The 122174-nt window shown below is 43.7% G+C and overlaps 3 protein-coding genes and 1 long non-coding RNA gene across 6 annotated transcripts; 1 reads left to right on the forward strand and 3 right to left on the reverse strand.

Moving 5' to 3' along the window:
- Positions 1-1119: 1119 nt before the first annotated feature.
- Positions 1120-66767, reverse strand: LOC146354569 (uncharacterized). Its single transcript, XM_084829812.1, has 16 exons — positions 66634-66767; positions 63689-64036; positions 59531-59563; positions 56514-56602; positions 52289-52415; positions 51484-51523; positions 43550-43642; positions 40748-40830; positions 22103-22447; positions 18026-18322; positions 16416-16484; positions 14868-14918; positions 9032-9066; positions 7653-7728; positions 4803-4842; positions 1120-2464 (listed from the first exon to the last, which is right to left on the reverse strand). The coding sequence occupies exons 1-16, from the start codon at positions 66680-66682 to the stop codon at positions 2392-2394; spliced, it is 1848 nt and encodes a 615-aa protein (XP_084685938.1). The 5' UTR covers positions 66683-66767; the 3' UTR covers positions 1120-2391.
- On the forward strand, positions 32654-37990 carry LOC146354570 (uncharacterized). Its single transcript, XR_014788437.1, has 2 exons — positions 32654-33020; positions 36739-37990. It is a non-coding gene; the product is annotated as an uncharacterized LOC146354570 (long non-coding RNA).
- Positions 66768-75262: 8495 nt separating the features above from the next.
- LOC146354571 (hepatitis A virus cellular receptor 1 homolog) lies at positions 75263-88184 on the reverse strand. Of its 3 annotated transcripts, XM_084832445.1 has the most exons (6): positions 87855-87940; positions 85905-86252; positions 83782-83870; positions 82845-82983; positions 81090-81255; positions 75283-76016 (listed from the first exon to the last, which is right to left on the reverse strand). In XM_084832445.1, exons 1-5 carry the CDS (start codon positions 87871-87873, stop codon positions 81242-81244), a joined length of 609 nt encoding a protein of 202 aa, XP_084688571.1. In that variant the 5' UTR covers positions 87874-87940; the 3' UTR covers positions 75283-76016; positions 81090-81241. The 3 variants fall into 3 exon arrangements, with proteins under 3 accessions (XP_084688570.1, XP_084688571.1, XP_084688569.1); XM_084832444.1 differs by lacking the exon at positions 81090-81255 and having other exon boundaries at positions 75263-76016; positions 87855-88184; XM_084832443.1 differs by lacking the exons at positions 81090-81255; positions 87855-87940 and adding an exon at positions 88021-88092.
- A 22962-nt stretch (positions 88185-111146) lies between these two features.
- Positions 111147-119518, reverse strand: MED7 (mediator complex subunit 7). The gene is made up of 2 exons (XM_084839250.1): positions 119449-119518; positions 111147-114216 (listed from the first exon to the last, which is right to left on the reverse strand). The coding sequence occupies exon 2, from the start codon at positions 114197-114199 to the stop codon at positions 113507-113509; it is 693 nt and encodes a 230-aa protein (XP_084695376.1). The 5' UTR covers positions 114200-114216; positions 119449-119518; the 3' UTR covers positions 111147-113506.
- Between the last annotated feature and the right edge of the window lie 2656 nt (positions 119519-122174).

Below are 122174 nucleotides of genomic sequence, written 5' to 3' on the forward strand. Positions count from 1 at the left end.
CCAATGTCCCTGTGCACACCCAGGCCCCACCCCCTCATTCCCATATGGAATGGCAAGGTCTGAAGTGGGGTCCTATTCATGTTCAGTTAAATGTAAGTAAACTGCTCTGTACAACTGGGAATCCTGTTTTATCAAGGTCCCCAATTGCATGGGATGGTCTACTTGCATTCAACTGAACATGAGTAGAACCTCTGCTTAGAGCTCTTTCTTGAATGCATGGAGTTCGGGGAATGAAAGGGTGGGGCCCAGCACACACAGGGATGTTAGGGGCAGGGCCAGCCCAATCTCTGTCTCCACTTTGAGGCCTTACATGTTCTTCAGATGCCTGAAGAGGGCTCTGTTCTCTTTGGGCATTTTTACCTGAGGCTTTTATCCCACACCTTTACCGAGGCTTCTGTTTATGGATTCTTTGCAGGATTAAGCTCGGCTTCTTTACTCATGCTTTTTTCCCCAGGGCGTTTCCTTCTCTTCCTTTCTGTATATTTCATTATACAACCACTAGATGGTGCTGTGGTATAGCAGAACTATGCAATTACATGAGAATCTCATTCCACTATTTCTAAATAATACCAGATTTTCCTCATTAGGAAAAAACTGTGATAAGGTTGCAAAGGACAGGAGAGGCCCTGGAGGAGGATGACATCATGTAAAGGACCCACAAACTACCATGAATGAGCAATCACATGCACACAATACAAGTCTCGTGTAGAAAGGCTCTCGGTCTCATCAACTTGCCTTGTCTGGGAGAAAGAGAGTAACAGTCATGTTTCAACTAGACCCTGACTATCTCCCTATCTTCAAGATTCAGCAAAATGCCTGGCTGCCAGCTTGGAGGCTATATCAGAAGGCATGGAGGCAGACTGGCAAACAACAGCAAAGACATGGGCTCCAATGAAAGATAACCATGCAAACCACCCTAATTCTTCTGGCTAGCCTAGGATAAATTAAGAATCTAGATGACTTTTAATCCCTTTTATATTAATAAATGAAATGGAATTCACAAAGCCCCCCTCTAGGTGATACCTTTAGAACCATTGTGGATCTCAGCTAAGTTTCACAGACACAATTTTGGAAAAATCCCATTACGCTTGCCTTGACTTTCCATTCATTGTATGAAAACATGGTGTGATGTTTATTTTATTAAAGTTATTAATAACTAGCATTGCTGTTGATCTTACAGAAGGTATATTGGAACAGTAATGTTAGCTCAATACAAAAAAGCAAAATAATGTTCAGCAATAGTATACCACGTGACTGGAAAGCTATTAGTAAGCAAGCTTGAGCTGTTACAAATGAGAGTTAGTGGGTATCCCCAGGAAAATTCAGTCTCATTAAACATAGCTGATTTGGACAGCCCAAATCAGATGCAAAGCCTTCTTGGATTACCAGTTAGTTTTATAAGCAAAGTCCTCCATGGATATGTGGGGGGGGGGGATGGTTGAATAAACCAAAGGCAATGACTATTGGACCTACTGAAATACAATCTGATTAGGTTATATTATCTTATGATCAGATCACCTGAGATCACAATGTAATTTTCTAGGCAAGGCAAGGGAGACAAAACAATCAAAGAAAAGTGGGAGAGGGTGAAGAGATGTAATATGGGAGAAAATATTTTTAAAAATCTTTGAAGTGCAATTATTGTTCACGAGTCATAAAGATTCAAACCTGAGCAAACTGAAACAAATGGAACAATTGGAAGTGGCGATATGAAAAGCAAGGCAGAGATGAAGAAATGCCCAGATGCTTGTAATGTTTCTCATTTGTATTTCTGGAATATCGCCTCCACAAGGCACAAGCCTTCATCTAAGACTGTTCTAAAAATCATTGTACTTACGGATTTGAATTATTTAAACATTAGAGCAATGTGTCAGCATTTGATGCTTATCACTAAAAGTTATTACCTGAACCAGGATTGGCATGGGCTAAGCCAGAGTTAGGAATTTGAGGAAGAGAACGATTGGCAAATATACCAAAATGTGCATCTAGCTGGGTTTTGATTTGTGTCATTGCTACTACTGCAGCTAATATCACAGCCACTACTTTATGCCAACAGCTCAGTGCAGAATGTAAAAATTATACATTATTTCCTCTGAACAATTAAGGGCAATTTCTGGAAGCAGAAAGAAAAGATCCCAGAAGAACAATGGTGACACAATCCTATGCATGTTCAGACAGGAAAAAAGTCTTAGGAGTTGAAGGACTTTTTTTTTGTCTACACATGCATAGGATTGCACCTTAAAACGGTTCATTGACAAGTGGAGGAAATGGGAGCCCAGCATCATTTCCAGAATATTAACGAATGTTACTTAGAAATGCTTCCTTTTGCAGATATGCTTCATTTCACAGATCTTGTATTCCTAGTTAGACCTGAATGCAATGATGTGGCTCTTATAGAGGAAAGATTCCATTCTCTCCTTCTGTTTCAGTAGGTGTTTGTTCAGGTTCTTCCTGTTTGTATAAGCTGCAAGGACAAGCACAGGTCTTTTTAGAGCTGGTAGTAAATAGGTACACAACACAGTTATTTTATTTTACTTCCTTAGGCATTTCATGCCCTGCTTTTCTACAGGAGTTTCCCAAACAGCTTCCAATACAAAAAGATAAATAATTAAAATTAACCATAGTTATAATAAAACAACCAGATCAGATAATATCCAGGTTAAAACAGTGGGGTCACATAACTAGAAGGAAATGAAGCAGAAGGCTCTCACCCAAGTTCCTTCTTAATCTGCTGTCTCAAAAGATACAAAAAATATACCAATTCAGTTCAGCGTACTTTAGGACAATATTGGTGCCAAGTGTGTAGACAGGACATGGCACTAATACTGGTGCCAAGCCTACTCTATAAATAGGTTGTGACATCGCTGGGGTCCTGCACAAGGCCCTGGGCCCTAGAGGTCACTGGGTAAACTAGGCTACTAGGTATCTAATGGCCCAGCCTGTCCACTGGATCCAGACTCACCATAAACTTATCCAAGTTAGGGTCATTGGAGAAATCCACAGTGGATTCAAATTAGTTAAGATTTCTATGCATCCAACCTGCTGATTCCACAGTGGACCAGCTTTTTCTGAGTTGCACAGATTCTGCAGACTTACAGACCTTTTTTTTTTTTTTACTTTTGGGGGAGGTTTGTACAAATGCACACTTGCACAGATGCACATTAATGCTAATGCACATTTGTTCTGTAAGTATTTTCTTGGACCTTGCAATTACATTTTGGTATAATATGGGCTGCGGGGAGTTTAAAGCTTAAGGGGTAAGAGATGGTTTTTATAGGGGGGTTAACGCTAATGTGTAACAGGACAAGTAGGGGAACAAAATCTACTGTATTAGAAGCTTGCTGATAAGAGATGTTTTGATAACCTTCCAACTTATCAACTGTGTCTTCCTTATAAGGAAACTGGGTAAAAATAAGTGGTCGTGGATAAGAACATGTTGTGGTTTGGGATTCCCCTGTCTGGAAATAAGGGGAAGACGAAAGGAGCTGTTGACCACATAAAAGGAGAACTTAGACTGTTTTGGAGTCAACACCTTACATCAAGGACAGAGGTGATGTTGGGGACAAAATGATGGATTTTCTGGGAATAGGATGACCTATAATGTGTCTAGGGATGGCGTGGGCAGCCGATTCTGTCCTAGAATCCAGTGGAACCCCCCTGCCCGCACCCCCGAGTCCCAGTCGCCAAGCCCCTGCCTCTGCTTACCCCCTGCCCTCACTCAGTGACCGGCCTGCATTCACCCCGGTGGCCTCGTCAAGCTCTGTGGTCACCATTTTTTGAAAAATAAAATGGCAATCGCAAAAAAGTGCATATTTGCACATGAGCAAAAATGTGCATTTGGGGAATGTGCATATTTGCATATGCAATAATATGCATTTCGCGCATACGCAAATATGTGCATTTCTGCAATCGCCATCTTATTTTTCAAAAAATGGCAACTGCGGAACTTGACGAGGCCGCTGGGGTGCATGCAGGCTCTCGCCGAGCATGGGAGAGACTTGAGTGCAGTCCAGGGACTGGCAAGCAGGGGCAGGGGCTGGGCGAGCACCCAGAGAACCCGGACAGAGGTGGGTTCACACATCCCTAGCTGTGACATAGACCAATAGAGGTAAAGATTTTACAATAAGTAATAAGGAGGTCACTGAATTTGAAAGAGTATTTAAGTTCATGCATAATGGGACAAGGGTGTCTTTATCCTGGTTACAGGACCTCCAATAGTGCTAATGCGCATTTGCAAACAGGAACAAAATTCTCATGCACAAAATCCAATTTCGACAATGTGCAGACTGCAGAATGAAAGATGCCTGACAAAACACAGGCATCCGCAAAACACAGATGGAATGGATTTAACAAAATCCCTACATCCCTAGTCCAAGTAATCCTCTGCTGAATTATACTGAACAGTATAATGACTGCATTGTAGAACAGCAGGGCTTTCCTTAAATATGTTTGGCTGTTCAGGTAAAGTGGGGTGATTACTCTTGAATCCAGCCAGAAAAGAAAACAGCAGGTATTTGAAGGAAATATTATATTTATTTAGGAAACATAACAATGAACATGTGGTCATTTTATAAACAACAGAAAATAATGTTTCTACCTAATAAACTGACCCAACTTATTGGACTACACTTTCCATTCACTATGTTGGCCATCAGCTTTTTTCCTTTCTAGGAAAGGGAAATGGGTGCAAAAGGAACATGAAAGTAAATACAACCAACAATGTTAGCACATTATATAAAATATAATTTGTCTCTTTTGCAATTTGACATAAAAAAGAGTTGGTTTGCAAACTAAACTCTAACCTTTTCATTTTGTCCAGTTGATACTTTCTCATTGCTTTACCTAGAGAAGAAACAAAGCTGGGTTATTTTTAATAAAAACATATTGGACAATAAGATACAGTTTAGTGAACAAACAGAACTTGCTAGACCACAATCTGCAACTCTGAGGAGTAGAAAACTTCCAGTATAACCAATTGAAATACCATAACAAGAATATTGGTGCGCACAACCAATATTTAGGCAGAAATTCTACCTTCTCTATGTCCTGTTGCCATTCCTGTGCACCAGGCCTTTCCAATATTGTACACAAAAAAAGCATTTTTAGTGGCTGCTCTACCCTTCTGAATTCCAATCTGTCTGTCTCTGGCCGCATCTATATGGCACTGCTTTGACTAGGGATGTACGAATCCCTTACCTTGTTCCGTTCCGGTGATCTGCGGTGGGGGGGAGGCGATCCGTCCCTCCCCCTGGAATTCTCCCCAGCTGGCTCCACTCTGCGGCAAAGCCACGGAGCCACTGGCTAGAGCCAGCCACAGCCGGACTTCCGGCCACTGCCGGGCTGCTGTGGCCGTCGTAGCGGCCTCCATTTGCATCCTTGCATTAGGCCATGATAGGCTACGTAAGTATTTACGTAGCCTATCACGGCAAAAGGCAGGGACACAAATGGCAGCTGCTACAACGGCCGCCATTTGCGGCCGCAACAGCCCGGCAGCGGCCAGAAGATGAGCCAGAGCCACCGCTGCCGCATCCACCGCTGCATCCGCCACCAGGTAGGTCCATCCCAGGGGGGATTTCGGGGGGTGGCGGGGGGGAGGCTGTTCCGCCACAGACTCCGGGGGGGGGGCGGATTCCAAAGAATCCGGCCTCACTGGAGTCCGTGGCTGATTTCTCCGACATCTCTAGCTTTGACCCCACCCCCAGCCCATCACAACTGCACAGCAATGTGGCTTCAAGTCAGCATGCCCTGCAATACACTCACGATGTACTGCACACTTCCCGTACAGACTCGCCATGCCCTCTTTTTTTGGCCATTATACTGAAATGTGCAGCTCTGTCAGTGTGGGGGTATGAGACTTCAGTGGCTGTTTTGTATTTGAGGGGCTCTGCTGTGTCTTTCCGTCCCTTTTTAGGTAAAAAGTTAGTGTTTTCTGCGCCTTCATTTCCGCACCACAGTTCATCAGTTCCCCAGCCCCAGACTCTCATGATTGTTCGCACTCACAAGCGTAAGCGCTATGTACCTAGCCATCACTCCAAAATGGTGGCTGGAGTGATGTTGGTCCTTCCCCAAGACCCCCACCCCGGCCCTTGAGTACTGAGTCCACAACCACCGCGAAGATACGAAGCTGCAAAACTGTGCGAAAGTGTGATTAAATAGATGAAAACGCCTCTGTAACTGTGCAGCTGCGAAGCGATGGGGAGAGTAAAAGGGCTTCACAGAGTGACGCAGGCATTATACACGCCTACACCACACCCACTGCAAAATGCAAAGTCAGTTCTGGGAAGGAACAGACAGCCCGCAACCATGGGGAAACCCACAGCAAACCCAAAAAATCACAGTAAAACGACTCCATGGAACTCCGCATTTCCCAGGCGAAAACCACGGATGGCTGCAAAGTGGTGACTGCGTCATCTATCATGAGGGACCTCAACTTGCACCTGCCCTAGAGTAAAAGCCCGGTGTAGATGGGGCTTCTGTCTCTGTCTTTCTTTCTATGGAGACTCATCACTTTCTGACAGCTTGCAGATCGTTCAAAGGGTGTTTCCATTCATGGAATTTTATTGGCACGGGGTGGACTGTCCAGATGTCATTGTCTTCTAGTTGTAGCCCTCCCGTGCTTTCCCACTGCTTCTTCTGTCTTTTTTATTACCAGAAAAAAATCCATTAAGAAAAAAGACAGAATAGCTGCACAATGCCTTCTGGTAGTACAAGGAGCCCTCTGTCTGGAAGCTGACAAAGACTATGAGTAGCTTCAAATGGCCTTGTAGGCCCCTTCCAACCCTACTATTCTATGATTCTATGAACTCAGTCCCTGGGCTCTCCACCCTCACCCCAGAAGTAGGCAGGAACTTCCCACCAAGTCTAGCTGTTATCACTTTCCTGATTAACAAAGGCCGAGCCTGGCCTTTAGCACCAGGACCAAGGAACTACACCAATAACACATTTACAGGTGGTGATATCATGCGTGAGAGCAAGGCCCAGCTTCATGGTGGAAAGAGCTGGCCTGTATTCTTGACAAGTGGTTTTACGCAACAGAAAGTAAGAAAGAAAATCAAACATCAGTTATCTCAAATTATGCTATATTAAATGAACAATAACTCTCAATATCTAAACTGTATCTATTCTTCATACGGTCTACAAAGGGAGTACATCCTAAATCCTATAAATCCCAAAAGGTCTCCTTGGGTTTCCTGGCAGTTCTATTTGTGGGATTATCCTGTGATGGCTGTTTCACACAAGGGGATGTCACTTGATGCGATAATCAGTGAGTTATGAACATGCATGTGCAAACCAGCACATGAACCAGCTCCCAGTGTTAATTCTGTTTCTTTCCTCTATTTTTCACATCCATCTCTGAGTTGAAGGCTCGCTCCTCTGCCTTGCTTCATGAATCGCTCTCTTCTCCAGCACTAGAGAGCCTGCACAATCTTCCACACACACCCAGCAAAAAAAAAAGGGGGGGCAGTGGTTGGAGAACTGGAGAAAAGAAGATTATGATGTGACTGCATAATTGCTGGATTAGGAGGGGGTAGTTTTGCTAACGTTCTAGGCCTAGTTATTAGGGGAAAGTTACAGAAGGTTCTTCAATAAAAAGCATTATTTAAAACAGAGCACAAATCACAAAGAGCACAGAGCACAAATTCTGTACTTACGTTTTACTAGCAATCCTACTAGCACCAAGAGAGGAACAGACAGCACAGTAGCACAAGGAATCAGCACTAGATAATTCTGACAGGGGGGGAACAAACAGAAAAGGTATTTAAACCTGTTATTATGACTCAGTTTAAGCTTGACAACAGATGAGCACATCTGGACTCAGTATACAGGGACTGAAGCTCCAGTTGGTGGATCTAAAGCAGGGGTGAAGAACCTGTGGCTCTCCAGATGTTTTTGGACTGCAATCCCTGACCAGTGCCGACACTGACTGAGGCTGATGGGAATTGCAGTCTAAAAACAACTGGAAGGTTTCCCCACCCTGGGCTAAAGGAATGGTGGCGGGGGGGATGAATCAGGGCATTTCTCTTGACCTTGAAGCTGAAATCCAGCCCACTCCAACATCACCTACATCAGACCCCCCGCCTCCCGGTCCTTGACAGGAGAGCTCAGCTCTAGAGAGATCAATACTGGAATACTAACACCTGGGCTTGGACAAGCCTTGAGTGGAGCTCTGTTTCGCCTGAATCGGAGCACATTTCCCAGGGGGCGGGTCAAAATTATTCATCTCTTTTTGTGGATGGAGGTGAACAGTCTTCTCCCCCACCCCACCCCTTTTTCTTTACCTTTAAACATTGCTGCCTTTTTGTTGTTTGTTGTTGTAAAAGGTCACATGTAAAATGTGCCAGCCTTCTGCAGAACCACGGGGGGGGGGGTGTGTGCACATACACAATGCCACAAGTGGCAATTTTAAATCGCAAAGAAAAGAAAGGGGTGGGGAGAAACCTGCCACTGCTGCTCCCATCATGGTAAGCCCTTGCGTGCCCCCTTCTTCCTGACCCAAAAGAAGGTGAATCATTTTGCTTGATCCCCCCAAATCCGTTGCTTCCACCACAGCCAGGGAATGCAGTACAGATGTGTGTACTGAAGCCTCAACTTTTCAGAGTGGGATGGGAGGTGGGAATACTCAATCTTTCCCCTAGGCTAATTGTCCCGCTCCAGATCTCCTGCTTTTCCTTGTGTGTATGTATTTGAAAAGCATGAATAATGATAGCATATACTTTGAAGGAACCAACCTACAACAAAAGCCCCATATGTTACTTGGGCTAGACCTACACTAGTGCTTTTATCAGTATTGAAGTGCGCTGATACCTGTTGGGGCACATTACACATTCTGTATACTGCTTTTCTGGCGTTATTTCCCACTTTTTATTCCACATTATCCAAAATAACGCAACAGATGTCATAGTGTGTGCTGTGAAGTATTAAATGTGCAAGAGGGATATAGCATCACCACGATGGGATTGTATCAACATGACATGAGGTGTAGATCTGGCCTTGGAGAGAGGTTATCGTGTCACAACCGGTTTCACAATACCTTTTTAAAAAAATCCAAAATGTTTGTGGTTTTGCCTAAGAAATTAAAAAGAAATGATCACAAATCATGAACATGTTTTATTGCTTATATAATACCTTTCCTATGAGATATGATACAATAAAATTAGTTGGATAGAAGAGGAGAAAATGAGGTTGGTTGGGTTTTTGTAGTGGTGGCCATCTTGATGATGTCATAACAGCTATAAGTCACATATGAGAGTGGCAGCATGGATATTCTGCAACTACAGAGGATAATGGGTCAAATGAAACCATTCATACATATGTTACCTTGTGCAGAATAGCCTCCTATGGAATTCGTGGAGCACAGGCCTTTTTGGCCCTTAGGAGCTGCAGGAGGGAATTTAAGGATTTTCCTCTCAGGAGACTGGGACAGAACTTGACGAAGAGTTGTTTGAAGGGATTAGAGATGAAAGAGAGACTGCTAGATCTACACTACTGCTTTATAGCGGTATTGAAGTACACTGATAACTGTTGGGGCACATCACACATTCGATATACCGCTTTTGAAGTGATATTTCCTGCTTTTTATTCTACATTATCCAATCTACCATAACAAGTGTCATTGTGTGTCCTATGAGGTATAAATGTGCAAGAGGGATATAGCGTTATCGTGATGGGATCATAATGATATGACACAAGGCGTAGATCTGGCCTGAAGATGGAACTACACATTACATTAATAAGTTAGTGTGTAGCTCCCTCTCTTGTAACTGTTTGATCAAAAGTAAACATGTGGGCCCCCAATATGGATTGAGTCTACCCTACATGAGGTGGGAGGTTTAATCCTTCCCTCCACAGCTGCTTCCCTCCAGAAATCCCCCCCTCATGCCTGCACAGCAGTAAGAGGAGGAGGAGGAGGAAAAAAAGCTACCATTAGCACCAACAGAGGCTTTTATTTTTATGGCTGCTACACCAAGGGCAAGGAAGCACAGATTAAAGCCCCTGGCTAAGGGATTCTGGGTCATGACTCACCCTCTTAAACTCCCCCCCCCCCGCAGGTGTGTGGCCTGCTGTGCTTCACTGCTTTAAGACATTTCCCAGGTCCGTGGCCTGGGATTTACTGACTAGAATTTTACAAGTCCATGTTGAGCTCCTCCACCTTATCTCCCTTGTGCTTCACTGCTTTAAGACATTTTCTCCCAGCACCTGGTCTGGGATGTGGGCTGGAGAAAACAACTCAAAGCCTCTGAGTGCCAGGAAGTATGAGGAGGAAGAGGGTCATGTTTTGCTCCTCTCCCTTGCACTCTCCGTTTTGTGTAAGTTAAAAACCACCCACCCCTGGCTTTATAGACAAACTGAAGAGCATGTGTTTAATAAACACACACAGACATCAGGTTTGGCCTTCAGAATCCAGTTATATCTACCAGTCCATCAGAGTAATAGAGTCATTCTGTCATTCTTTTGTTTAATTTTGTTTTAAGATCCTTGCTGTGGACTGGTATTGAAATTTAAAAAGTAAAATAATAAAATATAAGCGCAGTGCTCAACACATACTGGATGCTGCTGCTTTTGCCCAGTCAAAAGAAATAACCATTTGAAAGATTGCATTGCTCCAAAATGTCTGTATATTGGACTAATAGGGTTGCAATATCACATTTGGCATAAGGAATTTACACAGGCGGATGATGCGTGCACATTATCTCTACAGGCATTAGATCTTTGCATATTTTCTGAGAAAAGAGTTGTCATCAAAACAAGTAAGCAGAAGGAAAGGAAATAGCGCCTGATTTCTTCAGTTTTAATGCCACCAATCTGAGATGGGGAAGGTGATTTAAGCATCTGTGTTTCAGGGTAACTGACCCTTTGTAAACATGCTTTGCTAACTAGTTCTTCATTTGGGTTTGGTAAAATTGAACTAAGCCTGGAAGAAATACTCTGAAGCTGCACAAAATGAAGTTGTTTCCTGTTTTTGCCATCAAGCTATGTTAGCTCGTTACGGTAAAACATAAAAATACCTCAGTCCAGGGTAAAGCTGAACATGCTGAAGGGTGCAACTAGCTGTGAGGGCTGGTTGCACAATCTACAATTCATTTTGAATCCCTATAAAGTGGAGAGTGGGGCTAGAGGGATATTTAAAATGCAGCACTGCTGGCAAGAGAAGAATCATTTTTCCACTGCCTGTGCTTTTCTTCATGAAACTGCTTCTCCCACCTAGGGCTCTTTCACACCAAGCTTTTATCCTGCAGTTGAGATTGCTCCTTCATGGAAGTTTGTGAGCTCATGATGCCGTGATCACTCAAGGCGTCTCCTGCACTAAATGCTCTTTGTTCTCCTCCCCGGCCTGTCCATATACAACGGTGTTTGTATTTCTCTCCTGTCCAATCACAGCTCTTGATGGCCCGATATTGTCTTCCAGCTACTGATCACATAGCTTTCTCAGCACTCAGTGTTTCCTCAGCAACAAGCAAAGGGCTGGATGTGCATGCACTTGTCTGATCAAAGATTCGAAGATTTGAAGCTTCAAAGATTCGAAGAGTCAAAGATTTGAAGCTTCAAATCTTCAAATTTTTGAATCTTTGAAGAACATGCCTGAATTAGAAAAAAAAAATCACGGAGAAGCCATGATTCTTTGAAGATAACGCCTTAATTTTTTAAAAAAATCCAAAGCAGGGGATAGAAGGGGGTAAAACTTAGTCTCATTTGAAGGGATAAAACAGCCCCCTGCTCATTGCAGGAAGCCTGATTCCCAGGCGGTCGCCCACCCAACTGCTGACCGGGGCCAACTCTGCTTAGCTTCTGAGATCAGACAAGCGCAAGCACATCCAGCCCTTTGCTTGTTGCTGAGGAAACATTGAGTGCTGAGGAAGCTATGCGATCAGTAGCCAGAAGACGACATGGGGCCGTCAAGGGCTGTGAGCATGGTGGGCATGGAATCAGCAGAAACAGGAAGAGTTTCTGATCCTCCAATGAGAGCCTCCATCTTTAAGAGCAGGAAAACAGCACAGCGCTCAAGTGTGAACCGAGCCCGTGCATTCGACGAAGGACTGCAACGGGGAAAATGGATGAGTGTGGATAATCACGTTTTAATGTGAGAGCATTTAACCCGACAGGACACTGAATTCATTGTGATGGCAGGTGCAGTGTAGATCAGCCCTAAGATACAGGGAGAAGAAGGGGGAAGGGGGTGGGGGTGGAGGAAAAGGAAGCATGTGAAAAAGGGAGTCATTGTGATCCTGCATTTAAAACGGAAGCAGAAAGCCCCATTTTAAATGCAGAATTTTAGGCTGGTGTAGAGATGCCCCTAGTTTTTGAGAGGGAGTTACTTCCAGTCATACAGCTCCACTAGGAGAAAAACTAGGATGGCCATATTGTAACGGACAGATTTCTGTTCTTGTAGATTGTATGCTTATTTCAAAGGCCTGTATTTATTTCCACTGATGGTGATATTTCACCTATTCTTGTGATAAATAAAATTAGTTATATTAGAAGGCCACATGGCCACTTGTAAACCATTCATTTTGCTATCTATATGACTACCAGAATCTCTCACTTGTAACCATTAACTTGCAATCTAATGCTCACCCCGAGACTGCTGAATGAACTCTTCCAGAGGACACTATCTTTTTGCTTTTAAAATGATAAACTGTATCCTGCTTGAATTATTTGGTCTAACATCCTTCTGTAATGTTTAGGGACATGAGAGTGTTTGTGTGTGTGGTTTCTCTCCTTACAGGGAAGACCATAAGTATTGGGAGGGGGACGAGTGTGAAGACATCTATCAAGCCATCAAAGCAACAAGATTTAGGACATTGCCAAATGAACAGAAGATGAGGAAGGGGCCGTGACTCAGGGCAGTAAAGTTGCAACTTCAATAAGGGGCCTAAGATGCAGCCCAGGTTGGTCTTGGGAGATCAGATGAGGCATCAGAAGGCTGCAACATTGTAAAAGGACAACAACTCTCAGGAACCCGTTCTAGATGAGTACAATTTGTTCATTTAGAAAGAAAGCAATGGAAGAGGCCCCTAAGTGAAGCCTCCCTTCTCCTGGAAAGTATAAGCACCCAGAAGCAGGTTTGAGATAAGGCAGACCCTAAGGACAATGACGCGCGCTAGTTACAACTGCTGTCCTACATCCCTATGCTACACCCTGGCCTGGCCAGCTTGGGTTGTACATGTGTGTAAGTATGAATGGATAGTTAAATGAAATTATTATATTTCCCTTCCTGGTTGTGGGTGGCATTCCCACATCATCTGCTGTCTTGGTAATGAAGCTTTACATTTGTAGCTTTGGTGTGCTCTTTTCAACTCCACCCTTATAAGGTCCTGGGAACTTCAGCCTGATCAATGGCAATTTCTGATTTGGTAAAAATCCTGTCACAATATGTCTTCCTTTACAGAAGACAGTTGTGCATTTGAAGGTTGTCAGAGGACCGTTCACTATTTGAAGGCATCCTCTTGACAAGCTGTCTTGTTCCATTGTGGTTTCATGGTAAAGAACCACAAGAACGGTTGCCCATCGACAGCTAGCGTCTGGGCTGCGGACTGAACAGGCAGGCCCACAGGTCACCTGGTCACAGTCTTCCATGCTATGGTGCAATGTACTGTATTTCTATTTAAATTGTAATAGCTATTTCTAAATTTGCATCTATTCACATACATTTGCATATGTCTTCTTTGTTCATGTGCAGCCACCCTAAGAAATACAGCAGCAGAGGAGAACCAAGTTCAAGGGGGAATATCTGGGCAGGGAAAAGGTTGGCCTCCCCTCTTCCACCCACACATGTTGCATTTTAAACCACCGTTCCAGATCACGAGGAGAGCCCCCATGGCTACAGGAGGCTCTCCTCTTCAGAAAGTTGCCCTCCATGAGTAGAGGGCAACAAAAGCAACAATGGAGGGGGGGCAGGGCTAGCACATGCCCCCTCCTCCCACGTTTAGTATACTCAGATGTAGAATGCCTGAATAGGGCTTCTGCTTTATAGAGAATCCAAATTATGCCACACAGGTTTGCCACAGTCATTTCTAGTTCAACTGTCTGTATTTGTTGTGGTAAAAATAAAAATAAAAAGTATGACCTTTAGATATTCATTTGTTGTGGTATGTTGGAAAGAGCCTGCTTTCTTAGTGCTGTGTACATTACATTTTTAGCAAATGTGTATGCTAAAAAATATACTGCTATCCCAAATTCATGTTTCACAGCAGGGGTGGGCAACTTTTGGCCCTGCAGATGTTTTGCTTACAACTCGGCTTGGACAGCATGGAGGAAGATGGAGAGGAGAAGCCCCCAAAGGCCTCTGTCTGAGTCCGGTGCACAGCATTGCCGCTTGTCCAGCGGAGGAGAGGAGTCCCTGCACACACACAGCCTGGGAAAGGCCCCCAAGTGGCCTCCATGGTGGTGCCTGGAGCTAAAGTGGCTCCTGCTTGAAAAATGGTGTAGATCCCTGCCCTGAATGGAAGCAATCCAAATGACGGCAGTGGTGCATTCAGGGCAGGACATCCAGGACCCACTAGGCAGAATGAGCAGGAGCTGGTTTACCACATTTTGAAGTCAGTGAAGTAATATGCATTGCTATGTAAAGAGGGGCATGGGGGAGGATAAGGCCATTACATTCAGAGTCTTGAAATTACTACCTAAAAGCCAATTGTAAGTGATTCATATCTTACTTGATCCAATGTAGCCATTTTCAATCCACTTTTCCTGAGACTAGTTGGTAAATGATATTGGCTGATAGAGGTGCAGTTATTGGAAAAACAATGAATATAGACATAGAAGGTAGGGTCATTGTTTGAACATTAGCAGTTGATGTAGAAGCAGAATCAGTTAAGAAAAGAGGAGTTATTGGGGAGTAACTGTGGTTGTTAGAGGAGCTGTCATACTTGTGATAATCCCAGAAGACACAGTAGTCATATATCGGGGTGAGGTTGTTGCTGTAACAACAACAAAAATATAACATGTAACAAATGTTATATAACAAAAAAGTATATATCAGAACCATATCTATAGAACTGGAAAAAAGCAAGCAACAAAATTGACAATTCAGACAAAACAATACATTTTATATTATAATAGATAAGTCAGAAGGAAAATGTTTAGGGTGCAATCCTATGCTTGTTTAGACAGAAAAAAAAACCTCCCCAGACTCCCAGCATTCTTGGGGCTTGGGAATGCTGGGAGTGGTAGGACTTTCTTCTAAATATGCATAGGATTGTGCCCTTAGAAACTGGCTCATAAACACAAGGTCATGACTTGCAGCCCAGAAAACTTTGGTTATGGGATATTTTAAAATGTAATAAATAAATAAAATGTTTATCTAGGCTAGGAAATTAAATCAAATAATATGGTGCTGAATTAATATACAGCACACTCACTCCAACTTATTACTTCTTTGTACTGTGTTATTGCCAGGTGTAAATCTTATCTACACTAATATAAATTAGTGCTGCGCCACATTTGCATACGGTTGAATTGTCAGCACAAATGTTGCTGGTTCAAAGGAGTTGAAAATATTAAATCCCCTGCCTGCCATACTTCTGTACATTCTTCATGTCTGTTTGTAGCCATTGTTCCTCATCTGCTATTGCTTGGGTACTATTTTTTAATTAAATGGGCATTTCACTGCATGATTCCAGCCAATCAGGGATTATGATTCCATGGCATCACACAGCCAATCTGATTTGGATATTTAAAAATTTCATGGGGAGGCAGAAGAGGGAACACATCTCCTTAGCTCAGGCAACTAAGCTAATGCTCCCTGTTTTGCCACAGTGCATGACTGGACTGGACCAATGGTCTGCTTGCCACAGCAGTGGGGATGCATTCCCTCTTTCCTTCCCCTTGTGACAGTTTTGCACTCTTTCACAACAGCTGCAAGAAATCCCAAAAAAGGGAAGCTGTTTCAGGAGGGCAAAAGTGTTCATGGAAAGTGCTGCTCCCCATTTTGGTATTGTACCAATATGATATGGCAGGGGGCTTCATTTATTGAGACTGAGAGATGAAAATGGAGTATTGATGATCTTTTAGTCATTCCTCATGATGACTGATCTTACTTGTGTGCTCATAAGTGTTTATTAGTTGGTAACATACAACCAGAGGAGCTTATACCAGCCTTCCCCAAGCCGGTGTCCTCCAGATGTGTTGGATTACAACTCCCATTGTTCCCGAGCTGGAGAATGATGGGAATTGTAGCCCAAGACATAACCAGACTTGGTGAAGGCTGGCTTATACAGTGCCCAATACCAAATATTCAAAGAGAAAATTCACACTGCCAGGGCTAGCCCTCCCATGAAACAGGGTGAGGTGCCCACATCAGGCGGTAAAGTGGGAGGAGCAGTGAATTGTCCAGCTCCCCCCAGCCCCCATCAGGAGAGCTCACAGCTCTTCCCCACTGCCTCCAGCGAATGTCTTGGAGCCCCAACAGCCCTTACCTGAGGTGGTGCAATTTTCAGCATATTCAGTCTCCTCAAAGCTCAGCAGTGTAGTAGGGAGGGATGTAGCTATGGAACAAAACACAAAATGAAGGAAAGGAAATGCAATGCCTGAAAATCTTAACTTTCAAATAAAGTCAAATGCATTTTAAAAAAAAACACAACTCTTAAGGTCTACAATGATCTCTGCTATAAGATAAATGTAGGTGGAACTGTGAGTCATAATTAGATGTTTTATTTAATTTTGGCACCATATGGTAATGGCAGTTCTGAAAGTTACATATATAACCTTCTGTGGAAAAGAGCATAGGGAAACATTATGGCTGAATCTATACACAGCAGGTGTATACATGACACCAATGGGCACCAACAGTTATGATAACGGTATGATAATGGTATAACTGCTATGTGTAGATTCAGCCTATGATTTCCATGCTGAAGGACAGAAACTAGGTAAAAATATTAGTGGTGATCAATTAGCAAACAAAGCATATCTTCCAATCCCATTCTCACCTATGGATGTGTCTTATATGGGAGGTGCTGAAATTCACAAATAGTTTTCTTGGCCTTTACATGGCAATTACAAGACACTACCTAAACTACAGCATTAGCTAACCATCACAGCCTGAGCAGCACCTTATTATCTGATTCACTCTGGCACCAGAAATCCTAAGTGTATCCATTTCCCAATTAGAAAGAAAATGTTCAAAATTAGCTTGTGAAAAAAGACACACTGCATCACGCCAGTCCAACCAGGGGCTATAGATGTGCGGAAGCCATGGATCTCTCATTCAGTGGGGAATCACACATGCAAATGGATGCTGCACATACGGTTTTCCTTTCTGGTCCAGCAATGGAGGTGGCACACATGGAGGCCTTAAACCATTCTGGTTGTTGAGGAAGAAGAGCAAGGCTGGATTCAGTCCTGTCCATTTCAGTTTGCCAGCCAAACACCTGATCATATAATAGAAGAAAATGCTGAGGAGACAGCGGTTTCATTGATGTTACTGCCACATGATGAAAAGGCAACCCGCTTTTTAGTTAAACCAGAAAGCAGCCTGATTCCTCAGCAGTGCAAGTGGTGGCACTAGAAGCATTAAAGAAACCTACTGCTCTGTACAGTTTTTTCCTCTACATAAGTTGCTACATTGCAAAGCCATTCATTAAAGGTTTGCTCCTGCTCCCACTGGGTAGGATCTAGATTTAAGCTGGTAGAAGTGACTGCCCTGCCCCACCTTCCCACAGCAGCCCTTCCAGTACCCTGAAAATGTCACACAGAGTCAGGAGACCTGCTGAATTGGGTGAGCTGCGGTGTGGTGGAGAAGGCGGAATCTCCCAAAATCAGGCGGAGGGAACTTCCACAAGTGGAGCCCTTCCTCTCACTGAAGGCAAATATTGAATCCAACCCCATGTTTGGACCATTACCACAAATAAGAAACACAGGTGTTTGGTTTTAATTTGGAAACCTTTCAAGCATCCTTCCACGTGTTGGCAGGCAGGAAAGGAAATGAGGAAGCTTGCAAAGAACGGCAAATCAGTAAAATGATTCCCAAGGTAATGAACCTATACTGAACTTAGAGGAAGAGATTGTTTCTGCTTAGGCATTGTACCTGTGGTGGGAGTGGCAGTCTCTGTGGTAAAAGAACTGCAGCCATGTTTGGTTGTCTCATCCTGAAGAGTAGTTGGTGATGGTTTCATGTTGACTAATGAAAGAGTAGTTGTAAGAAAAGCAATGGATGCTGATGCAGAAGATGGGGCCATTGTTGGAACACTGGTAGCAGTAGAGGCTGCTGGTAAAGCAGGGTTAGTTGTTGACAGAAAAGGAGACGTTATTGCATGAGTAACTGCGGTTGTTAAAGGGGCAATGGTAGTAGTGGTGGTAATCATATGAGAGGCTGTGGTAGTTGCTGTAACAAAACAACAAAATTATATATCAGAACAATATCCATGGAATTGGAACAAAGCAGATCTAAACCAGAAAAATACCAACTGTAACCAACAAATTGAAGGGAAAACTATTTACAGACAGGCTTAGATCCAGATTCTTTGCTGCCCACTGGAGCATTGCCAAAGCGGAGTGCTGCTCAAAATCCTCCCACCAGCAGAAAGCGGGGGCGGGGGAGACAATTATTGCAAATCCATCTCCCTTTGAAGATTCCAGCACTACATCCCTATTGTTCTAGAGTTTCCCCTCTGAAGCACATTGGGGAGGGGGGATGACTAGGATTGCAGGGGCAGGAGGGAATCAATGAAAATGGCTTCTTCTCCTGTTCCATCAGTAGAAATGCTCCACTGGATCAGGGGCCTGTCCATTCACAAAGGACAACTGTGGATCCAACCCTGAATCTCTAGGATGGATCAATCAAAAATATGAAATGATCCAAAGCGGAGCTTCATTAACGCAGCTTTTGAGATGTATTTGTTTGTTTGTTTGTTACATTTATATCAAATTATTTATTTATATCTCTCATATATTACATTATATAAAAGCATGTATATACCATATAATGCTTTTCTACACAAGGCATTAGTTGTGCACTCATCCTTCCCTACTCATGGTTGTTTATAGGTTCTTTAGATAATGATGTGACCTTCCAGTTTCACTTGTTTGCAAATAGCACTTCAGGAAAGGTTTTTTAGAGCAGGAAAAATGGGGTATTATTTCTGAAAGTGAAAGAAAATGCTGTTTCCCCTTGTGTATTTGCACTATTCCGCTATACCACAGTGCACCTAGATGTTATGTAGGGAAAAACAGGAAAGGAAACAGTCCTTGTGTAGTGCTCAGATTGAAAGTAGATGCAAAGCCTTGTATAGAAAAGCCCTTTGTTACTTCCATTTATTCCATTATCTCCAAGTGCAAATCTGATCTGCTGTGGGGCTTCATTTGTCAAAATAGACAGGGGATAATTGATTATAATCAACTTCTACTCATTCTTTGAGGACAAATGTTGCTTGTGTGCTCATATATATATTCATTAGTCAGAATAATTTTGTGGCCATCACCATAATCAAAAGAAAGCTCACACTTCTTTCCAGATCCCTTTAAAAATGAGGATTGCAAAAGAATAATAATTACTGATTGGGCATAATCCTGCCAAAGGATAAGCATGTTGAAGTTACATAGATTTCAGTGGTAGAGTTGAGCATAGACTTAAGACTCCCATTAACATCAGTGAGACTTAGAAAGGCTTTACTTTGACTGGACTGGGCTCAATCAATGCAATTTAGGCTACAATCTTATACACACTTTCCTAGGAGTAAGCCCAATTGAATTCAATAGAATTTAGTTCTGTGTAGACTTGTATAGGACTGTGCTCAAAGGTTGCAATCCTAAACTCACTTACTCAGGAGTAATTGAACTCAATGGGGTTTACATCTGAGTAGATATGCATAGGGTTGTGTTGCAAGTCATAGTCACTTTATACCACTTTTCCAAATACATTATGCCCAAAGTGGTTCACAATAAAGCATGAGAAAAACCAACACCAAATATATAACTACATCAACAGTAATCATTCATAATGTAGCAGCCATGTCGGGGGTCAGACTAAGTGGTCTCATGTTCTTGCTGAGCTAGCATAGTTTGGCAGGAACAGCAATGTAGAGACTTCCCCTGTCAGCAAGCCGAATTGCACAACACAGTCATGATTTTGCCTTTTTGCTTACTGCAAGACTGTATCCTTGTTCTCAAGATAGAATGTCCTATGGCCCATTTCCTGTACTATAAACAACTGTACCAACTGTAAAACCACAGGAGAGGGAGTGGGAGAAAGGGTCGCTTGTGTGTCATCATCTCTATAAAAGTAATGTGTGGCTATGCCTCGGGGCTTTTGGCTCTTTGGAAAAGATTCCAGCCTTAAGCCCACACGTTAAATAAGGAATACTCATTTTTCTTTACTCCATGGTCTCTCTGACTCTGATTTCTGCTACAATTATATCCTTTTTTTCTTAAACCCTCACCATTTTAAAAATGGGATTTGGATAGCCAGTGTGTGCTTTCTTGTGTTTTTTTCCCCTCCCAGTTATGGAGTTTTAGACTAATCTGCTGTTCCTATGTTAGCATAAACTAACATGTTTTCTATGTGTTTGGGGGAGCTTTTTTCACCATCTACAATTCTGTTGAATATTAGGAACTCATCTGTACTGCAGCATGCTGAGCTTACCCTCCCTCATTTTCCTTATTAACTTGAAATCTTACCAAGAAACTTCCATCTATACCTTAATGAAGCCATGTAATTGAATAACCTCTCAGTGTCGATTACTGAGGTTGTACAAGGGAAATCACAACACAGAGAGACACACACCTATCTATCAATCAGGTAAAAAAAAAATGGGTATGCAGTCATGTTGTGCCCAGAGAAATGAGCAAAGATAAAACAGGACAAGGACAATACTTGATTGGCACTTTCCTGGTAACCTCAAGTATGAGGCTAACTTTGAATTTCTGTCCCCACATATTTTCATATAGAGGTATATTTTTTTTATTTATTACGTTATTTATTTATTGCATTTATACACCACCTTAGTAGAGACATTGGCCTTTCTTCAAAGCACTTCAGCTTAAAAAGTAAACCATTATAATGTGACCTACTCTTTCAAGATGTTTTAGTATAGATACTTCAGGTCTGCTGTCAACTAAAACTGCATTCACACACAACACTAAGCTTTATATTGCTTTAGCCATGGATTGTCTTGTAGACAAGCAAACAAACCATGTCTTGTTTTCCCTATTTCTGGTTTGTTTCTCTCCCACACATTTTGGCAACCTTCAGAAAGGTTTCATTTTCAGGCTGCTCTTGCTGGGTGCCTCTGTTTCAGGGTGGATAGCAGCACAAACAAGTCAGGGATAAGCCACAGTTTGGGGGTCAGACGTCACAACCATCCATGGTTTAAACAAGCCAGGCTTCATAAACCAATAAGAAATGATTGGCTTATATTTGCGGTTTATAGCTAGTTAATATACCTTGGTTTGTTTGCAGGAGTGGGTTCAGCCAGATTTCAACAAACCACACCATGACCTCATTCACATAACACAACAAGCCAGAATACGATTAAGTATGGGTTGTCATTGAACCATGCGTGGCTGTTGAATCATGGGTTATTGTGTTGTGTGAACCAACTGTGTTAACAAACTATGGTTTGTTAACCACAAACAGGGTTAACAGCAGGGTTCACACAATGGAACAACCCATGATTCACCAACAACCCACAGCTCAATGACAACCCATACTCAGGCTTGTTGTGTTGTGTGAACCCCGTTAATGTCTTAGCATTATGTGCAAACTAGGCCTAACTCTGCTTCAGCTGAGCAAGTGGGTCCACAGTCAACTGGCAATGAAGCTGGTCCAAAACATTTTGCTCCCCGAGACAGATAGAAAATGGCACCCCCACCCATCCAAGTAAAAGTGCATAGCACCCAAAGCCAGCCAAGTTATTCTGGCATGTGAGACAAAAAATCCCATAAGCACCACTTTCCATTCCTGGCAGAAAAAATACAGCAACATCAAATTAAATAACTAACACTTTGCTGCCTTTTCTTCACATCCCAAATCAGCTGCCTGAAGCAGCTGCCTCTCTCTGCCTACTGGTAGGGCTGGCCTTACTGGTAGTGAAGACAAGCCTTACATCTATGTTTCAGAGTCCCCACAGGACAGGGAGAATGGACACAGCACAATAATCCCACTCACCTCTATCAACCTCTAAAGTCAAGGTCTTTTTTAAGTCATTGAACCAGCCCGGGACTTCAATACGACAGCAGTACATTCCTTTATCTCCTTCATTCAGATTTGCAATCGTCAGAGACACATCTCCCCTGGTCATATAACCATTGAGACGGTATCTATATGACTTTTGTGAAAGCACCTGCCTTCCATTCGTGTGGAGGATTTCATTACCGCATTTAGACTTTGGGCAGCTGCCTTGGCCCCAGCACATGTGTTTAAGGTCACTACTCTGCTGGACACTGTAGGTGCATGGCAACGTGACAGCCTGGCCCACCACTCCTCTCACTACTGCTTGAGATGCGGTTCCGACTGAGGAGAAAAGAACAGAAAAAATAGTCAAGAATATTTTACTTCACTATACGTAATCTTGCTTTTCTGAAATGAAGGAATCATCTTCCTTGAAACTATTCCCTTTTTCTTTTTATAAATGCAGGTTGGCAAGCAGTTTTTATTTTTCTAACATATCAGGAAGCATTTGTAAAAGCATGGAAATGTTGGCTGGCAAGAGGGGAAGCAGAGAAATGTCACAACTGAAGTATAACACATGGTCATCTAACACCCCCTCTCCCCAAGACCATCACGATCATATCAACAGTCTAGAAACAAATCAAATTGAAAATTACAATCAAAACCCAATTGGAGCAGACTTGCATTGTTTGAAAAGTTTTTCAGTCATACTGGATTGGCAGGGAAGCAGGGGCCAGGATATTTCATCAGACAGTGGGTTGGATACAGCAAAAGGCTCCCACAGGACTCCTTCCCTTAATGGGAGGCTATTGATCTACAGTGTTTTTCCACTGGTTGAACAGGGGATTAGGCCATCTTTGTCAATTCCCCCACCGCTCACATTGAAGTCCCCAGAAAATGCTCCAGGTTGTTGAAGGACACTTCTAAACAATGGGGGAGGTGGGACTGGGGGCTGGAAATGGAAACGTGAATTGATAGAAATTGCCCTCTCTCCTCCAACGGGTGTGTTCTGAGCAAAACTCCATTTGGGAATGCCCTACCAGCAAAATAAAAATTCTGGGTCTAACCCAATTATTATTGTTGTTGTTAATTGTATATCCTGCCTTTCTGCCCCCCCCCAAAAAACAGTGCTTGAGATAGTTAACAACAAAATACAGATGAAAAACAAGACCTCAGTAAAAATACAACATAAAAACAAAAAGTTAAACACAATTAAAAGCACAATAAAAGAAATAAACAGCACACAACCAATTAAAACCAGTTTCAGCAAGACAGCAGCTTACATGTCCAAGGCCTGCCTGGATGAAAATGCCTTCCTGCTGGCAGGAGGACCACAGAGAGGGGCCAGCAAACATTCCTCCGATGGCAGTGAGTCTGAGGGAAAAGCCTTCCCCAAAGGCCTTAAAACCCAGGTATGCTCATACGGGAGAAGGCAGTCAGTGCCTTACTAGCCATTGCATGAGTGCCATTTATCATACCATACACCCAAAACCTATCTATCAGCTGTCACTTCTGGGACCCATCATGGCTGATCTGTTTGTTTTTTCCTCTTAGCTTTTCTGGACCTTCCTGAATCATCTTCAGCAACCTGATCCAGGTGAGCTATCTCTGTTCAGACACACCCACTGACAATATCAGTTTACACTGGAAGTGTGACTTGTACTACTGCAACCTCCTGTGTTTAGGGTGGAGGTCAGGGCTCCCTTTGTAATGCTTGAAACATAGAGGATCTTTCATACTTGCCCTTCAGCTCAAGGCACTCTAATGAGAGAAAGTTGTATGGGGTGGCACAGATTCCCTGATTAACTTAATTGCCTTCAGCAGGATCAAGGAAGCAAAGCATTTGTCACACTGCCTGCTCTGTTCTTTCATAACCTCCTCTCCCCTAGAGTTTGACTATCTGTAATCCATACCTTTCTTGTCCTCTCTGTATGGAGAAACTTCTAACAGTTTGCTGAGCAAAGGACATGGGGGTCAGTGCAATGCCTGTGGCTGCTCAAATGACACTGTGCCCTTCCATTCCTGTGCCTGGTTGTTGAAGCGGCAAAGTGATCCTGTGATTTTAATCCCTGTCTAGCTCTGCTATCCCAAAGAGTACCACAGGCATCAAATGCTTTAGCCTAGCCTTGATTCTGCTGAGCAGCTCTACTTTGGAGCTGTGTGAATGTCATTTCCTCTTGGCAAGGTTCCCAGGTAAGATGCAGAGACTCCTCCAAATGGGCCCTCGTAATTTTCATACAACACGAGGACAACATTGTTTTGCTGCCAAATACATTATTGGGATGATATTCCAACTCTTTGGCCCTTGGTCCTTGGAGTTTTCAACTTCCAGTAACACCCTCATTACTATGCAGGCAAAATAATTACTTGGAGGGAGGCAAAGCAGCAGGTAATGGAATGGAAAGCAAGGGCACGGACCCATTATCGCAAAGCCAATGTTGACTGACAAGCTTTTCCTGCACGGGATGTTGGATAAGAAATGAGTAACCTGTGTGTGCCATTGTGGAAAAACATCCAATGTACTGCTAAGAATTCTGTTCCCTTTTTTTTATGGCTATATTGCAAAGCCATTCATTAAATATCTGCTCCTGCTCCCATCGAAATGGATGTGAATGGATTTTTATTGAATACAAGGAGAGCTTCCACATTTATATAATTAGCCCAAAGGGTAAGATATCCAAAGGGAAATCAGTACACTTTGGCTAGAACAAATCTGAGAAATACATAGCAGCACCAAATGACTGCAGTAGCATCTAATCATTTTTAAAATACTTGGAAAAATCCAGTTCTGCCCTTTAAAAGGGGTACACTCTTATACTGCTATTTATTTGCTCATTAACATTCTGTAGCCTTTTGCTGGTATAGTTTGGCTTCCAAACAATTTCTTGCAAGTGAACAAAAAATAAGTCAAGAATTTCCAAGAGGTACACAGAAAACGAAGCCTTTATTTTTCCGGTAGGGTGTGTGAACAGCAAACAGTGTTGGAAACTGAAAATATTGAACTGGGGTTAATATGAGTGAGAAGGGTGACAAAAGGTCATTCTTCACATAAACTATCTAAAAAAAAACCTCTGAGATATTTGGGTTGGTGGTGGGAGAGTCTTGAATCTAAATATTCAATAGGGTTGGATTGCCCCAAATTTCCTTGTGAGTTACTTTATGGTCTAGAATTATTATTATCATTATTATTATTATTATTATTATTATTATTATTATTATTATCCTTAACAGAATTTGAACTTTGAGCTATCATGGAGATTTCCTCTAGGACATTAGTGCTAAGGGAGACATTGCATTTTTACATATCAAACACATCTACATATCAACCTGTTATATGCTATTACTGTGAAAATGTTATTCTTCCCCCAGATGCCTAAACTAATGTGTGATGTCTAAACTAGTATGTGTTGAGCTTATGGTTTTGTTATACCAAGTGGGAAGGCTCTGTGGACAAGCATCATGGTGGTTCTTCTAGCTGGTAGAATCTAGCATCACATGTTCTTCTAGGGCCATAATGGCACCACAGGGTTATTATGAGGCTGAAGGTCCTTAGAGAGCAGATAGGATAAAAATGTAACATGCAGTGCAATCCTATACATGTCCACTCAGAAGTAAGCCCCACTGAGTTCAATGGCCTTTACTCTGAGGTAAGTGTACACACTTACTTGCAAGTAAATCTCATTCTAAATGGAACTTAGTTCTGAAAAGACATGCATGGCATTGTGCTGTAATACATTCTGAAAAGCAGAACCTTTTCTCCTGCGTCCTATCCCATACTGCCAGTTGATCACTAATGCATCAAACTAGATGCTTCCATGTAACAAAAAGGTTCAGTGCAATACTCCACAATTGTTTGAACACATGGGCTCAAGCTAATCACTTGCAGAAACATAGTTGCTAAATACCTGGAAATCTGACACACTTTGTATCAGGAGGAGGGGTGCTTCCAGATGGACAACTCCTAGCACAGCACTACCAATCAAAAGATATTGGCCTGGTTCGCATGTAATGACAACCCAGAGTATGGGTTCTGTATGGGTTGTCATTGAATTGTGTGTTGTCATTACATGTAAAGTCTGCACTATGGTAACTCTGGGCTGTTAAACATGAACCACCCAGGAACAGAAACAATTGTCCATTGCTTAGTTGTGGATTCTGGGTTGTTCATGGTTAACCATCCATAGTTAAACCATAGTGCAGGGTATGCATGTAACAAACAACCCATTATTCAGCAACAACCCACAATTCAATGACAACCCATACTCAGCCCGTACTTTGACTTGTCATTACATGCAAACAAGGTCATTATGTAGCTATTCTGCCCATCCCTCCTTAACTGATTTTTTGTGGTAAGAACAAAGATGGAAGAAGCAGTGGGAAAACCCACCAGGGTTACAAATCAAAGGTGACAACATCTGGACTCCCATAAAATTCTATGAAGGAAGCAGGGCAACTGAACAATAAAAGCCTGATCTGGAAACACCTGAGATCACAGTTGATAGCAACAATTTAAAATATGGGTAAAATCCACATCCCTATGAAGTGAAGGGAAACATTCTCATAAGAGATCTGGATTGCTCTCTAAGTTTCCACTGGAAACATTCTTAAAATGATCTGACCACTAAAACACAGCATTCCAAAAATTTACTCTTCACCAACATATAATTTTAAAAATTCTTTTTAAGATAACATATTATTGGTTTTCATTCCTCTTTTGTAGGTGCTTAAATATGTAGGATTTTGCCTCCCACCCCCAGAAAATAAGAAAGAATAGCACCTGTTTCGTTACATGATAATGAACCCTATATCTCCTGATATGAGGACAATAAGAAATAGTCACTCACCTATATAAACATGAATCATGATCCACTGAAGAAGTGGTATGTGCAACATGTTTATCATTCACAGACTTCAGCAGTATCCTGTATCTGAGCACTCATCAGGTCTTATTTAGCTTGCAAGTGCTGAGTGAGCCTTGCCTTTTGTAATTTCTCTATTTTGAGTTTAATTACCCTGGCCTCTGTGCTTCCAAGGTCCACGCAGATGTGCTGCAGAAGAATAGGGGTCGAATGTGTTTATATATATTTTAAAAGAAACTTAAACACAGTTGCAGGGAGATTCAATGTGTATTGTTGCAGTGGCATGGGTGTGTGTGCATGAACCCTTTGCTTTGTGCCATTTTCATGATCTCGCCCCACTCCTCATATGTTGTTATTCATTCTGCTAGAGAAAAAAATACAGATACGTTCCGAGGAAACTACTCTAAAATGAGGGAACTGGTAAAAAGAAAGTTGAAAGGGGGTTAACTCCCTTCAAAATGCTTGAAGGTTACTCAAACCCACAGTAATAAAAGCTTAGCTAGAATGTATACCACAGATTAGGAAAGGTAGCACCAAATCCAAGAGGTCACCAGCATGCTTAATGAGCAGTGTCAAGGAAGCTATTAGAGAAAAGAAGGCTTCCCTCAGAAAATGGAAGTCTTACCCAAATGAGGAGAATAAAAAGCAGCATAAACTTGCACAAAGGAGATGCCAGCAGAAAATACGAGATGCAAAAGGGCATTTTAAGGAGCATATTGCTAACAATATCAAGGCCAACAATAAAGAATTCTTTAAATAGATCAGAAGCAGAAAACCAGCTAGGGAGGCAGTTGGATAACAATAAGAGTTAAAGGAATACTAAAGGAGGATAAGGAGATTGCAGAGAAGCTGAATGAATTTTTTTCATCTGTCTTCAGTGCAGGACAGTATAGGACAGACACCTGTGCCTGAACTGATGTTTTCAGGAAGGGAGCCTGAGGAAGTGAGGCAAATAGTGGTGACACAAGACAAAACTTCTCAGCTTTACTGACAAATTGAAAGTTAGTAAATCACCAGACCCAGATGGGATCCATCCTACAGTTCTTAAAGAAGTCAAATGAGAAATGGTTGATCTTCTCACAAAAATATATAATGTCCCTAAGATCAGCCTCTATACCAGAGGACTGGAGAATGGCCAATGTAATGCCAGTTTTTTTTTTAAAAAAGTATCCAGATGGGATCCAGGAAATTACAGACCAGTTAGTTTAACATCTACCCTGGATAAATTTATTTATTTTATTTATTATTTATTATTAAATTTATTAATCGCCCATCTGGCTGGTCACCCAGCCACTCTGGGCGATGTACAACATACAATAAAAACAGTTTAAAACAATAAAATTCTACAATAAAAACATTTTCTAAAATACCCTAACCCACCCCAAATGCCTGCCTGAACAACAACATTTTTAATGCATGACGGAAGCTCATTAAAGAGGGGGCATGACGGAGTTCCCTAGGGAGAGAGTTCCACAGAGTGGGGGCCACCACAGAAAAGGCCCTCTCCCTCGTCCCCACCAGTCTAGCTGTCCTGGCTGATGGGACAGAGAGAAGGCCATCCGAGACTGATCTTGTTAAGCGGCCTGTCTGGTGCTGCTGGAGGCACTTCTTAAGATAGGCTGGGCCGGAACCATATAGGGTTTTAAAGGTCAAAACCAACACCTTGAATTTGGCCCGGAAAACAACTGGTAACCAGTGCAACTCCTTCAGCACTGGAGTGATGTGATCTTGCCGGCGGCTGCCTTTAATCAGGCGAGCCGCCGCGTTCTGTACCAACTGCAGTTTCCGAACCATCTTCAAGGGTAACCCCACGTAGAGCACATTACAGTAGTCTAAACGAGAGGAGACCAGGGCATGTACTACCGATGGGAGCAGGTGGTCGGGAAGGAAAGGGCGCAGCCGCCATATCAGATGGAGTTGATACAGCGCTGTCCGGCTCACAGCTGACACCTGAGCCTCCATGGACAGCTGGGAGTCCAAAATGACCCCCAGGCTGCGGACCTGGTCTTTCAAGGGTAGCCGTACCCCATTCAACACCAGGTCAACATCCCCCAGCCTCCTCTTGTCTCCCACCAAAAGTACCTCGGTCTTGTCAGGGTTCAGCTTCAGCCTATTCCTCCCCATCCAGCCACTCACCATCTCCAGACATTTGGACAGGGATTCTATGGCCAACCTTGGTGAAAATTTAAATGAGAGGTAGAGCTGCATGTCATCTGCATATTGATGACACTGCACCCCAAACCTCCTGATGATAGCCCCCAGCAGCTTCACATAGATGTTAAATAGCATTGGGGAGAGGATGGAACCCTGTGGCACCCCACAAGTAAGTGGCCACGGGTCCGAAACCTCCTCTCCCAGTGCTACCCTCTGGTACCTGCCGGAGAGGAAGGACCGGAACCACCGCAATACGGTGTCCCCAATGCCCAACCCCTCCAGGCGGTCCAGGAGGATACCGTGGTCAACGGTATCGGAAGCCGGTGAGAGGTCGAGGAGAACAAGGAAGGAGCATTCACCCCTATCCAGAGCCCTCCTCATATCATCTACCAAGGCGACCAAGGCTGTTTCTGTCCCATGCCCAGGCCTGAAGCCCGACTGAAATGGGTCTAGATAATCAGTTTCTTCCAAGTGTGCCTTCAACTGCACCGCCACCACCCGCTCTATCACCTTGCCCAAAAATGGCAGATTTGAGACTGGGCGAAAGTTGTTCAAAACTTGAGGATCCAAGGAGGGCTTCTTTAAGAGCGGTCTTATCACTGCCTCCTTGAGGGCTGATGGCATCACTCCCTCCTCAAGGGAGGCGTTCACCACCGCCTTGATCCCCTCACTCAGTCTCTCTCTGCAGCTCATAATGAGCCAAGATGGGCAAGGATCAAGTAAGCAGGTGGTCGGCCGTACCAATGAAATTGGTTGAAAGCATTATTAAAGATAAAATTAGTAAGCATATAGAAGGACAAGCCCTGCTGAAAAAGAATCAACGTGTCTTCCACAAAAGTAAGTCATGTCTCACTAACCTTTTAGAGTTATTTGAGAGTGTCAATAAACGCGTGGACAGGAGTGATCTGGTAGACATTGTTTACTTGAATTGCCAAAAGGCTTTTGACAAAGTCCCTCACCAAAGACTCCTGAGCCAACATAGCAGTCATGTGCATGCCAGTGGCTTAGTCCTGGGGGGGGGGGGAGTGTTGCTAGCTATAAAAAGAGATAGCTATAAAAGGAGATAGCTACCCCCCCCGAGGGGGCCTTCACTTTATCCTCCTTTTATTATTTGCCCAGGCCACAAGCCCCCTCCCCAAATTCCCCTGAAGACCCCTCCTCAGCTTCTCATTGTGGGTTAAGCCACTGGGGGGCAGTAGCACTTCCTGGTTTGAAAAGGGGGTGGGAACATGCAAACTGCTGCTCTCTGACTGGCCACTCGTTGGGAGGGATGTGGTGATGGAATTAAATATGAGGTATGTAGTTTGCAAGTTTCAGTTTCAGGTCCCTCTCCCTCTTGCATTGCTAGGTGATCCTCAGTACTAGAGCTGTCACAAAATGGTGGATTTTGCACAAAACGGCCACCATGCTTCAGAAATCCAAATCCAAAGTGCATAGCCCTCGTTTTTACTACTGTATTGGTTTTTCTTATGTGTTTTATTGTTGTCCACTACCTATTGGGGGGGGGTCCTACCCTGAAAGTGGCCGAGAAATATTTTTTTAAAATAATAAATATTCCTTGGACCTCCCTAAAATCAGGACCTTGGTTTGGGAGAGGGGACAACAAAACGGAGACATCACTTGCTTCCCCAATCTCATCCCAGACACAGGTTATAGTTTGGGTGGGAAAAGTATTCCTTGCTTCCCCCTTAGGATGACATATTTGGTGAAATGGGAGCAAGTTTGTAGAATGGGCCTCACCCTACCTGTAGGCCTTGCCTAGCAAGGCTGGCCCAACCATGACCCAGACTGATCTGTCTGCATCAGGCAGCAGAGTGGGAGGAGCAGCAAACTGCATCACTCCACCCACCACACACTGCACCACCATGCTACCTCCTGGAGGTGCTCTGAAGAGCCTCACCAGCTGCTCTTCTGCTTTGGCATTTGTTGCAGCAAGAGAGCCGCTGGCCGGGCTCTTTAGAGCAGCCGCCCACCCTCCTGTCATGAGCTCCCTGCTTCTCCTTACTGCAGCTGTGGATCTCACAAGAGCTCAGCTGGGCCAGCACTTGCAAGAGCCCCACAGCCAACAAGGGGTGTGAGGTGGTGGCAGGCGGCAGCTGTGAGTGTTCTCGCCTCAGGCAGTGAAATACCTTGGGCTGGGGCTGGGGCCTAAGGAAGTATTGGATATAAGTAGGGATGTATGAATCCCTTACCTTGCCTTTGGCAGGGGGTCTGCCGGGGGGGGAAGCGATCCTTTCCTCCCTGCCAGAATCCTCACCGGCTGGCTCCACTCCACATTGACTCCACAGAGCTGCCAACTGGCTCCAAAGCTCCAGTGCTACAGCCGCCATTGCCATATCGCTGGCTGGACTGACGGACTGCAGACGCAAACGGCGTCCGGTGTAGCGGATGCCATTTGCATCCCTGCTCTTTGATGTGATAGGCTATGTAAATCTTTAGTCCGTCAGTCTAGCCAGCAATACGGCAATGGTGGCCATATTGCTGGGGCTTTGGAGCCAGCAGCAGGCAGGATCCAGCTGGCGAGGACTTCGCGAGGTAGGAGATCCGATTCTCCACGGACTTCGGGAGCCCGGATTCAATAGAATCCAGCCTCATTGGGCTCTGTGGAGGATTTCTCTGACATCCCTAGATATAAGGGTAGGGATTTGCAGAAGAGAAGTAGGGGAATAGGTTTGGGAGAAAGACTGGAATATTGTATCCCTCCCCCTACCATTAAACATTATTATTATTATCATCATCATTAACATCATTGTTACCCTAGCACAGCTGCTGCACCAGATCTGTTACTGTTTTTCAATTTGCTTATAATTTCCTTTAAAACAGGTGGGCAACTTATGGCTCTCCAGATGTTTTGACCTACAACACCCATCATCCCTAGCCAGCATAACCAATAGTGAGGGGTTGTAGGCCAAAAAACTGGAGGGCCACAAGTTGTTCACCCCTGCTTTAAAAGGTGCTGCAGATCCAAATTGAGGACACTGGCAGAACTGATACCCCAAGTTCAGTGCCTGCCATGTAGAGCAGCTGCGGCAGAAGTCAGCCTTTGCCTGACCCAACAGAAAATCTTTTGGATACACTGGGTGGCCCCAGTCTCATTTCATGTGCTGGGGACGATGCATTCTGGCAGATGATAGTGATTCAGATCCAACAGAGCTGACTTGCTTCTTCCTTCTTTGGAGCTGCAAGGTGGTCTCACCATTCTGGACTGAGGTGTTGGTGCATATTTGCATGATTCTGAATTTGCCATTGTTACAAAAAGACTGTCCTCTTATTCTTTGGCTGTCAGCCCTTTGCTAGACCTTTGAGCTATTAGTCATAATTATTGAGCCCACCGGACACATGTCCAGTGGCAGTGTACATCTGTTAAAAAGGGGAAGTCTGGTGAGACAGTCACATAAGCATAATCAGAAATAAACATGTTGACACAGTCGTGCTCTAAGGAGTCAGCTAACGGCTCAGTCAGTTGACATGTTGTGGCTAACAAAAAATTGTAAAGGGGAGGGGGTATAAAAAGACTTATGCTTGCTTAGCTCGGGGTCCAGACTGCTGACTGCTCTGCACCCGTTTTGCAAAACGTTCAATAAAATAGTGTTGGATCCACTGCTGCCTGTCTGGCATCCTTTCTTTCAACCAGAAGCAAGAACTTTTTATCTAACAATTTGGTGCCGTGACTCGGATCCTGCTTCAGGGCGTGTCCCCCTTGCGCTGAACCGAGGGGCCACGGAGGAGAAGTGGCCACAGGCGGTTTTTTACACTGCCTTCTCCTCACGACGGCGGCGGCGAAAGCGCTTGGGGACCAATGCCAGAGGAAGAGGGAGACGTGATCACTCCTTTTAGGCAACGGCAGTGGATCAATAAAGCAGCTGGACGCAGCTGCGGGCGGGACAGAAGAGGCTTTTGGGGTAAGTGAAACAGCTTACATTAGGGGATAAATGCGGGACGGTGGTGTGTTTGTGATTGTGTGAGACGCCTACGGGCGAAGCGAGTGAGGAGCCCCAATCTGCATTTCCCTACCCCGGAGACGGGCTGGGTCAGAGGAGGGCGAAGCGCGAGAATTGTTGATTGAAATCCCCACCATCATGGGCGGGTCCCAATCCAGGCCTACAGGAGAGTCCCATATGCCCTTGGAGTGTTGTTTGCGCAACTGGTCACATTTTAAGCAAGATTATAGAACTAAGATGACAAAAGATCGCCTTGTCCTTCTTTGTGCCCGGGAATGGCTTGTAGTAGAACCCAAATGGCCACCCAAGGGGTCTTTTGACCCAACCCTGGTATCTGCTGTGCGTATAATAGTAACACAGAGGGGAAGTTGAGACCAGTTCCCCTATATCGATTCATGGGCGACCTGCGTACTCCTTGGCGGCAAGCCCGCTCCGTGGGTTGTCAAATGCATGTCTCTGGCCCCTCCTGTGATGGTCAATAAGAAACCAACCATCCTTGCAGGGGCACGGGCCAGGTTTAGAGAGGAACACCCCCAGGCAACTGAGGATGAGACGGCAGCAGCTCTGCCCACAGGACGGCCCAATTGGGGGGTAGCCATGGCGGCACAGAGACAGCTACATGCTGAGTATTTTTGGTTCGTTTTAGCGGGCATGAAGCAAGCCGCGCGGGGGGGCCCCCAATTTGCAAAAAGTCCTGACTTTAAAACAAGACAAAAACGAACCTCCTGCCGTGTTCCTCCAAAGGCTAAGGGAAGCCTTCGCCAAGTATACTGATATTGACTTGAAGGACCCAAATAATTTAAGGATTCTCACCACTCAGTTTGTGGGAAATAGTTGCCAAGACATCAGAAAGAAGTTGCAGAAAGTTGAGAGAAGATTGGTGGCTGACCTAAGTGTTTTAGTAGAGCTCAGAAAGTTTATGAAAGACAAGAGGCAAGCGAAGCTCCTCGCTGCGGTTCTCGGACCCAACAAAGGAGGAGCTAAGAAGAGAGGAAAAGGAGGGAGGAAGGGGTCCTCCCTGAGAAGAGACCAGTGTGCCTTCTGTAAGAAAATTAGGCACTGGAAGCGTGACTGTGAAGCCTTGAAGCAAAGAGAGAGAGAGGAGGGTGTGGAGGGGGGGGCAGAAAGGATTTTGCATGAACAAGAAAGAGACTAAGACAGACCAGGGCCCAGCCCCCTCTGAGCCGTCTCTGAGGCAAGATGGGACCCCATAGTCAAAATTAAAGTTGGGGGCTGCTCCTACGATGCCCTTGTAGATACAGGGGCCGCCCTGTCCATCCTCCCCCCTTAGCCAACCACCAACGGGAAGTGGGGGATCTACCACCATAATGGGGGTCGAGGGAAGGGCAACCCGAGTGCCCCTTTCTCGTCCCTTGCTCACCAAGGTTGGGAAAACACACCTAGCACATGCATTTGTCTGTACCCCCTCCTGTCCGGTGGCATTGTTAAGAAGGGACTTATTGACTAAGCTCCAAATTGAGATTGCTTTCACTTTTGACGGAAGGATAGAAGTACAGCTCCCCAAGCAACAGAGCAGTAACTATCAAATGGCCCTTTCAAAGGTCGCAGAGGAGCCTGCCCCAGAGGCAGACGAGGACTGGTGCTTAATAGAAAACAGAGTCAATCCCCTAGTTTGGGCCGGGGTCGGAAGGGCCTCTCGTGCCAAGTTGGCAACACCGTCAGCTGAAGCCCCTACAAGATAAGGTCTCCAAGAAGGAGTTCATCCGCTTGGCACAGACCCTCAAGTATTACAGCTATCTCAAATTTGACCCCTGCATCACAGACTTCCCCGAGAAGGGCTGCCACGTCATTGTGGGGGCTGAGAATAGTAAGTTGAACTTCCAGGTCAAGCTGCCCAATGACCAGATCAAGGAGGGAAGTTTCAAGGTGACCCGAATGCACTGCTGGCGGGTCACTTCCTCGGTCCCCGTGCACAACGAGATATCAGGCCCTACCGCTGGCAAGTCAGAGGTGAAGCTAGAACTTGCCTTTAAGTAGCTGATAAATAAAGACTGCCTACAGTGGGTCACAATCACCAGCCTGCAGGCCATAATGCTGAGCATCTGCCTGCAGTCTATGGTGGATAAACTGATGATGAAAAAAATCAAGAGGCAGCATCCGCAAGATGTTCCGCAGGCGAGTCAATGGAGCCCTGCAGCAGCCAGGCAGCCAGCAAGCAGTAAAGGCTCCCCCTCTTTTGGATTCTCCTGATGCAAGCAGGGAGTCTATTGCAACAGTCTCAAGCAAGTTGGGCTCCGTCAGTCTGCATGCCATTAGCCATTCCAGCTCTTCTGCTGACACTGGGGCCAACTACACCTTTGAGGGCATTGGTGATAAAGACCTCTAGGGGCCCTGCCCTGACGCAACTCTGTGGGATATAAAATCTCCTCCTGGGTAGATCTCCATGTGCCTCAACCCCAGCCAGCTGCCCACCCTCTTGTCTACATAGATGGGGAGACGGCGCGACCGCTGTATGAGGCACTGCAAAAAGATAAATTAGATAAATGGAAATGGACTAAAAAGATAAATAAGTCTTTCCTCAGTCTCAAAGCTGCCCTTGTGTCGCCACCTGCCCTAGCCATACCAAATCCCAGTCGACCATTTAGACTCTATGTGCATAAAAATAAAGGTGTAGCCTCGAGAGTACTTTGCCAGCGAAAGGGCCCCTCCTGGAGGCCGGTGGGATATTACTCCAAGGTCCTTGATGTCATGGCAAGAGGCTGGCCGAGTTGCTTAAGGGCAAATGAGGCCGCAAAGAGGGCAGCCAAAGAAAGAATCCAAGAGACATTTCTTGTCTTACCCAGAAGAGAGGAGCCCCCACATACTCCCCTTCCGAGTTACAGATGGCGCAAGAACACAGAGTAAGTCCCCGTGGCGACGGATGGATCCAGGTGACAGACGGGAGACTGCTCCTACCGCAGACCCTGCAGGGAGCTATCTTAGAACAAGTGCATCACTCTCTTGGACATCCTGGGGCATCAGCTATGATTGACTATTGCAAGAGGCTGTTCATCTCTCCTGGCCTAACTGTGCGCGCCCATCAATTAGCAGCAACATGTGAGGTTTGCCAGAAAATTAATTCCCCCAGGGCACCCCCTCCACCAAAGGGAGGGCGACCATGGGCGTATTATCCCTTCCAGAGGGTGCAGATTGACTTTGCTGAAATGCCACCGTGTAGGGGTTGCAGATACTTGCTTGTAATAGTGTGTCAAATGACAGGGTGAGTAAAAGCATTCCCATGCAGAAACTGTCAAGCAAAAACTGTAGTTGCTAAGTTGTTACAGGAGGTGGTGCCCCGGTTCTCCCTGCCTGAGGTTGTAGAGTCCGACCAGGGCTCACATTTCACCTCAGCTGTTACGCAAGGGTTGGCACGAGCTCTGGGGGTAGAGTGGCACTCACACTGTCCTTAGAGACCCCAGGCGAGTAGGCAGGTTGAAAGAACCAATCGGAGTCTCAAGGAGACTCTAACCAAGCTCCAGCAAAGGATAAGACTCACTTGGGTAGAGAGGCTCTGCCAATAGCTTTGACAAAGCTTCGAAAAATGCCAAGAAAAGACATAAAGCTGTCCCCCTTTGAGCTAATGTTTAGGTTCCCGCCTCGGGTACACTGCAGAAGGAGGGAGAAAGTCAAGTGGGAGATGGGTGATCAGATGCTAAGAGATCAGTTGACTTCTCTACAGTCTGTTCTTTCACAGCTACGAGCTTATTCCGTTCTGTTCCAGAGATTGCCGTTAGATGCACCTATCCATCTCTTCCAGACAAAAGACGAGGTGTTGCTGAAAAAGTAGAATAAAGAAGCTTTAAAGGAAGGGTGGGAGGGGCCTTATTTGGTGGGGCCAACCAGCCACTCGAGTATAAAGCATGTGGGTTCTAGCAAATGGACACATTGCAGCCATATAAAGCCATTTAGGCGACCCTTGCTTCCTTCTGTCACCTGGAAAGAACAGGAGGACACGGGCAACGGTCCTCTCTTCCCTGGCACCCCACCGGAAGCTGCCAGGGACACAGGCGAAGAAACCATCCAAGAGCCACAATCGCCTCTTGTTTATAAATCCCAGCAGTTAACTGAAACTGCTCTGTCAAAACAAATGCTCTTGCTTTATTGTGCTGATAGAGAAACCCCGTTTTAAAATGCTTTTAAGACATGAGTAAAGACTTAAAGGAGGGAATTGTTACAAAAAGACTGTCCTCTTATTCTTTGGCTGTCAGCCCTTTGCTAGACCTTTGAGCTATTAGTCATAATTATTGAGCCCACCGGACACATGTCCAGTGGCAGTGTACATCTGTTAAAAAGGGGAAGTCTGGTGAGACAGTCACATAAGCATAATCAGAAATAAACATGTTGACACAGTCGTGCTCTAAGGAGTCAGCTAACGGCTCAGTCAGTTGACATGTTGTGGCTAACAAAAAATTGTAAAGGGGAGGGGGTATAAAAAGACTTATGCTTGCTTAGCTCGGGGTCCAGACTGCTGACTGCTCTGCACCCGTTTTGCAAAACGTTCAATAAAATAGTGTTGGATCCACTGCTGCCTGTCTGGCATCCTTTCTTTCAACCAGAAGCAAGAACTTTTTATCTAATACCATATACCTGGCAACCCACCCATGTCCTTTTAAGCAACATTCCACACTTACGGGGCTTAACAGGTAACAAAAGCTTGCATCTGTGAGCAATACTTGAGGCTAAGACTAGGGATATATGGATTTTGTTAAATCCGTTCTGTGTTTTGCAGATTGTCAGGTGTCTTTCAGTCTGTCAGCCGCTCATTGACGGAACTGCTTTTTTAAAAAAACAGCATTTTGTTCTACTTGTGCTAATTCACATTTGCACTAATATGCACTTGCATTAGTTACTGTGCATTAGCACTCATTCACAGTAGTGCAAATCCCCCACACACAAAAGTGAAAAACGAGTCCACAAGTCTGTGGAATCTGCGTGACTCAGAAAAAGCTGGCCCACTGCTGGTTGGATCCATAGAAATCCAAACTCATTTGAATCCATTGCAGATTTCTCTGACATCTTTAGCTGAGACTTGTGTTGCAGTGTTGGAAAACTAGACAGGGCAAAGGATGAACAGCAGATACAACATTTATTGCATCTTGCTGCAAAGGAAAGTGTGACCTAAATTAAACACGAACGCTTGGAGAAGTTTTAGAACACACAACAGGCCTTCCTGGAAACTGAAGATTTTGACATATATCATTCAGAGTTACCATTTGTTTGAGATTTTTCTCCTTTCCCTGCTAGCATCTCAGGCAATAATACGCTATATACCTCTTGCAATGGGTAGGGTGGAAGGCTAGAAGGTGGGAAGAGAATGGCCTACAGTTCTATATTGTTCAATGTTTGTACTATTTTTGTGAACTACTGTGAGGGGGGAGAGGGAGGGGTGTTTATGCAATTGTCGTAATTTCCCACATATTCCTTCTGTTGCCTAACTGATCTGTTTGCATTGTATCTCTTGTTCCAAGTTGAACTGTTAATAACAAACACACAAAAGAAAGGAAAGCCACAAACTGAGGTTGCTGGTTTTATTTTGGGGTCCAGGTTCATTTTTATGTGGGGGCAGGGGAGGTGCATTGAATTAGGAAGATTCATAATAGTAAAATTGGCAAATTCCTGTTCTCCAGGAAGTGGAATCTATGCAGAATGTAAACCTCACTGATAAACCAAAAAGTACTTACAGTGCCATCTAGTGAGCTATAGGCAAAGTTAAAGCATTGTTTCCCCTCTCTATCTGCAAAGATAAATGTTGACAAAGATAAAAGTTTAGAGCAGGAGTGAGCAAACTTCAACCTTGTCGGGTCTACTTTTTTTTCTTTTCTTTTTTGCTAGAACCCCAAGATGCACCAACCAGAGCTGGGTGCAAAAGACATACACTTAGAATTAAGGAATAGGGTATCTCTGAGCTGAAGAATTTGTCTTTAGTACCAGAATTGAACTGAGTTCTCAGTCCTTTAACTCAGAAGTCCACTCCCAGTTACCCCAAGCTTCTTCATTTCAGCAGCCTAATTTAGGTGTGGGGAGAATCATTTTATTGTTGCTATTCTTAAACAATTTGGATTCAGAAACCCTGGCCAATCTACTGTGAATCACACAAAGATTTACCAGCAGATCCAGATCTACTTTCTGCCCACCCTGGTTTAGAGAATTACCTAAAATTGTATACCTATCTGAGCTGTTCCTCTTGCTTCCTCCCCTCTTTTCTTTTTGTCTCTAGCATGGGATTTAATTTTGAAATAACGTTTTTTTAAAAAGCAGCAACAAAAAGGAAGAGTGCACATAACAATACAACAAGGCCACTAATGATGGGGAAAGGAAATTTACTTAATATATTGTGATTAAACTTGTGGGACAATTAGAATACAAAAGGCTAAGGAAAAGGTCACTAAATAAAGTTGCTTGGGAGACTTCCAGTTATATGCTATACGTGACATCCTTTCTATTAAATTCCCCACTTATTTTTCCCTACCTCTATTCAGGAAACATAGGCCTGATAGCATCATGCACCATCTCTGGCATTCTTCCCCTTCATCCATCCAACTATAGTGAGAACCCTGATCCCATAAGTTGCATCCAATGTTAGTCCTACTTAGAATAAACCCATTGAAATGAATTGGATTTAAGTTAGACTGACCCTGAATGAAAACCATAGTTCCCTGTGCAAAAAAAGGTTGCTTGCTGATAGGGAAAGGGGTTACAGGGGCAATTGGTAATGGCAGGATCCCTGATGTGACCCTAACTTTATGTTGCTTCCTTCTGCATCCCACCCCATTGTCTTGAAAAATCCTTTATTCTCACCATGTACCCTGCTCCTCTGGATGTATTTATATGCGTTTTGGTAAGAGCCCAAAAGGATTGCAGCCATTTTCAATAGCCCTGCTCAGGACCAATTTAAAGATTACAGCCTCGAGCCTCCACATGGAGGCTGCCAGAAAGCATTTCCACATGGCAGGAGCATATGCCACTTGGCAGGCATAACATTTAGAAGCCATTTCCAGTGAGCCCAAACTTGTATAGCATCTGGTGTTGTTGAACAGGCACTTTACAAACCATCAGCCAAAGGAGAAACAACAACAACAACAACAACAACAACAACTATAACAACAACAACAACAACAACAACATGCTTGCTCATTACACTGACTAGAGTTTAAAAAGTAATATTCAAGTGGTGACCTGCAAAAAAAATTGTGAGGTGGAGTTTGGCTGTGTTTCTGGTCGATTAGAATGGCAGCTGACATTTGTGTCCATAGGGTGACATTTGTGTCCATGCTTTACTCTATTCCATTTACACACATGTTCATGCACAGTGCCACCTGTGTTAATTTACTTGTTTTTAATTAAAGATTGCTTGTACAAAGTATTATTCCTATTCTTTTCTAATAAAATAAATTTAAGGTGCAATCCTGTGCATGTTTAGCAGAAAAAACTCTTACAACTCCTGCATGGCTGGCTGGGGAATGCTGGGAGTTCTAGGACACTTTCCTGTCTAAACAGTAAACACACATAGGACTGCACACTTAAACAAATTGCACAACAATAATCATGACAGATTTCAGAGGAACAACAGAGTTGTTTTGGTTAAACCTTTCCCAATCAAAACTTGGTAGTTCAGGATTGTAGATTTTGATTGAACATTATGAGAAACTTCTTGACAATAAGAGCATTTTGGCAATGGAACAAATTACCTAGAAGGATGGTGGGCTCTCCCTCACTGGAGATCATCAAGCAGAGGTGGACTAGCCATGGGGATGCTTTCACTCTGGATTTCCTGCATTGAGCAGGGAATTGGATTAGATGGCCAAAAGGGTGCCTTCGAACTCTATGACTGCCTGATTCCCTTTATGTGCATGCTCAAGGATTTGGTGGTGGTCAGGGCAGGGAGGAGAGTCAGCTCACATCAGAAAGGCTTTGTGCATGTATAGCCTCAATTTAAAACAACAATACAACATTTGAACCTCTATAAGGTATCCCTCTTGGGGCCCCAGAGGACATAATGGGGGAGTGATGTGTTAAGAAGGGATGGAAAAGGGATTGGTGAAGCTCTTAAGTTCTGAAAAAATATTTACAGAATGCTGCCAGGGCTAATCTAATTTTCAAAGTGTTTTGAACATATGCTGTTTTGCAAGGCAGCTGTAAAGAACGTAAAAAACTGTGCAGTATCAATTTCTTCAAGAATACCATATTCATAACCAGTAAGAGAGCAATCCTATGGACCCTAGACAGTCTCTCAGGGCCTATAAGATTCTCTAGAAAAAATCCTGGAAGGTTGTAGACAGAGCTTTGACCCCAGAGTTGTTTTTTGGTTTTTTTAATATTGGAGCCCCCCCTCCCCTCCCCCCAGTTCCTCCCAGCCATCATGGAGGATTCCACACTGGCTTCCACTCCAAGGTCGGAAGTTTGACCTCATAGATGGGGGAAACTGGGCATTCTGAGGGCGTTCTGGTGGGCAGGGAGAGAGTGATCACGGATCTGAGGGATCCTTAACCTTCTCAGCCCCGACCCCCATCTCTGGGAAACATTTAGATACACTCAAGAACACATTTAAAAAAATTCCTCCCATTGCCAGCACTTAAATTGGCGAAACCATTGCCGGCAATTAGAGGGAGTGATTTTTCTTCCATGCACAGACAAAAGAGAAATACAGTAAGCCCCACCTCTCTCCTGACTTCTGCCCTGCTGGCAGGAACCAAAGGGACATAGGAAGGAAAAGAGTCTCCAATACTGGAAGTACTGCTCTGAGAGCATAGGATTGCTCTCTAAAATGAATAAAATGCATGTTTTGATAATATATTGTATACTTTGGGGGGGCACCTAAGAAGTCAATGTCTCCCCCCCCCCCCGGGTTGGTGGTGGTTTCACCTGTTTGATGCTTGTGAAATGGCATAACAAGCACCACCCGCTACATAAGCTGCTTGGAGACCTTGGCACCAAGCATCCTAATAGCACAGGGGCCAATTTTTCATTTATTCTTCCACCCATCCCTGCAGCAGTACAAAGCCAGCAACAGCTTGAATCAATGGGTTGGATCCAGACTTACTCATGCTTAGTGTAGGCCAATGGGACTTAAGTTAGTTAGGAGCATCTTCTTCCCATTGATTGGAATGGGTCAGTTCTAAGCATGATTAATCTGGATCCAACCCAATAATCTGTAGTCCGTTATTGACATTTTTGGAAATGGTTGAAGTACAGAAAAACACCATTAACAAAGCATTCTTTTAAAAACCTGCATTTATTTACATTCATGTATAAAATATTCTTACATGAACTAAGGGCAGATGGAGCAGGTGTGAAGCAGAAGTGAGGGGCATAGGCGAGTAGTGCTGGGAGTGAGACAGTGGAAGGGGCCTGGTGGAGGTCCAATCACCTTCCCTTCAGAGGGTGTACCAGCTGTCACTGGAGTAGTAATAAATGGCTAACTTGTTAAGTGAGTTCTGTTGCAAAGCAGTAAGAAATTAAGTAAGGGTGTAATCCTAAGCATATTTAGACAGGAAAAGTCCTACAACACCCAGCATTCCCCAGCTAGCCATTGGGAGTTGTAGGACTTTTTTCTGCCTAAACATGCATAAGATTGCACCCTAAGATTACTTTTGGGGCCCATAGAAGTTTGTACTATTATTTGTACAATAACACCGTTCAGTATTAAATCTAAAAATTGCATTACATTTTCTGACAAAATGGCTCGGGATATTCTGCACCAGCTATTCCTTTCACATGACTTGTAGCAGTAAATACTGTGAATAGTTTGCACAGTCTACACTTTTACAATGTATCCTGCCCCAATTTGTATTCCACTTCTGGGACTTGTTAGCGCTCAAATTATCTCATACGCTAGGTAGCAATTTTATCGAGCCAGTAACTGTGTCCTGGTACGTTAGCTGAGGTTGTGATTGCATTACCATTCCTCTGTATCCAATCAGAATTCTCAGGAAATAGAGGATGCTAACATAGCACTTGACCATATAGCCATCGGGACCAGAAAACTAGCCCACCATCCAGTAATGAGCTCCATTCAGTACACTTTTCAGCACCTGTTACATGGCTGTCTGTTTTTTTCTGGAAAGAACTTCACTTGTGTAATACAAACAACACCAGAAAAGAGCTACGGCAATTTAGATGTCCATCCATAAACAACAAGTATGCATGGCAAATAACTAGTACAGGCAGTACGTGGGTATAGCATGTCTCTTCAAAAGCAGAAGGGCCTGGTTATTATGACACAGAGTCCAGCCTGCACTCTGCCTCTCCTGGAGAGTCTGCTAGAGGGAAGCACACACCAAAGGAAAAAGGCATGCAGTACAGTCTAGTAGCACTGAGTGTCTTGTACCGCTGACTGACATGTAAGGCCCACCAAAAAAAGGTCAGCCACCATTGGAATCTGTACCTGCTTGTTGTTTTGTGGATATCTATTTGATAATTAGTCTTCTGCAAATAGCAGCTCTTCTCTTAGTCGTTCATAAAAGATAAACTGGATGACGCATATTATTCTTCAGTCCAGCTCATAAATATTTTCTGCTGCATGGACACCAGCTTCCAGGACATGCTGAATCCCTCCAGTCTCTGAAGTTGAGAATGCTACCTGACTAAAATAAAATAAAAACAAATATGTGATGTAAAGGGATACTTTCATGAATGTAAAAAGAACATTTCTGTTTCTGCCATGGGTAAGCATGAGGCACTGATTTAGCATATCACTACCCAACCAGATTTAGTCTTCAGCTATTCTTGTCCTTTGCCATCTAGGCAGTGATTCCCTTCCATCTGTGTCTGCATAGAGCAGGCCTTCCAACTTGTTCCCTGATAAAACAAACACATCCCTTCTGCTTCATTGAAAGTAAGGTTGCAGTTTCAGTGCCTGCCTCCCAGGTTGCAGTTTCAGTGTCTGCTTACAATGACAAAATCTTGGGGTTTGTTCGGCGAGGCGGGGAGGGGGGGATTAAGCATCTAGCAGGTCACAATACAAGTCAGCCATTTTGCATTTGCTTTGGTATTAATAAATAGTACAGACCTGGCATAAGAATAGGTGAGATTGCCATCTATTCATAGAATCATAGAATAGTAGGGTTGGAAGGGGCCTATAAGACCACCAAGTCCAACCCCCTGCTCAAGGCAGGAATCTAAGTCAAAGCATCCCTGGCAGATGGCTGTCCAGATTCATCTTGAATGCCTTCAGTGTGGGAGAGCCCACCACCTCCCTAGGTCATTGGTTCCATTGTCGTATTGCTGTAACAGCCAGGAAGTTTTTCCGGATGTTCAGATGGAATCTGGCTTCCTGTCACTTGAGCCCATTATTCCGTGTCCTGCACTCTGGAATGATCAAGAACAGATGCTGGCCTTCCTCTCTGTGACAACCTTTCAAGTACTTGAAGGGCGCTATCATATCTCCCCTCAGTCTTCTCTTAAGGCTAAACATGCCCAGTTCTTTCAGTCTCTCTTCACAGGGCTTTGTTTCCAGTCCCCTGATCATCTTTGTTGCCCTCCTCTGAACCCTCTCCAGTTTATGCATCCTTCTTAAAGCGTGGCGCCCAGAACTGGACATGGTATTCAAGATGAGGCCTAACCAGTGCTGAGTAGAGGGGAACTAGTACTTCACAGGATTTGGAAGCTATATTTCCATTAGGGCAGCCCAAAAGAGAATTTGCCTTTTTTACAGCCACATCACATTGTTGGCTCATATTCAGCTTCTGACAGACAACAATCAAGATCCTTCTCGCTTGTAGTATTGTTGAACTACAACAACTACAACTATCCCCCATCTTGTAACTGTGCATTTGGTTTCTTTTTCCTAAGGGCAGAACTTGGCATTTATCCCTATTAAATGTCATTCTGTTGTTTTCTGCCCAGCGCTCCAGCCAGCAAGATCACTTTGAATTCTGTTTCTGTCTTCCAGGATATTAGCTATCCTGCCAATTTTGTGTCATCTGCAAATTTTATCAGCATTCCCTGCACCTCCTCCTCCAAGTCATTAATAAAAATGTTGAAGAGCACAGGGCCCAGGACTGAGCCCTGCGGTACCTCACTCATTACCTCTCCCCAGCTTGAGAAGGTCCCATTGATAAGCACTCTTTGAGTCCGATTCTGTAGCCAACTGTGGATCCACCTGAGAGTTGATTCATCTAGCCCACTTTGAGCTAGTTTGCTCATCAGGATATCATGGGGCGCTTTGTTGAAAGCTTTGCTGAAGTCGAGGTATATTATGCCCACAGTATTCCCACAGTCCACAAGGGAGGTTACCTGATCAAAAAATGAGATCAGATTCATCTGGCAGGATTTGTTCTTGACAAATCCATGTTGGTTTCCAGTAATCACTGCATTGTTTTCAAGGTGCTTCCAGATGGATTGCTTTATAATCTGCTCCAGAATTTTCCCAGGGATTGATGTCAGACTGACTGGTCTGCAGTTCCCACATTCTTCCTTTTTGCCTTTTTTGAAGATAGGGATAACATTAACCCTTCTCCAATCATCTGGCACTTCACCCGTCCTCCATGATTTCTCAAAGAGAATAGACAGTGGTTCTGAGAGTTCTTCTGCCAGTTCCTTTATTACTCTAGGATACAGTACATCTGGCCCTGGAGATTTGAACTCATTCAAAGTAGTTAGGTGTTTCTTGACCATATGTCTATCAATCTCAAGCTGCAATCCTGCCCCTTCAGACTGTACTCTGCCTTTGCCAGGGGGCTCATAGACCCTCTTTCGGGAGAAGACTGAGCCAAAGTAGGAATTGAGCACTTCTGCCTTTTCCTTGTCATGTGTTATCATTTTGCCATCCTTATTTAATAGTTGAACCACCATTTCTTTCCTCTGTCTTTTACTATGCACATATCTGAAAAAAGCCCTTTTGTTGCTTTTAGCATCCCTCGCTAACCTCAGCTCGTTCTCAGCTTTAGCCTTCCTGACACCATCCCTGCAATTCTGTGCTACCCGCCTGTACTCTTCCTTTGTAGCTTGGCCTTCCTTCCATTTCCTATATGTGTCCCTTTTTGTTTTCAGGTCATCTCTAAGCTTTTTGTGAGGCCACATTGGCTTCTTCTGTTACCTTCCACCTTTTCTTCTTGTTGGAATTGTTTGTAATTGTGCCTTGAGAATTTCCTTTTTTAAAAACTCCCACCCATCTTGGACTCCTTTTCTCGTTAGAGTCGCTTGCCACGGGACCTTACTAATCATTGTTCTGAGTTTACTAAATTGGCTTTCCTAAAATCCAGGGTACTCATTTAGCTACACTCAGCTTTTGCTTCCTTTAGAACCAAGAACACAAGTATAACATTGTCACTTTCCCCCAGAGTTCCCGTAACTGCTACTTTATCCACTAAGTCATCTCTGTTGGTTAGGATTAAGTCAAGGATAGCCGATCCTCTAGTTCCTTCTTCTACTTTCTGTAGGAGGAAATTATCAGCAACCCAAGTCAGGAATCTCTTGGAGGAGCCAAGTTCTGCAGAATTTGTCTCCCAACAAATACCGGGGAAACTGAAGTGCCCCATTACTACTACATCATGCTTCCTTGAAACATTGGCAATTTGCTTTTCAAAAGTTTCATCTTCGTCTTTTCCTTGATTGGGTGGCCAGTAGTAGACTCTGACCACCGTGTTCCTTTTATTCTTTGCTCCATTTATTTTAACCCAGATGCTCTTGATGGGTCTACCAAGCTCATCTTCCTGTATTTCTGTGCAGAGAGATATATTTTTAACATATAGTGCAACTCCACCTCCCTTTCTGTTCCTTCTGTTCTTTTTGAACAAGTTATATCCTTCAGTTGCTGTATTCCAGTCATGGAAGTCATCCCACAAAGTTTCAGTTACATCTCTCACGTCATACGTAATTTCCCTCCTGTATTAAGAGTTCAAGTTCATTCTGTTTATTTCCCATACTCTGGGCAATAGTGTATAGACATTAGGGATGAGGAAGAATTCCGCCACGGACCCCAATGAGGCCGGATTCCAAGAATCCAGCCCTATTGGGGCCAGTGGTGGAATGGAGCACTCACCTCTGCCTCCCCCCAGAATCTGTGTGGGTCGGCTCCCTCGTAGTGTCGATCCTGCAGAGCCAGCCACCGGCTTCGCTTCATCGGTGATACGGCCAGCCACCATTGCCGTGCCGTATCGCTGGGGTAGGGTGAGTCTCCGAACACAAATGGCGTAGTGGGCAGCTTTACGGCTGCAAATGGCATCCACTATGCCATTTGTGTCCCTGTTTTTCCCCACGATAGGCTACGCAAATATTTGAGAAGCCTATCTCGTGAACAGGGATGCAAATGGCAGAGTGGACACCGTTTGCGTCCCTATTCACGCAATGTTGTTGTTTATTCGTTCAGTCGCATCTGACTGTTCGTGACTTCATGGACCAGACCATGCCAGAGCTTCCTGTCAGCCGTTGCCACCCCCAGCTCCCCCAAGGTCGAGTCCGTCACCTCCAGAATATCATCCATCCATCTTGCCCTTGGTCGGCCCCTCTTCCTTTTGCCTTCCACTTTCCCTAGCATCAGCATCTTCTCCAGGGTATTCTGTCTTCTCATTATGTGGCCAAAGTACTTCAGTTTTGCCTTTAATATCATTCCCCCAAGTGAGCAGTCTGGCTTTATTTCCTGAGTATGGACTGGTTTGATCTTCTTGCAGTCCAAGGGACTCTCACAATTTTCCTCCAACAACACAGTTCAAAAGCATCTATCTTCCTTCACTCCACCTTCCTTATGGTCCAGCCCTCACAGCCATAGGTTACTACAGGGAATAAAAAGAAAAAAAAAAGGTAAAGGTGTCCCCAACCAGTCGTGTCCAACTCTAGGGTGCAGTGCTCATCCCCGTTTCTAAGCCGAAGAGCCAGCGCTGTCCGAAGATGCTTCCGTGGTCATGTGGCCGGCATGACTGAACACCGAGGTGCATGGAACGCTGTTACCTTTCCCGCCGAGGCGGTGCCTATTTATCTACTTGCAATTTCTTGCTTTCAAACTGCTAGGTTGGCAGAAGCTGGGACTGAAAACGGGAGCTCACTCCGTCACGCAGCACTCGGGTCTCGAACTGCTGTCCGCCGACCTTCCAGTCTGCAGTTCAGCATCTTAACCACTAAGCTACCGCAGCCCCTTACTACAGGGAATACCATTGCTTTAACTATGCGGACCTTTGTTGTCTGTGTGATGTCTCTGCTCTTAACTATTTTATCAAGATTTGTCATTGCTTTCCTCCCAAGAAGTAAATATCTTCTGATTTCCTGGCTACAATCAGCGTCTGCAGTAATCTTTGTGCCTAGAAGGACAAAGTCTGTCACTGCCTCCACATTTTCTCCCTCTATTTGCCAGTTATCAATCAAGCTAGTTGCCATAATCTTGGGGTTTTTTGAGGTTTAACTGCAACCCAGCTTTTGCACTTTCTTCTTTCACCTTCGTCATGAGGTTCCTCAGCTCCACAGGGACGTAAATGGTTTACTGGACGCCATTTGCGGTCGTCAAGCTGGTAACAACAACCAGCTTTACAGCCGCAAATGGCACCCACTATGCCATTTCCATCCAGAGATTCACTTACCCTACCCCAGAGATACAGCATGGCAATGGAAGCCGGCCATATCGTCAGCAAAGCAGAGCCAGCGGCCGGCTCCGCAGGATTGCCGTGGAGTGGAGCTGGCCCGGATGGATTCTGGGGGGGAGAGGCGGATCGCCTCCCCCCCCCCCCCGCAGACCCCGCTGCTGGGCCTGGAAGTAAGGGATTCATACATCTGTAATAGACATTGAAGATCATGTGCTTTATAGTCTGGCTTTCTTCCTACATGTTTCTGAAGACTATTATATTGGGCGCTATTAGAGCTGTTCTCTCTGTTGTGGTACATGAGCCTTCATCCACTGTTAACCCCAACTTTACGTCTCCCTCCCCCATAGGATTCAGTTTAAAGCCCTCCTGATGAAGTTCTTCATGCTATGGCCAAACACATTCTTCCCAGGCTTTGTGAGGTGCCACCCATCCCTTCCAACATTCCATCTTCCAGCAAGTATTGCCCGTGGTCCCAGAATCCAGATCTCTCACGCTGGCACCACTTTTGTAGCCAGTCATTCACCTGGAGTATTTTTCTTTCCCTTTCTATCCCTCTTCTAACTACTGGAAGGATGGATGAGAAAACTATCTGGGCCTCAAAGTTCTTGAGTTTCCTTCCCAAAGCTTCAAAGTCTGACGTGATTTCTTTGTAGCTCCACTTGGCAGAGTTTGTTCCCACATGGATGAGAAGAAAGGGATATCTGTCAGTGGGCTTTATGAGTGTAGGCAACCTTTCAGTCACGTCTCTAATCTGTCCTCCTGGGAGACAGCATACCTGCCAATTCCACGGGTCTTCACGACATACTTGGGTTTCAATCCCACTCTCAAAGAGTCTCCCACTACTACTACTCTTCTTTTCTTGTTGTTGTAGGCCTTGGTTTCATTGCCTCTCCTTGACTGACCTTCAGCCTCTTGCTCGCTCTCATTCCCCTGTAATTCTTCCTCTGCAGGCTGTCCTGAAAATACCTTCAGGTACCTGGAAATGGTTTCATAGTTCCAATGCTTCCACTGGTGTAGAGTGGCTTCTAGTTCTTCTGCTCCTGTCACCCTTTTCCAAGGAGTATCCTCTACTTCATTTTTCCTCACCTCAGCATTTTTCTCTTCTGCCTCAGCTTGCTGTTGCTCTGCTAGCTTCTGTTCTTCACTTTGCTGCTGTAGTTCCACTGTTCTGTCCAAGAACTCTTCGTGTTCTCTTATTCCCTGGAGGGTCGACACTCGCCGCTCCAGTCCTCTTATTTTTTCTTCCAACAGCGTGATCAACTTGCACTTGTTGCACATGTAGGCCATGTTGATCTCAGGCAAGAAAACAAAGATGGCACAGACCTTGTGGGTCACCATCAGTGGAGAGTCTTTTTCTTCCTTAGTCTCTATTCCCTTTATGTTTCTAGCTTTCTGATTGTACTGGAATAGCCTGTGCTTTGTCCTCTATTCACTGGAGGTTAAAAGCACAGTCCCACTGGTATGGAAGTGTATGTTACAAGAAAAAGAAACTTTTAAAAAATGAAAAAAAATGTTAGGGGCTTCCCTTGCCAAACTCCCCTGCCAAACTTCCCTGGCAAACTTCTGTTTGATCTCCCTGTTTGCTCGCTCTCTGGGAGCTTGCTTCCTTGTATAGCTCCTAGAGCAGCTGGAGCAGCTTCCTCCGCTCTACTCAGCTAGGAGCAGAGCTATTAATCTGGCAGATAACAGCTATTAAGCTGGCAGATAACAGACTCCACCGTTCAGTATAGCCATCTTTAGGCATTTACTCTGGGTTGTGTGAAGGAGTTGCAGGAATATGTAGAGCTACCTCTGGCAAAATTCCTGAGCTGGCACGTGATTGACTGAGTTGGAAGTGGCTGCGGGAGAAGGGACCAAAACAAGGGGCTTTTCTACATGAGTCATTTATCATGCCCTCATCTTTCTCTACTCATGGTTGTTAACAGGTTCTTTAGATGACATTGTGACCCTCCGCTTTCACTTCTGTGTCTAAAGAGCACTTTCGGTGAGTCTTTTTAGAGTAGGGAAATGCAGTATTCAATTGTAAAAGCGAAAGAATCTGCTTATGTCACTTGTGTAGTTGTGCTATTCCACTATACTACAGTGTCACCTAGAGGTTATGCAGTGGAAAACCAGGAAAGGAAATGCTGTTCATGTAATGGTCATATCTCAGTTCTGTGATTAAACCAAAAGTAGATACAGCGGATTTACAGCCAATTAACAGCCTCGTGTAGAAAAACGCACAATTCCGTTCCAAATTGTATCCAAACTCTGAAAAGATCTGGGCCTGATTAGAAAAGGGCTGGGAGATTATTATTTTTCTTAATCTCCAAAATTTAACATCAGGAACATCACTACAAATAACTCAGGACAAAAGAAAACACTGGGCCACTTCTGTTCATAAGTTTCACAAACTGAGCTGAAAATTCTCAGATGAGAACCTTTGGGTCAATTGGGGGAGCCCCCCCCCCCACAGCTTACTTTTGTTCCCACTGCCATTGCTTTTGCAGCAGCAGCAGCACTCTTCCCAGCAGCTGCCATCCCCCACCACCCATAATTCCCCTGGGAATGGCAACATCGTTGTCAGGGTCTTCTGGGGCATAAAAATGGTCACCAGGAAGAGCTCCATATGCCAGAAAGAATTTTTCACTTTAAAAAAAATAAGTAGATCCTTATTCCATTTCACAATATGTTTCTTTAAATTCCCCTTTGTTTCAATATTTGTTTGTCAGGCCTACAGTCCTGTCTGTCTCTATGTCTGGCCCTATGTGGCATTGTAGCTGGGGGGCTACTGTTTGACACACGTGGAACTAGCCATGTGCTTCTTTGGACCCCGGCCTGTGGACATGTGGCAACAACCTTACATAGGGGACAAAATTTCCATAAGACAATGTATGTTCAGAACTAAAGAAAAAGGTGCCGATGGTAATTACCTTGTAGCATTACTCATCTTCTGCTTCCTGTGTAGATACCCTGCAGGATATTCATAACAACAAAAATCTTAACAGCAAAGAAAATAAAAGGCAATTGAATCAATTCGATGAAGAGTGAGATTAATATACAGGAACTACCAAACAATACTTCCTTACATTACTTCCCTTTCAAAAGTATCATAATGTATTAGTCTGACCTGTCCTGTCTCTTTGCTTGTTTTTATGCAGTAATTAAATCACACTGATGTTGCTGCTAGTGAGGAATTATTTGAATGTATTTTACTCCAGATCAGACCGCTGAGTATTCACATTTTGGGGAAATGGTTTAGCATTTGTCAAGTGTTCCAGTGTCAGATGTTGTATCAACTTAACACGAGAAGCTGTGTTTTTATTTTTAGATAGGCATATAAGAAGTTAGGTCAAAACTAGATTTTCCCTCAAAGAGTAAAGAGCAGACAAGGGAAAACAGTTCAGATCAGAACTCTGCCCGGGGGATGGGGGGCTTTAACCTTTGCTCCCCAGTATGATCCCCCCACCCCGAACTACTATTTGCATAGAGTACCTAGTGTGCCCCCTTGCAAAGGTGCTCACTGCAGAATCCCTGTGCTCTACACACAGCTTGGAGGTTGAGTTTCAGTGGAAATAACAGAAACTTTAATACTGGGACAATGATGTACCACCTAGAATGACTAATAGTGACACTGCACATCTTCCAAGGCTGACAAATAGATCCATCCTGGGCAGTTCTGACTTGCTTATTTCCTAGTATGAAAAACATATGTAGAAATATTTCTGCGATACTTACACTTTAATAGTAGAGTCACGGTGACTAGTAATACCGCACATGTTCCAATACCAACATATAGGCCTGTCCAAGATGTTTCTTCCTTCCCTTGCTGTTTTACCATTGTGGAAAAATATAAAGACCTATTCTGCAAAAACACAAAAATACAGAAAAAAATACATTGCATAGAAGCAGAAAAGTAGATGTCTAAACGGTACACATGACAGTAATATGAGCAATCACTTGTACATGTCAGAGATTTCCTTTTGAGCAAGTCATTCAACGTAAGGTAGTTCAAAATTGGGTCCCCTTCCCCCAAATATGGAATGATCTCCCCGACGAGGCCCATCTGGTGCTGACATTGTTATCTTTTCAGCACCAGGTTAAGATCTTTCTCTTCTCTCAGACATTTGGCTGCATACGATGAGGTTTTAATCAGGTCCTGGATTGTCTTTGGGTGATCGTTTAAAAAAGTTTTTTTAGATATATGCTGTCTGCATGTGTGTGCTGTCTGTTTATATGCTTGTATGTAAATGATTTTCCACTTTGCATAATGTATTTTAGTGGTTTTTAATCTCTGTGAACCGTGGGGTGTTATAGAAATGTAATAAATGAAATGAAATGAAAATAGAATTTATTTATTTATTATTAAATTTATTAATCGCCCATCTGACTGGTCACCCAGCCACTCTGGGCGATGTACAACCCACCATAAAACAATTTAAAACAATAAAATTTTACCCCCCCAAAAAAACTTTTTAAATACCCTAACCCACCCCAAATGCCTGCCTGAACAACCACGTTTTTAATGCACGACGGAAGCTCATTAAAGAGGGGGCATGACGGAGTTCCCTAGGGAGGGAGTTCCATAGAGTGGGGGCCACCACAGAGAAGGCCCTCTCCCTCGTCCCCACCAGTCTAGCTGTCCTGGCTGATGGGACAGAGAGAAGGCCAGTCCTCTGAATGAGGGCTCAGTCCTCTGAAGTCGGAGGCAACTGCCTATCCAATGCAGGGAGTCTGAAGCATGGAGGAGAGGATTCCCTCTGTGCTCTGGCTGCCCTACAGTTTGCCTTAGATGACCAATACTGGGCGCCTAAGTGCGGTTTCGGGGAGGTGATGGAACGAGGCTGGAGACCACATAGAAAGCTGTCTAAAGCAGCTTCCATGGTCCCCCCCCCCCTGCCCCGGGAATGCCCCGTTTTCATCCTCTCCATGCTCCGTGTTACGAGCACATAAAGGCATGGAGGGGCAGCTACCACACTTCCCTTCTTGCCAGTTATGAGGAGGAAGCGGAGGGGAGTGTGATTTCCCAGCTCCAAGTTTGTAGCGCTGTCAGCCTGTCTGCGAGCTTGGAACTGGGAAACCAAAAAATCCTATCTCCCCCAGATGCTGTCTAGGGGACATAGGATTGCTCTCCCCATCAGTTTTAAAAGTAAATTGATCAGACTTAAATTTTCAGTTTTCCAAAAATATTTATTGAAACTCAAAGCTACTACCTAAGGGTTTTCAGGCCCAGCACTAGATTTATATTATGGCCTCAGACAGGAGAATTCTGGAAAGCTAAACATCACCCTATCTGGTGTCCATCAGAGGCACACAAAGGGATACACTGCACTCATTCTCTTTTCTTCCCACTGCCATTTCCGCCTCTTCCCAGCAGGCAGTTAAAAAGACCCAGAGAAGCGTGAAGCATGGCCATGGCTCCCCACCCCTCACCCCAGATAAGGACCCACTACTAGCAACATCAGCTTGGTTTCACTACTTCCAGCTGAGCTAAGTGGAAGAGAAGGATATGGGCTACGCTTGGGGATTCATTATGTGGATTGATTATTCCTTGTTAGCTATGGGCCTTAGGTAACTCCCTAATTAATTCTTCAGCTGCAGGGCTCTGTCAAACCTCTCATCTTTGTGAATATTTAGCTCTAGATATTAAGTGACTTTTGGTACAAAGATGCTGCCATAGTTAAATCAGCAAGGAGGGAGCACAGCATAAACCTTCTACTATTGGGTAAGTACATAATTTTAATAGAAAATGAAATTAATTTTCATAGAAATGAAAGAGATGTCTATTCCAAAACAAAACCCTTCTCATTTATCTTTGATATAAAAGAGCCTTGACTGATGAATATTTGTACTTCAGCCAGGCCTGCACTGCAGCTTCTCTGCCTAAAGGGGGCAGGCCTTGAACTTCATGCCTTGTCAAAAAACGCCAATTATCTAGTAGTATCAAAGCGTTATTTATCCTCTTGGGCAAACAAGAACTGTTCTCCTTAAGATTTTGTATTTCCCTCATTGCCTGCCTTTTGAAGGAAGAGAGATGTTCACAACTGAAGACAGTGTGTGTGCCTGTACGAACACAAACGTCCTGAGAAAATTAGTAGGGGGTGGGTTTGCTGTTATGCTCAGGGTCTAATAAAGGGCTATTTTTAAGGTTAGAACAATTTGCAGAAGTTATTAACAAGCAAGATATATATCTTGCCATTACTTATTCATCTCCCCCATCAAGAAGTACTTGATGGAGTATGTGAGCGCACGCACGGTTGCACGCACGCGCGTGCACACATACATACATACACACATATGCAAAAGAACTAGGAAAATTGGCTGGGGGATTGCTTTTCTGCTCAGGGACTAAACTGCTATTCTCAAGGTTTGAACTCATTTTCTTTATAATATTTAAAGGCTGAGGGTGGATTACAGAAATTATTTACGAAAGAGATGGATACCTTATTGATTATAACGTCATTATTAGTCATGTTCCCCTTGTACTAGAGCTGTCTCTTATATGGTATAGTGGCTTCCCCGTTTTCTCTTCTTCCATCTTCTCTTGTAACATATTGTCTGAATTCAGACATAATGTTAAACCATGTGTTTTTGTAGCAAAATTAAGCTTGAATTATTCACTCTTACTAGGTGTTTTTTGAGCTAATTGTCCCCATTTGAAGAAGCCATTTCCCCACTTTATTTAGGTACAGTGCCAATCAGCTCTGTGTATACCACACTTCTGGCAAAGATCCTTACATTTCCAGGTTCATTGGACATGTGTGCACATTGGCGTTTGCGCACGTGTGAACAACAACATGTCATAACAATATCAAGGCATGGTTTGTTGCTAAACCAGGACTGGAAATATTTAATTACTGTGTGAAAGGAACAAAAGAGGGTGAATCAGCATATGGAAAGAGAGGAGAGAGCACGTGAGCCTAAGGCTCATGGCCCATTATGTTAAACCATGGTATAGCCTCACAGGTATAGCCTATAATGAATAGCCTCATTATAATGAAGGTACTATATTCTTTTGTTGGTGCTTATGAAAGCGTTAAAGATGGTATCTGGTATATCTAACCCTTACAGTAGTGAAAAGATAAACTTAAAATATTGCATCATGCCTGATGAAGTCTTGGGAACCAGAAAGGATGCTGTGCAGGACTTCCAGTGTTGGACGGGAGAATGTATCCATTTTTGTACAGCCTCAACTGTTGACATCTCCCCATGGCTAGCAGAAGCAGAGTAAAATAAGCAAAATTTGTTTGATCTGGGTTTTTTTCCAAAGGGTTTAGTGTCCATTATGTTAAAATAAGAGAATACACAGCCTTAACTGGGTAATCTGGATGAGACCTCTAATCTGCTGGAGATGTTTGAGTAATGAAAATCTTGCCTCATAGGTCATAGATCATAGAGTTGGAAGGGGCCTACAAGATCATCAAGTCCAACCCCCTGCTCAGTGCAGGAAGCCTGATTCCTAGGCAGTTCCCCATCCAAGTATTAACCAGGGCTGACCCTGCTTAGCTTCCGAGATCAGACGAGATCAGGCACATCCTTCCATAAACGCCTTTATACATTCATTCTGATATGCTTACTTTAATAGTAGTAGTAATAATAGGAATAATGATGATGTTTACATAGAACAATTAGTGTGCATGGTGCTTTACAAAGTACAGGAAGACAGATCCTTGGCCCAAGGAACAATCTGAAACTCAACACAGGGAAGACAACAGAGGGAGCAGAGGGAGGTAAGGTAAGCAGGAAATGATATGCATTTCTTTCAGTTACAGATGCTTACGCTTAGAGCTGGGTACGGGGAGCATGGGATTATGCCAGAGGCTTCACAGAAAAACTGGGTTTGAGGAGCAATTTGATTATTTTAAGAAAGTAACATCATACAGGTGCTCTAGAAAGCAGTTCCAGGACTTCTGTACCCATAGTTATAACATTTCCACATCAAAGAGGCAACAGAGATACTTACATCTGGTGGGGATTCTGTACTGGATGCCCACCTTGGTTCCAAAGCAGAGTCAGATTCAGTGAAGCGTTCAGGAGTTGGATGAAGTGAAGCTAAAACAACACACTAATTAGTACAATGTTATTTTTACAAGGTAAATGGATGCATCTGGATGACAGAGACCCATGTCATTTGTATGAATATAAGTCCAGTGCTCTTGACTGAAAATGGGAATTAAGCACACTTAGCTGGGTCACAATGTTTACATATTTAATGTATTCTTTATTGTTCTTGTCCTTATAGGTTTACTATCAATATTATATTTTATATTACAGCATATTTCTCTAGATTCTCTCCTCTCCCAAACTTTCCACTGCTAAACTAACCTACTTCTTACTCTCCAGTCTTAGAGGGAGTGATGTTTACAGTACAGTTTGAATCAGCCCTTTTGGAGACAAAGAGTTTCTTTCTTCTGAAGGAGTAGACTGCACAATTTGAGTGCACATGATTTTAAAAGACACAGAGACCAATTTTCTGCCAGGTTAATGAAGAACACAGCCCTTCTCTCCACTAATACAATATTGTCTCTCTGGTTACAAAACTTCAAGAGAAGACAGATATTATGGAAAATAAATGTAGCCTGCAGCCTATGCATGCTTACATGGTAGTGAAGCCCTCTGAACTCAGAGTGACTGCTTTCTTGCAAGAAAAAGTGCACAGGGTTGGGCCGACCCTATTTAAACCAAGATGAGTAAAAAAAATAATAATCTGAATTATTATAATCAGGGTTATCGCCTGAAAGATCCTAAACGAAATGATGATTTGGCCCTCTTCTTGTCAACTTTCCTAACATATTTATTGGTTTTACTCCTGTTCTCCCTCAAGCTCTCCACATTTTATCCTCACAAATCTGTGCGAAGATTAGGCTGAGAAATGGTAATTGACCCAAGGTCATGAGTCCAGGAAGCCCATTTTGGAGAAACTATACTAATGCTAAAATGTGACAATACCAAAATGGAACTTTTTCCCCCTTGTGGGTTATACATGTTTTAATGCAATACTTCCCCTACCACCCACTTATCTTTGTGATGCTTTGCGCTGTTCCATTTAAACAGAAACTTTAGAGAGGTTTCACTTCTTTGTGTAAGGGGAAGTGTCATTATGGCAAGTGGTTAGAGCTCAGGCAGATAAAATTAATCTGAAAGTAGAGTTGATAATAGCGTATGCCTCCAAACGTGTCAGATCTCCCCTTCAACAAATTACAAAATAAGCTTTTACTTCAAAGTACTATCATTTGCCATTGAAAAGAAACACTTGCTTACAAAGGAGCTCAGGTCGTAAAACTTATGAAGCTCCATACTGATTACAAAACCGTTTTACTGTTGATCAGCTGAGGAGCAAAAATATCACAGGATCAATTGTGCATGTAAAAAAGGAGTGGGCAACCTTTTTTTCCCACCAAGGGCCACATTCCCTGGGAGATAATCTCTTGGGGTCCACATGCCAGCATTGGGTGGGGCTAGAGCCACCCTAAACACAATCGCACTGTCTCTTAAGGTAAGCCCCACCCCCTCACTATTTCTCTTTTTCTCTCTTAAGAAGAGAAAGAGATAGAGCAGTGTTGAGTGGTAATAATTTTAAGAGAGAAGGGGTGGGGCGGGGGGCTGATCTTAACATTTCCCCTCTCCTCGTCACCTTCATCAAATGAAGCCAGTGCCCACATAAAATTAGGATGAGAGCCACATGCAGCACTGGAGCTGATGTAAACAGTAAAGATTGGACATTCAAGGGTCACTGAAGAAGCATGGATGCTGCCAACCCCCCCAAAAAAACCTATGTACATTCAGTATCATCTGGATTCAGCTTCCATTGTCATCAGCCATGCTGTTACCGCATGTACTGTGCCCAACAGTTTTACTTATCATGCAAAATACAAGCTCTTTGCAGACAATGCCCTCTGACTACTTTTCAAGTCCCTACATTAATCCAGGGGGTGTCTCCATGAGTGATTTACTCCAAGCCGGCTGCGTGTTGAGGTTGTTAGGGATACATGATGTTGTGGCCATCCAGCAGTCCCCCCGCCCCCCAGCTTATCAGGGAAAAACCATATTTCCTGAGACTGCTTAAAGTGTGATTCTTTTCCTTCAGTCGGGTTCTCCCCGGTATAGTTGCTGTGCACCCCAACCTCTGCGTTGACCTCAGGTATACTAGCGCTGCCCAGGGGGGTGCCTTACACCCTGACCCCGGTCAAGGGGTGTTTCCTGTGTGTTTCCCATCCCTGCACAAACCCATTAGTGTCTCCTCAGAAGTAACTTCCATTGTGCAGAATGAGGCTCACCCTCTGAATGCCCACATCAGAACTTACAGAGATCCCCCTCAATTGACATGGCACAGTTTAAAGCCCAAATTCCCTAAGTGCAGTAAATCGCAATCTTGAGGTTCCAGTTCTCTGTTGTTTGGTGTATTGCCTTAGGAAGTAACTGCTTCAACCCTTAGTTATAGAGATCCTGTGCAGCATTGGGTTACAATGGGGTCTGGTAAAGCTTTAACAGGAAATCCTGTCCCAGGTAAAAATAGAATAAAGCAAATGGTGATGTCTCCAAATCAGCTTCTTGGGTAAGACGAATATTCTAAAACTGGATATCCTATCTCATATGTTATGCATACAATGGGGCCACTCCAACAGGGCCACTCCGTAAGGATACAATAAGCAACTTGATCAAGTCACTTCATACCATGTCAAACTCTACACTGTAACCAATAAAGTTGTGGCCAGTTTATAAACCAATATTGTCTCTGTGTGATTATTGGTAAACCTTCCTGGATGGCCACCCAATAAGCACTCCGGACGCAAAGAATTGCACACACTTAAGGATCTTTAGAGAACTTACAGTCTAGCGGTTCATACAACCTGGATACATATTCAACTTCTGCATCACCTCACCATACTATATGGATGGAAAGTGTTAACCTCCTGCTCCTTTATTGAGCTTCAAGAGAGAACGGAGACCAAAAAACTCACTATCCAACTGTATACACACCTGGCACCACAGAAGAATTCGGACCCAGTTTCTCTGAGAAAGAAACAGAACAAAAATCCAGTTACACTGTACTAGATGCAGAAGTAGCAAAAAGCACCAATATGTTATTACTGCGTTTTGGACTTACACCTGAAGCTAATATAATAAAGAATCATGGTGAATATCCACTGGTCACAGAGACAGTTTGCCAAACTAGGGGTGGTCTCCTACACCAACTGTGGCATGTGGCTGAGCCAAAGTTGTATAAACTTATATCCTTTGAACTTGCCCCGTGGTCTCTTCCTTTGGGCAGGAGATCAGCAACTGCATCAGTTTTCGTTCTGGGAGAATTACCTTTCATTCTAGCATAGCTTGGCTATATCCCAGCCTTCTGCTTCCTAACCAAATACAGTCACGTAGTTCCTCCTGCAGATGTTATTGGTAGGCAGCGATTTCACATTGCTGGCCTGGAAACCTCAACAATCCCTGCAGACCCATTGTTGGCTTGAAGTTATGCTAGAACTGGCTTTTCAGGAGCAACCAAGGTGGAATTCCAAAGTACTCAGGGAGGAGAGTAAGGTGGAAATGTAACTGCAAAGCAGGGCCAGATCTACACCTTGTGTCATATTGATACGATCCCATCATGGTGACGCTATACGCTTCTTGCGCATTTATACCTCGCAGCACACACAGTGACATCTGTTGAGGTATTTTGGATCATACTGAATAAAAAACAGGAAATAACACTAGAAAAGCAATATATGGAGCGAGTAATGTGTCCCAACAGTTATCAGTGCATTTTAATACTAATAAAAGGCACTAGTGTAGATCTAGCCCAAGAACAGCTTCACTCTCCTCAGCCTCCCCGCTTCAATTGTTTGTATGGAAAGATGTATGTTGGTGGATTAAGGGAATGTGGTGATAGGGTATTTTAATTTTATGAAGGATTCAGGGACATAACAACAAAAGAACTGCCTCCTGTATCATACCAAAAGGCGATCAAGTCAAGAACGACAGTTGCCTAAGGGAAAGTAGGAAAATCAGCTACCCAGGGATTGACAGTGAATGGGTTCCTGCGATCTGTTTGCTTTTGTCTGTGGCATCCTCCACTTGAGTAGACCTGCTTCAGAAGACCATCTTTGCCCAGAAAGTTCCTGCTTCCTGGAGTGGACCAAGGACAGTGACCCAGCACTTTTGCCAGCAGCCCCAACCTCACTGGTCCAGTGATGAGCCTGGGGCTATTAGAATGTTGAGGCCCTGGGGTGGCGAGCTCAGCACCAGCAGGGGCACCACCTAAGGGGTTACACCAAAGTGGGCTGCAACTTTGGAAGCCTTTAGGGTGGCCTGGAGGATGAGGTTGCCCCTATCTATCTATCTATCTATCTATTTATCTATTTATACATTTCTATCCTGCCCTATATCATTACAATCTCAGGGCAGCATACAGATAAGATCAATGTAAACAGTATAAAACAATAAATAATTTAAACACCTAAAAACATACTAAACTATTGAACAAGCTAAAACCAGTTAAAATCTAAAACAATAAAACAGTTAAAACAATGTGCTAGGGAATGCATTTAGCCCTCAAAGGCTTTGGTAAAAAGCCACATTTTTACTTGGTGCTGAAAGGAGATGTCTGCACCAGTCGGACCTCCAAGGGGAAGGCATTCCACAACCAGGCTCCCACAGCAGAGAAGGCCCTCTTGCACATCCCACCATAGTGTATGTCGCATACTGGTGGGACGCAGAGGCGGGCCCCTCCAAAAGATCTCAGTTCTTGGGCAGGCGATATAGGAAGAGGCGCTCCCTCAAATATCGAGGCCCCAAGCCGCTTAGGGCTTTAAATGTCATCACCAAAACCTTGAATTCCAACCAGAAGCCTATTGGCATCCAGTGCAATTCCTTTGAAACCGGTGTTATATGGTTTTTATGGGGTGTTCCGGTCAGCAGTCTAGGGGCTGCATTTTGCACTAGCTGCAACTTCCGAGTCGTCTTCAAGGGCAGCACCACGTAAAGTGCATTGCAATAGTCTAATCGGAAAAATTACCGGCACATGTACTCCTGTGGCTAGGTTATCCCTGTCCAGGAAGGGCCGTAGCTGGCGGATCAGCCGAAGATGGCCCCAAGTACTCCTAGCCACAGAGTCCATTTGGGGCTCCAGTGACAGAGATGGATCTAGGCGTACTCCCAAGCTACACACCTGCTCCTTCAGGGGGAGTGCAACCCCATCCAGGACAGGTCGCTTACCCAATTCCCAGACCTGGGAACCACCAGAGCTTCCGTCTTGTCAGGATTTAGCTTCAGTTTATTGGCCCTCATCCAGCCCATTACAGCCTCCAGGCACTGGTCCAGATATTTCTGATGGAGGAAGTCCTGGCTCATGGTATGGGGGAGCAGTGAATTCTAATTGGATACTTGCACTGCCTTGGTCTTCTAAATTTTACTTCTTAAGAAGTGGTGCTATTGTTATTTAGTTGGCCTTTTGAGATGTGTCTTGAAGAGTGGGGAAACTGTAAAGGTTTGGGCGTGACTATTGCAGTAATTACTGTCAGTGGGAGATACAGTGATAGATTCCAACCTGGGTGTTGCATCATCATCATCATCATCATTATTTGCATTTATATACTGCCTTATCTCCTAAAAAGCCACCAACAGAGCATACAAAAATTAAAAAAAATAAAACCTTACAACAGTAAAAACAGTGCAAACATTAAAACTACACATATTAGGGCACAATGGTATGGCCCATAGACAGCATCTGAGGGGCCATTAGACATTCTTGATTCTCAGCTCCAAGGTCAAAGACAGGAATCAGAGCTCTGCCCCCTTCCTCGCCCCCTTGTAGCCGGTGTGGAAAGAATCACGTCAGCTGATCTCCAAGGTCAGGAGCTCCTTAACCAAGGGGGCATTTCGGTAGGCAGGGAGGGGAGGAGACTGGAGAGGCTGGGATACGAGTTATCTCTAGACCCTAGGCCTCTCCAGATTCCTTCCCTCCCCCTCCCAAGCTCCTCAGCTAGATGGGCAAAAAAGCCTGTCTAGCAAAAATGCAGAGCAGGGGGATGCCACTCTGCACTGGATGACTGTAAGCCTCCAGGTTTGAAGGCTTACAATCATCGCAATATGATTGTGCCCTTAAAAGACTAAATTGAGATGATACATCTTTCTAGAGGCCAAGAGAGTGGGGGGTCAATCATAGTTCTTGAGGGAGTGTATTCCATACTTTGTGGACAACACAGGAGGAAGACCTTTCACACATGCCTGACAAACTTGGTTACATCGTGGTGAAACCATTGCAACATGCTGTACATAGGACTATCCCTAAAAAGTATCCAGAAGCCTCAATTGGTACACAGTGCAGGAGTTCGGCTAACCGGTGCACAGTACCATGATCATATCACCCCTATATTGAAAGATCTACACTTATTGCCAATTACTTTCCATGCTCAATCCAAGGTGTTGGATTTAACCTTTAAAGCTTTAAGGTGCTTAGAGCCTGACTTTCTGAGGGCCTAGCTGTCTCATTATGAAACTCTCAGGTTATTAAGATCTGCAGGAGAGGCCCACTTGAGGACAACCCCCCTTGCAGAGGCCTCTTTGTCGGCCAAGCAGGAAAGAGCTTTCTTCTTCATCGCTTCCAAATTGTAGAACATTCTTGGCTTTTTGGAAAGGAATTAAGATGCTTTAATTTGGCTTTTTATATTGTGAACAGTGGTTTTAATGTTTCAGTATGGTTTTATTGCTTTTGTGTTTTTATGTATTATTGTTGTAATTTTAATTGTTGTACACCACCTTAGTAACATTTGTTGAAAGGCAGTATATCAATAGTATGTATGTATGTATGTATGTATAAATAAATAAATAAGTAGGCTATTGATGGATTGATTGATATTGAGGTTCCATTTTAGCTACTATAATTCATAGCTATTGATATAGCCATCACTCATAAATATCTTTAATCAGTGTTAAGGCACTTCTGTTGAGGGGTTGAAAAGGAAATGGAAGGAATTAGTTGCAATTGCTAGTCCACATAGCAGAGGCTCCAATTTTGTTTCCTGAAAAGTTAAGAGCATGTTAACAAAGAAGAATGAATGTTATTCAAACTTAAATACATGCTACACATACAGTCCCGTGTAATATAATGTGCTAGCATGTGCCAGATGGAAGTGTTCTACTCACCTTTCAGAATCACAACTTTAATATTTTTTAACTGATCGTTGAACAAGCCTGATATCTCCACACGGCAACAATACATCCCTGCATCTTTTTCTGTTACATGCACAATGGTCAGGGACACATCTCCTTGATCAATGTCTCCCATTAGCTGGTACTTTCTGGACAGCACATATGTCACTTGATATCCGTCAGTCCAGACAATTGTAGCAGAACACTTAGAGTTAGGACAAGCTCCTTTGCCCCAACACGAGCTTGTAGTTCCATGTTCACTGGTAGAATAACGACACGGTAAAGTGATGGTCTGACCCACTTTTCCTTGTACTAGCGTCTCAGCACCTGATGCTAAGGAGCCTGTAGGGAAAGATGATACAATTACCAAAAAGGAATGGGATTAGTAATGCAGACAAGCCAGTATTTCTAAAAAGATCTCCATCTCAGCAGTTTTCCTCAAGCCTAACATAGGGATGAATTTGCCATTTGAAAATATTCTGCCCAGGCACATATTCCTACATCTTGCTCCAGCCCCCTGAGTGAAGCCCCCAAAATGGAGGGAGAGCACACCCAAGTATCCCTGAACAAAAATGGTGGTACCAAGGCAGGAAGTGTGTTTCTTCCTGCCAGAACACTTAATCATTTATGACCATGTAACCTTTTTTTAACTTTCGTAAGAGTTAAGTTTTCAAGAGCAATATTCACTTCCTACACCTCCATGGAAGCTCTGCTTCTGAAATGGCTGATATGTGGCATAATGTAGAAATACTTGAATTCCTTTATGGTAGATGGTCTACTTTCTTTATGGTGATCACTTCAGGGTATTTTTATACATCTGATTCTCTGCAGGTTCAGGGGCTCTATGGGGAAACAAGCATGCTAAGCAATGCTGTTTTCTTAGCAAAGGAAGTGTTTTCTATCAGAAACAAAAGAGAGCAAAACCATAACATTTACACTGGTGGGAAGCCCCTTGGTGATTAAGGATGAATGTGGTTTGATTACATAGACACCTATTATCACATCCTGCAAATGTCTTTTTAATGCTGAAATCCATGTCCCGAGAAGATGTTATGCGTGTCCTCACAGAGAGAGCGCCAAAATATATCTTCATGCTATGGCTCAGGTTGGGGATATGCTTCTCAGTATGTGCTTCTCAGTTTGTACTTCTCCATTCCTCTGTATTTCAGTTGCAACAGCCAGCTCCTGCATTGTCTAGAAGCTGGAACATAGCTTTCAACTGAAGGTGAAATATTAAACTTTTCTAGGCAGGTTTTAGCCCTGTCATCTCTAATTTCATAAGTTTAGCACTGGCAGAAGTCGCTCATAAAATAAAACTTTAATCATAACACTGACAACATCATTTATACTCTAAAACCACTGGTTCCGTTTCTGATAGATATTATCTGTAAAATGTTATAAAGTTTAATTATATTTGTTTTATGCATTTTTAAATCTGTATCTATTGCTTAATTACAAAAAGCTGCAGTAAAAATTGAAGAAATAACCTGTTATGCAGGAGATGCGATACACATGATACAGCACTCCAAAAAAAAGGAATGACCACCAGTAGCGCATCTAATTGATAAATATATAGATTTAAAAGGTTTACATTTAAAAAAACAGATTTTAAACTGTGAAACGTTTTGGTAGATCTGTGTGTGTGTGTGTGTGTGTGTAAATTTTTAAATCTATACATTGTAACATTTAATTTTTTTTAATTATTAAATCTATAAATTTAACTGGATGTGCTACTGGTGGCCAATAAATAAACATAAAATGAAGAAAACTGAACTGAACCTCCACTCCCAATCCAAAGAATACCCCCCAAAAATCCCTCTAAAAGGAAGAATTCATTTGCGTTTATTGGTACGTTGCTTGTTTTTCATTTAGGAAATAGCATTGATATCGGAATCAGTGGTGATGCTAGGTAATTTTAGACTCTGGACTTAATAGTCTTATGGGGGGGGGACTTAAAAAGCAAGGACACAACCTGTTTGCCAACCCTGATTGAAAAGAACTACTCTGAGCACGTGGAGCTTCGCATTTTAAACTCATTTAAATCATAGCACCATCATGACTACAGGAATAAAATGGGGTTTACTTCTGCTGCCCTAACGCTAAATATGCTTACTTAGGAATATGCACCATTTTGTTGTTGAAAAGAAGGATATATATTTTTAGAGTAAAAACAATAGAATGAGCATGTGTAGCCATGTAAATGTCTGACTGGCCACCCCTGGCTAAAAAACATTTTTAAAATACGGAGACGGAATGGATGCTGTGGTGAACAGCATCAGGCCTGAGGGACCCCAGCATGCCCATGCTGAGCCAGGTGCTGACCTGGCCCTCCTTGCCACTGCCCCCGCCAACTGCCACTCTCCAGGTGATCATCTGGGGCCCCTTTGGGCTGCCCGGATGGACCTTGGCCCCAAGGTCCGATCCTAGCTGCACCAATGATCAGAGTGGTCTTTGGCAATTGGTAGTAAATGTTACTGGGTTACAAAGGTACCATTTATGAATAGGCTACCAGAGGAGAGGAACTACCCCATGACCGAGATTCTGAGTTTAGCTCCAAACCTAAGACATCAAACACTCTACAAAGCCAACAACAGCCATCTGTCTCGTTGTCATAAGAAGACTTATGAATGCCTGTTCTCAGAATGTCAATAATGTAAGATCAGTATTAATATAAAGTCAAAATGCAAAGTCAAAATATTGCACGCTGTTGATGCTGAATTAACTTGAGATACTAATGCTAAATTAGTTTCCTGTGATCTTAAAAGTGACTTACCATATGCAAATATCATCATCAAGTTATCAGTCACGCATGCCAAACCTACTCAGACATAAGTCCATGGAACATGCTTCCTCTCATCTGTACAATGACGCTATATGAAGCAGTGACTTTTCAGAAGTGTCATCTGTTATTATTTATAGTTGTATTAATATTTGGTTACCTGTAAACACCATCAATAGGATCCAATTCAGGGACAAACAAAGAAGCATGGTGTAGGCTGCGATATCAGCAGAGAATTGCCTTGTCCCCCCTTTGAGTGTGTGTGTAATAGAATACTCGTTTCCAAACCGAGTGTCTGACTTCTCTAATTTCTGATCTACTTCATATGTGACATGAGTCACAGTGGCAGAAGGTCTGATCAGAGTTTCTCCTTCCTGTGGTTAACATGCTTCAGTGTTCTGTGGACTGCCCAGTGCTGGTGTGGTGGGTATCAAAGATAAAAGTTGGCAGTGTTACACAGCAAAGTGAAAACACTCAGCACCACTTTGCACGATGAGATTTGTGCCACGATTCCCTAATATTCAGAGATGGCCCTGAAGATTTAAGTGTGAAGAAAAGCAGTTCCCAGTTATGATTTTCTATAGTGTTTTAAAAAATTATCTCTGGCCAATATCAGTGGTAAAAAGCATTGTATATCTAGACATAGATTTAGGATTAATTACAATATTACAAGTTTGTTTTTAAGTTAATGGCTTGCTCTAAAGCAGGGGTAGGCAATGTGGTACCCTGACACCTTTTGTGGCGCCCACACAGGTGCGTCACCCCTCCCACTTTTCCTTAGGGAGCCTCATGCTTCCAACTCCCTTTAGCTGATTAAACACCCAAAATGTACACCTAGAGCTCTTTTGATGGGTTCATTCAGCTTTCATGCTAACATGAAATTAGCATAATGGAATCTCTGGGTCCATTTCTCGCTTTGACTAAGATTTATTCACGTTTTCATTCCTTATTCAACATCTGAGTCATCAACTGCTACATCAGCTGCTCTTTCAAAATCCATGACACACAAATAGTTACAATTCTGAAGGAAAATTGTTAATTTGCCTCCAGCAGAATAACAGATGCCGTCTTATAAACTAGATCTACACTACTGCTTTATAGCAGTATTGAAGTGCCCTGATTACTGTTGGGGCACATTACACATTCTATATCTCACTATCATAATGTTATTTCCTGCTTTTTGTTCCACATTATCCAAAATACCGCAACAACCACTTTGCACGATGAGATTTGTGCCATGATTCAGAGATGGCCCTGAAGATTTAAGTGTGAAGAAAAGCAATTCCCAGTTATGATTTTCTACAGTGTTTTAAAAAATTATCTCTGGCCAATATCAATGGTAAAAAGCATTGTATATCTAGACATGGATTTAGGATTAATTACAATATTACAAGTTTCTTTTTAAGTTAATGGCTTGTTCTAAAGCAGGGGTGGGTAATGTGGTACCAGGGCACCAGGGTGTCCCTGACACCTTTTGTGGCACCCACACAGGTGCCTCACCCCTCCCATGTTTTTTAAAAAAAGTTTAACACATTTTCTTACTGGCTGCTAGTATTGCTGTTAATTAGGTTTCTGTAGGTGTGGAAAACTGTGAGTTCAAAGGAGCGGTTTAGTATGTTGGGGCTCAGATCCCACCGATGCCTTGTACTCAGTCTTTTGAGAAGATTAGAATAAATTTTGCCGTGCCTCCCATGCCAGCCATTTTGTGGTGGTGCCCAGGAGAGTTTTCTTAAATTGCCAGATGTGCCCAGAGCCCCAAAAGATTGATTACCCATTGCTCTAGAGCAATTCATTGATTAAAATAAATTTAGGAACCCACTGATTCTGCGCTACAATGTGAATATAGGTCATAAAATTTACTTCAGTTTCACAGGCGTGTAAGGCATACAAAGGGCTCTAGAGTTTGCAACAATCGTAAATACATTTTGCACTCAATCCAGATAATATTGGAAAGATATTTAGTGAAGTTACACTTTTCTCAACTAAACACCTCCACCAAAAACATCAGTCTTGGTTTTGTTTCAGGTTGACATAAATCATTTATAACAATGCCATCAGGAATAGAGTTGTTTTTTTTCTCTAAGGGGACAGGCCCCATTAAAATCCATATAATTAATAAATAATAAATACACCATACTGAATAATCTACTACTAATATAACTTTGTAAGACAAAAAAACTGCAGTTCATCTCGCTAGTCATTCATCCCATAAATCATTTCTCACAATGCCATCAGCAATGGACCCCTTTTCCCACCCGCAGCCTTCACTATTCACTACACACGTGGCAGAATTTAATGTGTTCGGGGAACCCACTGAAGAAGGACTACATATACTGTACATCAGAAAATTTACTTCAGTGTCACAGGAGTGTAATGCATACAGGGAGAGGGCTCCCCAACACTGGCATGAATGGGCAATTTCTTCCTTGTTGGGAAGCTCTGGGTATGTTGCAAGTCCTCACAGATATTTTTATGGGGTTGTCCTGTGCAAGAGTCCTCACGTCTTGGCTAGGTTTGGCAGCCAGCCATTGTTTCTAGAAACCATTGTTTCTAGGAGCCACCAATGCTTTGCTGTCTCACTGACCTGCTGCAGGTGTGGGGATTTACAAGACAGGAGTGGGAGGTGGGTGTGGTGTGTTGCTCACAACTCTTTCCTCCGGCCACAACACGCTGCTGCTGCTGCATTCAGGCATAAGACGTCGCCTGGCACTATTCTGAAAGAGGCACTCTCTGCTTCCCTATGTTACTGGCAGCTTTTTTTTTTTTATGCTTAATCTTCTGGCAGACAATAGTGTAAAATTTAAATTTCTTCTCACCGCTGCCAATCACAATATGGAGCTCTAGTGCACAATAAGGATGAAATTGGATGCTTTAAAGAACTCAAAGCCTTATTATGATGAACATCTAAATAAACCACAACCAGGAGTTTTGCAGGAATCATAAATAAATGTTTTACTCATCCAGACAATATTGGAAAGACATTTAGTGAAGACATGCCTTTTTCAACTAAACAATTTACAGGTGGGCAGCATATTTCTTGACGGTTTTGTTTCAGATTATCCTAAATCATTCATAACAATGCCATCAGGAATAGATTGATTTCCCCCTGCAAGGGAACAACCCCCATTAAAATCCATATTTTAATAATTAAGAAATAAAAAGTACTGCATAATCTGCCATTGATATCACTTTGTATGATATTAGTCATTCATCCCAATAAATTATGAACTACCCAGTTCATGCAGCTATCATTCAGGACAGAAAGGACTATATTCAGCAAGCTAGAAGACAGCTGAACAATACTGTTCATCACAGCTCCTGTGTAGGTTTGTAGAATCAAAAAGGACATAGTGATTGCCTTTACACTAAAGAAAAAACCTGCAGTCCTCCCGGTTTGGAGCCTTTCCATGTTTACAACACGCTCCCAGACTGCGACCACGTGAAAGCTGAGAAGGGAAGTTTTTAATTTTCAAGGTTCCATAGAGATCAATGAAACAGTTCCATCTAGTGGCTGTTTTAACAGTGTAACAATCAGACTTCAATAAATAGTTCATTATTTACGGATCTTTTTGAGATGGAATAACCAGAAAATACCTCTGGATGTGCCCTGGAGATTGACAACATCATGAAAAGGACCCACAAACTTCTGTGAGTGAGCAATCTCAATAGCAGGATAAAAGCTCTGTGTGAAGAAGCCCAGTGTATTTGATCGATGAAGCGCTCCTACAGGGACATATCTCTAAATCAACACATGATTTATTTATTTTTTTACAGATACAGATGAAAGAATCCCCAAATTTTATTTACTTCCTAAAATCCATAATGGGACTCTACCAGTACCTGGTAGACCTATTGTATCTGGCTGTGGCTCCATTTTAGAACCTCTGGCTATATATGTAGATTCCTTTTAAAAAACCATGTATTGAACATATAGGCTCTTTTGTGAAGGACACGACCCACTTCTTGAATTTGTTAGTAATGTTCATTTGGACTATACTAATATTTGGCTTGTCACTCTAGATGTGCGTGCCTTGCACACTAAAATCCCACAGGACGAAGCAATATCAGTTATAGAAGAAACACTGAACGAAAGGGAGGTATTACACCCCCTGCCAGCTTTATTCTGGCTTTAGCAGAATTATAGTCCTAAAGAAAAACTTTTTCCTTTGTGGTGAGGACATTTTTATTTTATTTTATTTTGGCAGGTTTCAGGCATGGGCTGTAGATTTGCCCCAGAACTTGCCAATGTCTACGTGAACCGATTTGAAAGACAACACATACTAAACATAGATAATCCTTACAAAAAGTCTATGTAGTTGTTGTTCAGTCATTCAGTCGTGTCCGACTCTTCGTGACCCCATGGACCATAGCACGCCAGGCCTTCCTGTCCTGCGCTCTCTCCCGGAGCATGCTCAAGTCCATATTCATTGCATCGGTGATGCTATCTAGCCATCTCATCCTCTGCTGTCCCCTTCTCCTTTTGCCTTCAGTCTTTCCCAGCATCAGGATCTTTTCCAGAGAATTTTCTCTTCTCATTAGGTGGCCAAAATATGTGAGCGTCAAAATATCTGTCCTTCCAATGAGCACTCAGGGTTCATTTCCTTTAAGATGGACTGATTTGACCTCCTTGCAGTCCAGGGGACTCGTAAGAGTTTTCTCCAGCACCACAGTTTGAAAGCATCAATTCTTCGGCGCTCAGCCTTCCTTATAGTCCAGCTCTCACACCCATACGTTGCTACTGGGAAAACCATAGCTTTGATTAGACGGACCTTTGTCGGCAAGGTGATGTCTCCGCTTCTTACTGTGCTGTCTAGGTTTGCCATAGCTTTCCTCCCAAGGAGCAAGCGTCTTTTAATTTCATGGCTACAGTCACTGTCTGCGGTGATCTTGGAACCCAAGAAAATAAAATCTGTCACTGCTTCCATTTTTTCCCCTTCTATGTGCCAGGAAGTGATGGGGCCAGATGCCATGATCTTCGTTTTTTTAATGTTGAGTTTCAAACCAGCTTTTGCACTCTCCTCTTTCACCCTCAACAAGAGGCTCTTTAGATCTTCTTCGCTTTCTGCCATTAGGGTGGTATCGTATGCATATCGGAGGTTGTTGATAATTCTCCCGGCAATCTTAATTCTGACCTGTGATTCATCCAACCCGGCATTTCTCACGATGCACTCCGCATATAAGTTAAATAAGCAGGGCGACAATATGCAGCCCTGTCGTACTCCTTTCCCAACTTTGAACCAATTGGTTGTTCCATATCTGGTTCTTACTGTTGCTTCTTGACCCTTGTACAGGTTTCTCAGGAGACAGGTAAGGTGGTCTGGTACTCCCATTCTTTCAGAATTTGCCACAGTTTGTTGTGATCCACACAATCAAAAGTTTTAGCATACTCAATGAAGCAGAAATAGACGTTTTTCTGGAATTCTCTTGCTTTCTCCATGATCCAGCAAATGTTGGCAATTTGATCTCTAGTTCCTCTGCCTCTTCGAAACCCAGCTTGTACTTCTGGTAGTTCTCGGTTCGCATACTGCTGAAGCCTAGCTTGTAGGATTTTGAGCATCACCTTGCTGGCATGTGAAATGAGCGCAATTGTACGGTAGTTTGAACACTCTTTGGCATTGCCCTTCTTTGGAATTGGAATGTAAACTGACCTTTTCCAGTCTTGTGGCCACTGTTGAGTGTTCCAAATTTGTTGACATATTGAGTGCATCACTTTAACAGCATCATCTTTTAGGATTTTAAATAGCTCAGCTGGAAGACTGTCATCTCCGCTAGCTTTGTTGTTACTAATGCTTCCTAAGGCCCACTTGACTTCACTCTCTAGGATGTCCAGCTCAAGTACAGTGACTGCACTATCATGGCTATCAGGGACATTAAGATCTTTCCTGTATAGTTCTTCTGTGTATTCTTTCCACCTCTTCTTAATCTCATCTGCTTCTGTTAGGTCCCTGCCTTCTTTGTCCTTTATCATGCCCGTCTTTGCACAAAATGTTCCCTTGATATCTCCAATTTTCTTGAAGAGATCTCTATACTATTATATAAAAGATATTTAGATGACATCTTTATGATTTGACAGGTTCCTAATAACAGGCTTCAGGAATTTGGGGAATCCATCAATCATCTACATTCCACTATTAAATTCGATATGTCATATGATAGACATCAGATCCAATTTCTGGATGTACAAATTAGATTAATCCAGGGTACTTTCCAGACAATTATATGTAGAAAACCTACTGCTGTTAATTCCTATCTAGAATTTGAAAGTTGCCATCCTAGTTTCTAAAAATGGAATTTGCCATACTCCCAATTTTTAAGGTTTAGGATAAATTGCGGTCAAGCTAAAGAGTTTTACACACAGGCTAGAGAATTGATGCAACAAGAAAGAGGGTAACCATGCAGGATCTTAAAACAAGCATTTTATAGAGGCAAATTAGTCAGATGAACAGACTTAATGGTGCCCAAAGACCATCATCATCATCATCATCAAAAAAAAATTTCTTTAAAGAGCCAGTGCATTGCTAATTTCAAGGGAAGAGTGGTATTTTTATTTTTTGCTCATCCGCCCTTTGGCAACATTTTTCCCAAGTGAAAGACAAAATCAGTGAACATATCGCAAGAGTTCTATGCCAAAAATAGGCCCAATTTCCCCCACTCATAAAGAGAAGGCAACAGCAGCTTAGCTTCCCATTTTCTCAGCAACTGCTGCTTCTGCAGCTGCTTCCCCACTGCCAGCCAGTCAACAATATGGACTCAGTGGTGTTGGATTGTGCCAGGCGTAGGCAACCTGGTATCCTCCAGAAGTCTTGGACTACAACTTCCATAAACCCCAGCCAGCATAGCCAATGGTTGGGGTTATGGGTGTTGTAGTCCAAAACATCCAGAGTGCCTGGTTGCCTAACTCTGGATGATGCCATCATGATTTGTGGCTGCTCAGAACAGGAGGGAATCTGGTCCCTAAGCAAGATGCTCACTTGCTGTTCCACTCATCTAATTCCATGTTGTCAAAAGAAGTTATGTAAAAAGAAGCCCATCAGATTCAGAAATGGTCTGTTTTCATAGCCTCGTTACTTCTTCCGTTTACCCACTGCTTGTGCGCAAGTTGTAATGAGAAGATGGCAGCAGTGTGCACCTTCCTCCTTCATCCCCCTGACTTCATTCATTGTGGCCACGCTTCAGGAGCACTCACTTGTCCAAGTGTCTCTGCATCACTCTGACATTTTCCAACTCATTTCCCTGGTGCTTCACCTAACCTGAAGGCTGCCCTCTCAGTATGACCTCTTCTGCCAGCTCAGTTCATTTTTTTTATTCTATCTTAACCCCCTGCGCCTCCCCACCCTAGATTGCAAAAGATTACAGATAAGACATAAGACTTTTCAATCAAGGAAGGCTTTTTGTGGTTAGTGAGAAGGGTCATTTGAATGACCTGTTTAAAAAAGTTATGTATCTAAAATTGTTTAATAGCTTTTTATTCTATAGTTTCATTTTGACATCTGTCCTAAGGCCACATTGTTGCGCAGGGACCAAGTTAAATAAAATGGTGTACATAAAGAAAAGTCATGAAATGCAAATTATGTACAAGTAGTTAGCTATATTCATTTAGCTTACAAAATCCAAATCTCCTAGCCACAAAAAGTGTTTCCGTGAAATTCCTGTGATTAGAGTTGTGATTTTCACCACGAGCCCTCCTCTGCTTACTTTCTTGTTCATCATTCTCTGTCTGCATTATAAATCATCAGCTTAAGGAAGGACTGTTTTACTTAGTCAGCAATCTTATACACAATTACCTGGGAATCATAAGCCTTATTGAACTCAATGGCACTTTCTTCTGAGAAGACATGTGTAGGATTGCACTGTCAATATACTACGTTTCCTAAGTTCACTGTCTATAATACAATATAGGAATAACTATTCCCCACCTACCCCAAAAGTCAGCATCACACAAGGCCCAGGATCATCCTGACTTGCAGCAGTTTTGAATAGCCCTGCTTAGGACACACTGAGAGCCGGTGTGAAGTAGTGGTTGGAGTAGCCGACTAAGGAGGCGTCTTCCCACACTGATACAGTTCAAAAATGCATTTTCTTGAATTTGCATTTATTCCTCCAGTGGCACAAGTAGCCAATTAATGCAGTGAAACTTGGTATAAATCCTGCTATCCTGAGGCAAACTTAATCTTAAATCACATTAATTTGGCTATAGGTAGGTGGAGTCTTGCAACATCAACAAGTTTCATTTTCTTTTTTACATCCTTTAATCTTATGTGCAGGTGCAATGATGCAAATGACTGGAGATTTTTCTTAAAAGTCATCCCAAAAGTAATTCCCAGTTCCCCACACATCTCTGCTGACTTTCCCAGGAATAACAGCAACTGAAGAGAACGTGATTTACTTTGGAATAGACATGAATATCTCAGTTTTCAGCTAGTTTTTCCTTGAAGCAAGGAAAGAAAAATGACAACGGAGAGAATGGGGACAGCTTGAAAAGGCATTTTCACATAGCACCATGTGACTTGCATGACAATGGAAGCTGTTTGCAATGGGCCCAAGCTTGTACATCTGATGGTGGTGTGGAGACACTCTACAAACCATCAGCCATAGCAGACAATAAAATAAAAATCACACTTGCCATTTGCCCTCAAGAGAAATAAAGTGTAAAGTTCAAGTGGTGGCCTGTAATGAAAGTGTGAGGTGAAGTTTGGCTGTGCTCCTGGTCTCTTAAGATGGCAGCTAAGCATTTGTGTCCATGCTCCACTCTTTTCCATTTATACACAGAATCCCACACAATGTCATCTGTGTTATTATACTTGTTTTTAATTAAGGATTGCTTGCACACAGTATTATTCTTATATGCTAAAAGAAAATACAGATAGATTATATATCCAGATGGATTGCAGAGGACCAACAGAGTCGATTTGGCAAAACCTTTCCCCATCAAAACTTGGCAGTTCACTTTTTTTCATTTAAAACATTTCTAGGCTGCTTCTGTATAAAAGCAATGTCCCAAATAGTTCACACAACACTGTTTTCCATCACTAGGTGGATTTGTGCAGCCACTTGAAATTGAACAGCTGGGCTGTGAAGTGCTGCGCAAAGGCCCCTTGCAGATGAAAAACGCCATGTGAATCTAGTCGGGATATGTCCACATGCTGCAGTCCTCAAACTCCTTTCTCCACTGATGGAAATGAGGAAGACATTGCTTCATAGTCTGGTTTCATCAGAAATCCCCCAGATATGTCCTTTTCTTTCAGTTCCCTATGTGGTTGAAGTAAATTTGTCTGAGAACCACCCGGTAAACTTTTGAACAGCTATCACATGGATATTGGTTGTCCAACATTGGCCTGGGAGGAATCCACTTGTGTGATACACACAAAACAGAAAAGGGCTCAGGCATGTTCTCTGCCCCTCTAGAAGGTGGACGGTCACTACACAGCACAGGCAGTAGACAGTTGTGGCATGTTTCAGCAGCAGCAGCAGCAGTCACAGCAGGTCATGGTTATGGCGTAGAGTCCAGCTTGCACCTCTGTTCTGCCTGTCCTGCACAGCTTACTAGAGGGAAACACACAACAAAGCACAGAGGAATGTTACTGCGTACCAGCATAGTGGCAATCAAGGCAGCTAACGGGAAACTCCAGGTTCCTGCATTCAGCTCAGGTTTTCCCATTCAGTTCAACTCAGATTCTTTCGCATGGACACCAGCATCGAGAAAATGCTGAATCCTTCCAGTCTCTAGGTAGCTTAACCACTTCAAGGTTTAGCTGCCTGTGGAGAAACAGCTACAGTCCTGTAGGTATATGTTTTTCACACTGTTATTCGAATGTATAATTAAGAATACTTTTGTTATACATGTACCTTTGTTATGAATATGTATATGACAGTGTTATCAATTTATGGTCCTAGTATTTAGGAAGCCTCATGCTACCAACTCCCTTTAGCAGATTAAACACCCAAACTGTACACCTAGAGCTCTTTTGATGGGTTCAGTTCAGGTTTCATACTAACAAGAAATTAGCATAATGGAATCCCTGGGTCCGTTTCTTGCTTTTACTAACATTTATTCATGTAGTCAACTTGTGAGTCATCCCCAAAACACTATTGTCCTCTCTCCACTCCCAGGGGGCCCAAATTGCCTACATTCCTACCCACTGGAAGCTAATTCAGACCAGTAGTTCACCCACCACTTCCCTTGCCTTTCAAACAAGGCCTTCTAATCATATTGGCTGCAGCAGCAGTTGGGCCTAGGGATGTACGAAAGTCACTTACCTGGTCCCGCAGCTTGCTTCGCGGTGGGGGGGAGGCGCTTCGGTTCTCCCCCCGAAGTTCAGGCCGGGGGGGGAGGCACCCCGCCTCACCCAGCCGAAATTCAGGCCGGGAGAGGAGGTGCCCCGCCTCGCCCGGCCGAAATTCAGGCCGGGGAGAAGTGCCCCATCTCCCCGGCCACGATTGCATTGCCCTTATTTTCGCCGTAGTCTATGTAAATCTTTACATAGACTTCCTGGGCCCAAATAAGGAACGCAAATGGCGGCGCCCATGGGCGCCGCCATTTGCGTACGCACTTTTTTTTTTTCAAAGTCACCTGTGATAGGCTACGTAACGATTTACGTAGCCTATCATGGCTGACTTTGGAAATCTAGCCGTGATAGGCTACGTAAATCGTTACGAAGCCTATCACGTGTTTTGGGGGTTTTTTTACTTTATTTTGTAATGGTGGTGGCAGCAGCCAGTCGGAAGACCGGCCGCCGCCCCCGCCGAAACGCCGCCGGGACCCGCCACCGAGAGGGACATTCGAGGGAGGTAAGTCCCATCCCGGGGGGGGGGAGCGGGGGGGCAGAGAATTTCACCAACAATTTCGGGGGGCCAAATGCATTGGCATTCGGTCTTCCTGAGATTCGTGGAGAAATTCTCCGCCATCCCTAGTTGGGCCAAGTAAGGAGGCAGGCTTGTGAGGAAGCCAGCTCCCCAAGCGCAAGGAGCCCCAGTGATGAAGTATCTCAGCCCCAGTGATGAAGCATCTCATTCTCAGCCCCAGTGATGGAACATCAGCACACAAGTGAGTTAAGAACCTGTGCAAATTTAGCAACAGGGCAAGGAAGCCAGGGCAGTCAACTGTTCCCTCCCTACTGATAGTACGTAACTGTAAATAAATAACTATAAATAAATTACCTACTTTATCCTAGTAGCAACTTAGTTTTCCAGGTAAACAAACCAAATAATAGCAATTAAAAAAACAGGTATGAAGGTAGAAAGCCGGCAGCGATGTAGGGGCTATCCAGTGTATTGCACTGAGCATCATATGTATGACTATCTGCCTTGCTGGACAGAAGTTGTGGGTGTGTGCTCAGTGTAATGAGATCCTGGCTTTCAGGGAACAAGTTAGTTCCCTTGATGCCAAGGTTGCTGACCTAGAGAAGCTAGAGAGGCAGAGAGGTTGGCAGACGAGACCTCCAGGGACCTAATAGCAGTGTCCCACTCCCTGAGTGACAGCTCCTCTGTAGGTATAGAGAATGGTGGTCTTGGGGAAGGAGGGTGTCATTCTGAGGAAGAGGGAAATGATCCCTTAGAAGGGACCCATTCCTCAGAAGACAAGCAAATACCCTTTCATGCCAAGGATGTGCCTCCAGAGGGAGGGGGCTTGTAGTAGTGGGAGATTCGATCATTAGACACATAGACAGCTAGGTTTGTGATGGGCATGTAGACCACATGGTAAACTGCCTCCCTGGTGAGAAGGCTGCAGATACTGTGCACCATCTAGATAGCCTAGTAGTTAGTGCTGGGGTGGAGTAAGTGGTCATGGTCCATGTTGGTACCAGTAATGTGGGTAAATGTAGTCATGAGGTCCTTGAAGCCGAATATAGGTTGCTAGGTAGGAGGTTGAAATCCAGGACCACCAAGGTGGCTTTCTCTGAAATGCTACCTGTTCCACGTGAGGGACCAGCTAGACAGGCAAAGCTGAGGAGTCTCAGTGCATGGATGAGACAGTGGTGCAAGAAGGAGGGATTCAGATTTGTTAGGCATTGGGGGACCTTTTGGGACAAGTCAGGCCTGTACAACTGGGATGGGCTCCACTTGAACCAAATTGGAACCAGATTACTGGTGTTAAACATAAAAATGGTAGCAGAGCAGCTTTTAAATTAAACCCTGGGGGAAAGCCAACAGGAGCTGGGAAGCATCCAGTTTGGGTTAAATCATCCCTAGGGAATGAAAATAAAAATATTTCAGTAGCCCAAATGTAGAAGGGGAGGAATAGGCTATGAGTATATGGTGGAACATGATAGCCAATCAAAAAGCCCTAAATGCCATAGCAAAAGATGCACACGCCAGAGACATCTGGGGAGGGACACCATGTATAGATATTTCTATGCAAGTGCTAGAAGCCCCCGAGCCAAAATGGAAGATTTGGAGTACCTGGTTTTAAAGGAGAACCCAGATATAGTGGGCATAACGGAAACCTGGTAAAATGGAGAGAACCAGTGGGATACAGTCATCTCTGGATATAAACTCTACAGAAAGGACAGGAAAGGGCATACTGGAGGAGTTGTTGCTCTGTATATCAAGCAGGTCATAGTGTCGAGCAGACTAGAACACTTGAAAGGGGCAAACTCTTCCACAGAAGCACTGTGGGTGATATTATTGGGCTCCAAAACTAATTTAGTACTAGGAACATGCTATTGTCGCCCAGACCAGAATGCTCAAGGTGACCTTGAGATGGAAAACAAAATCAGGGAGGCCTCCAAATGAGAAAGTGTTGTAATAATGAGTAACTTCAATTACCCCTACATTGATTGAATAAATGCATGTTCCAGTCATGACAAAAAGGTTAAATTTATTGATGCCATAAATGACTATGCCCTAGAACAGTGGGTCACAGAACTGACCAGAGAGGAGGCAACCCTAGATTTAATCCTAAGTGGTGTCGCCCACGACCTAGTATGAAATGTCAATGTTGATGAATCCATTGGAAACAGCGACCATAGTGCTATCAGATTTAATATATATTTAAGTGGAAAATTGCCAAAGAAGTCCAACACAGTCATATTTGACTTCAAAAGAGGAAACTTCTCTAAAATGAGCTGAAATGTATACCACAATAACAGAAGCTCAGCTAAAGCATTAGGAAAGGTAGCACCAAGTTCAAGAGGTCACTGGCATGGTTAACAAGCAGTGTCAAGGAAGCTATTTAGGGATGTCAGAGAATTCTGCCACAAATCCCAGGGAGGCCAAATTCCAGTGAATTCGGCCCCCGGGAATCTGTGGCAGAACAAAGCAACCCCCCACCACCACCCCACGAAATGGGCCCAGAACGGAGCCTACCTTGTGTCGGCTGTCCGGTGCTCCACAAATGGTGGCCGCATCTGCAGCCGCCATTCGCATTCCGTCAAATGGCCATGATAGGCTACCTAAGTATTTACGTAGCCTATCACGGCTAATGCAGGGACGCCATTTGCATCCCTGCGGAGGCCGTGATAGGCTCCGTAAATATATACGTAGCCTATCGCAGCAATAGGCAGGAACGCAAATGGCGGCTGCCATAGCCGCCATTTGCGTCCCTGTGTTTTGCCGTGATAGGCTATGTATATATTTACATAGCCTATCAGGGCAAAATACAGGGGCGCAAATGGCATAGCAGCCGCCATTTGTGCCCCTGTCTTTTGCCGTGACAGGCTACGTAAATATACACGTAGACTATCATGGCAAAAGACAGAGACGCAAATGGCAGCGGCTACGGCAGCCGCCATTTGCATCCCTGCACAGCCCAGCAGCCAGATATCCAGCTGCAGGTGGCCCCGGCCAGCGGCTCCGTGGAGTTGCCGTAGAGTGGAGCCGGCCGGGGAGAATTTCGGGGGGAGGAACGGAGAGCCTCCCCCTCACCGCGAATGACCCCACGTGGAACTAGGTAAGGGATTTGTACATCCCTAAAGCTATTAAAGAAAAGAAGGCTTCCTTCAGAAAATGAAAGTCTTGTTCAACTGAGGAAAACAAAAGGGAGCACAAGCTTGCACAAAGGAGATGCAAGCAGACAATAGGAGAGGCAAAAATAGCATTTTGAGGAGCATATCACTAACAACATCAAGGCCAATAATAAAGAATTCTTTAAATATATCAGAAGTAGGAAACCAGTTAGGGAGGCAGCTGGACTGCTGGATGACAATGGAGTTAAAGGAGTACTAAAGGAGGATGAGGAGATCGCGGAGAAGCTGAATGGGTTCTTCTCATTTGTCTTCACTGCAGAAGATATAGGACAGATACCTGTACCAGAACTGATATTTTCAGGAAGGGAGTCTGAGGAACTAAGGCAAACAGTGGAGATGAAAGATGAAGTTCTCAATCTTAATGACAAAAGGAAAGTTAATAAATCACCGGGCCCAGTTGATATCCATCCTAGAGTTCTTAAAGAATTTAAATATGAAATTGCTGATCTTCTAATGAAAATATGTAACAACAATTTTTAAAAAGGGATCCAGAGGAGATCCGGGAAATTACAGGCTGGTTAGATTAACATTTGTTCTGGGTAAATTGGTTGAAAGCATTATTAAAGATAAAAATGAGTAGCATATAGAAGGACAAGCCCTGCTGAAAAAGAATCAATATGGCTTCTGCAAAGGTAAGTCATGTCCTACTAACCTTTCGGAGTTCTTTGAGAGTGTCAATAAACATGTGGACAGGGGTGATCTGGTAGACATTATTTACTTGGACTTCCAAAAGGCTTTTGACAAAGTCCCTTCCAAAGACTCCTGAGCAAACTTAGCAGTCATGGAATAAGAAGAGAAGTCCTCTTATTGATCAGTAACTGGTTAAAGAACAGAAAGCAGAGAGTAGGAATAAATGGTAAATTCTCCTAATGGAGGGAGATAAATAGTGGGTTCCCACAGGGATCTGTATTAAGACCAATGCTTTTCAACTTGTTAATAAACTATCTGGAATTAGGAGTGAGCAGTGAAGTGGCCAAGTTTGCTGATGACACCAAATTATTTAGGGTGGTTAAAACAAAACAGAATTGTGAGACACTCCAAAAGGATCTCTCCAAACTGCGAGAATGTGCATCTAAATGGCAAATGCGGTTCAACGTAAGCAAGTGTAAAGTGATGCGCACTGGGGCAAAAAATCCCAACTTCAAGTATAAGCTGATTGGATCTAAGCTAGCAATGACTGATCAAGAAAGAGATATTGGGGTTATGGTGGATAGCTTGATGAAAATGTCAACCAAGTGTGCGGCCACTGTAAAAAAGGCAAACTCCATTTAGGCATAATTCGGATAGGAATTGAAAATAAAACTGCCAATATCATACTGCCCTTACACAAATCTATGGTGCGACCACACTTAGAATACTGTGTACAGTTCTGGACACCGCACCTAAAAAAAAGATATAATAGAGCTTGGAAAAGGGCAGAAAAGGGCAACTAAAATGATCAAGGGGCTGGAGCAACTTCCCTCTATGAGGAAAGGTTACATCATTGTTTACCTTGGGAAAAAGGCGAATAAGGGGAGACATGATAGAGGTTTATGCATAGTGGAGAATGTGGATGGGGAGACATTTTTCTCCCTCTCTCATAATACTAGAACCTGGGGTCATTTTATAAAGCTGGTCGGTGGGAGATTCTGAACAGGTAAAAGGAAGTACTTCTTCACACAACACAAGTTAAACCATGGAATTCACTACTACAAGATGTGGTGATGGCCACAAATTTGGATGACTTTGTTTGTTTGTTTATATTTACATACCATTCCACATCAAAAGGTTTCAGAGCCGTGATCAGCAAAGATAAAAGAATAGAACACCATGTTAAAACAATTAAAACATTTTTAAAAGAAACAAGTTCTGATAACCCCTTTAAAAGGGGGTTAGATAAATTCCTGGAGGAGAAGGCTATCAATGGCTACTAGTCCTGATGGCTCTGTGCTACTTCCAGTATCAGAGACAGTATGCCTATGTACACCAGTTGCTGGGGAACATGGGTGGGAGGGTGCTGTTGCACTCATGTCCTGCTTGTGGGTTTACCGTGGGCAGCTGGTTGGCCAATGTGTGTGTGAACAGAATGCTGGACTAGATGGACCTTTGGTCTGATCCAGCATAGCTTTTCTTATATTCTTATGTTCTTATAAACCTCTTCTTCTTTTTCAGTTTGACTTTGGCAGGAAGGAAAATTTCAGTTAAATACCTTCTGAACAAATCTATGTTTTCTGATGGGTGGAGTTCCTACAAGATGAAGTGGCTATTATTATTGATTATGGAGGTGACCTAACTTAAAGCAATTGGTCATTCCTTCAGCTATAGTAACAACTATGCAGGCAGGCACAGACAAACACCATTTCATTATCCTGGGCAAAAACTATCTGATTGTCCTCCAACCTGCTGATTTTCCCTGGAAATTACTTACCCTTTATTATCAGCATAGCCCCACACAGAATGCCTAATAATATAAATGTATATCTTCCAGCAGTAACATATAGGGCTGTCCTTGAAGTTTCTTCCTTCCTTTGCTCTTTTGCCGGGGTGGAAAAATACAATGAAACATGCTGCAAAAGCACAAAAATACAGAATAACTACACTGAGTAGAAGCAGAAAAGTAGTTGCTAAACTAATGCAAGCATTTACTACCACATAATACAGATTTCCTTTCATACAAGACATTCAGCAGAAGTTAATTCAAAATGGAATTAATCACTTTTGAAGGGAAAATGCTCTGCAGAGTTGAATGTTCAGTTTTCAAAAATATTTATTGAAACTCAAATTTAAGCAAAACTACTATCTAACACGTTTCAGGCCCTGCACTAAATTTATTATGGCTTAAGGCAGGGAAATTCTGAAAAGCTAAACATCATTCCATCTTGTACCTCTCAGAGGCAGACAAAGGGATATGCTGCTCTCATTCTCCTTTCCTCCCACTGCCGTTTCCACCTCTTCTTCCCAGCAGGCAGTTAAAAAGACCCAGAGAAGCAAGAGGCATGGCCATGACAATGGAAGCTGGTGGCTCCGATGTCAGTGGGCCAGTGAATCCGTTCTGGGTTTCAGTCAGAACCAGTCAGAACTGTAAAGAAGCTATCCAAGGTGCAGAACCCAATCCTTAAAATACAACACCTTGGATAGCTCCTTTAGATTTCTGACTGAAACCCAGAGCACATTCACAGCCCCCTTGACATCGAACCCATCAGCCTCCACTAATCCATACCTTTCCCCCATTAAGGACCCACTACTAGCAACATCCGTTTGGTTTTGCTACTTCCAGCTGAGCTAAGCAAAGAGAAGGATAAGGGCTCTGCTTGGAAATGGGAAATTTCCACATCAATATGCAAAGAGGCATCGAAGATACTTACATCCAGTGGAGATTCTGTATTGGATGTCCACCTTGGTTCCAAAGCAGAGTCAGATTCAGTGAAGCGTTCAGGAGTTGGATGAAGTGAAGCTAAAACAACACACTAATTAGTACAATGTTATTTTTACAAGGTAAATGGATGCATCTGGATGACAGAGTCCCATGTCATTTGTATGAATATAAGTCCAGTGCTCTTGACTGAAAATGGGAATTAAGCACACTTAACTGAATTACATACTTATTCTGTCTTGCTCTCTTTCTTTTAGATTTACTATCAATGTTGTATTTCATATCACTGCATGCTTTACTATATCCTGTCCTAAGCTTTTCACTGCTATACTAATCAATTTCTTACTGTCTGGCATTAGAGGGAGTGATACTTACAGTGCATCTGCTCTTTGGAGAACAGAACTTTTATTTATTCTGAAGAAATAGACTACTCAGCCTCACTACGCATGATTTCAAAAGACTCAGAGACCAGTTTTCTACTGTGTTAATGAATAACATAACCCTTCTCTCCACTAATACAGTATTGTCCCTCTGGTTACAAAACTCCAAGAGATGGCAGATACTATGGAAAATAAATTTAAGCTGCAAACTATGCATACTTGCTTGGTAGTAAACTCCTCTGAACTCATTATTTATTTATTTGTTGTTGTTATTAGTATTAGTATTAGTATTGATTTATTCCATTTCCATACCAGCCAATAACCAAAGCTCTCTGGGCAGTTCACAACAACTCATGTTATATCAACATGAGTCCAAAATTAAATCTGAAGGGATTATTGTCTGAATGACACCTGATAATTTGGCCTTCTTTACTTCATGTTCCTTGGCATTTTTATTCATTGGTTACATGCTTAATCCTGTCCTTGTTCAAAAGCTCACTTTATTTGATCCTCACAACTACTTTGTGAGAAGGTTAGGCTGCCTGAGAGATAATTTGAAGGTTAGGGTGAGAGAAGGTTAGGCTGAGCAACAGGTCATTCATCCATACAGCCCATTTTTGTTTCACGTGTAATTGGAAAATCAATACTAAAATGCAAGAAAACCAAGAAGGAACTTCATGTGTGATAACAGCATAGCTGATCCATATGGAAGCAAACAGTGTTTTTTAATGGTAAAAATGATAGGACCTTTAAATAAAATTGTATACTACAGTTTGTTTAAAGGGAGATCTAAGAGAACCTGGGTGACTAAAGCAAAGGGCCAGGTTGCAGGTAAGCTTGTAGTATGTTTAAAACATAAAAGCAAGTGTTCTGTAGAACAGGAAAAAAAGGCTGCTGCTAAGTAAGGCTGACATAAAACTTTCAAACAACAAAGGGGAAGCTAGTGGTTCTGTCTCCATATGGTCTGGCCCCTAGTAGCAATGTGAAAACTACAATTATAGCTGTTTTAGGAACAGCTGAAACACATTTATATAGATGTAAAATTCCTACACGTCTTTTCTGTTAAAAGTTTTATTCATCTGCTTATGGGGGACGCTCTACATTGTTTTAACAGGCTGCTTACAGTCTGCACAGTGCTAACCTCCTCAAATTTTCTAGGAACTCTGTAGAAAAATGGATACGTTCTCTATCACAGCAGAATCTTTTCTTCTTACATTCTCAGGAGCTGTATCAGGCTCTCCCTTTCTGGTTCTTTTAAAAAGTATCTAGGCATTACTTGGCTGTGATTTATTTCAGGGCTTCTTGTATTCAATAATCAAAGGCGCTCAGCATCTCTATGTTCTCTATGCAGAAAACGTGTCTGGACAAGCTAAATGGCTGCTTTGATCAATTCTGGCTGCACCTCTTCTGACTGGCTGATGGGAAAGGAATTTTCCGGGCCTAAAACTCTTCCTATTGGCCTGTTGGGGAGAGGGTGACTGTATATGGTCCAGGTTCCCTGAGGGGGCCAATCTGGATATAGTTTTGTTGTCCTGATTGGATGTTAGGGCTCTAAAACCTCTTCCTACTGGTCCACGGTGGCATGAAAAGTTTGTAGAGGAGTCATATGACCACTGTCAGGTGATCCCTCCATCCAGGGCAAGACTTAAGTTTTTCAAACTTAAATAAACGCTACATATACAATCTCGTGCAATATAATGTGCTAGAACGTGCCAGACAGAAGTGTTCTCCTTACCTTTCAGAATCACAACATTAACATCTATTTTCAGAACATTGAAATGGCCTGGTATATCCACACGGCAACAATACATCCCTGCATCTTTTTCTGTTACATGCACAATGGTCAGGGACACATCCCCTTCATTAATGTCTCCCATTAGATGGTACTTGTTGGGCTGCGTACATATCACTTGATATCCGTCCGTCCAGACAATTATAGCAGAACACTTAGAGTTAGGACAAGCTCCTTCGCCCCAACATGAGCTTGTGGTTCCATGTTCACTGGAAGAATAGCGACATGGCAAAGTGATGTTCTGACCCACTTTTCCTTGTACTAGTGTCTCAGCACCTGATGCTAAGAAGCCTGTAGGGAAAGATGATACAATTACCAAAAAGGAATGGGATTAGTAATGCAGACAAGCCAGTATTTCTAAAAATATCTCCCTCTCAGCAGTTTTCCTCGAGCCTAACATAGGGATGAATTTGCCATTTGAAAATATTCTGCCCAGGCACATATTCCTACATCTTGCTCCAGCCCCCTGAGTGAAGCCCCCAAAATGGAGGGAGAGCACACCCAAGTATCACTGAACAAAAATAGTGGAACAAAGGCAGGAAGTATGTTTCTTCCTGCCAAAACACTTTGTCATTTGTGACCATGTAACCTTTTCTTAACTTTCGTAAGAGTTAAGTTTTCAAGAGCAATATTCACTTCCTACACCTCCATGGAAGCTCTGCTTCTGAAATGGCTGGTATGTGGCATAATGTAAAAATACTTGAGTTCCTTTATGGTAGATGGTTTACTTTATGGTGATCACTTCAGGGTATTTTTATACATTTGATTCTCTGCAGGTTCAGGGACACCATGGGGAAACAACCATACTGAGCAATGCTGTTTTCTTAGCAAAGGAAGTGTTTTCTATTAGAAACAAAAGAGAGCAAAACCATAACATTTACACTGGTGGGAAATTAACCCCCACTCCCAATCCAAAGAATACCCCAAAAAATCCCTTTAAAAGGAAGAATTCACTTGCGTTTATTGGTACCTTGCTTGTTTTTTCATTTATGAAATAGCATTGATATCAGAATCGGTGGTGATGCTAAGTAATTTTAGACTCTGGACTTAATAGTCTTATGGGGGGGGGGACTTAAAAAGCAAGGACAAAACCTGTTTGCCAACCCTGATTGAAAAGAACTACTCTGAGCATGTGGAGCTTCGCATTTTAAACTCATTTAAATCATAGCACCATCATGACTCCAGGAATAAAATGGGGTTTACTTCTGCTGCCCTTACGCTAAACATGCTTACTTAGGAATATGCACCATTTTGTTGTTGAAAAGAAGGATATATATTTTTAAAGTAAAAACAATAGAATGAGCATGTGTAGCCATGTAGATGTCTGACTGGCCACCCCTGGCTAAAAAACATTTTAAAAATATGGAGACGGAATGGATGCTGTGGTGAACAGCATCAGGCCTGAGGGACCCCGGCATGCCCATGCTGAGCCAGGTGCTGACCTGGCCCTCCTTGCCACTGCCCCCGCCAACTGCCACTCTCCAGGTGATCATCTGGGACCCCTTTGGGCTGCCCAGATGGACCTTGGCCCCAAGGTCCGATCCTAGCTGCACCAATGATCAGAGTGGTCTTTGGCAATTGGTAGTAAATGTTACTGGGTTACAAAGGTACCATTTATGAATAGGCTACCAGAGGAGAGGAACTACCCCATGACCGAGATTCTGAGTTTAGCTCCAAACCTAAGATATCAAACACTGTACAAAGCCAACAACAGCCATCTGTCTCGTTGTCATAAGAAGACTTATGAATGCCTGTTCTCAGAATGTCAATAATGTAAGATCAGTATTAATATAAAGTCAAAATGCAAAGTCAAAATATTGCACGCTGTTGATGCTGAATTAACTTGAGATACTAATGCTAAATTAGTTTCCTGTGATCTTAAAAGTGACTTACCATATGCAAATATCATCATCAAGTTATCAGTCACGCATGCCAAACCTACTCAGACATAAGTCCATGGAACATGCTTCCTCTCATCTGTACAATGACGCTATATGAAGCAGTGACTTTTCAGAAGTGTCATCTGTTATTATTTATAGTTGTATTAATATTTGGTTACCAGTAAACACCATCAATAGGATCCAATTCAGGGACAAACAAAGAAGCATGGTGTAGGCTGCGATATCAGCAGAGAATTGCCTTGTCCCCCCTTTGAGTGTGTGTGTAATAGAATACTCGTTTCCAAGTGTCTGACTTCTCTAATTTCTGATCTACTTCATATGTGACATGAGTCACAGTGGCAGAAGGTCTGATCAGAGTTTCTCCTTCCTGTGGTTAACATGCTTCAGTGTTCTGTGGACTGCCCAGTGCTGGTGTGGTGGGTATCTAAGATAAAAGTTGGCAGTGTTACACAGCAAAGTGAAAACACTCAGCACCACATTGCACGATGAGATTTGTGCCACGATTCCCTAATATTCAGAGATGGCCCTGAAGATTTAAGTGTGAAGAAAAGCAGTTCCCAGTTATGATTTTCTACAGTGTTTTAAAAAATTATCTCTGGCCAATATCAGTGGTAAAAAGCATTGTATATCTAGACATAGATTTAGGATTAATTACAATATTACAAGTTTGTTTTTAAGTTAATGGCTTGCTCTAAAGCAGGGGTAGGCAATGTGGTACCCTGACACCTTTTGTGGCGCCCACACAGGTGCGTCACCCCTCCCACTTTTCCTTAGGGAGCCTCATGCTTCCAACTCCCTTTAGCTGATTAAACACCCAAAATGTACACCTAGAGCTCTTTTGATGGGTTCATTCAGCTTTCATGCTAACATGAAATTAGCATAATGGAATCTCTGGGTCCATTTCTCGCTTTGACTAAGATTTATTCACGTTTTCATTCCTTATTCAACATCTGAGTCATCAACTGCTACATCAGCTGCTCTTTCAAAATCCATGACACACAAACAGTTACAATTCTGAAGGAAAATTGTTAATTTGCCTCCAGCAGAATAACAGATGCCATCTTATAAACTAGATCTACACTACTGCTTTATAGCAGTATTGAAGTGCACTGATTACTGTTGGGGCACATTACACATTCTATATCTCACTATCATAATGTTATTTCCTGCTTTTTGTTCCACATTATCCAAAATACCACAACAAATGTCATTGTGTGTCCTACGAGGTATAAATACACAAAAGGGATATTACAGTGATGGGATCGTAATGAAATGACCCAAGACGTAGATCTGGCCATAGTGTGGCCTTCAGTTGGCAGCTTGCCAGGGAAAATAAATGTGTTACTGTTGCTGTGGACAATGGAGTGACTGACACACGAGAGAGGCGTATTTAAGTCCAGGTGAGACTGTAGGAGTCTTCTGTAGTTACTCAGGACATAGGCATGGAAAAGAGGATAAAATGTCAGTCACTAATAAGTCAAGGAATGCACTGATAGGTCAATGAACTACCAGTCTGCCAGAGTTTATGGTTTGACTAGATGTGAGGATGTTCTGTCTGGAATGAATAAGTCCCCTGTTGGGGACTGAGAGCTTTTCTACACAAGGCTGTTAATCAGCTGTTAATCTGCTGTATCTGCTTTTGGTTTTGTCACAGACTTGAGATCCGAGCACTAGATAAAGAGTGTTTCCTTTCTTGCTTTTCCACTACATAACCTCTAGGTGGCACTGTGGTATGGCACAAATACACAAGAGGAAATCTCTATTCCTTTCCCTTTCACAGTTAAATGCCACATTTCCCCTGCTCTAAAAAGACTCACCGAAAGTGCTTGTTAGACACAGAAGTGAAACTGGAGGATCAGGACATTGTCTAAAGAACCTGTGAGTAGGGAATGATGAGCACATGATAAATGGCTCATGTAAAAAATCTCTGAGTCAGAGGGTGTCAGGGTGGGGAGAGAAGAATCAGAGACTGTTGGAAAGATAGAGTCAAGAGGAATAGTCAGAAAGAAGCTGGACTACACTGAAAGAGCTTAGATTGGTCAGAGGGGACAATAGAGACAAAGTGACAACAAAGGCTGTCCAGAGAAAGACTGGACATAAAAACGAAAACAATTGACAAGCTGAGGAAGAAGGGACTTCAGGAAGAGGAAAACTACAGAAGCAGTCCTTCAGGAGAGCTAAAGCTATGTCTGTCAGGTGTGAGAAGTTGAGTTCAAGAATGGCAGCTTATACACCTCTTCATTTTCTTCACTTTGACCTTGGCCAGGAGGAAAGTTTTAGTTGAATAATTTCTGAAAAAGTCTATGAGTTCTGATGCGTGGAACTTAATTATAGAGAAATTGGCTAGTATTATTGATTTTGGAAGTGACCTAACTCAAGGCAATAGTATGTCCTTTACTTATAGTAACTACTATGCAGGCACAGACAAAAACTGATTAACCTGGACAAAACTATTTGATTATCCTCCAACTTGCTAATTTCCCTGGAAATTACTTACACTTTAATATCAGCATAGCCCCACATAGAATGCCTAATATTATAAATGTATATCTTCAAGCACTAACATATAGGGCTGTCTTTGAAGTTTCTTCCCTCCTTTGCTCTTTTGCTGGTGTGGAAAAATTCAATGAAACATGCTGCAAAAGCACAAAAATACAGAATAACTACACTAAGTAGAAGGAGAAAAGTAGTTGCTAAACTAATGCAAACATTTATTTCCACATATTAGAGGCTTCCTTTCAAACAAGACATTCGACAGACTGGATTAATGGAATTAATCACTTTTAAAGCTAAAATGCTCAGCAGAGTTGAATTTTCAGTTTTCAAAAATATTTATTGAAACTCAAATTTTATACAAAGCTAAAGTGTTTTATCTAAGGTATTTCAGGCCCTGCACTAAATTTATTGTGGCTTAAGGCAGGGAAATTCTGGAAAGCTAACCATCATTCCATCTTGTACCTGTCAGAGGCACACAAAAGGATACACTGCTCCCATTCTCCTTTCCTCCCACTGCTGTTTCCACCTTTTCTTCTTCCCAGCAGGCAGTTAAAAAGACCCAGAGAAGCAAGAAGCATGGCCAAGGCTTTCCCCCAGTTAAGGATCCACTACTAGGAACATCAGCTTGGGCTTTCTTCACATGGAGGTTTTATCCTGCAATTGCGATTGCTCCTTCACGGAGGTTTGTGGGCTCTTTACATGACGCTGTGATCCTCCAGGGCATCTCCTGCACTAAACACCCTTTGTTCCATTTTTAAATAGATTGCAGATAATGAGCTATCAAATTACCCCATTGTGTTCTGCTTGAGTTCCCTCCGTGAAAAGAGGAAAAGTGGCAAGAAGAGGAGCGAGATCAATGAAAGATAATGGAAGACTCAGATACGGGGAGAAGGGGGGGGGGAAGGACGCACGTAAAAAAGGGAGTCGTTGTGATCCTGTATTTAAAACGGAAGCAGAAAGCCCCATTTTAAATGCAGGATTTTAGGCTGGTGTAGAGATGCCCCAAGGTTTCACTACTTCCAGCTGAGCTAAGTGGAAAAGAAGGATATGGGCTCCATTGGGGATTGATTATTTGCATTAATTAGTCTTAGATAGGGATGAGAGAGGAATTCTGTAGTTATAGCATTTCCACATCAATCTACAAAGAAGCATCAAAGATACTTACATTGGATGTGGATTCCATACTTGGTTCTAAATCAGATTCAGACAGTGAAGCATACAGGAATTGGATAAAGGAAAGCTAAAACAACACACTCATTAGTACAATCCAGAATGTTATTTTTAAAACTGACCGTGTCTCTGAAGACACAAGATATATGGATGTGTCTGGATGACAGAGTCTTATGTCATTTTTACGAGTACAAATCTTGTGCTTCTGATTGAAGATGGGAATTAAGCACACTTAACTGGATAACACACTTCACAAATTTATTCTTTCTTGTTCTCTTTCTTTTAGATTTACTATCAATGTTGTATTTCATTTTATTGCATACTTCACTGTGGCTGGATCTACACTTACCACCTTTTTTCGCTTCCAATGAGGTTTCACCGCCCGCCTTTCACACTACGCAGTACCTGCCTCGAATTGGAACCAGAATTTCCCACTTCCGTGCTCCCGCTTTCAATACCCTAATATCCCAGTATTTCCCTTTAATGTGCTCTGATTTTCCACCTTTGCTACCGTATCCGGTCGTAGTCCCCTCCCCCACCTGTCCATATACGGTGGTGTTTGTATTTCCCTCCTGTCCAATCACAGCTCTCGACGGCCCCATGTCTTCTTACGGCTATCAATCGCATAGCTTCCTCAGCAGCCCCCATTTCCTCAGCAACAAGCAAAGGGCTGGATGTGCACACGCTTGTCTGATCTCGGAAGCTAAGCGGGGTCGGCCCCGGTCAGTAGTTGGGCGACCGCCTGGGAATCAGGCTTCCTGCACTGAGCAGGGGATTATTGTATCCCTTCAAATGAGGTTAAGTTTTACCCCCTCCTATCCCCCACTCCGGATGTGTATTTTTTTTTTAATTAAGGTGTTATCCTCGCAGAATCGGGGCTTCTCCACAATGTTTTTTTTTTCTAATTCAGGCATGCTCTTCGAAGATTTGAAGTTGTGAAGCTTCCCAAGCAGTCGCCCATCCAACTACTGACCAGGGCCGACCCTGCTTAGCATCCGAGATCAGACAAGCGCACGCAGGAAAACAGCACAGCGCTCGAGTGTGAACTGAGCTCGCACATTCAATGAAGCACTGCAATGTGGAAAATGGGTGAGTGTGAATAATCACGTTTTAATGACAGAGCGTTTAACCCAACAGGACACCAAATTCATTGCGATGGCGGGCGCAATGTAGATTGGCCCTATATTCCCCCCCAAACTTTTCACTGCTAAGCGACTTTATTTCTTACTGTCCAGTATTATAGGGAGTGATATTTACAGTGCAGTATGAATTTGCCCTTTGGGGGACAAACACTTTTTCTTCTGAAGGAGTAGACTGCACAGTTTGAGTACACATGATTTTAAAAGACACAGAGACCAATTTTCTGCCAGGTTAATGAAGAACACAACCCTTCTCTACACTAATACAATATTGTCTCTTTGGTTACAAAACTTCAAGAGAAGACAGATACTATGGAAAATAAATGCAGCCTGCAGCCTATGCATGCTTACATGGTAGTGAAGCCCTCTGAACTCATATTATACCTAGATGAGTCACAAATTAAATCTGAAGGGATTATTGCCTGAATGACCCCTTCTTTTCCCTACGTTTTCTGACCTATTTATTTATTTATCATTTACATGTTTAATCCTGTCCATGTTCAAGCTCACCACTTTTGATTGTCACAACTTTGTGACAAGGTTAGGCTGAGAGATAGAAGGGTAGGGTGAGAGAAAGTTATGCTGAGTGACAGCTGATAAATCCATGAAGCCCATTTTTGTTTTATGTGTAATTGGAAAATCAGTACTAAAATGTGAGAATATCAAGAAGGATATTCCCTTGTTAACTAGCATGTGTTTACTTTGCCACAACACCCACATATCTGTTGCCTTGTGCAACTGAACTTAAAACAGACATTTTCAGTAAGTTTCACTTCCTTACCTTTTATGTGTAATCATATTGATTACATGTGAAGTGATCATTGTCTGTAATGACCCTTTAGATGTCAGGCAGGTGAAAAAAATATGAAAGATGAACTGATAATAGTGTGGCCCACGTTCTCTCAGATCTCCCTTTAAACAAACTACAATATAAAATTCTGTTTAAAAGAACTATCTTTTTAACCTTGAAAATCAGCATTTGCTTATCGAGGAACAGAACTTGTAAAGTGGTGAGTTCTAATTTGATTACAAGGACAGCTTAGTATTTCTGAACAGAGCAAAGTGTTGGATGTGCCCGATCTCGTCTGATCTCAGAAGTTAAGTAGGGTCAGCCCTGGTTAATAGTTGGATGGGAGAATCAGGCTTCCTGCAATGAGCAAGGGGCTGGACTTGATGGTCTCGTGGGCCTCTTCCAACCCTATGATTCTATGAGTTCTATGAGAAATAAAAGTACAGCAGGAGTAAATACTAGTGCAGGATTAAGCCATCAGGGCATGTAAAAAGAAGGGACTGGACATTTAAATGCCCCTGAAGTAGCATGGTTGCTGCAAAAAAACCCAACAATGTATCTTCAATATCATCTGGAATCAACTTCCATATGGATCAGTAATAATATTACTACACCTCCTGTGCCCAACAATTTTACTTATTATGCAAAATACAAGCTCTTTGTAGACAATGTCCTCTTCGATGTCCTTTTCACATCCCAACAATTAATCCTAGCGTAGTTGTGACTCATAGATACCTTTGGCTAGCTGTCAGAAAGTCCCCAAATAACTGGGAGAGTCAGCGATTCTTCCATTGGGACTGGATATACATAGACATATTGGGTATTGCCTACCAGAAAATGGCTGTTTTGCTCCAAACTTGAATTTGTGTTCTACTTGCTCTATTTCTGATATTTGACCAAATTGTCTAGTTCATAAACAGGTTGTTTGAGATACCATGTTCTCCTATATAGGCTGCCCCAGTCTCTACGTTCTGAAGGGGTGGCCTTGCTTACCACTGTGGCACCTACCATGTGAAATCATCTCCCCATTGAGAAGGCCCTCCCGTGAATACTGAAATTTATTTGGCTGTGGTGCAGAGGAGGGCCTTCTCAATGGGGAGATCACAGAGACCACCAAACTCACAATCCATCTGTATACATATGTAGCAAAGTCAGACAAAGTCAGAACTAAGTTCCTGGTGAAGGAAATAAAACAGAAAATCCAATTGCACTATACTGTATTCAGCAGTAGCGACAAGCACCAATATTACATTGCAATTAATTATTAATTGTTGTTATTGTTGCTGATTTTTTGGGATTGTGCCTGAAGCTAATTGAGAAGGTTTGCCAAACTAGGGGTGGTCTCCCAAGCCAACCTGTGCATGTGGTTGAGCAGCAATGACATAAACACATTACCTCTGAACTTGCCCAAGGGCAGGAGATCAGCAACAGCATCAGTTTTCGTTCTGGGAGAGTTTTCCATTCTATTATTAGTAATTTCATTTTTATATTGGCCAATAGCAGAGACTCTCTGGGCAGTTCACAAAAATTCACAAAAAACAAAACAAAAAAATATAATGTTATAAACATTATAAAACAACATTCTAGCATAGCTTGGCTATATCCCAGCCTTCTGATCCCTAATAAAACACAGTCAAATAGTTCCTCCTGCAGATGTTATCGGTAGGCAGCAATTTTAAATTGCTGCCCTGGAAATCTGAATGATCTCCACAGATCAACTGTTGGCTCGAAGTCATGCTAGATCAGGATTTTCAGCAGCAACCAAAGGTGGAATTTCTAAGTACCAGAGAGAAGAGTAATTCTAAGAAGATGGAAATGTGACAGCAAAACAAGAAGAGCTTCACTCTCAGTCCTAAAAAAAAGTTAACAAAAATTTTAGTTGTGAACTTCCTAGAGAGCCTCAGCTATTGGGCAGTATAAAAATGCAATAAAAATAAATAAATAAATAAATATTAACAAAAAAGAACGAGCGTTTCTTAAAAATATGGTACAAATACAATACAATCCCATGTAATATAATGGGCTGACCTATGCCAGACAGAAGTGTTCTGCTCATCTTTCAGAATCACAACTTTAACATTTTTTAACTGATATGTGAATCAGCCTGGTATCTCCACATGGCAACAATACATCCCTGCATCTTTTTCTGTTAGATGCACAATGGTCAGGGACACATCCCCTTCATTAATGTCTCCCATTAGATGGTACTTGTTGGGCTGCGTACATATCACTTGATATCCATCCGTCCAGACAATTACATCAGAACACTTAGAGTTAGGACAAGCTCCTTCGCCCCAACATGAGCTTGTGGTTCCATGTTCACTGGAAGAATAACGACATGGTAAAGTAATGTTCTGACCCACTTTTCCTTGTACTAGCGTCTCAGCACCTGATGCTAAGGAGCCTGTAGGGAAAGATGATACAATTACCAAAAGGGAATGGGATTATGAATGCAGACAAGCCAGTATTTCTAAAAAGATCTCCATCTCAACAGCATTCCCAAAGCATAACATAGGGAAGAATTTGCCATTTGAAAATATTCTGCCCAGGCACATATTCCTACATCTTGCTCCAGTCTCCTGAGTGAAGCCCAGAAAATGGAGGGAGAGCACACCCAAGTATCTCTGAACAAAAACGGTGGTACCAAGGCAGGAAGTGTGTTTCTACCTGCCAAAACGCTTAGTCATTTGTGACCAAGTAACCGTGGTTGAATGGTTGCACCCCTGAAAGGGGTGGTGACCTAGCTCCAGCTCAGGTGAGGGAGGAGGACGGTATGAGGAGGACAGAAGGCATACTGTTCAGGGACTGCTCCATTGACGTCACTGAGTGCTCACTGCTGCTGCCTGTTTCCAAATGTAGATGTGAGGCACAATGCTAAAAGAGCAGCTGATGTGAATGAGACACTGAATGAGCTCTCTGAGAGATGGCAGGCTAGGGATGCAGCCCTCTTAGCCCCTGGGTTAATTTGGCCATAGATTCTATAAAGAACTCCATCTCAAAAGCTTTCCTCCTGTCTAACATAGGGGTAAGTTGACATTTGGCTATATTATCCCCTGCCGCATAATCCTACACCCCTGCCGCATAATCCTACATCCTGACACACATTGTCTCTTTCCATATATACCTTCCTGGACCCCAAGATCATCTCCAGAGGCCCTCCTCCAGATACCCCTGCCAAGTGAGGTGAGGCGGGGAAAAGGAGAGGGCCTTTTCAGTGGTGGCACCTTGGCTGTGGAATGCCCTCCCCAGAGAGGCTTACCAGATGCCTATGTTGTGGTCTTTCTGGCACCAGGAGAAGGCCTTATTTTCCCAGGCATTTTAGTTCTTCAGCTGTTTTTAAATGTGTGTTGCTGTATTTTTGGTTCTTTCCCTGCTGCTGGTCTTTACTCTGGTTTTATTCTCTTTTCAACTTTTAAAGGTTTTATCTTACATTTTATCATGTTATATTTAGGGTTTTAATTTTTCTGTACCACCAGAGAGCGTTGGCTATTGTGCAGCATAGGAATGTAATCAAGCAAAGTGCCTCAAGGCACAATCCTATGCCTGTTTAGACAGAAAAAAAGTCCTACAACTCCCTACAATGGCTGGCTGGGAAAAGCAGAGTTGTATGAGTTTTTTTCTGTCTAAACATGCATAGGATTATGCTTTCAGTTTCATGAGTAAAGCCCAGAAAATGGCAGAACACATCAAACAACCCTGAACAAAAATGGTAGTACCCAGGCAGGAAGTGTGTTTCTTTCTGTCAAAACCTGATAGTCACAGTCATTCAAGCTTAAGTAACCTTTTCTTAACTCTCATAAATGTAACTTTTCAATAACAACCTCCACTGGAGGCTGGTGGCGCCAATTGCAGTGAGGCTGTGAATCCATTCTGGGTTTCAGTCAGAACCACCCAGAACTCTAAAGGAGTTATTCAAGCTGCTGAATGTATTTTGGGAATGCTTTAGAGTTCTGGCTGGTTCTGACTAAAACCCAGACTGGATTTACAGCTCCACTGAAATCAGAGCTACCAGCCCCCACTGCTAACTTCCACTATCTGATAGATTGTCTAATTTTGTGCTTCACTTCGGAGGATCTTTACACATTTACTTCACTGCGGAGGCAGCAGCAGGATGAGTAAACAAGCACGCTAAGAAACCAAAAGAAGTTCTATCTACCGGAAGTGAAAGAGCACATTTGAACTGGTGGGAAGCCTCTTGGTGGTTAACAGTTGTGGTCTGATGATATCGACGTATATTTGTTTCTAGGAGATAGGATGAAATAGGCATATATCATAGCTGTAGTCTACCACTACTGAACCCTTTCATTAAAACCAGGTATTCTGGAAAACTTGGGCACACATGGGGTATGTACTTTCCATATGATTACAATAACAATCCCTTCCAGTAAGGTAAATGTACATTACAGAGCACTCACTGTAGTCAATGGGTAGCTAGCCTTATTTAAAGCTGTAAGGATTTATGACACCACCTCAAATCCCCAAACTCAGATTCTGTGTGTGTGCATGTGAAGGGGGGGGGGAGAGGGAGAGTAAGAGGGGGAGGAGGGAGAGAATGAATGAAGAATGTCACAAGCCAGGGCTTAACACTTATAACTGCCCTCATACTAGGACTCAGCTTGGAGATCTGCTTTTCAGTATGCAATGGTTGTAACTACAGCCAGGTTCCCCATTGTCTAGGACCTGGAGGGTGTCTCCACCAGCGATTTCCTCTGAGCCAGCTGCGTGCTGAGGTCATTAGGGATAGATGACGTCATGGCCATATAGCAGCCACTCCGGAGCTTATCAGGGGAAAACCGGATTTCCTGAGAGTGCTTAGTCTGATTCTTTTCCTTAAGTTGGGTTCTCCCGGGTATAGTTGTTGTATGCCCCAACACCCACATTGACCTCGGGTATGTTAGCCCTGCCCAGGGGTGTGCCTTTTGCCCTGACCCCAGTCAAGGGGTGTTTCTTCCCATTGTGTTGAATGAGGATTGCCCTCTTAATGCCCACAGAACTTACAGAGATCCCCCTCAACTGCCATGGCACAGTGAGATTTATTTATTTATTTATTTATTTCTATACTGCCCAATAGCCGAAGCTCTCTGGGCGGTTCACAAAATCTCAAGGCTCCGATTCTCCTTTGTTGGGTTTATTGCCTTAGGAAGAAACTACTTCTACCCTTCATTATAAAGATCCTGCAGGTTACAATGGGGGCTGGTTTCCATCTTTGTGTTTACTGCACTCTTTCCCACAACAAACCCATCAGTGCCTCCTCAGAAGTAACTCCCATTGTGGTCAATAAGGCTTGTCCTCTGAATGCTAGGGGTGGGCAGATCACTTACCTGGCTCCGTTCCGGGGATCCACGATGGGGGGGAGGCTATCCATCCCTCACCCAGGAATCCTCCCCGGCCAGCTCCGCTCCGCGGCGAGTCCGTGGAGCTGCTGGCCAGGGCCGCCCACAGCTGGATCTCAGCTGGAACAACAATCTGCTGTTGGGCTGCGGCCACAAATGGTGGCTGCCATAGCAGCTGCCATTTGCATCTCTGCATTGCCGTGATAGGTTACGTATATATTTACATAGCCTATCACAAAAAGAACAGGGATGCAAATGGCGTAGCAGACGCTATTTATGTCCCTGCTCTTTGCCGTGATAGGCTACATAAATACTTATATAGCCTATCACGGCTAATGTAGCAAGGGAAATGGTGGCCGCAGGCCGGGGCCGCCATATGCACCCGCGGACAGCTGACAAAAAGTAGGTTCTGTCCCGGGGAGGTTTTGTGGGGTGGTGGTGGGGATTGTTCCATTACGCCATCCCTACTGAATGCCCACAAAATTTACAGAGATCCCCCTTAATTGACATGGCATTAATTATTTATTACTTTTATATCCTGCCTTTTTTCTTCCTTAAGGAACCCAAGGCAGCATATATAGTCCTCCTCCTCCTCTATGTTATCCTCATAACAACCCTGTGAGGTCAGTTCGGCTGAGAACCCATGACTGGCCCAAAGTCACCCAGTGAGCTTCCCTAGCTGAGCGGGGACTAGAACCTGGATCTCCCAACTCCCAGTCCAACACTCCAGCCACTACACTACACTGGAAGTAGGAAGAAACTACTTCTGGCCCTCATTATAGAGATCCTGTGGGTTAAAATGGGGGCTGGTTTCTGTCTTTGTGTTCTCCCCCCACCCCCTTTCCCAGCACAAGCATATGTGTGTCTACTTGGAAGTAACTCCCATTGTGCTCAATGACACTTGCTTCTGAAATGCAGGTGCATCTGGACTTTCAGGGGAAAGGAGGGAGGGGGAGAGGGGGGAATCCTCTCTTATTGGTTGAGCAGCCCCTGCCAGTCAGATGATGTTCACTCCAACCCCCACCAGGATGTATGTTCTGTGAAGTGATTTTTACTGGTCCAGAGACCTCCCTTGTGGAGCCCTGCATGGACCAAATCTCAGCAAAGCTGATTCCTTAAAAAAAAATCCAGCTCTCCTCCATTAGCTTCTCCTTCCGTTGTCGTGGAAACATGGCCCAGGACAATGGCTTTCAACTTAAGGCAAAATGAAACTCTTCTAGGCTAGTTTTATTCCTGTCATCTCTTCTTTCATGAGTTTAAGCACTGGCAGAAGTAAATCATAAATCATAATATTATCCCAACATTAAATTCTCAAGCCATCGGTTCTTTTTGGATAGTTCTTACTTATAAAATTTTATAACTCTAATTTATGCTTTTATTTGCATCCATAGATATAGTTAGCCACTGTTGGTGCTTTATTTCAGAAAGGTGGGATATAAGTTCAATAATTAGATACAAAAGAAAGAAATCTCAGACTCACACCTTCCACAAACCAAACAAAATCCCTTTCAAAGGAAGAATTCTTTTCGGCTGATTGACACCTTGTTTTGTTTGTTAGTTCATTTTCTGGCAAATGAAACCACTTTGATATCAGGATTGGACTTCCGCAATTTAGAATAAATGCTACTAACATACAATATAGAATTTTTCAGTGGGCTACCAGAAAAAAACAGACCATCATATCTCGAGGGTATTGTTGTTCAGTCGTTCAGTCGTGTCCAACTCTTTGTGACCCCATGGACCATAGCACGCCAGGCCTTCCTGTCCTGCGCTCTCTCCCAGAGTGTGCTCAAGTTCATATTCATTGCATCGGTGATGCTATCTAGCCATCTCATCCTCTGTCGTCCCCTTCTCCTTTTGCCTTCAGTCTTTCCCAGCATCAGGGTCTTTTCCAGAGAGTTTTCTCTTCGCATTAGGTGGCCGAAATATTGGAGCTTCAGCTTCAGTATCTGTCCTTCCAATGAGCAGTCAGGGTTGCTTTCCTCTAGGATTGACTGATTTGACCTCCTTGCAGTCCAGGGGACTCGTAAGAGTCTTCTCCAGCACCACAGTTCGAAAGCATCAATTCTTCGGCGCTCAGCCTTCCTTATAGTCCAGCTCTCACAGCCATACATTACTACTGGGAAAACCATAGCTTTGATTAGACGGACCTTTGTCGGCAAGGTGATGTCTCTGCCTCTTACTATGCTGGCTAGGTTTGCCATAGCTTTCCTCCCAAGGAGCAAGCGTCTTTTAATTTCATGGCTACAGTCACCGTCTGCGGTGATCTTGGAGCCCAAGAAAGTAAAATCTGTCACTGCTTCCATTTCTTCCCCTTCTATATGCCAGGAAGGGATGGGGCCAGATGCCATGATCTTCGTTTTTTTAATGTTGAGTTTCAAACCAGCTTTTGCACTCTCCTCTTTCACCCTCAACAAGAGGCTCTTGAGATCCTCTTCGCTTTCTGCCATTAGGGTGGTATCGTCTGCATCTCGGAGGTTGTTGATAATTCTCCCGGCAATCTTAATTCCGACCTGTGATTCATCCAACCCAGCGTTTCTCATGATGTACTCTGCATATAAGTTAAATAAGCAGGGTGACAATATGCAGCCTTGTCGTACTCCTTTCCCAATTTTGAACCACTCGATTGTTCCATGTCTGGTTCTTACTGTTGCTTCTTGACCCTCGTACAGGTTTCTCAGGAGACAGGTAAGGTGGTCTGGTACTCCCATCACTTTAAGAATTTGCCAGAGTTTGTTGTGATCCACACAATCAAAGGCTTTAGCGTAGTCAATGAAGCAGAAATAGACGTTTTTCTGGAATTCTCTTGCTTTCTCCATGATCCAGCGAACATTGGCGGTTTGATCTCTAGTTCCTCTGCCTCTTCGAAACCCAGCTTGTACTTCCGGTAGTTCTCGGTTTGCATACTGCTGAAGCCTAGCTTGTAGGATTTTGAGCATCACCTTGCTGGCATGTGAAATGAGCGCAATTGTACGGTAGTTTGAACACTCCTTGGCGTTGCCCTTCTTTGGAATTGGAATGTAAACTGACCTTTTCCAGTCTTGCGGCCATTGTTGAGAGTTCCAAATTTGTTGGCATATTGAATGCAGCACTTTAACAGCATCAGCTTTTAGGATTTTAAATAGCTCAGCTGGAAGACTGTCATCTCCGCTAGCTTTGTTGTTACTAATGCTTCCTAAGGCCCACTTGACTTCACTCTCTAGGATGTCCGGCTCAAGTTCAGTGACTGCACTATCATGGCTATCAGGGGCATTAAGATCTTTCCTGTATAGTTCTTCTGTGTATTCTTGCCACCTCTTCTTAATCTCATCTGCTTCTGTTAGGTCCCTGCCTTCTTTGTCCTTTATCATGCCCGTCTTTGCACAAAACGTTCCCTTGAGATCTCCAATTTTCTTGAAGAGATCTCTAGTCTTTCCCATTCTGTTGTTTTCCTCGATTTCTTTGCATTGTTCATTTAAGAAGGCCTTCTTGTCTCTCCTTGCTATTCTCTGGAACTCTGCATTCAGTTGGATATATCTTCCCCTTTCTCCCTTGCTTTTCGCTTCCCTTCTTTCCTCAGCTACTTGTAAAGCCTCATCAGACAGCCACTTTGCTTTCTTGCATTTCTTTTTCTTTGGGATGGATTGAGTTGCTGCCTCCTGAGCAATGCTACGGACCTCAGTCCATAGTTCCTCAGGCACTCTGTCTATCAGGTCTAATCCCTTAAATCTATTCCTCACCTCCACTGTATATTCATAAGGGATATGATTGAGGTCATACCGGAATGGTTTAGTGGTTTTCCCTACGTTCTTCAATTTAAGCTGAAATTTTGCAACAAGAAGCTCATGATCTGAGCCACAGTCAGCTCCAGGTCTTGTTTTGACTGACTGTATAGAGCTTCTCCATCTTTGGCTGCAAAGGACATAATCAATCTGATTTCGATATTGACCATCTGGTGATGTCCATGTGTAGAGTCGCCTCTTGTGCTGTTGGAAAAGAGTGTTTGCTATGTTCAGCGTGTTCTCTTGGCAAAACTCTATTAGCTTTTGTCCTGCTTCATTTTGTACACCAAGGCCATGCCTGCCTGTTATCCCGGTGATTTCTTGACTTCCTACTTTAGCATTCCAATCCCCTATGATGAAGAGGACCTTTTTTTGGTGTTAGTTCTAGAAGGTGTTGTAGGTCTTCATAGAACCGATCAACCTCAGCTTCTTCGGCATCAGTGGTTGGGGCATAGACTTGAATTACTGTGATGTTGAATGGTTTGCCTTGGATTCGTACTGAGATCATTCTATCGTTTTTAAGATTGTACCCCAGTACTGCTTTTTCCACCCTTTTGTTGACTATGAGTGCTACTCCATTTCTTCTAAGGGATTCTTGCCCACAGTAGTAGATATGATGGTCACCTGAATTAAATTCGCCCATGCCTGTCCATTTTAGTTCGCTGATTCCCAAGATGTCAATGTTCAATCTTGCCATCTCATGTTTGACCACCTCTAGCTTACCTTGATTCATTATCTGACATTCCAGGTTCCTAAACAATATTGTTCTTTACAGCATCGGATTTTCTTTTCACCACCAGACATATCCACAGCTGAGTGTCCTTTCGGCTTTGGCCCAGCCGCTTCACTCTTTCTGGCGCTACTTGGAAATTCCCTCTGCTCTTCCCCAGTAGTATATTGGACACCTTCCGACCTGAGGGGCTCATCTTCCGGCGTCATCTCTTTTAGCCTTGTGATACGTTCCATGGGGTTTTCTTGGCAAGAATACTGGAGTGGGTTGCCATTTCCTTCTCCAGTGGACCACATTTTGTCAGAACTCTCTGCCATGACCTGTCCGTCTTGGGTGGCCCTGCACGGCATAGCTTATGGCTTCACTGAGTTACACAAGCCCCTTCGCCACAACAAGGCAGTGATCCATGAAGGGGCTCGAGGGTATTGAGCTTAGCTGAAATTGTAAGACATCAGAGACCATACAAAGTCAACATTAGTCATGCCTCTCATCCTCATAAGAAAAAAAATATTAATGCATGTTATCAGGAGGTTAATAATGCAATATCAGTATTTTTAAAAGTCTAACTATGATGCACTGGGGATGCTGAGTTAATGTTAGACACCAGTGATCTTGAAAATGATATACCATATGCAAATAACAGTAGTATATTCACTTTCTATCATTCATGCATCCTGCTCCTATGCAGAAGTAAGTCAATGGACCTTACTTCCTAATATATTTACTATTACAGCTTTAAGAGATTACATGAGAAATCACAATGACTTGTCAAATGGCTGGCCTTGAATATTTATTTATTTTTAATATCACCTTTCCACAAAACCCACCAGCAAATCAGAATTAAGCAATAATACCATAAGAAACATAGTATAAAATATCTGATGTTTAGATACTGTACAATGACACTTTATGAGTCTGAAGCAGTGACTTATGTGTCATGCACAACTATTTAGAATTTTATTAATATGTAAACACCATCAACAGGATACATTTCAGGGACAAGCAAGGAAACATGGCATAGGCTGAGGTAGCATCATAGGATTGCCTTGTTCCTTCTGCGAGCGTGTATTTAATGGAATATTCATTTCCAGAAGAGAATTTTCTGACTTCTCTAATATCTGATCTATATCATATGTGACATGAGTAACAGCGCAGTGGCAGTAGCTCTGATAAGACTTCTCACATCAGTTAACCATTCAGTAGTATTCTCTGGACAGCACAATGCAGGCATGTGGCGAGTTCTCTGGAAATCTTAAGCTTAAACTTTAGCAAGGTTACACAGCAAAGACAAAATGCTCTTCACCACTTCACAGGATGTGACTTGCGCCGTCCTTCCCTAATCTTCAGAAATGACCCTGAAGATTTATATGTGAAGAAAAGTTTCCAATTATACATTTCTCCACTGTTTTTAGAAAATACTTATGGCCAAGAGCAGATGTAAAAATTAGACAAGAAATTAGGATTTGAGTCTTTTACACCATTACAAATCTAGATCCATTTCAATCGGGCTTCAGGCCTGGTTTTGGAACGGAAACTGCCTTGGTCGCCCTGTGGGATGACCTCTGCCGGGAGAGGGACAGGGGGAGTGCGACCCTGTTGATTCTCCTGGACCTCTCAGCGGCTTTCGATACCATCGACCATGGTATCCTTCTGGATAGGTTGTCTGGGTTGGGAGTTGGAGGCACTGCACTACAGTGGTTCCGCTCCTACTTGGATGGCCAATTCCAGAAGGTGGTGCTGGGGGATTATTGCTCTGTGCCATGGCAATTGTGCCATGGGGTTCCACAGGGCTCTATTTTATCCCCCATGCTGTTTAATATCTACATGAAACCGCTGGGGGAGGTTATCCGGAGGTGTGGGCTGAGGTGCCATCAATATGCGGATGACACCCAGCTCTACCTCTCTTTCTCATCAAAACCAGGTGAGGCAGTGGCTGTTCTGAACCAGTGCCTGGGCACGGTAATGGACTGGATGAGGGCCAATAAACTGAAACTCAATCCAGACAAGACGGAGGTACTGTTAGTGGGTGGTTCGTCTGCCCGGCTAGGTGATAATCAACCTGTTCTGGAGGGGGTTGCACTCCCCCTAAAGGATCAGGTTCGTAGTTTGGGGGTGCTCTTGGATCCAGAACTGTCACTTGAGGCACAGGTGAACTCAGTGGCACGGAGCACTTTTTATCAGCTTAGGCTGGTATACCAACTACGCCCTTATCTGGACAGAGATAGCATAGCTAAAGTTATCCATGCTCTGATAACTTCTCGTCTGGATTACTGCAATGCGTTATACGTGGGGCTGCCTTTGAAAACGGTCCGGAAACTTCAGCTGGTCCAAAATAGGGCAGCAAGATTGTTAACAGGGACTGGCCGGCAAGCTCATATTACGCCAGTACTTTTCCAGCTGCACTGGCTGCCAGTCCATTTCCGGGCCCGATTCAAAGTGCTGGTGTTAACATTCAAAGCCCTTAATGGCTTGGGGCCAGGTTACCTGAAGGATCGCCTCCTCCCATATGTGCCTGCCCAGACCTTAAGATCATCATCAGCGGCCCTTCTCCGTGAGCCCCTGCCAAAGGAAGTGAGGCGGGTGGCTACTAGGAGGAGGGCTTTTTCTGTTGTGGCACCCCGGCTCTGGAATGAGCTCCCTAGTGAGGTTCGCCTGGCGCCTACATTGTACTCCTTTCGGCGCCAGGTGAAGACCTTTTTATTTTCCCAGGCATTTTAGCTTTCTAAATTTTTATCTTTGCTGTTTTAAATCTGTATTTTAAACTCCTGTACTGCTGCTAGGTTTTATTGTGGTTGTATTGTTATATTGTGGTTTTAATGTTCTATATATTTTAAATTGTTTTATTGTGTGTTGTTTGGTTTTAGTTTTTGTGAACCGCCCAGAGAGCTTCGGCTATTGGGCGGTATAGAAATGAAATGAAATAAATAAATAAATAAATAAATAAATACAAATTCTTTTTGAGTTAATTGCTTGCTCTAAAGAAATTAAGGCAGCAATCCTAAACCCACTTATCTGGGATTAAACCCCATTGACGCTGATTTTCTTCTGAGTAGACATGCATAGGATTGCACTATAATTGATTAAAATAAATCTAGGACATGCACATCTTTGGGTCATGAAAGAGAAGGCAGCCGCTCAGAAGCCACCAAAGTGGTTTTTATAATGTATGCAAATTTTATTTTATTTATTTATTGCATTTATATCCCACCTTTTTTCCTCCAAGGAACTCAAGGCAGCGTACATGATCCTCCTCCTTCCTCCATTTTATCCTCACAACAACAACCCTGTGAGGTGGGCTGGGCTGAGAGTCTGTGACTGGCCCAAAGTCACCCAGTGGGCTTCCATGGCCGAGTGGGGACTAGAACCCGGATCTCCTGACTCCCAGTCCAGCACTCTAGCCACTACACCACACTGGCTCTTCTTTTATGATATATAATTGTATTCTTTTGGCACATGAAATCTCCCCATGTCAGCAAGTGGTCTCCCATTCAGCACATACATGGCAGAATTTACTATGTTCAGGGAACCCACTGAAACAGAGCTACAGTGTGAATATATGTCATAGAAATTACTTCATTGTCAGAAGAGTGTAAGACATAGAGGTCCCTGGGATCTGCAGAAACCATAGATAAATATCCCACTCAGTTCAGACAATACTGGAAAGATATTTAATGAAGATATGCTTTTTTTCAGCTAAACAGCTCTACCGAAAACATCAGTCTTGATTTTGTGTTGGGTTAATATAAATAATTTAGAACAATGCTTATCGCAATAGACCTCTTCTCCCACTCCATTAAATGGACAGCCTCCATTAGAATCTGTATTTTTAATAAATAATGAATGCAAGATAAGCAAATGCAGGAAAAGGCAAATTATGCCGTTGTTTACAAATGTGTTTGAACCTAAGGCTGTAATTTTCAGCCTAGTTTTGAGTACCAGCGAGCATGTGACTCCCTTATTACAAAAGCTTCCCTGGCTACTGGTCTGTTCCTCCTGGGCGCAATTCATAGTGCTTGTTTTGACCTATAAAGCCCTATATGACTTAGGATCATATTTCATTCTCCCATACGAATCTGCCCAGGTTTTAAGAACTTCTGGGGAGGCCTTTCTTTCAACCCCACCATCATCAGAAGCATGTTTGGTGAGGATGCAAGAGAAGGCTTTCTCAGTGGCTTCTCCCAGGGTCTGGAACTTCCTGCCAAGGAAGGCTAGGATGGCTCCATCTTAGGTGTTCCCCACCAGCTGGCAAACACCTTTTTATTCAGGCAAACCTTTGTTAAATTATTTATTGCTGACAGGAGTTGTAACTCGTTGGATGGTGTATTTCTTTTAAACATGTTATTATATTTTAAACTTGTGACCAGGCGTGGCTTTGCACAGGTTAGACTAACCCTTAGTTTGATACAGCAAAGCCCTCAAGCAAACTTGCACAGCTGTCAGTGTCTGCCCCATCAGTGAAGCCATGCCTGCTGGCATTCCGAGATATGGCACTTGTCATGGTGCGTTCCTATAGCGCCCTCAGAAAGGGGTCTGTGCAGTCCATTCCCCTGACAGGGGCTGCCCAACAGCAGGGAGGAGATGGCAGGCGTATAACTCTGCCCCAAAGCCTACTGATCTCCTGAGACCTCAAACTGTATGGACTGCAAAGCCACCCTAGTGGCTGAATATGTTATTACAGACATGAGCACATTTAAGGGAGCAATCCTACTGGGATAGGCAGTCGCCTCCAAACTCAGAGGTGACCGCCTATCCAATGCAGGGCAGGAGAAGAGCAGAGGGGATCATCCCCTCTGTGCTTCAGCCACCCAGCATTTGCAGCTAGACAGCCGATTTCAGCTGTCTAGCCACAGAAAGTCAGAGTATGGGAAGCAGTGGCCAGACGACCCATTGGATGTGTCATACCAGATTTCCGACTTCCCTGCCCCAGAACGCCGTTTTCGCCATTCCATACTCCTCTTCCGAGTGCGGGGCTGTTCCACGCTGTCTACAAAGCAGTGCGGGAGGGGGTGAAGGTCAGTTTTTAGGGAACCGACCTACCCTAGGGTCCCCTTAATATATATACCACATTTGAGGTGTCTGTGTTTCAGTCTTGGCACTATGCGCTGATGGATGTACACATGTCCTCTTCTTACAGATTGATTTGTTATATTTTAATCAAAATTCTGTATTTATCTGTTTTATTATTCTTACTGCCATTTGAGTGCCATTTCTCGAGGAGAGGCAGGATACAAATTTAATAAACAAAAATAAATGAAAATACCACTGTAATATTGCAAATGACAGTATAGACATAGGCTTGATATATAAAACTGATTTTCATATGTCCCTAATGGATGATGATGTTAATGCTTACTAAATATGAAATTTCATATGAGGTCAGCAGCATCTCATGGTAAAACCACAGCATCACATTTCTTTGGGGTCTTTACAAATAAATGTGGATTAAATGCGCTTACATCCTAATGAAAAAAACATCATAATTTGCTAGAGAAGTGCTGCCCTCTTTTGCCACTTTACATGAAAAACATCGCAGCCATAAAGTGTTGCAAGCGCAAATGAACCTTTAGTGTCGCAACCTATGGCAATTAAGAAACCTGCCATACACACTGAAGTTTGATGAAATGTGTTTAATGCGTGCAGTCCTAATTCATTTCTGATGTGAAGAAACAATATTTCATCAATTCATGATGGCTCAAAGCAGAACACTATACACAGATCCACCAAATCCAACATATAGGAGGGAAGGGGAGGGAGCTAGAAAACAGGTGCAAGAGTAATTCAATTCTAATGACAAAATTACATATGGAATCTGTAAGCAAAAGGATTTCCATTAATAGCCATTGTGTAGAAGAGGGGATCCATTTACTGCTGTAATTGGTACTCATTGCCATTCTTTCCCCATTCACCAAGGCAGACACCATTCACAAACGTGCAATAGGATTGCCATTGATGCTGAGCTGCTGGATTAACTGCCAAGTTCACAGTTCCCTGTCTCTTTTCTTGGCATCAAATGGTGGCTTTGCAGTAGCAGTGCTTGTTGTTGTTGTTCAGTCGTGTCCGACTCTTCGTGACCCCATGGACCATAGCACGCCAGGCCTTCCTGTCCTGCGCTCTCTCCCGGAGCGTGCTCAAGTTCATATTCATTGCATCCGTGATGCTATCTAGCCATCTCATCCTCTGCTGTCCCCTTCTCCTTTTGCCTTCAGTCTTTCCCAGCATCAGGGTCTTTTCCAGGGAGTTTTCTCTTCGCATTAGGTGGCCAAAATATTGGAGCTTCAGCTTCATTATCTGTCCTTCCAATGAGCAGTCAGGGTTGATTTCCTTTAGGATGGACTGATTTGACCTCCTTGCAGTCCAGGGGACTCGTAAGAGTCTTCTCCAGCACCACAGTTCGAAAGCATCAATTCTTCGGCGCTCAGCCTTCCTTATAGTCCAGCTCTCACAGCCATACATTACTACTGGGAAAACCATAGCTTTGATTAGACGGACCTTTGTCGGCAAGGTGATGTCTCTGCTTCTTACTATGCTGTCTAGGTTGGCCATAGCTTTCCTCCCAAGGAGCAAGCGTCTTTTAATTTCATGGCTACTGTCACCGTCTGCGGTGATCTTGGAGCCCAAGAAAGTAAAATCTGTCACTGCTTCCATTTCTTCCCCTTCTATATGCCAGGAAGTGATAGGGCCAGATGCCATGATCTTAGTTTTTTTAATGTTGAGTTTCAAACCAGCTTTTGCACTCTCCTCTTTCTTGTGCAAGTTAGGACATCCAGTTTTCACATATGCTCACCTGCATCTTGTGAAGCCCCTGCAAAGCTGGGCATTGAGGTACCCTCCAAAACGGTATGGGATATGGCAGAAAGGGCTGCAGTAGGTGGTGGTGGTGATTAAAAACTGAATAGCCCACCTTGCAAAGCCACCATTGGCTACACACCTCTGTGATTAACCTTGTTAAGGGTACAATCCTTTGCATGTTTAGACAGAAAAACGTCCTACACCTCCCAGCATGCCCCAGCCAGCCATGGACATTTTTCTGACTACACATGCATAGGATCGTGCCTATCAAGGTGGCCATAAGCCTCTGATCTCGGAGGCTTACTGCCATCCAATGCAGAGTAGGAGAAGCAACAGAGGCAGTCCTCCCGCTCTGCATTTCAGCTAGACAAGCTTTTTCACCTAGCTGGGGCTCCACAGAGGGGGAGGGAAGGATGTTGGGGAGGCCTGGGGATTCAGCGTAATCTGGCCTCCCCAGTCCCCTCCCCTCCCCGTTGCACACCCCCTTTCCCTTCTCTCCATGGTCACCTTTGCAACCTCAGAGCAGCAGCCGGTGTGGTTCTCTCCATGCCATCTGTGAAGGGGAGCAGGAGGAAAGCTCGGATTTCTGGCTCCAAGGCTGAAGTAGTGTCTCTTGACCTCAGATCCAGAAATCCAAACTATCCTATAGCCCTGAGACTCTGTCTAGGGGCCACAGGATTGCTCCCTATTGGATCCACCCTGGGTACTCGTAAGCCTCCGGACTCGGAGGCTTATGCATAACCAATGCAGAGCGGGAGGCACACTGCCTTCCGCTCTGCATTTTAGCTAGACAGGCATTTTCGCCCATCTAGCAGAGACTACAGGGAGGGGGAGTGAAGGAGGCTGTGGAGGGCTGGGGGTGGCTCAGATCCCCACATCCCCACTCTCCTCCCCTCCTTTCCCCTCCCACTGACACGCCCCCTTTAACTCATCTAGGAGCTCACGTTTGTGAGCCCATAGAAACAGCTGGCACAGTTCTCTTGCAATCAACTTTCTCCTTCCAAGAGCAATCTAAACAGGGTGGCAATTGCTTCATAACACAATAGAACCTTACGCTGCAATCATAGGAAGATTGTAGGGTTCATCCTGTAAGACTTATTATTTATTTATTAAATTTATTAATCGCCCGTCTGGCTGGTCACCCAGCCACTCTGGGCGATGTACAACATATAATAAAACAGTTTAAAACAATAAAATTCTATAATAAAAACATTTTCTAAAATACCCTAACTCACCCCAAATGCCTGCCTGAACAACCACGTTTTTAATGCACAGCGGAAGCTCGTTAAAGAGGGGGCATGACGGAGTTCCTTAGGGAGGGAGTTCCACAGAGTGGGGGCCACCACAGAAAAGGCCCTCCCCCTCGTCCCCACCAGTCTAGCTGTCCTGGCTGATGGGACAGAGAGAAGGCCATCCGAGGCTGATCTTGTTAAGCAGCCTGTCTGGTGTTGCTGGAGGCGCTCCTTAAGATAGGCTGGGCCGGAACCATACAGAGTTTTAAAGGTCAAAACCAACACCTTGAATTTGGCCCGGAAAACAACTGGTAACCAGTGCAACTCCTTCAGCACTGGAGTGATCTCGCCGGCAGCTGCCTTTAATCAGGCGAGCCACCGCGTTCTGTACCAGCTGCAGCTTCCGAACCGTCTTCAAGAGTAACCCCAAGTACAGTGCATTACAGTAGTCTAAACGAGAGGAGACCAGGGCATGTACTACCAATAGGAGCAGATGGTTGGTAAGGAAGGGGTGCAGCCGCCGTATCAGATGGAGTTGATACAGCGCTGTCCGGCTCACAGCTGACACCTGAGCCTCTACGGACAGCTGGGAGTCCAAAATGACCCCCAGGCTGCGGACCTGGTCTTTCAAGGGTAACCATACCCCATTCAACAGGTCAACATCCCCCAGCCTCCTCTTGTCTCCCAATAAAAGCACCTCAGTCTTGTCAGGGTTCAGCTTCAGCTTATTCCTCCCCATCCAGCCACTCACCATCTCCAGACATTTGGACAGGGATTCTATGGCCAACCTTGGTGAAGATTTAAACGAGAGGTAGAGCTGCGTGTCATCCGCATACTGATGACACCGCACCCCAAACCTCCCTGATGATAGCCCCCAGCGGCTTCACATAGATGTTAAATAGCATCGGGGAGAGGATGGAACCCTGCGGCACCCCACAAGTGAGCGGCCACGGGTCCGAAACCTCCTCTCCCAGTGCTACCCTCTGCTACCTGCCGGAGAGGAAGGACCGGAACCACCGCAATGCGGTGTCTCCGATGCCCAACCCCTCCAGGCGGTCCAGGAGGATACCGTGGTCAATGGTATCAAAAGCCGCTGAGAGGTCGAGGAGAACAAGGAGCATTCACCCCTATCCAGAGCCCTCCTCATATCATCCACCAAGGCGACCAAGGCCATTTCTGTCCCATGCCCAAGCCTGAAGCCTGACTGAAATGGGTCTAGATAATCGGTTTCTTCCAAGTGTGCCTTCAACTGCATCGCCACCACCCGCTTAATCACCTTGCCCAAAAATGGCAGATCTGAGACTGGGCGAAAGTTGTTCAGAACTTGGGGATCCAAGGAGGGTTTCTTTAAGAGCGGTCTTATCACTGCCTCCTTGAGGGCTGATGGCATCGCTCCCTCCTCAAGGGAGGCGTTCACCACCACCCTGATCCCCTCACCCAGTCTCTCTCTGCAGCCCATAATGAGCCAAGATGGGCAAGGATCAAGTAAGCAGGTGGCTGGCCTTACAGATGAAAGCACCTTGTCAATCAGGAGGAAGAAGCTGGAACCGATCCCACAAAACCGGTTTGCCACAGGCCGCCTCTTGCTCAAGATGCAAGGCTAGTTTGGTTCAAGATATTTTTGTGCCAAACAGAAGTATTTCAAAAGTAGGTATTCGTTCCTTAAAAAAAGTTTATTATAAATACCAAGATCTCCCTCTGTGCAAAAGCACAATTACTTCAATTCATGACCAAAATTCATAAAATACACACCCTAAATTATTTGTACTTCTATCCATGTTCATAGCACTGTTGCAGTACCGTAGCATATTTTTTAGTTTGCCTGAAAAAAGTAACTAACAGCATATGTTCAAATTCCTCAAAAAACTCCCCATATACATTCATAAAATAGGTAATAATGGAATTTGGGCAGTGCCCAATTATAATGGGGATGGTTTCTATATCAATAAAGCTGTCTACTACTTTTACTTTTCTTTAAAGCCAAGTCTACAAAAGTTAGTGCACACTGAAAAGCTACAAAAATAAAAAACCATCAGAGTTTATTGACTCTTACAGACTGTGTTCCATGATTGTTTAGGTATCGCTATCAAAAGGTATCATAGAAGAAACACCTCAAATTCTACCAAACTCTTTAGCATCAGTTTCATTTTCGTTCTCAAGAACTTTATTACAGTGACACAAAGGGAATCTCACAAGGTCCTTTTTCATGTCATTTCATCAATAATGCCACACATGTTAGCATCTTTATCCAAAACCTGATCCTTCTTGATGCTAGAGCTTGCTCTCTGCTGCTCATTCTGTCCAATGCAATTTATGCTGTCCTCAAGGTCCATGGGTTCAGTTTTTATCCTCATCCCTCCATCTGAGTGAGGCAAATCATCAGGCAGAGAGGCCAGACAGTTCTGGATCATTTCAATAACTCGCTCTAAATGCTTCTGGAATCTCTCAGCTGTTTCGAGACGCTGACGTTTTTGCACTTCCATCATGACTCTCAATGTCTCTCTGGCTTGGTGGGGCCGATACTCATTTATAAGATGATGCACGTGAACAAACAACAGTTTTAAGTCTTCCAGCTTCTCTTCCCGCCTTATGTTGCCTGGACTTCTTATCAATATATCCAAGAGATCCAAGAAGTTGACCAGGATAGACATGTTGAGTTTCCTTAGTTCTTTCTTATGGTCAAACTGCATAGGGTGCAATCGTTCAATGCCTTGGCTTTCCAATGGTCGAATAATGAGGTCATCACATTGGAACTGGTTTCCAAACATCATATAGCTGTCTTTAATAGGTGGTGGGGGCTTAGGGGCCACACCTTTCCGAATGTTTTCATCAGTATATTCTTTAATATATTGCATTGGAGGTGGAGGGAGGGCACTCACTTGCTGAGGTTCACCCATTGTTGCAGATCAAGTTACTAGAAGAAAAAGCCAAAATGAAGACCAATAATTTTATATTTAAAACAAATACAGGTGTAACAGTACTGTTTAACACCAGTGACTAGGCAGTAAGGTATTTATAAACTAGAAGATAACTGGTTCTTTTTTCCTTTCAGGCCAGCTATACAAGGCTAATGACTAAGACATTACTAGCAAGTGCTGGAAACTGATTTGTCAGGCTGTTTTTAAAACACATTATAGAGGGTTTAAGAGCACAATCCTATGCATATTTAAACAGAAAAAATGCTGGGAGTTGTAGGACTTTTTTCTGTCTAAACATGCACAGGACTGTGCACTAAAATAAATTATTCACCAAAATTATACTTTGTCAGCTACCTACCTAATTTTTTTTTGAAAAAAAGGAATTGGACAGCACCTTAGATTACATGGAAACCTCTCCGTATCTTTTACAACAAAGTTGGGAACACATAGTGCAATCCCATTCACCTCTACTCAGAAGTACAACTTATTACATCAAAGAAGGAGGGGGTGTCTGGCTGGGTCCAGGAGGTTGTAAATTCCTCCTTGAGAGAGGGAGTGGTGCCGGCCTCTTTAAAAGAGGCAGTAATCAGGCCACTCTGGAAAAGCCTAACCTGGACCCAGAGGAGGTTAACAATTATAGGCCAGTGGCCAACATCCCCTTCCTGGGCAAGGTGCTTAAGCAGGTGGTTGCAAGACAGCTCCAGGCCCTCTTGAATGAAACAGATTATCTAGATCCATTTCAGTCGGGCTTCAGACCTGGTTTTGGAATGGGAACTGCCTCGGTCGCCCTGTGGGATGACCTCTGCCGGAAGAGGGACGGGGGAGTGTGACCCTGTAGATTCTCCTGGACCTCTTAGCAGCTATCGATACCATCGACCATGGTATCCTTCTTGATAAGTTGTCTGGGTTGGGAGTTGGAGGAACTGCACTGCAGCGGTTCCACCCCTACTTGGATGGCCAATTCCAGAAGGTGGTGCTGGGGGATTACTGCTCTGTGACATGGCAATTATGCCATGGGGTTCCACAGGGCTCTATTTTATCCCCCATGCTGTTTAACATCTACATGAAACCGCTGGGGGAGGTTATCCGGAGGTGTGGGCTGAGGTGCCATCAATATGCGGATGACACCCAGCAATATTTCTCTTTTTCATCAAATCCAGGTGAGGCAGTGGCTGTTCTGAAACAGTGCCTGGGTACGGTAATGGACTGGATGAGGGCCAATAAACTGAAACTCAACCAGACAAGATGGAGGTGCTGTTAGTGGGTGGTTAGTCTGCCCAGCTAGGTGATATTCAACCTGTTCTGGAGGGGGTTGCACTCCCCCTAAAGGATCGCATTTGTAGTTTGGGGGTGCTCTTGGACCCAGAACTGTTACTTGAGGCACAGGTGAACTCAGTGGCACAGAGCATTTTTTATCAGCTTAGGCTGGTATACCAAATATGCCCTTATCTGGACAGAGATAACCTAGCTACAGTTATCCATGCTCTGATAACTTCTCGTCTGGATTACTGCAATGCATTATATGTGGGGCTACCTTTGAAAACGGTCCGGAAACTTCAGCTGGTCCAAAATAGGGCAGCAAGATTGTTAACAGGGACTGGCCAGCGAGCTCATACTATGCCAGTACTTTTCCAGCTACACTGGCTACCAGTCCATTTCCAGGCCCGATTCAAAGTGCTGGTATTCAAAGCCCTTAACGGCTTGGGGCTAGGTTATCTGAAGGATCGCCTCCTCCCATATTTGCCTGCCTGGACCTTAAGATCGTCCTCAGCAGTCCTTCTCTGTGAGCCCCTGCCAAAGGAAGTGAGGCAGGTGGCTACTAGGAAGAAAAGCTTTTCTGCTGTGGCACCCCGGCTCTGGAATGAGCTCCCTAGAGAGGTTCTCCTGGCACCTACATTGTATTCCTTCAGGAACCAGGTGAAGACCTTTTTATTCTCCCAGGCATTTTAGTCTTTTCGCTTCCTAGTCTTTTAGCTTTGTTGTTTTAAATCTGTATTTTAAATCTCTGCATTGCTGCTAGGTTTTATTCTGGTTGCGTTGTTATATTGTGGTTTTAATGACTTTATATTTTTATATTGTTTTACTGTGTACTTTTTGGTTTTAATTTTTGTGAACTGCCCAGAGCTTCGGCTATTGGGTGCTATAGAAACGAAAAAAAAATTAAAAATCCAATGGAGATTACTCGCAGGTAAGTGGCCACAGAAAAAGATATGCAAGAAAGCAAAGTGGCTGTCTGATGAGGCTGAGGAAAGAAGGGAAGTGAAAAGCAAGGGAGAAAGGGGAAGATATATCCAACTGAATGCAGAGTTCCAGAGAATAGCAAGGAGAGACAAGAAGGCCTTCTTAAATGAACAATGCAAAGAAATCGAGGAAAACAACAGAATGGGAAAGACTAGAGATCTCTTCAAGAAAATCAGAGATCTCAAGGGAACGTTTTGTGCAAAGACGGGCATGATAAAGGACAAAGAAGGCAGGGACCTAACAGAAGCAGATGAGATTAAGAAGAGGTGGAAAGAATACACAGAAGAACTATACGGGAAAGATCTTAATGTCCCTGATAGCCATGATAGTGAGGTCACTGAACTTGAGCCAGACATCCTAGAGGGTGAAGTCAAGTGGGCCTTAGGAAGCATTACTAACAACAAAGCTAGCGGAGATGACAGTATTCCGGCTGAGCTATTTAAAATCCTAAAAGATGATGCTGTTAAAGTGCTGCACTCTATATGCCAACATATTTGGAACATTCAACAGTGGCCACAAGACCGGAAAAGGTCAGTTTACATTCCAATTCCAAAGAAGGGCAACGCCAAAGAGTGTTCAAACTACCGTACAATTGCGCTCATTTCACATGCCAGCAAGGTGATGCTCAAAATCCTACAAGCTAGGCTTCAGCAGTATGCGAACTGAGAACTACCGGAAGTACAAGCTGGGTTTCGAAGAGGCAGAGGAACTAGAGATCAAATTGCCAACATTCGCTGGATCATGGAGAAAGCAAGAGAATTCCAGAAAAACGTCTATTTCTGCTTCATTGACTACGCTAAAGCCTTTGATTGTGTGGATCACAACAAACTGTGGCAAATTCTGAAAGAGATGGGAGTACCAGACCACCTTACCTGTCTCCTGAGAAACCTGTACGAGGGTCAAGAAGAAACAGTAAGAACCAGACATGGAATAACCGATTAGTTCCAAATTGGGAAAGGAGTATGACAAGGCTGCATATTGTTGCCCTGCTTATTTAACTTCTATGCAGAGTACATCATGAGAAACGCTGGGTTGGATGAATCACAGGTCGGAATTAAGATTGCCGGGAGAATTACCAACAACCTCCGAGATGCAGACGATACCACCCTAATGGCAGAAAGCGAAGAGGATCTCAAGAGCCTCTTGTTGAGGGTGAAAGAGGAGAGTGCAAAAGCTGGTTTGAAACTCAACATTAAAAAAACGAAGATCATGGCATCTGGCCCCATCACTTCCTGGCATATGGAAGGGGAAGAAATGGAAGCAGTGACAGATTTTATTTTCTTGGGCTCCAAGATCAACGCAGACGGTGACTGTAGCCATGAAATTAAAAGACGCTTGCTCCTGGGGAGGAAACCTATGGCAAACCTAGACAGCATAGTAAGAAGCAGAGACATCACCTTGCCGACAAAGGTCCGTCTAATCAAAGCTATGGTTTTCCCAGTAGTAACATATGAGTGTGAGAGCTGGACTATAATGAAGGCTGAGCGCTGAAGAATTGATGCTTTCGAACTGTGGTGCTGGAGAAGACTTACGAGTCCCCTGGACTGCAAGGAGGTCAAATCAGTCCATCCTAAAGGAAATCAACCCTGATTGCTCATTGGAAGGACAGATACTGAAGGTGAAGCTCAAATATTTTGGCCACCTAATGCAAAGACTCTCTGGAAAAGACCCTGATGCTGGGAAAGACTGAAGGCAAAAGGAGAAGGGGACGGCAGAGGATGAGATGGCTAGATAGCATCACTGATGCAATGAATATGGACTTGAGCATGCTCCGGGAGAGAGCGGAGGACAGGAAGGCCTGGCGTGCTATGGTCCATGGGGTCACAAAGAGTCGGACACGACTGAACGACAAGTGGCCACAGAACTGCAATCTTAATTGTTCACAAAAGAGCAGGCCATCCAAGTCATGTAGGTTCACCACACTTTGCTCTTACGTCCTCTCCTTCCTCCAGCAAGGAACAAAACCATCAAACTACAAGCTACCTTAAAGGCATAGTTAGCAGCACAAGTGGGTAGGAGGGCTTTAACACACCCACCCCTGTGTGATCCGGCAATTTGCACTGACCCGTGTAACGTATGCATGGTAGTACGTTTGTGTTTAAATTGCAGAATGTTATTCAGGTAAGTTAGAGTGGAGTGAGAGAATTCTACGGTGCTTAAAAGGAGAGAACTGACAGTTTAACGGTTGGGCAGGGTTTAGGGATTCAGTGATTCACTTCTAGCGAGTGGGGTTTGGGGAGAAGGGTTTAGAAGGGGTAGGTAGGTAAGGACTAAGAAAGGATGGTTAAATAATAATATATATATAACTCTTCTTGTGTTTAATAAAATTTTAGTTGTTTTATTATATACATAACCCCACGTGTTGGTTTAAATTATTAACGCTACCAAACAGAAAACTCAGTTTTTCCTGTTACTACTCCTCATTGGTTAAAGGAAACCATTTAACCTATTGGGTGTCTCCTAGGACACAGCGACAAAAGGGGTGAAGCTGTCGGAGTCCGTGAGGACAACTGACCAAACTGGAGGCAGACGTCCTGGGGGGCTTTCAGTTTCAACAGGTGGAAACCGGAGGGGGAATACCCCGGAGCAGGACCCCCACAACCCCTAAAAAGCGGGTTTAACTCCAACCACCACGGAGCTGGGCCGGTCGCCGCTGTACGAGAGGCAGGGGCAGCCTGAGCTCCTCCTCGCGGCTGCAGGGGTCTTTTCTTTCTCTGCTGGAGGAAGGCTTCCCCCGACGCCTCGCACCTGGCAGGTGCGCCCCAGAAGGGGCAGCGCCCGCGCGGGCTAAGGGAGGTCTCGCTGCTCCCGGCCTGTGACGAAAAGGCGGTGCGGGAACAGGGGCGTCTGGCTCTGGACGCACTCGGAGAAGGGAGCCAGTAACGGCCCGCGGCACTGAACAGGGCTCGACCCCGGAGCGGGAAACCTGCGGCTTGCCTGACTCTGCGCGCACAGGCGGAGAAGGAGAGCAATGGACGGGCTCTCACCTGAGGACCCGTCACAGCGCCAGAGCCGCTCCTGCCGCCGCCGCCGCCGCCGCTTCCCGGCCCTTCCTCCGGGTCTTCCTCTTCCCCCCGCCCAGCACAGAGACACTTCCGCCGCACTCCGCTCTGGCCCCCGTCTCCCTCCCTATTGGCTACCTCGCGGAGACGCTAGCCGGGAAGAACGGAAGGGACGGGGGGGGGGGGACGCAACCATAGACTTCGCCCATAGGCGGAGAAGTGGGTTGCTTTTTGATTGGCTGCTCTCGGTGTCAGGCAGTCAGGAGTTCCGTCGTAGTCGCCCGCCCGCCCGCCCGCCCGCCCGCCTCCCCTCGTCAGGCTCCGTCCTCAGCATCAGGCAGGCTTGATTTTAAGTCTGTGGGGGAAGATGTAGGAGCTATTGGCAATTATTGGTCGGGGCGGGGGGCGAGAAAACCCATTCCTTTGTCCGAAGACAGGATTTTTTTTTGTTCGGGCGCAATTTTTGTTTTCTCTCAGGGGGTTAAAAGCGAGAGTTGCTCGTAAGGGCTCCATGGAAAAACCCAGGACTGCCTCGTAGTCAGAAAGGCAGGCCTTTTCAAACCCTTTCAAGCTCAGGCCTTCTTTTCTGGAGAAAGTATGAAATTACAAATGAATAAGCCCCTCTGCCTATTCTTCGTTCCCTAAAATACGAGAAATAAGCTGTATGAGTTTATTTTCTCCGTACTGATGCAAGGGTGGGGTGTAGAGGAACTGGAGGACAAAGCAGTGTGTGTAGATGACACTTCGTGTGTGGATGACACTGCCAATGTCAAAGTAAGATCCATCTGCCAGTCTGCCCAGTTTCAACTGCCAGTCTGGAGGGGGGTGGGGGGGCATCCTTTCTGCCTCAGGCAGCAAAATGTCTTGAGCTGGCTATGTTCACAGCTGTTTAACAGCAAAACTGAAATTTAAAAAAATTGATCTAAAAAAAGGCTGTTAGATTTCCTGGTCTGTAAAAACTCAAATGTAGATTTGTACTTATATATGCTGTTATATGGCTCATGGACTGCCCTCTGAGCCACCAATTTGGGAATGGTGTAAAAGCTGGAACAGAACTAAACAGAATGGGCTCTTTATTTTTAAAAGAACCATGCCAAAGCAATGGCATGTATTAGAGACACTTGAGAACAATATTTTAGGCCTGAAACCCTTTCATCTTTATATTATTAACCCCATAATGCCCAGAACCCGCCCAGTACCAAATAGAATAGCTCAGAACACTAGCCTCCAAGTGAGCCAAAACAATCAAATCCACTAGTTACACATGGCTATGTGGGAGTGATGCAAGCAACCACAAAACTGCCACAGAAATCATGTTCCAGGAGCTATTCCAGGATATAACTTGTATTCTGGAAAACAGCCCAGAATGCCAACTTCCAAGTGACCCAAATGAACCAAATTCATTAATCATACATAACTGGAAGAAGGCAGGGGCATTGCCAGGCTGATGGAACACAAATATGCATATCTTTAAGTATCTATGTGTGCAAATTTAGAAATAATTACTTCGATTTATTTAAATTTCACAGGAGGCAAAACCAGCCAATTTCTCATCCAAATAATTTCAAATAAAATAAATTCTTCAGTTAATTTCCCCCCTGCCCAGATCATCTCAAACCAAAGGAAAAATATTTTTTTCTAAGCCTAATGACCATTCAGAAAAAGATTTGGGGTATGGGTGGAGGTGTGGGTTGCAGCATGTGAGAAAGGGAGAGTTAACTGTTCCCTCCCCAGCTGCAATTGTTGTTGATCAGCCGTTCAGTCATGTCCGACTTTTCGTGACCCCATGGACTATAGCACGCCAGGCCTTCCTGTCCTGCGCTCTCTCCCGGAGCATGCTCAAGTCCAAATTCATTGCATCGGTGATGCTATCTAGCCATCTCATCCTCTGCTGTCCGCTTCTCCTTTTGCCTTCAGTCTTTCCCAGCATCGGGGTCTTTTCCAGAGAGTTTTCTCTTCGCATTAGGTGGCCAAAATATTTGAGCTTCACCTTCAGTATCTGTCCTTCCAATGAGCAATCAGGGTTGATTTCCTTTAGGATTGACTGATTTGACCTCCTTGCAGTCCAGGGGACTCGTAAGAGTCTTCTCCAGCACCACAGTTCGAAAGCATCAATTCTTCAGCGCTCAGCCTTCCTTATAGTCCAGCTCTCACACTCATATGTTACTACTGGGAAAACCATAGCTTTGATTAGACGGACCTTTGTCGGCAAGGTGATGTCTCTGCTTCTTACTATGCTGTCTAGGTTTGCCATAGGTTTCCTCCCCAGGAGCAAGCGTCTTTTAATTTCATGGCTACAGTCACCGTCTGCGGTGATCTTGGAGCCCAAGAAAATAAGATCTGTCACTGCTTCCATTTCTTCCCCTTCCATATGCCAGGAAGTGATGGGGCCAGATGCCATGATCTTCGTTTTTTTAATGTTGAGTTTCAAACCAGCTTTTGCACTCTCTCACCCTCAACAAGAGGCTCTTTAGATCCTCTTCGCTTTCTGCCATTAGGGTGGTATCGTCTGCGTATCGGAGGTTGTTGATAATTCTCCCGGCAATCTTAATTCCGACCTGTGATTCATCCAACCCAGCGTTTCTCATGATGCACTCTGTATATAAGTTAAATAAGCAGGGCGACAATGTGCAGCCTTGTCGTACTCCTTTCCCAATTTGGAACCAATCAGTTGTTCCATGTCCGGTTCTTACTGTTGCTTCTTGACCCTT

This window comes from Heloderma suspectum, chromosome 2, assembly GCF_057233095.1.
Source record: "Heloderma suspectum isolate Gila_16-S chromosome 2, 16-S_ref, whole genome shotgun sequence".
Classification (NCBI taxonomy): Eukaryota; Metazoa; Chordata; class Lepidosauria; order Squamata; family Helodermatidae; genus Heloderma; species Heloderma suspectum.

Bases quoted from the DNA above. Each gene is read 5' to 3' on its own strand.
- LOC146354569 (XM_084829812.1), bottom strand. From the start codon at position 66,682: ATGCTTCTTTGTTTGTCCCTGAATTGGATCCTATTGATGGTGTTTACA. The intron at 56,603-59,530 runs GTGTGTATACAG...GTGTTGTTTTAG, and splicing joins GAATTCTTCTGTGGTGCCAG to CTTCACTTCATCCAACTCCT. The intron at 52,416-56,513 runs GTAAGTATCTCT...GTGTTTTTGCAG, and splicing joins GTACAGAATCCCCACCAGAT to AATAGGTCTTTATATTTTTC.
- LOC146354571 (XM_084832443.1), bottom strand. From the start codon at position 88,069: ATGCTTCTTTGTTTGTCCCTGAATTGGATCCTATTGATGGTGTTTACT. The intron at 83,871-85,904 runs GTAAGGAGAACA...GTGTTGTTTTAG, and splicing joins TAATGTTGTGATTCTGAAAG to CTTCACTTCATCCAACTCCT. The intron at 76,017-82,844 runs GTAAGTAATTTC...GTTTCCCTCTAG, and splicing joins GGCTATGCTGATAATAAAGG to TAAGCTGTGCAGGACAGGCA.
- MED7 (XM_084839250.1), bottom strand. From the start codon at position 114,199: ATGGGTGAACCTCAGCAAGTGAGTGCCCTCCCTCCACCTCCAATGCAA.